The sequence below is a fragment of the Vipera ursinii genome (assembly GCF_947247035.1).
Source record: "Vipera ursinii genome assembly, chromosome: 5".
NCBI lineage: Eukaryota > Metazoa > Chordata > Lepidosauria > Squamata > Viperidae > Vipera > Vipera ursinii.
In genome coordinates this window covers 70,490,214-70,626,895 of record NC_139518.1, presented here as the reverse complement: position 1 = coordinate 70,626,895, position 136,682 = coordinate 70,490,214, and the positions used below count along the sequence as shown (strand labels likewise).

At 39.0% G+C, this 136,682-nt stretch overlaps 2 protein-coding genes across 4 annotated transcripts; one reads left to right on the top strand and one right to left on the bottom strand.

Annotated features, from left to right (window-relative positions):
- The first annotated feature begins 16,712 nt into the window (after positions 1-16,712).
- ZNF518A (zinc finger protein 518A) lies at positions 16,713-27,317 on the top strand. Of its 2 annotated transcripts, none has more exons than XM_083364596.1 (3): positions 16,713-16,992; positions 19,903-19,998; positions 22,127-27,317. In XM_083364596.1, exon 3 carries the CDS (start codon positions 22,219-22,221, stop codon positions 26,665-26,667), a length of 4,449 nt encoding a protein of 1,482 aa, XP_083220722.1. In that variant the 5' UTR covers positions 16,713-16,992; positions 19,903-19,998; positions 22,127-22,218; the 3' UTR covers positions 26,668-27,317. The 2 variants fall into 2 exon arrangements, with proteins under 2 accessions (XP_083220722.1, XP_083220723.1); XM_083364597.1 differs by lacking the exon at positions 16,713-16,992 and adding an exon at positions 17,338-17,439.
- Positions 27,318-28,427: 1,110 nt separating this feature from the next.
- BLNK (B cell linker) lies at positions 28,428-98,923 on the bottom strand. Of its 2 annotated transcripts, XM_083364598.1 has the most exons (23): positions 98,704-98,923; positions 74,415-74,480; positions 68,382-68,438; positions 64,866-64,915; positions 62,418-62,455; positions 58,049-58,208; positions 53,606-53,754; positions 50,627-50,714; positions 49,607-49,666; positions 48,709-48,734; positions 47,880-47,902; positions 46,072-46,182; positions 45,490-45,532; positions 43,112-43,145; positions 41,821-41,893; positions 40,112-40,142; positions 38,105-38,147; positions 36,387-36,465; positions 34,743-34,774; positions 34,388-34,464; positions 33,931-34,014; positions 32,805-32,960; positions 28,428-31,341 (listed from the first exon to the last, which is right to left on the bottom strand). In XM_083364598.1, exons 1-23 carry the CDS (start codon positions 98,748-98,750, stop codon positions 31,222-31,224), a joined length of 1,647 nt encoding a protein of 548 aa, XP_083220724.1. In that variant the 5' UTR covers positions 98,751-98,923; the 3' UTR covers positions 28,428-31,221. The 2 variants fall into 2 exon arrangements, with proteins under 2 accessions (XP_083220724.1, XP_083220725.1); XM_083364599.1 differs by lacking the exon at positions 68,382-68,438.
- Between the last annotated feature and the right edge of the window lie 37,759 nt (positions 98,924-136,682).

Below are 136,682 nucleotides of genomic sequence, written 5' to 3'. Positions count from 1 at the left end.
AAAGGAACTATCCTTTTCCGCGTGTATCACACTTTGCATTTTTTAAAAACATTCATTTTCATATCTTTTCCATATTTTTTCAGTGGCTCCCAAAACAATGGTGTTTATTTCTGACTGGTTGTAAAGGAATTTAAATGTTTGTGATTAACAGCTCAAACTCATGCATGTATACTCAATAGTAAATTAAACGGATTTCAGTGAAGTTTATTCACAGACCACAGATGAGATTCAGAAGTGGTTTTGGTGGGGAGAAGACTAAAGATTTAAACTTTAAATCTTTGAAACAAAATGTACATGATAAATATAACAAATAGGGAAATCAGCATTTTGTTTCTATTGTAAGATTCAAATTCAAATTTGATTTGAGCGATTAGTAAGGACCTAAAATAGGAATGGTGTGGAACCATTTGATCTAGACCAGGGTTCCTAAACTTTTTGCTATCCCTTTAGGTAAAGGTAAAGGTTCCCCCGCACATGCGTGCTAGTCGTTTCCGACTCTTGGGGCCGGTGCTCATCTCCGTTTCAAAGCCGAAGAGCCAGCGTTTGTCCGAGGACGTCTCCGTGGTCATGTGGCCGGCATGACTAGATGCCAAAGGCGCACGGAACGCTGTTACCTTCCCACTGGAGTGGTCCCTATTTTTCTACTTGCATTTTTGTGTGCTTTCAAACTGCTAGGTTGGCAGAAGCTGGGACGAGTAACAGGTGCTCACTCTGTTATGCGGCACTCGGGATTTGACCCGCCAAACTGCCGACCTTCTGATCGACAAGCTCAGTGTCCTAACCCACTGAGCCACCGCTAATGTAGACACTTTAAAAATTCAAACACCAGAATGAATGAACAATGAAAACAATACAGTGAAAATGAAATTTTGGGAAAGATGGAATTTTTGTTAACAATATAATTATGGTAAAAGCTTCTTCACACCTCCCATGGACAGATCTGCACCACGGACACCCCCCAAGGGAGGTACATCTCACACTCTAAGAAACCCCGATCTGGGTGGTTTTGAGGACAGAATGTGAATGGTTAGTCTCTATACCAGTATAAACAGGAAAAAAAATCAGAATACATCTGCAATAAGATGCAAATACAAAACGATTTATTTGTATTGGCTTTCTCAAGATTATTTTGAAATAATATTTTTCAGAGGCTAAGGATTCCAATGCCCTAACGTTTTTGAGAAGGATGCATGAAATTTATGAAAGGTGAATAGATGAGGCTGTTTATATTGAGGTTCTTTCCATTCTGTCAACAAACAAATTAAATTTTCATTTGTTATGTGTGGCATGACAAGAGCTATTTCAGAAAAAGACATCCACCAGGGAAACAAGGAAGACTAATATCAAAACAAATATTGCATGAGGCAATGCAAAGTCCAATCTTATTTTATATGCATTATGTTTTGATAAAATGTTTTCTATGTGAGCTCTAATGTCAGCACCAACTGTTCTTAAAAATAAAGAATAAAGAAAGATTAACATTAGTATGGAACCCAACCTATCCCTATATATGTTTGTGTTTGTGTGTGTGTGTGTGTGTGTGTGTATACACATACACATACATACATATATACATATACACACACACATATTATACACACACACACACACATTATATATATATATATACACACACACATATATATGGGAAAAACATAAGCATGGAGGCCATCTTTCATGAGAGGGTGAGTGAGCCTTTTGCCTTCCCTTACAGAAGGTGGGGTGTGAGGTTAAAAAGAGGCAAAGCAAAGGTGGCTGGCGTGGAAGCTTGCCCGACAGCGAAAAATTGCTGTTTCAGTTCCTTGGGTAGTTCAAAGGCTGGGATGTTTCAACTTTGTTTCAAGTCAATTGTTAGATACTGGGTTCGTTGCTTGAGGCGAGCGAGTTCAGCAAAGATAATTGTTTATTTGGTTGCGGGAACTGAACTGAGAAACAGGGCTGCAAATGCAGCAATTTATACCCTGTCCTCTAGGCGGCGGCCAATAGGTTTAAAGCAACCTATTGCTGCCCTAGATGCAGCCAATGGCGGTGCTGGAGACGGGTTGTCTGAGGAGCTGGGAGCTGTTAGCCAGCTTCCCTGCTTAAGCGACCTTCCAGCAATTAACCCCACGTGATATTCCTAAGCAAGACAAAGCCCAATACGTTACATCAATATCCATATTAAACTCCAAATGTAAATTTTTCCACCTTGTTTGACAACTTCTTAAAAATAATTCAATCATTTACAAGCAACTAAATTTAGTTTTATTGGGCCAATTGCATTCCACATAGAAAGCTCACGTTTCCACTCATTAAACTAAATGGACATGCCAGTGGTAAGTGTCCCAAAAGATTAATAAAATGCCTTCTTGTAATTTAAAGCCACACAGTGCATGGTAACGTTAATAGTATTAACTTACCTTGAACAAAATCCTAGTCTTTTAAATACATTAAAAATTGAAGGGTTTTTTTTTCCAACTACAAAGGTAAACCTTGTAGGGTAGGCAAGGCGGGTTGTATAACAAAAAAAGCACTGTATACACACAATCAATCAATCAATTACTGGTATAGTAACAGTTCTAAAACATCAAGGATAACATAAGTCCGTGGTTCAACCTGAACAAAATAGGAATTATGTTCTTTCTGAACATAAGCAAAAGTCTTCAATACTTCAATACAAGTCACCTGTAAGCCAGATGGGTGGCATATGGTAAATTTAATAAATACATAAATATTGAAGTGGACATCTATATGGCAATATAATTTGTTTAAAAAGTCAATAGAAACATTTAATTGAACTTTGCTATGTTGCAGTTGGCGTTTACCATGGCAATATTTTCATTTTCATATTTTCAGACAATGTCATCATATAGACTTTTAAAACGTATCCTACTCCTTCAGATATATTTAAAAAACTCCTATGATTTTATAAGTATGTTGGAGCATTGCTACATTAAATATTCAAACAATATACGGAAATTGTATTTGCCTGTGTGCTGATGGAAAACAACAAACGTTTTTTAAAAAAAATCCCATTTATATCCCGCCCTTCTCCGAAGACTCAGGGTGGCTTACAATCTAAAGCACAAATCAATGTGCTTAGCAATTTTTCTCATGGGGACATGGTTTTCAAATATAAAAAATGTGTAACCTCAAAATTAATTTTTGAATGCTAAAGCTTAGAGATATTGTCAATTCCATTTGAAGGGAACACTCTAATGGAGAATTATTCTGTTTAGAGAGAATGAATACATATTCTTGCTCTTAGTAGGAATTTAGTAACAATGCACTGTGTGCAATTGACTTGAATGGAACTTATTTCTGAGTATTTTCCAAATAATTCCCATGACTAATTACATTTTTCTGTTCTAATAAGAAGCTGTTGAAAAAAAAAGGAATGAGTGGAAGGTGTATAGGAGTGTCATTATTTGTAGTGGGTAGAGATTTGAAGGGCAAGATATGATTCAGAGCACATGTGGAAGCAAAAGCACTAACGCACCTGCATCTTTTTCTAGGCTCACCTGGCTGCCCTCCATAACTGATGGATGGTTTTGAGAAAAATGTAATTTGGTTTAAGATGTTGCCAACACATGTCATATGTGCCTAAATCACATATGTCCTTTGAATCTGGATTTCTGGGCTACTGCAAAGTCTGAATACTTTTGATATTAATCAAAGATTATGGCTCACTTGGGAGGTGTTTGTTGCTGAACTGGACTCAACTTATCACATCTAAACAGGGCTATCCTTCCCTTTCCAGATACCTCATCCTCTCCCTCATTTTCATCTTACTTTTATTCTCCCTTTTCCATTTCCTATAATGTCTGCTCTTTAACCTACCTTGTGTCTTCTTCCTGCTGTTTCTCTAGAAGGAAAAGGGAAGTATATATGCTTCTGTGTGCACACTGGTCAATGTGTAGGAAGGAAAATAGTTGGTGTAGTTAAAGAGAGGTATCCATTTTATACCTTATAATTTTTTTTAACCTGTTCCTGCTTCTTTAGGAATATCTGACGAGTACATCTACTCACACACTACGTGAACAAGCAATGTGTATGACACATTGTTATTTTTATGGCTTGTCACACAGTCAGCCAGATGTTCAGACTGGATTTGGCATTTTGTCTACCTATCAAGTCCTTTCCAAGGTGTTTAGTGATGTTTCAGGGTTGCAGGGTGCAAGTTGTTTTGAGTAAAGCCATTTTTTGCAATTGACTGATGATGAATTGTCAAATGATCTCCAGTTGCTTTGGATTTCACCCAAGGTGCCTATTACTATTGGTATAGCTTTGCTTTCTTTTGTCACAGTCCTTCTATTTTTATTTGCAAGTCTTTGTAGGATATAAATCAAATAGATAAATAAAGTTCATAAATGCGGTAGATCACTTTGCAGTACACTGTGTACAGATACAATTACATGTATACATTTTAAGTTCTATCAAATTATGTAGTACAGAAATTTAGCTGACAGACCTGTCATTCCTGTTCTTTTAGGAAGGCAGACTATGGAATGAAAACAATTTTCAATTTGTATTGCACAATTTTACTATTTTAAATATTGTGGCAGATTTTGAACAGGTTTTTAATTCACTTTAACCCTACCTGTCGAGTATAGAAGTCAAAATCAGAATTACATATTGTATTTTTGTATTGTATATTGTATTGATTTATGTTCTGTTCTTTCCCCCCAGGTCAAGACAGTTTACATGGGAATCTTCTTTCATTTTATTCCCATATATTTGATGAAACAGAATGGCTGGCCCAAAGTCACATTATGATTTTCAGTGGCTGAAAGGCGGCTTCAAATTGGGTTTCTCTGATCCTAGTTTTACACATTAACCAAATCTGTTTGTTTTTATCCCACACTGGGCATTTCCAGATAAGAAGTACAAACCAGTCTTGGCTCTATCTAAGACCATTATGTCAGTGCTATTCAAGAATGGAATAGTGTTATTCCCAGGGACTTGAAACCACTTCAGAACTAGCACAATCAAAATTAGCATTCTCCTTGGAAATGCTGAGCTGGAAGACATCTTTCTCCACTGATCTGAACTCTTGCCTCATCCAACCTTCTACCCTGCAGGAGTTGGCCCTTTCCAGTGAATGGGGGAAATAAACAGAACTCTTGTGAATTTCAGCCCAGCTTCAGTCGTCTCTGTTGCAATAATGCTGACATTTTAGCCATTCCGTTTCTTCACACTGACTTTTAAAACAGAAACTAAAAGGAACAACCAATTTGCAGCTGTGTAGTTCCCTTTGCAGGATTGTAATTCCAGATGCTGTTGAAGTATCAAATGTCAGACAGGTGAAGATGACTGACAGTCAGCTTCAAAGGTTTTGAGGGACTATAGGTTGAAAATGGTTGTGATGCAGAGTGAGGCTGTGCAATTTTGAAAATAATCTGGAAGGAATGCTTCAAAATGTGCATGAATGTTCTTGTTATGACTCAAACTCACAACCTTTTTCCGGTTTCCATGTGAAAATAAAAGAAGATGGACCTGGTTTAATGAACTGACTCATAGCAGCTGCATCTTTTTTCAAGCTCAGCTTTTTTTAGCCTGGAAAAAGATATCTCTGCTTTAATTAATAGCACAGAATGTTACTTGCCTGAGGTCCAACCTTTCTTCTTAACCATTTCCCCGATTTCCTCATCTGGAGTGTTCTTTGCCAGTATAATGTAGTAGCAAATATAGAAGACTATGTGATGTACTGAATGATTATAAAATAAGCTTCATCTTCTGTAATCGGTTACAGCAGTACCTCTTCATTTTTTCTCTAGTTTTTGGTCTCTTCCAAAAAATGATTACTTGGTAGCGTCTGTTGTACTGAGGCTGTATTAATGGAACTTAATTTTTTTTAATCGCATTTCAGTGGACTTATCTTTTTAAATTATTTGATTAATTTCATCATGCAGAGTTAAGAGCTAAGTGCTAAGACATCTGCCTGGACACAGCTGGTACATTTTTTTTTGTCTTTTAGTGTCATATTATTTTATCACTGCTGCTGCTAATATTAGGCCTATATGCCATAGTTGCTGCTTTTCACACATTGCACACAGCTGTGTTTTCATTAACCATAGTTTTTTTTAAAAAAATAAACTTGTATAGCTTGAATTTACACAATTTGCTAAGCCATAAATTGGGGTTTACAAACCATAAATATCGGATTCACACAAATCATAAACATTTAGTTGTCATAACTGTCAAGTCACAATACGTCTTATTGTTATATGTGAATCCTGTGTATTCCTCAAAGCAAACTAAATGACTACAAATGTTGTATGTTGCTTGCCAGGTTATGCACAAGAGGTAATGAAAACAGTTGGCTACTTAGAAGTACAGTAAGCCTGAGTTTAGTAGAGATTACTCCTAAATTAAGGTGTACCCAGGATTACAACCTTCACCTAGCACACACTCACATGGATGTAGGTCCCTGTGCAGTTAATGAGTCTTAATGCAAAGCATTCTTAATCTTGGCAATTTTAAGAGGCCACGGTTGGCTGGGGAATTCTGGGAATTGAAGTCCACACATCTTAAAGTTGCCAAGGCTGAGAAACACTGATCCATATGCTGATATGAACTATCTTTTTTCATCAGAATCCTGAGCCTAGGATTGGAGGAGTAGTTGAAGGAGTTGGAAAACTGTCATGAACAAGATTAGCGGAGAACTACCATCTGCATACAAATTCTTTTCTCAGTGATTTGCAGCAAAAAGTATATTTTGGTATGTTAGACTAGTAAGTACATAGCAACAAAGATGAAGGTCTATGAAAAGTTACAGTACTCTGTGTCGGAATGTCATTGGGGTGGAAATGATAAATACAAGCTCAGGAAAAATAAAATATTGAAATTACGTAACACTTTCTGCAATAAAATCATGAACACTTTGTGCTGTGGTTATAACAAATTAGCATGGCATTAGGTTTTTTTGGACTGTATTCCACTTTATTAGATTTTTAAAAATCTACATTTGTTATTTCACAAAATGTCTTAATTTGATCAATTTAAAAGGAAGAAGTTAAATTTTAAAGTTGCTGTTTTAGCTAATGTTTATCATTTCCTAATTTACTTTAATACACTTACGGTACTTTATAAATGAATTCTGATTCAACACATGTTCAATTGTGGACATCTTTCTATCTTATACTAACTTGGCCTATAATCAGGTTACAGCATGATGCTGCCATATGAATCAATTGATACATCCATAATTTTATTTTTGTTATTATGTATAAGACTAGAAATAAAATATATTGATGTCAACGCTGCTAACATCGAATGTTATTGCTTGACAAGAGATGAAGGAGTAGCCATTTCATATGTTAAGCTTGTGTATTGCTTAAGAGATTTAGTTTAAGGTTGGGAGGGGAGACAAGTAGGATTGCACCTTTCAAGGCCATCTCTAACTAGAGAAGATAAGACCATGGCGGGTTTTCTAACGAAAGGGAAACTGATTCTTTAAATTAACTGGAGAATTAATTTAATGACAAAATTAGAAAGGTGGAGAATTGTGTTTTAATATATTGTGCAAGGGGCGGAGATTTCAGATTCCAACTTCCTTTGAGCAAGCATTTTCCGGTGTATTAGGCTAATAAAGGACTTTTAAGGTAAACAATGCCTCAGAGTCACTTGAAAAGCCCATACGTCAGAAACTTGACAATTGATACGTTTTAGAAGGTATCAATTCAATGAAGGTACAAGCAAATTAAATATTTTCCATTTGTATATCCCGCTTTATTCTGTTTTTTGTTTTATATGATTTAGAGAAAAAAAAGTCTAGTGATCATGAATCATGCAAGACAAGCCAATAATCCCATTCTATGTAAATGTTCAGTAAAATGATTGAACATGGAAACACACAAAACAATTGATTTCATAATGACCCAACTATAACATTTGGAGGTATGACTGTTTTAGTGTTACATATATTATAAACAGGGGACGCGGTGGCTCAGTGGGTTAGGATGCTGAGCTTGTCGATCGGAAGGTCGGCAGTTTGGCGGGTCGAATCCCGAGTGCCGCGTAACAGAGTGAGCACCTGTTACTCCTCCCAGCTTCTGCCAACCTAGCAGTTCGAAAGCACGTAAAAATGCAAGTAGAAAAATAGGGACCACTCCGGTGGGAAGGTAACAGCGTTCCGTGCGCCGTTGGCGTCTAGTCATGCCAGCCACATGACCACGGAGACGTCCTCGGACAAGCGCTGGCTCTTCGGCTTTGAAACGGAGATGAGCACCGGCCCCTAGAGTCGGAAACGACTAGCACGCATGTGCGGGGGAACCTTTACCTTTTATATTATAAACAATTCATTTCCAGAGGCATTTCAAAAGTTATGGTGGTACAAATGTAGCACTTCTTTGCAAATCTGCAGAACCACTGGAGGGCGGGGGGGGTGCAGTGGCTCAGTGATTAAAGACCCTAGTGCTGCACGATGAGGTGAACTTATGTTACTTGCCTCAGCTCCTGCCCACCTAGCAGTTTGAAAGCATGCAAATGCAAGTAGATAAATAAGTACTTCAGCAGGAAGGTAACATCATTGTGTGCCTTGGTGGATAGTCACGATGGCCACATGACCATAGAAGTGTCAACTGACAATGCTTCCTCCCTCTGGTAAGAAATGGAGATGAGCACTGCCCCCTAGAGTTGGAAACTATTGGACAGGGGAAACCTTTATCTTCACCTTTAGAACCACTGAAGTTTTTTAAGGTAATAATTACTATATATATCCCAGGGAAAGAAACAGTTGCTTTAAAACAGGGGTTCCCAACCAGGGGTGCTTGCACCCCCTGGGGGTGCGAAACATTATTCCAGAGGGTATGAAAACTTGGGTTTTCAAAATTATAGTATATACAGTATGTATAATTTGTTGCCAGTATTTTGAACTTTTGTAAGGGGTGCGAGAATATATCAGAAGTGTTCTAGGGGTGCGGGGTATAGAAAAGGTTGGAAGCCACTTCTTTAAAGAACTGCAGGTATGTGCTACATTTGTGCTTTCATGAACACTGAAGTATCTTCTTGTAAATAAACAAAATGCTACAGAGCTCAATTGGGAAAAGCAGGAAAAAAGTTTCCTCTTCTTTTGTAGTATTTCTTTCTTTTTATTATTAGTTTTCCAATATTACAATAGTATCTTTAAAAAGCAATGTGGTGTCTGGGTTACAATAGTTCCATTTCAGACAAATACATATTATTACAAATCTCCAAATTGTTGTAACCAATACTTCCTCTCTCTTTTTTCCTTTAATACATACTATCTCTTATCTAAATTAACATACTTCTCATTGCTAACCATCAGTCATTTAATAGTTTTCTTATATTTATCAATACTTTAGTATATTTTATATTTTAACATTCCATCTTTAAAACATAAAACACCTTATATATTTTTCTAGCTTTAATTTTACATTGATATTAAAATTAAACGTTTAAAATTTCTCATTTTCATATTGCTAAATAACCTTTCCCTTTACACAATTTTCTCCAATACCTAGTAATGTAATACATTTCTTATTTATCTCATTTCCATATCAATATTAGTAGAACAATATTAGAATAGTAGTCATTAGAATACCAATTGCAAGGAGGAGAAAGAGGAGGAAGACAATATAATATTCTTATTTCTCATTTATAGTTTCCACATATTAAAAATTAACCAAAATTTCTTCTGTTTCAACATTTAATACATCCTCTCATGTCACTACATCCAAGTACCGTATATTAGTTACATTCTATCATTTTTAACATATATACATCTTAATCCATATCATTTAAGGAACTCAATATTTCAATGTTAGTATTCATACATCTGTGTTTTATTTTTATTTTTTTAATTAGTATTTTTATCTACTCATCAAAACAATCTCTCATAATCCAAGTACAATCCTGTCTATTTTGGTATTATCTATTTCAGGCCTCTTAAGAATGTCCATATTTCTTCAATCTTATTCTTGCTTTCTTCCTTTGCCATGTCATTTTTCACTTCTTTGCCTCAGGATCATCAAACCATCATATTGAAGTGGCCCTCCACTGTCCACTTTTGAAGGATTGAGGAATCTGTTAACAGCACCAAATCTTCTCATTATTTTCGCCTCTTGATATAATTGTCCTGGTCTGAATAGATTTTTTCCACCTTTTTTCCATTATAATCTTCAAAAGTCTGTATTTGTTGAATATTTAATTCTTCTGCCAATGTATTTGATTGTTCAATTTCTTCTGTTAAGTTCTGTCCCAATAAAATATTAGTTGTAGTCACAGTTTGAGTTTGTTTCTTCGAGATGCTTTCTAGTTCTTTTCCAAAAGCTCTTATTTCATCGCCAGCTGAAGAAAAGGAACTGGTAAGTTTGGTAAGATATTTCCCACATAGCATAGATTTGTTTTTGAAACTCTTCCATAGTGAAGTTTCACATCTGGTGTTCAAGGTTAATCTTATCTTGTTTTTCTTAATATTTTCTTGATTTTTTTAAAGAGAAAGTCAGATTTCAATTTCAAGTTTAGCCACTGGGTGTCCCCCAAGTACTTTGAAAATTCTTTTCTTTTAGTCCGTTTCTTTTTTCAATGTTTTTTTTTTAAAAAACACCCCTGGGCTTGCTCGCCGCTTATTTGAAGGGACGGTTGAATTCCCCCCTCCCTCTCCACAGGGGGGAAGGTACTTAGCAGCTTATTTAGGTGAAAAGAAGAAGATTAAGGTATAAGAGAGGAATCTTACCCCGTCTCTTCCATGCTGCTTTAATGTTGCCTTATGGTAAGTTTGATTTCGGCTGTCTGCAGCCTAGTAACTGGCCATATTACTGTGGCCAGTCTTTTGTCCACTGGTACGAAGGGAATGCAGGCACTAATGGGGGGGTTGCGGTTCCCCCACGTTTCTGCAAAAGCCCCTTCTATCTGGTCGCCCCTCCAAGGCTGCTCTTCGGCCCTTTTAGCAATGCGAAACTGGATGTGGAAGACGAGAGCCGTCCTCCAGATGTCTATGTCGGCTGACTTGGCAAACTGGAAGCCTCGTAGTATTTCTTTCATATAGTGCATTGTTAAACTGTGAAATCTGCTACCACAAAATGAAGTGGAGTACCAGCTTGGAAATAAAATGGGATTAGACAGATGCATGGAAGATAAGGTTATGAGTAATTACTAATTACACTTTCTATATTTTATTTCTAGTATCTGAGGAAGTCTGCTTTTGAATACTACATAAGTCTTTGGTCTGATTCAGCATAGCTCTTCAGTTTTTATTTGTTCCTCCTACAAGGATGAATAAGCAAGGTGATAGAAGATATTCTTCTACCTGTTGAAAGCTGTTTATGGATGATGCAGAAGGTTTAATCAAGTATTCCACTTGATTCTAGTTATTACAAAGTCAAAAAGATTAGATGGCAGTTATTCAGAATTAATGTGGAATAAGAAAAGAGTTCTGTGTATGTGACATTAGCATATTTTAATAAGCATGCAGTTTAAAAAAAACCAAGAGGAAGGAAGGCATAAATAAGCACAAAAATACATTCAACTCTGGACTTTGGTTCTGTATTTTTGCAGCAGTTTCCTCTCTTATAGGATAAGCTTGCAAATGGACAAATTGCAAAATTGGTTTATGATATATATCAAAGACTTTTGCTACTACAAAAGAAAGGATTAAACAGTTTTATCATTTGTACACAAACCTTTGGATTAGACTAACATAGTTTGAAATCAAGTCATGAAATAGCAATAAAACTTATGATTTTAAAGTAATGTACATCATGAAGGAAAAACAAAGTACTTGGGGCTGAATTACTGAAATTTTGGTAAGCACTCAAAATTTGAATAGCAAGAAAGATGCTCTTTCTGGTGCAATACAAACTAATATCCTTCCTTTTATATTTGAAAGCTAGTAATTCAATATTGGAGAGGGGACAAAATCCCTCACTCCCCTGAGTGATGGAGAAAAAACAGGCGATGTAGCACATGGTGTTCTAGTATCTAAAGCATGAATCTATGGGATAGAGGAAAGGAAGTCAAGTATGGTTTAAAAGATGTAATAGAGACTAAGTGGATTGATTCCAGTGACTAGAATACTGCAACAGAGAGATACAATTTGTTTGCAGAAAAAAAGAGTGAAAAGTATTCACTCATCCAGGATAAAATAAGTAGAGGTATGAACAGAAGTAATACTTCTCTTGATATCTCTAATGCTAGAGAGAACTTGAGAATTATAGGTTTCAAAAGCAACCTACAAATCCTTCAAAGAAGTTATTAAGTTGTAGTGATTTAATTGCCTTTGTATCTGCTAAGCATGGTTCTTCTACCAAATTTCTAAAATGTCTTACTTAGAGCTTTCTCTGTCAGAGAATGGTGGGAAGCCCAAGAGAATCAGCTATTCTTGATTTGATACTAATCTATAAGGAAGAATTAGTTGAGAAAAAATATATTGAGTGAAAATGGCCACACAATGTTGCACCTTTTAACTGAAGGTAAAGTTGAGAATTAAATGCATATCTGAGATTTTATAAAAATTGATTTTATCAAATTCCAAAGGAATAATATGTAGGGGAATGGCAGGAAAACTGAAAAGGAGCTACAAATGGGAGTTCCTAAAAATGGGATACCAAATCAAATTCCCATAAAGAAACAAAATGGAAGACAGATGGAGATTTGCCGAGGAAAGACCTGAAAAAAGAAGAAGTTTAGATTCAAATTGAAGCTTATTATCAAAACCAATATTTTATATAAATCTAAAGTTATAAAATATAAAAAAATGAGAATCAAGGGAAAAGAGTATCAAAAGTGTTTTAAGTGCAGTCTTTAACATACTAAAAAGAATGAAATATTAGAAAATGTTAACAGTAGCATATTAATAACATATAAGTTATTGGATATTAAGAGGTAAATTAAGAGCCCCCTCAAATAAAACTTTATAAAACATAATTATTGCAGAATCTGAGGTAACAGTGAATTCTATAACAGTGAATTCTATAAAACAAAAATATATTTTTAAAAATCAGTGTTTACTAGGGGGAACTTAAGTATATATTAGTTAAAATTTGAAAGGAATTGGTCTGCATTTCTTTTAATGAAGAAAACAAAATGCCAACAGTAAAAAAGAAAAAAGAATTAGCCCACTACTGTTTTCCCCCCATTTTTTTCTAGAAAGAATATATATTTTCCATCAGAAAATGGTGAGTATGAATGAAAAGACAGAATTGACATACGTTTGATAGAAACTTGGTTAGGGAATGTTTACTTCAAATATACTTACATTTTTGGGATGAAATGAATTGCACTGCAGGATTCTGAAGGAACTAATTGATTGCCTGGCTATACTCTTGTGTTTTACCTGTGAGAAATTCTATAGCACTGGTGAAGTATCCTATCATTGGTGGATAACAAATGTCCCTATTTTAAAAAAAGAGGAAGGAAGAGGGATCTAACTAATTACTGTACAAAAGGATCAGTCTGACACTGAACCTGATAAGATTCTGGAACAGAGCATAAAAAGATCAGTATGGAAACCCACTAAAAACATTATTACCAGAAATCAGGAAAGGTTTATCAATAACAAATCTTGCCAGAAAACCTAGTCAAAAACATTGTTAATGTCCCTTCATAAATCAAGGAAATGTTGGAAATATTACTTGATTTCAGCAAAATATTTGATATTCTCCTTGACATTTTGATTAATAAGCCATGAGATGGTTGACATAATTAAATGGCTACATAGCTGGCTCAGAAATCGTATTGAAAGAACTCTCAATAATTATTCCTCATCTACCAGGAGGAGTTATTGAATAGAGTATTTCAAGGTTCTGTCCTGAGGCCTCTGTTGTTCAATTCTTTTATTAATGATTTGGACAAATGTGAGGGGAATTCTTGTTAGACTTGCAGAAGGTACAAAACTGAGGTGAGATGTCTGCAAAGGCAAATAAACTGTCAAGTTGTATCAAAAGAAGTTTATATGGAATATGCTGGGCGGGTCAGATCCTAGCTCAGGGATTAAATCCAATTGTAGACACGACCAGATTAATTGAAACAGGTTCAGAGAAGAGTAAAAAGGATAATAGGAGAGTAGAGAACAATTCCAATGAATAGAGTTGGAGGAATGAGGTATGCTTAGACTTGAAAAAGGATAGAGGGCAGATATTATAGCACTTTTTAAGTATTTGAAAGGGTGTCACCCAGAAAATCAAACTCTGTTCACTTGTGCTTTTTTTTTAAAATCCCATTTATATCCTGCCCTTCTCCGAAGACTCAGGGCGGCTTACAATCTAAAGCACAAATCAATGTGCTTAGCAATAGCCTTCATTCTATGTATATGCCTGCTTATTAGGGCTTTCGGGCCCCCACAAGCGGCATTATTACAAAGTCAGCTAGCTTATTGGGTCCTCATTTTACCTACCTCGGAAGGATGGAAGGCTGAGTCAACCTTGAGCCTGGTGGGACGCAAACCTGCACTAATTGCAGGCAGCTGGTGTTACTTAAGGAGGCATTAGCTTACTGCTCCACCAAGGCTCTTGGGCCATGAAACAATGGATTTTAAGTTTACAGGAATTTTTAACAGGGTAACAGAAAAAGTAATGGTCTCCTCTTTGCAGAGATCTTCATGTAGAAGGTATAGAGTCAGGGATATTTAATTTGGGTTCCTGCTCTGAGCTGGGGATTGGACCTAATGGCCAGACTTTACAGCTGTATGAATTTCTAACTCCTCATTCTCTGAGATGTGTTACCTGATTTGTCTACCCAGCTTTTCCTAATAATAGAACTGCTCATGAAAGACATTTTATTGGGTTAAATTCAGAGTTACTTCACACATGGGGATTTTATATATCTTAATGACACACATTAAAAAGGATCAAGAATTTGTTTAATCTGTTCAGATAGTGAAATAAAAACTTACATAAAATTTGTATCTAATGCCAATCTAGGCCAATAAAATGCACATTGATACATTACTTCTAGCCAGTCAATACTAGCAAAAGAATGTGAGGTGAAAATATTTTGAAGACTTAACTGCATTTATTGTTTTTTGGTAGTTCCAAAATATATTTTGATTGTACTGTATTTTTGTCAATAATCTTAAATACTTTGATTGAAATTATGGAGAAAGATTGGATATACATATTTTTAAATAATCAACTCATTTAATATAAATATATGGTATGCCAATTCAAAACTATCTGCTTGAAAGTTTATATTTAATATATGAACATACTATGTTTTAGCATATTTAAGTATATATTAAATGTTAGAAAATGTTAAACTAATTTAGTTCCTAAATTATTTATTAAATATGTATAGCTATCTTTAAAGCAAATATTAATATTCTACTTTATATTTATAAAATATCTTTATGATCGGAATCTAAAGCAGACGGCTATTAGCATTTGCATTAAATGTTACTTCGTGGCCAGCTCTAAGACATATATTTAAGCTTATAGGTGTCATTAAATCCAGCAGAATTCCTATAAAATTATGTACTGTGAACATTACATTTATATATATTGTGAAGGGATTGCACAGAATTTATGATGCCCATTATAAAAACTTTAAAATGTGATTCCTAAAAGGAGTTTGGGAAACATGATTGTAGATTATTAAACTTTCAAATGAGTGTCTAACAGTCTTCTTCCTTGAATATCAAGGTAAGATATGGTTTAAAAAATTAGAACACAGAACCAGGATGAACAAGAAAGTGGAAGAGATGAATGTTGACGTCAGCCCTAATTAATTGGAAAATCTGTTCTTCCAGTACACTAGAACAGCCTTTCCCAACATGGCGAAGCTTAAGATGGCTGGAGAGTCACACATTTTAAGATGGACAAGGTTGGGAAACAATGAGCTAGAACAGAAAAACGATTTCATCATTTTGTCTGAAACTTCTGACTTGCTTTGTCTTTTAAGCTGCCGCACGTACCCCAAAGACTTTCTCTGATAACTTTCTTCCTTGTTAATTCTCTCCAGCTTTATTGATTTTATCTTCCAATGGAAGATATTTGAACGCTGCACTGATGTAAGCTGGAGTACAAAGCTCTGAACTTTCAACATCGTTCTGCACTTCCCATTATTGATTCCTGAGAACATCTTCCTATCTATCTTGATTCTCTTTTCCCGCTTTGTAACCATTTTGGAAACAAAGACGCTCTACTCGCGATGCTTTCTGCCATTGTTTCAGGCCTCTTTCCTCTCCCCAAGTCTAAAGACATCGACTCATAGGCGGGAGGGCCCGGCCATTTTCTTTCCTTTGCTTGCCTTGCACTAAAAAGGCTGTGCAAACCCCTGGATCTCCCAGCAAGGAAAGGCTTGCAGATTGGCCCGTCTCCCGATCGGGAGAGACGGACTTTGGAAGAGCCCAACAGGGCCTATATTTTTTTTTTTGCACCAAAGACGCTGCTCTACGTGGCTGGCGCTCAGGAAGCACCTTTCAGACAACGGCTACGGGTTGATGAGCCAAAAGAAAGATGGCGTTCCTCCTTGATGGAAGGCAGACAAGGCGCAGGGGCGACTTGTTTGCTTCCTCTTGGAGGGTCTTGTCTTTGTGTGCCGGCCTCCTAAGGGAGGTAGAGCGCCTCAGGCCGTTTCCCCGAGAGGGAGAGGCTGCCACAGGGCGAAGGGTACTTTTGTGCTTGAGTTACACCGTGCATTGTGTTCGAGCCATCCCCGGAGCTTCGCGCGCCCTCACGCACACCAACAGCAGCGGGGGGAGGGGAGAGGGAGGAGGGATTCGGCGGGGAAGGCAATGAGCGCAACGGCCTTCTTTACTTTCCTAGAAACTCTCCGCGCAGCGGGTGCCAGCTGTCCCCCTGGCCGCCTTTCCCGGCGTAGGGAAAAAGCCGAGGACCCCGCCGCCGCGCTCCGAAGAAGACAGAAAGGCGAAGGAAGGCCAGGCCGCGTCCTCACGCGCTTCTCCGGGCCTCGGCCTCATGCGCGGCGCAGATCCCTCCGCCGCTCTCACCCCACCCCTTCCCTCCATTGCTGAGCTCGGCAATTCCCGCAGTCCCCGGATGGAAAGTGTAATGGCCGCCCATAGTGACTCGTCGGAGTATGGAGACGGGCGAGGTAATGAGAGGCGCCCGACGAGCGGAGCGGTTAGCGGGCGCGGGGGAGGCGCGAGTCCCTGGGCGCCCCGACGGGGAAAGGGGGGACCATCCGCGCCCCCCGCCGCCGCCGCCGCCGCCGGTCGGAGCGTGAGGGGCTCTTCGCAGGACGGGGCGACCCCCGGTACCCGCCCTCCGGCTGGGCTGAGGCATCAAATAGTCCCAACGCTCCGCCATCCCCTCCCTCGGCCGCCGTTGGGAAAGTTGGCGGCGCGCCCCGCCATTTCTGCCCCCGGGAAGCGGGGACGGCTCGGGAAGGGCTTGGCAGCGCCGTGGTGGGAGTTTGAGGAAGGCGGCGGTGCTCTGTGACAGCCCGGGCAGCCATGGCCGCGCGGAAGACCGGGCATCAACAACGGCCGACGAACTTTGTGTGTGTGTCTGCGCGCGCGTACGGCCACCCCTTCACTTGGTGGGTGAATCCAGGATTAGGTGTCCTCCGTGGGCAACCATCCAACCTGCCTCTAGGCGGGTGGTCTGGAAAAACGCTTGGAGAAGCCGTCCTTTTCTTCACAGTGGTATCATCCGGACATCTTGGTAGAAACTTGAGTTGGGGTTTCCCTACCTCCCTTGGCGCCCTTGTGCTCGGCCCATTATGCTGAGAGGTGCTCTTCACCTGCTACATCCTTGATCCCCCCCACTTTTAAAGCGTCCGAGTGGGAGCTAAACACACTTAATCCTCGCAAAGGCACTCACTTGCATACACTTGTTTCCAGTATAGTTGAAAAGGAACCTCCCCAAGCAGGTGAAGTGGTTGACTATGCACAGTGTGGCACTTTAGGGCGCATGGACACATATTTGTATCCAGAACGCCTCTTTTTCCAATGCTAGAAGGAGCCAGGGAACTAACTTGGTAACTGTTCTTGCAATTCGCCATTCAGAAATAGAAAACACTATTCCCTGGCAAGTAAAGTAAACTTTTCTATTGAATACATGCGTGCACCCATCATTGCTCTCCTCCATCTTTCAGGCTAGTGAAAGGAACAAGATGCATAGGCAGTCTTCTCGATGTCTTAATTGGAAGTATATCCCTTGGTGGAGGATTGTACTTTTATTGCAGAATAATGTCTTCTTTTTACTCTCACTCACCTAATGAACAAAGAAAAAGAGGTGGAGAGAAAAAAAAAGCTAAGAGAAATAGGAGGCATCTGCTTTTGTCCAGCAATCAGAGCAGTGAGAGAAAGGAGCAAAGAGATGGAGGAGAGGGAATGTGCAGGTGACAAAACCACAGGAAAATTGAAAAGAGGAGACACCCAAAAAAATATCCCTGAAAACTTTGCCACCCGGTGAGTTCTGCATTATGGTGGAGATTATTGTTGACCCTCTCAAAAGGAATAATGCTCTTTCTGATGGGAAGGAAAAATTCAAAAATCAATGGTGCTGGTATGAAGCTGTTAGATGAATGTTCCTGGATTCCTGAGTTTAAGATCATGAGGGTTGAAAGAAGAAATAAAAGATATTTTATAAGAACTGGGGAATTTTCACTACAAGTTTTAATTTATCTAGGAAATAAAATTTGAAACGCATTATCCAAGCCTTCCTGAATTCCATTTTTTGCTTCACCATGTAAAACTTACAATGATAGATGGCTTCAGACTGAATAGTCAGTCTACTAGTCTTTTGTTTAAGTGATTTCCTGTAAAATCACTGAGATTGCAGAGTAATATAAATGCAATAAACAAATAGCATGTGTTTTCTGAGTAGAGAGTTCTTTATTTTATATTGGAGCTTTTCAGCATTGCCCTTAATTGTTAAAAGAAAGAAGTCAAAAATCTTGAAAAGCCTGTAAGGTGGTGAGGGGTCAGTAATTTAATTGTTGATATTGTCTTATTTTGTTTCAGTTGGCTTTATACCCAAACACCATAATTATTTCTTGCTCAGAAATAGATAGTGACTACTAGCGTCATTCCAAAAGCAAACAGGATGATGTTAATGACTACATCATTACAGGGCAGAATGATGTATAGTAGCGTATCTTGAAAGACATCATTGAATAAATAGATCAAGGAAGTTATGTTTATGATTGATTTAATACTTTTATAGCAAAAGAGTCTGCCATTTCAAGCTAGTGTTGTAGGCTTAACCGAATACATAGGCTTTTATTTAAGATAATAATAAAAGCATCCAAAATGGCCTTCTTATAAGTAAACTCATTATATGGAAGATGTAAATGGCACAAATAATATTTTGCTATATTTCAAAATTGTAAACTCTCCTTGCTGAATCTTGAACAGTTTCAAAATACAGGGTATTTTACACTAATAATTCATCAGTTGACTTGAGCACTTCTTTTTCATCAATTATATTACATATAACATTAAAGTCTTAGATTTCTCCTGCAAAATTAAAGTATTTTCTTTCTATTAATTAGCTTTTAGATTCTATTTTGTATAAGGATGTCAAGATTGTTCTAATTTTGGAAATTGTTTTAAACTTTAAAAGTTTTGATTCTTGAGGGTGATCCAGTCTTTGCAGTTCATATTTTGGCCCAGAAAATATTTTTTGTTGTTCATTCTGACACATCCTGTTATGCACACTATTGTAACTTAAATGCACCATTTAGAATATTCTGATTTTAAATAAAATGTTAATTTTACTAAACATTTTGACTTTTTAAGGAAGCAATATTATTATTAGTCATATAGAGACTAAAAGACTAATTAGCCTAACTATTTTATTCAGTGCTAAAAAGACTAGTTAGTGTAACTATTTTCAGTATTCTTGTATCTTTTTTTAACTATAGAGAATGACAACTTTTATAGTAAAATGATATCAGAATTTGTTCCAATTTATTGAGGACAGACCTATCTGAAATGACTCAAATTCTAACTTTTAGTACTTTTGTGTTTTAAAAATAATATTTTCTTTATTTTAGGATATGTTGTACATTGAAAACCTCTTTTGAATCTTGATTTCCAAATTCACCTCTTGAGCAAGCTATTGAAAATGGCATCGTAGTTTTTCTTAAAGAGTAAGTTTTATAACTTGATTACACTTTAAAAAGTTAAAATGGGATTTGAGAGATTTAGCTTAAAACATGGGTGTCCAAACGTTTGGCTTGACTGGGCCACATTGAGTGAAGAGGAATTGTCTTGGGCCACATATAAAACATACAATATTGTTAACGTATCTAAATCACATAATGTTAAAAGTTTAAAATCTTGGGCTGCATTACTAGCTGTCCAGGGCCACATGTGACCCATGGGCCACAGATTGAACATGCCTGGCTTATGTTTTAATTTTTTATATATATGAATTCTGGCTTATAAATCATAATTTGTGTGTTTATTCATAGTAGGTGACAATATACTGATGACCAGGCAATAAAGCTATAGCATAGTGTACAATTTTAGTTCATAAATATTTTTATTAATTTACTAGACCTACTGGCATTATTAACTGTTATTTACGTGACATTTAAAAAGGTGATATTTTAATAGTTCCTATCACAAATTGTTTACAGATTAAAAATAAAGAAGACCTGAAGCTCTATGTGGCCCTTAGAGACTCCATAGTTGCTACTAAATTGTGATTTTGAATGTGATGAAGAAGTTATTAAAATAACTAAAGATAATATTTGTACACTTCTGTTCTATGATTCCCACAATACAAGTTTTGAGAAAGGATTTTTTGAATGTGCAGCATTGATGAAAAGCAACACTAGGCATAATAAATGGCAAGAGAGCAAGAGAGGAATAGAATAGATAGGAACAGGAATAGAATAGTTTATTTGTCCAGGATGTGAGGCATCTATAACCATTTTCTCAGCCCTCCTTCTGACCCACGTGATCTACAGGTCTTCTATGGAAGGCAGGCTGGTTGCAGTTGTTTTTTTCTGCAGTCCAACTATCTGTTGGAGTCTTTACCTGTCTTGTTTATTTGCTGTATCAAACTAGGCAGTTATAGAAGTACAAATGTCAGACTGCTTCTTCAGTAGTCTGAACTTTCTGAGTTGACACAGGAAGAAAATTCTTTGTTATGCCTTTTTAATGATGGTTCTATATTAGGTGTCTTATTTCAAATCCTGGGAGATTATAGAACCCCAAAACTTGAAGGTCTCTACTGTTGATACCGTGCTGTCAAATATAGTAAGAGATGGTGGAATAGGAGGGTTCGTGCTAAAATCTACTATCATCTCTACAGTTTTAAGCATGTTCAGTTCCAGGCTGAACATTTTTCTGGCTGAACCACAGGGCCATTTGTTCAAATGCCTGCCTATATGTAGACTCCTGACCATCTCGAATGAGACCAATGACAGTGGTTATCATCTGGAAACTTCAGTACTTTAGCAGGAAGATTCTTAGAGATGCAGCCATAGGTATAGAGAGAAGAGGCATGGGGATAGCACACAGCCCTGAGAGATGTCTGTGCTAATTGTTTTATTATTAACCATTAAATAATGGTTTTAAGAAACAAAATAACTCTGCTAAAGGTAGTGAAGTCAGTGAATGAAAGTCAGAGGAAGAAAACAGGAATAGTAAGGGGAACAAAATAAGGCATTACTTTTCTTTGTCTTAAAACAAGAGAAGTGCTCCTTTCAAAATATTTAGCAAAACATTTAGTGTATTTGTTACATTGTTATATTATGAAATAAAAAGACGATTATCTGGTTAATCAGTTATTTGATCATTTTAGGATTTTAATTTTTTAAGTTAAAGGAAAAAGGTCAGGGACATTAGATGAAAAAAGATATTGGCAGACCTGAACTAGTTTGGAAAAAATGATAGTAGTGGCTGAACAATGACTTTTTGATGTATCTATGTCAAAAGAGGGTATACAATGAGAAGAGCTGACAAGCATGAGGAACAGCTATCTAAAATTTTTTAATGACTCAGCGAGTGTAGGATGACGACCAGTAGATAAAAAATATTTTTGGTGTCCTGAAACTTCGCCATAAAGGATGAAGCCAGAGAAATCAGAGCATATTAATAACACAAGACTAGTTATTTTTTTAAAAAAAAGAAACAACTTTTATAGCCATATCCATTACACCTGTATTGTAATGCTTCCTGCCAGTACTATATGCTGTCTAAAATGGGAGTCTGGGCATCTGCTTTCCTTTAGAAGTTTTACAAATTAACTTGATATTTTTATTTCAGATATGCCAAGTTAAGAAAATTGTGGAACTCTCGTAGTAATTCAGCTCAGAGTCTTAAAAGACGAAGACTGCAATAATAGTACATTACAAAAAATGCCATCTGAGCAAGAACAATTTTTTTGCATTCAGAAGACCAACTTATTACAAGATGATGAGTCAGATAGACTGTGTGTTTCTACATCTGATATTACTATTGAAAAGTCTACATTTGAACCTACAATTTCAGATATTGTTGCCAATGGCCTAAAAAATGTGAAAATAGAATTGCCCAGGGTAAATATACCAAATGAAATAATGTTTAAACATGAAATTGACAAATATATGAAATTATTTCAGTGTAAAGAAAAACCTGTAGAAGCATCTTTCATTCAAATGGATATGAATGGGAACAGTGTAAATTATTCTGAGATTTATATTCCACATAACAAATCAGGATTACATTATGAGGACGGCTTGAAAACAGCAAAAATTCTGAATTTCAGTTGTACAAAATGCCAAAACAACATCCGATATAGCCCAAATGATCTACAGAAACATTTTCAATTGTTACACCAGGGAGAATTGCCATCATACCCCTGTGAAATGTGTAATTTTTCAGCTAATGACTTTCAGTCATTCAACCAACATCGCCGAACGCATCGTAGCACCTTAGTAAAATGTGAAATCTGTAATGATGATCACCGATACACTCTATTGGACTTAACAAAACATTTCACATCTCAACATTGTGTAAATGGTAATTTTCAATGTGAAAAATGTAGATTTTCAACCCAAGATGTAGGCACCTTTGTTCAACATATACATAGGCATAATGAAATACAGTATAATTGTGAGAAATGCCATCATATAAGTTTTTCAGAAGAGGAGTTTCAAAAGCATGCTGTTTCACACACTGGCACATTTCCTTTCAGTTGTCAGTATTGTAATTATATGGCATCACGGAAAAACTACCTTTTGAAACATATTATTACCTTGCACAAAGACCATCTCTATGCAAAAGATAAAATGAATACAAATGATAATGAAAAAAGGGTGAAGAATTCAACGGGACTAAAACTTATCTTGAAAAGGTACAAAACTGGTGCATCAAGGAAAGCATTGTGGAGACGTAAAAAAATTACTGATGGCTGTAGAACTGAAGAAGAAGATGTTTTCGAAGTCTTCAAAGAGAGTCTGCCTAAATCTGAAGAAATTGGTCAATCTGTAAAAGAACTACATAACATTCTTTTGAATGAAAAGCTTGTTTGTAGTGGAACAAAATCATGTCCAGCGATCCAGTACAACAGAGCAGAAGGTGGACTAGGCTCCACACGAGGATTGATGAAAAAAGCAGTTCATGGTCCTACAGTGTTGATGGTTAAAAATAATAAAATATCTGTTCCTGCAAACTACAGTGCTAAATTTTTGGGATTCAAAACGGTGGATGGAAAACAACATATAGTAATAAAATTGCTACCTACAGAAAAACAGAATTTGCCAGGAGGAAATAAGTTTGATGGGATTAAAGATGGTACAACTGAATGCCAAGAAGAGACAGCTGACAACCGTAATTTACCATTAGTTGCTAGATCCCATGAAATTAATAATCAAATCCCTAGGAATAATTCTGTTCACTTGTCAACATCTCCATCGTCTAACCAGTTTTCAGGAAAAATAAAGCAAGAAGGCAATGTGTTATGTTGCAATGCATCGCAGAATATTGTGCCACCTATTGTAATGGTAGGAAAATGTGCAAACCGTTTGCCGGTGAAACCTGAAACATCTTCATTTCCTTGTGATTTGGTGGTCAAGACTAGAAGTCCAGTTTCATGGAAAAATTGTATACCTCAAGACCATCCTCAGGTTTTATCCCCTTCTGGTTCACACATGCTTCATTATGATCCCATGAAAAAACCTTTTCCTCCAGAATTCAAAGTAGTGAATGGTGAAGTAAACAATAATAATAAACACAGTAATCTCTATTGTTCATCAACAGATTTTTCCAATCAGGCACCATTGCCTTTCCATAATTATTCTAAAATAGGCATTTTGGAAAAATCAAAAGAACTTACTTACAACAAAATGTATCCTCTGCAAAGCAAGCCTACAAGTGAATCTATGCCTTGCTTTTCACAATCAGTAACAGAATTAAATTTAGGCAAAAAATCACACTTGCCTTTTGGTGGCTTTGTAAATGGTAATAATACTCCAGTATTCTCAACCAGCCTACCCACTCACAGTATTGACAAACAGTGTTGGTTAGAAAATCATGATGGACAATTGTATTTGAATACTAAGGTAAATCAAATGTTGGAACATGTAGCTGAAAAATCCAAGCAAGAAAATGATTCTAATTGTGTAAATTCATCACTTATGCCTAAAATAACATCAGTTTTCTCCCTTCAAAGCAAGCAGGCATCCACCTATTTGTCACCTGAAATAAACCAGTCATTACAAGAGGTCTTAAAAAGACCAACCATCGTTCAGTCAAATAACTATGTTAAAACTAATTATGACAGATCTTTTTCAAACAAATATACAAATTGTAGGACATTTACACATAATGATTTATCACCTTATTGCAGTTTAACTGATTCCTCTGATAAATTTAAGAGAGAGCTGAATATGAACAACACTGCAAGAAATGAAAGTGTATACCTGAAGAACAGGGGACAAATCCCTTTGCCTCTTAGAACAGAAGCAATAAATTCAGCATCAGGGAAAACAAGTGTTGGTGCGTTGCTTAAGAATCAGACAGATTCGATCATAACACAACAGTTGGCAAAAGACAAGATGCGCTATAATATCCATGGCCCTAGTAAAATTTGTCCATTTTTTCCTGAACAGAAAAAAACAGTACTACAGTCAACTCCTCCAAGATTTTTTGTACCTTTGCAGCTTGCTCGCAAGCAAGGATTACAAGTTATTTCAGGAAGGCCTTCTCCAAAAGTGAGTTCATCAGATGCTCAGACAACCAGAACTGCATCTTTGCTTTTAAATAAAAGACCTGGAATGATTTTGACGTTTGGTAGGGGTTCCCTTGGAACAGCTGCAAATGCTGCTGAAAATAATTCTCAGGTTTTAGAGAAAATTGCATCTAAGAAGCCAGTATCCTCAGACAGGGACCTACAAACAAATGATTCTAGAAGCCTAAGAAATTCTAGTATTAATACATGTAGTGAGGCAGTAAATGCTTCATCCATTGCCATTCCACAAATAGATCAGCACAACATTACAAATCCAGAGAGCGGACTTTCTTCCTTGAACATACTTGCTGGATTTCAAGGCAGTAAGGCTACTTGTGCAAAGTCAGTGAAACAGCCAGAGGTCGGACAGGAACAACCTGTGTATGCACTTTTGCCCAATGGTAGACAAGCAGTTTTTCTTAAATGTATGTCATCGAACAAGTCTCTTGTACAAAACCATAGTATTTTTCAAGGTCCTACTCATAGTCAAAGTTCTGAACCAAAGAAACATGGAGCAATGCAACAAAAGCTTTTTTTGAAAATTAAGACTTTTCCTGCTGCAGACAAATGCCAACCAGTTAGCAACACTGTCTCATCTTTGCAGTTGAACAGTATGAAGTGTTGCAATAGTCCTGCACTAAATCAGAAAAATACAGCTCGCCCTTCTAGCAATGCCTTATACTTATCAGGTAGTTTGATGCCAGCAAATGCTTCTTCAGCAAATGGGAAATCAAAAGATTCTTGTTCCTCTGTGGGACTGGTACATTCCTCTAGAGATGGTAAGATGTGGTCACAAAAGACCCCACTTGATTCAACTCAAAAAGAAACTGCTATGACAGGAAGCAGTTTGGAAAATCAAAGAGCAACAGAGAATACGTCAACACAAATTTCAAAGGTTAAGCGTCATTCAAAGCAAAATGATGCTAAAGTTTCTTACGCTACAGTTTCACAGAAGAATAAGAATTTGAAACGGAAAACTAAGGATGACTTTCAGGGACCTCCTAGAAAGAAAACATTGCATCGAAAGTGCAAAGAAAAAAATCAACTAGACGTGAATGAATTTGAATCCTTGTTTCAAACCCCTTATAGACCAAGAGCATCAAAAGATACTGTAAGGATTTTAAATTTACTTCCTTTTCATTCTAAGCAACTTGTCAAATGCCCCCGGAGAAATCAGCCTGTTGTTGTACTAAACCACCCTGATGCTGATGTTCCTGAAGTTGTAAATGTTATGAAAACTATTGCAAAGTTTAAAGGACACGTTCTAAAGGTCTCTCTATCAAAGAGAACAATAGATGCTCTTCTGGAGCCACCATATAGCAACAGTTTGTTCTTCATTACTAATGAGCTGACTCAAAGAAAACACAAAATGCTAAAACCTGTAAGTCCTGTAAAAGAAAGATTTGTTTTAAAATTAACACTGAAGAAGACTAGCAAAAATAATTATCAGATTGTGAAGACTACCTCTGATAATACGCTGAAAACTAAATTTAGCTGCTGGTTTTGTGGGAGGGTATTTGACAATCAGGACAATTGGGTAGGGCACGGACAGCGCCATCTGATGGAAGCCACTCGAGACTGGAATTCATTAGAATAACTTATTGAAGAATACAAAATCATGTTCCTCTGACTGAAAAATTTTGGGTGATAGCATCCAGGAATGCATTACAATTATGTTTTTTAAATCAAGTTTCATGTTAGCACCTAAAATGAATCTGTATAAATTTTAATTAAATAGTTGCTATTGCAGTTTAATTTGTGTTTGTTACTACTATCATGGCATATATTTGTAATTGGAGAATGAATTTCAGGGCTTTTCTGTCTTGTATATATTTAAACATGAAAGTGTGTACATATTTTTGTACTTTGGTTATTTGCTACAAAATCTTGCACAGGAATTGTATTTTCCAGCTCTGTGCATGCACTACTAAAAGGGTTTTCAGCTATCCACAGCTATTGCCGTATTTTTCCTTGATCTTTTAAAGATTTTTTTTCCAGGGATTGATCACTGTTGTTAGCAAGTGCCTAAAAGATGTGAAGCAGTTTACTTTGTGTCAACTGTATAACCATAGGTCTGTATAGGGCCAGGTCTCCTAACAGTTTCTTTTAAAACAAAGCCATATGTGAATGCTTTAAGCTATATTGCTATGCACATGACACTTGTACTATTTCTGTGCAGTTTGTCTACTTTCTTAGTGAAGTATTTTTCATACAAATCAATAAACTTATTACTGTGTTTAAGCCTGATGAAGATAACTCTTGGAAAAATGTATTCCCTGTTTGTATAACAGTACTGCGAATTCCAAGTGAATGTTTGTCATCCCTACAGCATTGGTATTAAATTTTATTAAGAATCTGATTCCATAATTTTGCAACCAAATGCATGTAAAAGACAGTCTTATTGTGATAATGGTCATGCTAGAAAGCAGAGTGTGATTTTCTTTGTTGTTACACTTTGGGAAGAGTTCCTTTTAACGGAATACTATTAGTCGGGATATGAAACATTGATGTTTCGCAAACTTCTGTTAAGAGTATTTAAATGTATTGAAAAATCTGTTGCTTGGACATAGTTTCTGATTTAGACAAAATATTTCTCAGGTTGGTTGAAGATTTTATCAGAGTTTTTTCCCCTTTGTACTAAAAATGCACATAGATGATTTCAGAAATCTAAGTTTCTACTGACCTTGAACACTACTGTACAAACTGGCTTTCTTAAGGCCTACAGATGGCAAAATATTTTTTTGGGGGGGATGTAATTGCATAATTAAAACTTCTGGTCAATTGAGGTACTTTTACCTGGGAACAGATCATCTTTCACTAAGAAATAACAGAAAACCATCTTTGCTGTAGTGCAGACCTACCAAAAGAAAAGTTTTCAACTTTGTATTAGATACACATAGCTTTCAAGTAAGAATAATACACTGAATAATAATGTAGGCTGTTCCTTTCTCATGTAAAATAATGGACGAGTAGATATTTCTTAATTTTTTTTTACTAAGTTGAGAGTTAAGTCCAAACAGGTACTGGATGCTGTTAATTTGTATATTGATAGAATTAATACATTAACCCCCCTTAAGAAAGTGAAAAAAGGGACACGGTGGCTCAGTGGGTTAGGACGCTGAGCTTGTCGATCAGAAGGTCGGCAGTTTGGCGGGTCGAATCCAGAGTACCGCATAACAGAGTGAGCGCCTGTTACTTTTCCCAGCTTCTGCCAACCTAGCAGTTCAAAAGCACGTAAAAATGCAAGTAGAAAAATAGGGACCACTACGGTGGGAAGGTAACAGCGTTCCGTGCGCCTTTGGCGTCTAGTCATGCTGGCCACATGACCACGGAGACATCCTAGGACAAGCGCTGGCTCTTCGGCTTTGAAACGGAGATGAGCACCGGCCCTTAGAGTCGGAAACAACTAGCACGCATGTGGGGGAACCTTTAAGAAAGTGAATAATTTAACTGATATTAAAGTGATGTTTTGAAATTAATTACAATTCAGGATTACCTCTTAAAATTTCCCCTGCACGTATTTCTTGTTAATAAATTTGTTACATAGATATATTACTCGATAACTGTATTGAATAATTTAAACCTTGAATAAAGCACAGGTGTTTATTAATGTTAAGGAATTAACTTGCTGGTAAAAAATCTTGGGTTTTTTTGTTACTTGAACTGACTTTCCGGGTTCTAAACAAGTTAAATATTATTTTAAATAGGAGAAATTGTATCAAGATAATTAAACACCTACATATCTAGACATCACTTATATTCTGTATTTATAAATACTGTATTTATAAAATAAATTCTGTATTTATAAAAAAACATTAGATGGAGGGCTCAACCTTGTATTTAGATCGAGTTTCAATTTGTTTGCAAAATAAAATTTTCTGTCTGCTGCCTGGCATGTAAGCATGCACATATGTAAGCTTCTAACGTGACTTAAGCACTTGTACAACGCTTAGCCTTTGCTACAGTACAAGCTGCCTGTCATACTGCTTGAATATTTAAGATCAGAATCATTTTGCCCCTAATTTTCTTGTAATACTGATCAATCCTGTTATGTGGCACAAAATTAATTTTTTTCTAAATATTTTGGGTAAAATAATAGATTCTTCCAAGTGTTGATACAATTAACTAGCATTCCTTTTTAAGATTATGTTGTGTTCAGCTGGAATAAATTAAAAATGTGTACTGAGACTAGGAAACAAACCCATTTTTTTACTAATTCTTTGAACAAGGCGACAGAAAGGAGTGCCAGATAAATATGTTGATAATTTAAATATATTTGGACATTAGCTGCAAACCTGTAACAAAAATCAGACATCAGAGCTAAGTGTGTGATATTGTTGAAATGATACCTATTCAATCATGTCTAACTTTTGGCAATTCTATGGGCCAGATATCTACCTCTTCTAATCTTGCACTACTTTTGAGTTATTCTGTCCTCTGGTGTCAGCTTTCATAGTATCCAGCCACTGTGTTCTGGTTTCCTTTTACCGCTAAATTGTTGAAGTATGTCAAACTAATTGGAAGGATACCCATCTCTGCCATCGTTAAAAAGAAATCTGGGTTTATTTATCATTTTACTATGTTCCAGTTAAATCAGAATCCAAATGCAACATTTTGTAATGTGTTGTTTGGAAAGAAAAAAAAAGTTGTAAAACATAATTAAAACTGAGTGAAACTGGATGTAGATAATCCCATGAGTGAACAGTAAAACTATTGTTTATTTGGGAAGAAAAAGTAAAATTCTGTTTTAATTTGTACGTTTAGTATGCCCAGTACTATTACTGTTATTAAATATTTAAGTCTTATTTTTTTTAAAAAAATGCAAGTAGTCCTCAACTTATGATCATTTGTTTAACTACAGTTTGAACTTATGATGGCCTTGGAAAAAGTTACTTGATGACCATCCTTGAAGTTACAAACCACCACCCATGGTCATGTGATTGTAATTTGGGCACCTGGCAACTATTTTGCATTTATTACAGTTGCAACATCTTGTGATCACATGATTGGGATTGCTACTTTCCCAAGTGACTTTGACAAGCTAAGTAAATTGGGGTAACCAGATTTTCTTAATGACTGATTTACTTAAAAGACTATGTTTGTAAGATCAGGTCTAGCCATGTAATAACTCGCTTAATGATCACATTCACTTATTGACTGAAATTGCACTCATAAATTGAAGACTATCTGTATTATTTGACTGAGATACTAAACCATTTAGTCTTTTTAATCAATTTTACAACCACTGCAACAAAAAAATGATAGAATTTGGAATGCAGCGAGTACCCTTATTAAAATTAATGGGAAGCCAAGCTAATATGTATGCCTAAGATTCTAAAGCTTTAACTGTTCATTTTAATTTTTCCAAGAGTCATACAATAACTATCTTTCTGTGCATGATGAGTCTAGTAGGAAAAAAAAAGTCCTGCACCCCCCCCAAACAAACACTGAATACTTATTTGATACATTCACATGGCCAAAGTATTTTACAGTCCTGAAACATTTTGCAAAAGCATGTAACAGCTAAGAAATAGTTAAGTATTTACCATACAAGAATAATAAATTCTTATGGATCATAACTGCATCTTGATAAATTATAATTTTCATGTATGTACACTTATATCAGAATTTGACAATAGCTCCAAAAAATACAGGTAAAACAAGTACCAGTCCATTACACTAAATAAACTTCCTGATTATTTTAGAAGGCTGCCAGAGGAATAAAAATCTTGCTTTTAGCTGGTTACATAATTGTTCTTTGGAATATAGATACCCTAGCTTTGAAAAATACAAAGTTTAGCAAGACAAGTATATGCTAGCTGCTATACCCCAAAGGTCCTTTTTCAGGAGGCATCTGGACTTTTCTCCATAGACAGCTAGCAGGTATAGTTTTAAATACATCTTGTCTGCCACTCACATCTTTTTGCCTCCACAGTTTGTAATGTCTTTTTTAAGGCATACCACACGTGGGCACTTTATGATTGAAGCAGTATTTCATAAATGAATCCACTAGCTTGGTAACTATCAGCATGGTGCTTGCCGGAAAAAATGGTGAAGAAAGTTCTTCTAACAATAGTTGTGCATGTTTGTTCAGATGCTCAAATCCTTGGAAAATAAGGGCTAGATGATTTCGTGATGCTCCTTGATGCAGTTACAAAACTCTAGCAATATATTTTAGCCTGGTGGAGTCTTTTGTGTTGTTTTGACTATCAATGAGAACGAGAGAAGTCCGCTGATGATTCTCTATTATTTCTATCACACTGTCAAAGTGCTGGATTGGGAAAAAAATAGTTTATTTAACACAAATGGGTCAACAATCAGAATTTAAATCTCTTTTCCACTCAAATAGCTCTAAACAACATAATTCTGTTTGAGAAGTCAACATTAATATGTTCTAATTTCAGTACTTTCTAGCACTTTAGTACATGTGAATTGTTCCCAATGAAGAGTAGAAGTAGAGTAAGCTAAACTGCAAGTAGTACGTCTCTTAAAGCTAGCCTCATTTGTTTAGACAAAATTCTATTACTATAAATGGCTTTATTTTGTCATTACCAAAATGGAATGGTAAAATAGTTTTAATGTCAGCATCCTAAAGTAACTTAAGTACACCTTTTTAACATAATTGAGCCCATACGCTAACTAATGAGGCATGTAGGGGTTTCTCCTCTCTTGTGAAATAGTGGAACATGGAACATATAGGTGCTAATCCATATAGGACTGTTACAGGTAACCTTGGCAGAAGATAATAGGGAAAGTAAGCACCTTGTTCAACAGTTTTATAACATTTTTCTATACATAAGCACTAATCAAAAAGCTCCAATATGCATACAATTTAATTCTCCCATATGATTCTTACATTCTCTTGACCTCTACTCATTGTTTTGTGCGAGAGTGAAGTTAATGCAATCCATAGAATCAAATTTAGTAATTACTGGAATTTGATTTCAGTATGGGCACTTTAAGTGCAAGAAATATGGATTAATCCAAAGTAAATATTTTATTCCAAAACCAGGATAAGAGTTTTTTTGACTATAATTGTAATTTTCAGATTAACACTCAATGATCAACATTAATAAAATGTGAAAAATTACTATTCAAAAACTGTTTAAAGAACAACAGATGAATTTATGTAATGCATATGGTTTTAAGGGCAAGATCTGTACTGTTTTTATCCTTTTGGATAAAGGCAATCTTCCAAAATAGTATCCCAGGTTGGTTAAAACTTTAGTCCCAATACATTTTGGAAATTACCACAGATTAGCAAAGGTCATGGTAAGAGCTTGATAAGAAAACAGTTGTTCAAAATAGAAAAAGACAACTATATTTTGTTACAAAGTCCTACTATTTAAAGCATGCAACCATAATTTGAAGTTTTAGGGGGTTTTTTTTAAATTAAGTCATGATTTATTTCCCTACCAGAAACTTCCCCCTTTAGAACTGAATAACATCCCTTTGTATAGGGATGGGGCTGACTAAATTCTGCTCCCTTTAAGATTATCTACCACTAAAAGCTCCTAGTAAGAAATCTTTAATAAAAAACCAGAGAGGTTCATAGTTAAAGAGGATGACAAACTACATTCACATCTTAATTAGACTCCCTTGAGCTAAAATCTCTACCTATAAAGAAGCTACTGTTCATTTTTATGATCAACCTACAGATCAACATATTTCTAAGCAGTGTAACCAAATTTCCATGCATGTATTTAGAATAAAAATCCAAAATAAATCACCCACCTCCTCACCAGTCTTTTCTCTACCCAAAGCGTATTGCCTTTCAGATTCAATAAATCGGATTGGAATGTTATATACTCTTTTGTTATAAAATACAACTAGCGTATATGGTTGCTTAGAATCTTGTCCAGAACTCTTCCTTACTAAGAAAGACCCATCCTGAAAAAAAGAGTGGAAAGCATGAATTTCAAGGAATAACCAGAAGAAATAGTTCAATTTTCTTAATCCTTTTTTTGTTTCTGATATCTTAATTGATAAAAAGGAAATCCCTCCAGTATTGGGCTGGAGTCTTTGGCTTTTACAATCCCACAGCCTACTGCTTGTGTCCACAAAAGATCCATGTATCTTTGTAGATCTACATAGAGAATTATCTAGGAATATAAACTGTATTCATTCTGCACTGATTTCAGGGTTTCTACTCTTAACAAAACTTTTTTCTACCTGGGAGAAGAAACAATTCCTTACATTAGAGCTTTAGATCAAGAAACAGTTTTCAGAGTAAAGCAGAGGTTTCAACATTTTCTTGATTCACAGTGGCCTTTTTTACTTTACTTTTTTATGGAGCCCTTAGGTCTAAAGAATTACCTAATATTAAGTAGGTAACTAGTCCAAATTTAAACTATTCCAGTGTCCCTGTGAATTTGTTCTAGCAACCTAGATGCTAGGATAACTTCTGTCGACCCCAGTTTTATAATTACTAAAACAATCCAGTTTACAACAATCATCTGCCTGTTCCTGAAAGGATATGTAGTCCCAAATATTTTATTGTGCAGCCTACCAATTTAATTGCATTCCTATTCTCTATTTAACTTAGCATGTCACCTCCTTTAGTCTACCATTTCTTTCCTCTGTACACTTAGCTGAATCTTACCCAACTATGCTTTTCTGGTGAAATACTAATATTTCAGTGAATTTTTGCCATAATTAACACTCCTTGTCATGATTAACAAGTGGATAAAGCTGTTTTTTAATATTCAGAAATAAAAGCCTGGTGAATTCAAATTATATTGTACGAAGAAAATGGAATGCGTTATCTTTCTGCCTGTTCGATAATGCTTCTTTTTTCAGATTCTGTCCTATACCTCTGAAGAATTGTTAGGAGCTATAAGATCAAGAAAATACTTTTTACCTTGTTTGATTTGTATAATGCATCCTCGGCTATTTTTCGATCACTAGAAGCCATGTACCATGGTTGACCAAGAACACCAGCATCCTGTAAAGAAAAAGAGGCATTTCTATCTATGTATCCCTAAAACCAAAGATTTCCTATGCTTCTGTTTGTAATAAAAAAAATAAAGTTTAATAAATTGTACATTAATCAGGAAGTGTTTCACAGGATGTGAATAATTTTATGAATGATGTGGAGATATGTAAGATTTGTATAGATTTAATCACAAAATCTGTAATGTAAATGGGTGATTTTTATAAACAATCTTTTGACAGAAAAATATTGAAATGAGTAGTTATTATTAATTTATGAAGAACTTGTGAATTATCCAAAGGATAGCTCATTAGATTTTGATCAAAATTTAGTGACATCTAGTCCCTTCCCACTTATTTAAAAAAGCCTTATATCAGAATTATACCTGTTCTGCTGTTGTAGAACCACCTTGAGAGCTATTACTTCGAGGGTGTATGGTGTGGTTTGCAGGTTCTGGAGACCCTGAGAAATAGAATATTATTTGTAGGCTACCATGAATATAGTTGCTATCTATGTAGATTACAAATGAAAGAGCCAGCGATGCAACATTGTCATCCTACTCTTTAGCTTATTCGCTTTCCATTGCTTAGGATGGGTTATTTCCTTCTAGATCAGTGACAAGGACCAAATAAGGAAAATTTTGAAGGTCATGGCAATAATTACCAGCAAGATTTCTACCCTGATCAAAATGAATTAACTGGACACCAATTGTAAATTAAATCAAATTTAAGAATACTTACTTGACAAGATCGGTGGCTTCTGAGGTAATGGCCTAGAAGGTTGGGGTTGGAGATTAAAAATAAAAAAAAATGGCATTAGATATCATACTGCATTTGCCCAGAATTCGGTGATGTAGGAGAAAAATATTAAAGTATCTAACATTTATTGTAAAGGTCTCATGATTTGTAAAAGCTCCTTACCTGCTGACTGTTAGGAAGATCTATTTAGGGTTCACATAATTTGCTTGTTTGGTTTAACTTAAGTATGTGCATTCAGTAACAAAGCGATTGGAAAGATGCTTTAAATCTGGTGCAGGCATGCTTGCTATATTTTGGTGATTCCTTAAAGAAATTATGCTTTTTTGTTGACTTGCATTGTATTTGTGGTGTCCTAGGAAATACGTGTTTGCATTTGTATGCCAAGCGGGCACAGTGGCTCAGTGGGTAAAGACACTGAGCTTGTCAGCTGGAAAACTGACAGCCCGGGTTCAAGAACCAAGTGCTGCATGACGGGGATGTGGTCCTGTTACGTGCCCCAGTTCCTGCCCACCTAACAGTTCAAAAGCAAGCAAATGTGAGTAGATAAATGGGTACCACTTTGGTGGGAAGGAAACAGCATTCTGTGAGCCTTGGTGTAGTCATGCTGACCATATGACCACGGAAATGTCTTTGGACGATGCTGGCTCTCTTGGCTAAGAAACAGAGATGAGCACTGCCTTCTACAGTCAAATATGATTGAATAGGGGAAACCTTTTCCTTTAGCTTTATTTGTATGCCATTCATTAAAGAGGCATTAACATAGGTCCTTTTCCACTTTTTATTCCTAATTTTAGCAGATAGTGTAAACCCAATGTATGTTGGCTTAAACAATATTTTGCTTGGTTGATGACCCCAGTCTGAATTATCCAAAGGGATTTGAAGCTGCTCTACTCTTTAACAATGTTTGATAATAAAGACTAACAGCACGTATGGTTGTGATGTTATGATATTTCCATCTTCCTGGCACTTTGTAACTGATGATTTCATAGAAGAAACAAATTGTGATACTTTAAAAGGTAAAGGTAAAGGTTCCCCCGCACCTGCGTGCTAGTCATTTCTGACTCTAGGGGCTGGTGCTCATCTCCATTTCAAAGCCGAAGAGCCAGTGCTTGTCCGAGAACGTCTCTGTGGTCATGTGGCCGGCATGACTAGACGCCAAAGGCGCACGGAATGCTGTTACCTTCCCACCGTAGTGGTCCCTATTTTTCTACTTGCATTTTTACGTGCTTTCGAACTGCTAGGTTGGCAGAAGCTGGGACAAGTAACAGGTGCTCACTCTGTTACGCGGCACTCAGGATTCGATCTGCCAAACTGCCGACCTTCTGCTTGACAAGCTCAGCGTCCTAACCCACTGAGCCACCACGTCCCTTTTGTGATACTTTACATGAGGCATAAAAGCCTAAATAACCAAGTTCCATTTTTGATTGCAACTATACTTTTCCGATAAAGCTGAATTTGTCATTAATGTTATCTAAAAGCAATATGGAAGACTTAGTGCCACATACAATTGCATCTCCTCTTATCCACTTTTATATTCTTTTTGAGCCTCCACACTTTAGAGTTAGAACCTCAAAATCAGGGTCTGTAATAATAAAGCTGTTTTAAAAGCAAATGACAGATATTTACTTTTGAATGCTAGAAGGGATGGGTGGAAGAGGCATGTCGTGACTGGAACCCCGGCGGCGTTCAGCAGGTATAGGTTTATCTGTATTTGAAAAAGGATAGAGAAGTCGATTAGTTAGCTTCACAAATGAGTCCAGCTTTGGTGGAACTAACAACTAACTTGAACTACAGCAAAGATTCTAGGCTCAGATGCTGATCTTGCACTTGCTGACATAAAAGGTCAACAGTTGTTGCTGATTCAATCTATCCTCTACTTACTAAATATCTCCCTATATAAATAATACATGTACATTGATCATAGGATTCCCCTGAAAAAGCAGGGCTATAAAATTATACCAAATTTAAGTAAGCCACAGACACCTCTGGATTAAGATACTATGCAAACTTTGCCTATACTTGCTATAGGATCAAGGGCGAGTTACTTAAAAAAAACACCAACCTATTTCTGTTCAATGTGTAGATAATGATCTGATCATACATTATAGTTAGCCATACTATCTAAGTACAGTCAACTGAATAAATCATAATTGGCTGGATTATGTGTGAATCCATAATATCACTTGGCCTGCGAAATAAAGACTGGTAAACCAATTTTAGTAGACTTATCTGAGCTGTACCTTAACTTACATTCTGTTCATTAATTGTTAGAACAAAAGTACATGTGTTATCTTTAGAAAACAACCATGCATACACAAAGACTGCAATCTTATTTAAACAGACATTTAGTGTTTCGCAAGGACCGCAGTTCACCAAAAACTGGACTGTGATACACTAACAGGTTGGGAGTACAAATCCCACAATCCTTGCTCTCTGGGGCTAACAGAAGTTTGCCTAAGACTTATGTCTATTCTTAAATTAATTGTTAATTGTTAATTGATTAATCTAGCCTCCTTTTCTATACCGTAAAGATGGGAATGAATTAATTCCAGGCAATATATAGGTAGTCCTCAGCTTACAAAAGTTCATTTAGTGACTGTTTGAAGTTACATCACTGAAAAAAGTGACTTATGACCGTTTTTCACACAGCCATTATAGCATCCCCATGGTCAGATGATCAGAATTCAGACACTTTGGCAACTGATTCATATTTATGATGGTTGCAGTGTCCTAGGGTCGTGTGATCACCTTCTGCAACCTTTTGTCAAGCAAAGTCAATGGGGAATCCAGATTCACTTAACAACTGTGTTACTAATTTAACAACTGCAGTGATTCACTTGACAACCAAGGCAAGAAAGATCATAACATGGGGCAAAACTCACAACAAATGTCTCACTTAACAACAGAAATTTTTGCCTCAGTTATAGTCCTAAGTTGAGGAACAGATGGAAATTATACCTACTGGCCTAGGGTGAAAATGTTTTCTCTGTTCTTAAATTGAGAACATGAGGCTAGTCCTCTGGATCAGGTCCAGGTTTGTCTAGCTGGCAAATGAAGCCATAAATACGGTCTTCTGCCCTTATTATTGGAATTAATATTAATACTGATTTGTAGAAAGACTTATTTAGCTATTTTAGCCAATGCAGTACTTGCAACATCTCTCCACACTCTTAATATACCTGTCTTTCAACTCACTGCTTGTCTCTATTATTTATTGGAAAAGCAAGTTATTGGTAAGGTAATTCATATGTTCTACCACTGCTACAATATTACTCTCCATAGGAAAAGTGGCAATCACCAGGAAAAATTAAAAGTTTTGAAAAAGGAAAAAAAAAGCAATTTACCTTCAGCAATATTTAAGTGGTCTCTATCTGGTAAGCTTGGTTTCTACAATACAGAATTAAAGCAAACAAACGTAAATGAATTTTACTTACGGTATACACTTTTTTCCCTCAGACTTCTGATCAACGGAAAGAATGTCTGATGCAACATATCACAATATTAAGCATTTCCAATAACAGAATTCATTGTAATCCTCTTAGTGTAATATATATTTATTGTTTGACTACTAATGGAGATAGAAGAACCAAATACAGGGTACAAGAATAAGTGAGCATAAATTGCTGTTGCATTCTGCAGTATTGCTGGGTACTTGCTCTTCTGCAGAAGCAGTTAGTTTTACAGATAAACTCTTGTATTTATTAATGGGATAATGAAGATGATGATGTGGTAGGCAATCATATTGAAAAATTAGAATAGCCTTTCTCAATCATCCCTATGTAGCACAGTCAGTATCCAGTTGAGCAACTGAAATGCAAACCATCCAGAGAGCACAGGGCTGGTTTAAAATACTATTTAATTTTGTGGAGCGAAGGAATGTACAAGTCATTGGAATTGTTCATTTGGTTTGAAATGTTGACTCATTTTCATGTGAAACATTCTGATTTGTATTTTAAAGCTTAAGATTCAATTTTAAGCTGTTGCTCTAAATCAATTTGATTTAACTACACAAAAGGGGTGGGGCTTCATTCAGGGCTGCTATTCTGACTGTTTGGATCACCCCCTTGATTTCCCTGACAAAAGTAATTGAATTGTCAAATCAGTTTTAAAATTTGACTTTTTCTTGAATAAATTCAATCTGTATATTTTATGTAATCATCTTTGAATCACAATTGGAAATTAAAACTCCGCACAGCTCGAGTAGGCTAAGGCATTTAGAATTATTGTTTTTGCTTTGTATTCTTGACAATAAATGTTACTGAGTCTTATGTTCACTCTAGCAAATTATACCCTGGGCACTAGGCAATTGTCTTATTAGCCATTGCATATTCATTAGGTTAGTAGTGGAATCCATTCTGAATCATAATGTATGTCTTTCAAAACAGAATATAAATAGAAAACAATTTAAGTTAAATGGTGATTGCCAGTATCAAGGTTATAATTGATTTGCCAATATGAATACAAGCTAAATATACTGGAAAAGCCTTTTGTCCTGGTTACAGAAAAAAAATGTCAAAATTCTTATTAAGATAATACTTTTAACTGGCCAACACAAGGATATAAATGTGCAAGCTTAAGAACTCTACACTAGATAGTGTAGTAACAAAAAATGCTCCAATTAGGTTAGTATATTTAACAATATGTAATCCTGAATATGAATCACAGAAATGGGAGGTCAACCATTGGAAACAAGTATTACAACCAGTGTTTGCTTCTTCTTCCCAACACCTATTGGGATGGTTCTGCTGCAGTTGATCCAGGTTTATACTAACTGACATCGATTAACAGGCATCGCTGGAGTCTGCTCCCAGATTTCATCTGAAACTTTGGCTAAAATAGAACTGTGCCATTGCTTGCCCATTCTTTTTGCTCTGTCTAATTTCTTATCTACTTTGTTTCAAGTTGACAATGACTATTAAAAGTAATGCTTTTATATAGATTTTGGGTACATTATGACACCTTTGCTATGTCTGCTCATTTCCTATGCTTGAATCAGTGTTTATCACATGAAAATCTCCTATGATTCAGCATAGCAATTTTGCCAGAGACTACGTCTTAATATTTTATATACAGTTGAAAATTGTCAAAATTTGTAATGATTGATGTACAGTATTTCCAATAATACAAAAAAATTAAAGGCATAATATGATCAATTTAATTCAACAGAATGCAAAATGTTACACACACACACACACACACACACACACACACACACACACACACGGATGCATATACATAGTCCATATAAACAGATACATAGATTGAACAAGGTGTTGATAGAATTAATTAATTATTTTGGGTTGCTTTTCGAATTACTCTTCAGTGTGACGATGTTAAATACAAAAACTCACCAGCGGTACTGCAGGATTCATTAGCTTTTTTCTACAGAAAAACAAAGTACGGATGCAGGAGCATTATTAAATTTCCATTTGCTTTGCAGTCTTCTTCCTAATTATCCCACTTATGAGCACTGAAGTTTGGATGCCTATATTTCTTTATGCAAGTCCTTTTTTTCCTGCACTCTAAGTGGAAGTCTGCCATACTGCCTCCATACTGATACGATGCATGACAAAGTGAAGCTAGACAGCTCTGACAATCACACAATTTACAAACATAGTGTGTATCATTCTCACTGGTGCAATTTGTAGGGAAAGCATTAGGCTTGGATTCAAAGGTCCTTCAGGTAGTCCTTGACTTAAAACCAGTCATTTAGCAATTACAACAGCACTGGAAAAAAGTGACTTACAACTGGTCCTCATGTTTATGATTGCTGCAGCATCCCCATGGTTATGTGATCAAAATCTGGGGTCTTGGCAACCTGCATATATTTCACGTGTCCCAAGGTCAGTACCGGTGATTGCCATTTATGATCTTCCCAGCTGGCTTCCAATGAAGCAAAGCCAATAGGGGAAGCCAGATTTGCTTATGACTGCATGATTCATTTTATAACCCTAGTGATTAGTTTAACCACAATGGCAAAAAAAAAGGTGGTAAAACCTGTAAAATTATGTAAGTCAAGGACTGCCTGTACAGTACATAGCACCATAGGAGCCATAGTGGCACAGTGGTTAGAATGCAGTATTGCAAGCTAACTTTGCTCACTGCCAGGAGTTCGATCCTGACCATCTCAAGGCTGACTCAGCGATCCATCCTTCTGAGGTTGGCAAAATGAGGACCCAGATTGTTGGGGGCAATATGCTGACTCTGTAAACCGCTTAGAGAGGGCTGTAAAACACTGTCAAGTGGTATATAAGTCTAAGTGCTATTGCTATTGCTCTTTACATTTCTGGATCTCTCCAAACCATTTTCAAGTAGATTCTGTCTGTCACTGTCTTTCCTTCTGGCAACCACAGAATCCTGAGAAGCAAAGAATGCGAGTGTCCCTTTCTTCAAGCAAGTAGTAGTCTACAAAGGTCAACTGGGTTGCTATCAGAGCAATAATGGTAGTTCCCAGACTAAGAAAAGACCCCTTGCCTCTGTTTACACAGAAAAGGAATGACATGTCTGGCTAGCTAACTCCATCCCAGGGTTTGCCTGTTCTCCAAATAAGCCCAGCTGTTTTGGAATTTGAGCAATGCTTCTATTAGGCTGCCCACCTACCAAAGGATGACATAGTACAGTGAGGTGGCCCTGATATCAAATCAGTCCGAATGGCAGAAGTCAAGGAGTCCACAGATTCGTACCAGAAAGGACTGGGATTATTGATATTAAAAAAAATTAGACATGAAGAAACTTGAACTAAGCCCAGCTGGAAAGGGGTGAACAAATGCCAAAAATGGGTCAAAAAAGTCAAGATGGCAGCTGTGGCCATGTGATTAAAGCCCTATCCCTTTTTTTAATGTACATCACAGACTTTCCACACTGCTTTCTCAGGAGTGTTTAAAATATACAAAACGTTTGTTTACATCTATCCAATCTATCAGAGCAGTTAAGCACTTCAATAACATTGTGTATAAAATGATTACAATCCATAATATTGCTTCTGGTAAACAGTGCATTTAAGGATTACAAAAACTGGAACAGTTTCTATAGCGAAAAGGAATGATTTTTTAAGACTTACGTGATCCTGGGAAATGGAGATGGAACATTAACAGAAGGAATTTTAAATTCTGCAGCACCATTGCTGCTATTATCTAAAAATCCAAACACAGTAGTTAGTTCAGTGCATCGGTTGGTTAACAAAATGTTAAGTTTCTAAAGTTTAGACTACTGCTACTACTGCTTTGAGTATAAAAAAGCCACAGAAAATCAGAACTGTGCAAATCCACTAACCAGGAATGAATCTCTTTTTTCCTAGGATTTGCACAGTCCAGTTCAAAACACCTAAAACATTCAAACTTAACTCTCAAAGTTATTAAAGCATCTTGAAAAGGTAACATACAATAAAATTTCGATTTTATAGACAAAATTTTGATTTTATAGAGAAGCTGTGTCTATTAAAGCCAAATGTCAATTAAATTCCAGTTTATATAAATTGCACAAACATTGTCTAGTGAAGCAGTTCAAATGCAATTTTTAATTGTTGTATCAAAAGTCCACTAAATGGCGGCTCATAAAATCAAAGTTTCCCATTACCATCATACAGCATTTACTGGAAACAATTGGTGGATTATCAATACACAGTTACAATTATGGATAAAAAAATACAGAAACTTTCACACATTTCATATTATTTTGTCTTCTACAATGGCCCCATTGCAGTACTTTAGCATTATCATTCCCTTAATATGGTAGGGAGAGGCAGAGGGAGAAAATGATTTGTCTAAGGCAGTGTTTCTCAACTTTGGCAACTTGAAGATATATGGACTTCAACACCCAAACTTCCTGGGAGTTGAAATCTACACATCTTCAAGTTACCAAGGCTGAGAAACACCGATATAAGGTTATATTTGTGGAAAAGGTAAAATTCAAAGCAAAGATTCCACAATTGATATATTCTTATAGCATATGCTACATTAACCCAGCTTTTGAAGCTAACATGGAACTATGGTTCCCCTGATGTTGTTGAGTACAATTTTCATACGGTCATCTCTAACTGCTGATCATGTTCATCAGGGTAGCTGAGAATTGTAGTTCAATAACATCAGATGGCCACAGGTTCCCCATCTGTTAAAAAATGTTATAGTAAAAATGGAAAGCTCAAACAATTCTTAGAAAACCCAGGAAAGATCTGTCATCAAAATCAAGGTGCTTTGATAGACAGATGCAACGGCTTTGCTCCTGCACATTCACACATGAAACACATGAAATGATAAAGTCAACATGAAACACTGCTATTTGGAAGCAGCTTCTGTGCTTCTGGTCATCTTAAGAAGTCCCTGCACATTTGGCTTAAGGCAGAATATTCTTACTTCCATCAGTTTGCGCTCCAAGGACCTCTGGATCCTGAAATTAAAATAGTTTTCAGATTATTTAACAGTTCTGGGCAAACTGTAATCCAGGAATTGTGATAACATGTGTTGCAAAGGTACATATTTATTTTTATTATATGACTAAATGAAGATGTCATCATCAAAAGCAAAACGTATAAACAAACATCAATAAACAGCAGCATCGATATTTATTTATTTGTATCCTGATTTTATTATTTTTACAAATAATTCAAGGTGGCAAACATATCTGGACCAAAAATTGTGGAGCCCAATGTGCTTAGCACAGGATGCAATGATGGTGAACATATCCCAAACACCTTCCTCCTCCGATTTTCCCCACAACAACAACCTTATTAAGGTGAGTTGGGCTGAGACTTACAGGGCCCACAGGTACCCAGCTGCCTTTCATGGCTAAGGCAGGACTGGAACTCATGATCTCCCGGTTTTTAGCCTGGTGCCTTAACCTAGACTAAACTGGCCTCATATTAAAATTAGAACTTTTGTAATGTTGAGGTAGTGAATTGACCCAACTGGTCAGCACAACACTTTCAGAAATGCTTGCACATTTATGGACTTTTTGCCATGAGCAAGTTGTGTGACTTAGCCCCATTTTTCATAATCCTTCCATGCCTTTGGAATCGATTTGATTACAAATTTGTAGCTTCCCAGTGAGTTCCATTAATTAGTCTTCCCTTGCCAAACTTGTTTCTTTCATTTTAATGCTATGAGAAGCTTCTGCTGGCTCCTCATTATGATTCATTAGCTCCTTTGCTGCCCTGGATAGAGTCAACACATTACTCATCAGTTTTTCAACTACCCTGGAATATTCCTTCTCAGTCTATGAAGCTCAAGACAGGGAATCCTCTGAAATGTCTGATTCTAAGGTGGGTGGGAAATTCTGGGAACTGAAGTCCGCTCATCTTAAGACTGTCAAGGTTGGGAAACCTTCTGATATACCTTCAGTGAGATATGATGAAAAGACCCATAGCATTAATCCGCAGGAAGATAAAATCAGGAGCCAATAAAATTCTTAATTGAACTACTCTATATACTGTTGTAGGCAGGGCTTTTTTTCTCATAGAACTCTCAGAACGGAGTTCCAGCACCTTTTTTGGATGGAACCTTGTAGGGTAGGCAAGGCAGGTTGTATGACATGTGTGAGTTCCGGCACCTTTTTCTTTTACAAAAAATGCACTGGTTGTAGGGAATGATACTTTTCAGAGTTTTTGACCTGAATTTAAAGAGCATTGCCCTCTGGGTAATAGCTTTACCTTCTACAGAGAAAACAATGGTTAGCTTGAAAAACATTTGTTTTGTGAAGCACTGTGTTCGAATGGCACCAAAATAAAAAGCCCAATAATCAGCTTGGCCATACTGCCATCCAGTCCCTATTTCAGAAACTTTTAAAACAGGATCTCTGGTTTCTGTTTAACCCAGCATAAACACTGTAATGGCTTTGTGAAAATCATGGTTTTTTGTAGGTCTGAATTCCAGTTTCTATAAACCCTAAATGGCAGCCATTCCAGATCTGGACATAGGACATACTGTAAGAGTCTGAGGAAGATGGCGATTAAGAAATATGAAGTATAAATAAATACAAATAAATAAGACTCTGATAAAGAAGGTTTGTATGCATATATCTAGGCATGGGCAAGAGGGGGGTCTTTAATTATCTTGGAGTTTGGGCTGAATGTGTCATGGCTCCAAATATCTGTGGAACTTCACTGCTTCTATGTTATTTATTTATTAAGCAAATTTATATGGCTACCCAACTCACACAGAGGCGACTCTGGATGGCTTACAATATTAAAACTCCACAACATAAAAATCATACTACTTGCCCATCGGCCGTGGCCACACAATCAAATCAGCCACTTGATCATCTCCATCTCCATTCATGGTGTCCAGGCCTGCTGGCAAACCACATTTTCAAAGCCTTTCGGAAAAGGGGAGATTGTGTTCCAGAGAGAGGAGGCCATCACCGAGAAGGCCTTTTTTCATGATCCTACCAGGTATGCATTTCTACCATATTGGACCTGCAAAATACCCTGCCTTCCTGTCCTGATGGGCTAAGTGGATGTAATGGGGGAGAGGTGGCCCTTCAAACAGCCTGACCCCAAACCATGTAGGGCTTTAAAGGTGATAACCAGGACCTCGAAATGTACCAAGAAATAGATTGGCAGCCAGTACAGCTCCTGCAAAACTGGTGTTATATGCTTATGCAAAATTGTGTGGACAGTTGCATTCTGAAACAACTGAAGCTTCTGGATATTTTTCAAGGGCAGACCCATCTAGCATGCATTACAATAGTCCAGACTGTTCATATTGTATTATGAACTTGGATGTGAAATACTTACAGCTTTCGGTGAAGGACGGTGCCTTGGAAGTGGTAAAATGTTTCTGGAAAACACAGATGATGTTTTAGGCTTTATTTTTCTCCTCTAAATAAAACTGCAATTATCTGTTTTAATGATCTAATGCAGACATGTCAAACTCGCAACGTCACATGACGTCGAGTGACGTATTGGAGTGTTTTCCTCATTGCCGGCAATGGGGTGGACACAGTTTCCTTGTGACGCATCCAGCCCATGGGCCAGCAGTTTGACATCCCTGATCTAATGGTTTTAGGGGTATTATCCCAGTGGGAACTGAGCTGAGTTACCTAAAAAGCAGATATAATTTTGACTCCTTACAGTAAATGTGGCAGTGTCTTATGGTCAATTATTTATTTAGGTTGGCTTCATGGGTTCTAATCTTTTTTTTAAATGTCCTATATGTTCTTGAATGAGACCCAATTTAAACTTTAGGTACATGTGTGGGTGTATAAATGTTTGACTCTTCCTAGTCAAAGTGGAACACTATTCACAAAACATTAAATGCCCAATGTGAATTATATTCCTTAGCAACTTATAGAAACTTTTTTTAAATTGAAAACAAACCTGTCTGATTTCAATGCATCTGGTGTGAATGATTCTTTAGGTATTTTGCGTTCATGAGAATGTCCTCCAGATGGTCTCAAAGCTGGCTTGGGAGGAAGTGGCTTGGCTATCCTTATGGACAAAATATACAAACAGGCTTTTCACACAGGATGACTACATTTCAAGTCATATTCCCCAGAGATGTTCTGTGTAGGTGGAGAAGTGGCAGAGCCGGGGGCGGAGTTGAAAGAGGAATCAGCCTAGAGCAGGGCTTTTCAACCAGTGGTACGGGTACCACTGGTGGTACATTGGCACCTGGCAGGTGGTACGTGACCATCCTAGAAAAGTGGTAGCAGAGGAGGGGAATGAGCCGAACCGGTGGCAGGACCGCACAAGCCTGAGCGAGAGATGGCTGGAGCTGCAGGGCTGTCAGCGCTCAGTGGAAGCGCCAGGATCAATTTTTCTTTGGGGCTGTCAGGGCTCAGCGGAAGCACCAGGATCAGTGCCAGGCTCCAGCTGAGCCAAGAAGAAGCGCCAATCAGCTGGAATGTTTTAGCATCTCCAGGGTCTTGTGATTTACATTCAGATGCTTGGCAACTGATTCATATTTATGATGGTCATAGTGTCCCAGGGTCATGTGAAGTGACCAAAACCTGCTGCAACCACCCAGCAGAGGGGCGGGGGGGAAATAAAAACCAAACACCAACACCCCCCACTGCCAATCCTCAACAGAAATGCTCACAACAATGAAAACCTCGGACAGGAGGAAGAGCGCCGCTGGGCGAGCAGGCAGGTGTCTTGCTCGGCTGTGGCTTGGGGGGCACTTTTTCAGTGCTATTGTAACTTCGAACAGTCACTAAGCGAACTGTTGTAAGTTGAGGACTACCTATACTTCAACACTTTTTTCCTTTTTTGACACATTGCTAGGCGACTGGTGGTACTTGGATGTTGCCATATCCTAAAAGTGGTACAATGGGTAAAAAGGTTGAAAAGCCCTGGCCTAGAGCAGGGGTATCAAACTGCCGGTCCACAGGCCGGATGCGTCACAGGGAAGCTGTACTCACCCCAGCTCTGGCAAGGGGAAAAAGGTCACCATATGTCACAACACGTATCAACGCGATACGTCGTGACACCCCCTGGCCTAGAGTTGCTACATAGCCACAAACGGTCTAAGTCCAACCCCTCTTGAATTTTGTTAACCCTTATCTAGTGCCAAAATAGTGCTAACCAATAGTTAACTAGATTAATGTGAGGTGCGAAAGACCAAGGCCAGACATTAAGTTCCAATTAAAGTAATGTATTGCTCATGCCTATGCACAGGATATTAGTCAACTAACAGTTAGCAATATTCTGGTGCTTTATATGGGTTAACGGAATTCAAGAGGGGTTGTACTTAGTCCATTTGTGCCCACATAGTGACTCCACGCTGATTCCTCTTTTGACTCCACTCTTTCTCCGACATTCTAACTCCGCCTCATACAGTTCTCCAAATATCAGTTGCTGGGGGATCATGTAGAATTAAAGTACATTTTTTCAGTGTGCAGCTTATTAGTCATATATTTAATATAATATGCACAGTGTGTAGACTGAGACATAGAAGCAGCACATGGAAAAAGCTGGGCTCATCATATTCAAATTCTAGCATAAATTGTCTTATGCCTGACCTCACATCAGCTATTTTGCGATACATCATTGTACTAAAATTCCACTGTGTCATAAAATTACAATTATCTACGTTACATTAAGACTTTTTAAGGAGAAAATAAACTGGGAAATAACCTCTACTATGTAGCAACATTTACTTATAATTTCAGTGAGTAGTAAGTTACCTGGGTAATGGAGGTGATGACTTCTGTTGGAGAAAATGAATTAGATTAATATTCACAAATTGCATTAAGTTTTTAATTTTCTTAAGGAACATTTCCCCTAAAATGTCAGTTCTTGTCAATTTGTAGGAGATGCTGTGACAACTACTTCATATACCTTGAGATATAATGTCCCTTCTGTAGTGAATTTCAAAAGCAGGTCAAATAAACACGTCAAAATTGCTGATCCAAGCCTTTGTTACTATTATTTTACTCTAGAAAACTAATAAGCATTGTTAACATATTTTTCTTTTAATTATTATTGCAAAATATGTAAGATTTAAACACATCTTTCCTTAGAAATGGATCTCATTGGTGCCATTTTGGGAAAAGAGTTGAAAACTGTGTTTTGTGTTCTTGAACACTACCTATAAAATGCAATTTTGAACATATGTGATATATATCTATATCTATCTATCTATCTATCTATCTATCTATCTATCTATCTATCTATCTATCTATCTATCTTAAATGCTTGTTAACTATTTAGATTACCTTGCTAGGCCCCAAACATGGGACAAATCTTTATTTCCTGTTTCAGCCTAACCGAAGGCCATCAACAGGCAGTAGTCACAACAGTGACAGCTCATATTTGTGTAATTTTTTTAGATTGCTAACAAAGAATTAAAGGTATATATATATACTATACCTTTAAAGTATATATACTATGTATATATATATATATATATATATATATATATATATATATATATATATATATATATATATATATATATATATATATATACTTTTAAAGTATATATACTATGTGTGTGTGTGTGTAGCATCTTACCTCTTCCTCAGGGATTTCATATACATCTGCAGACAAAAGGATAAAAACAGAAATAAGCCATTTTTGTGCAAAACTAGGCACATGAATGACACAAAGATTTCATTTTTAGATTAACAGTGAAATCCTTTATATAAAGTATCCAGGTTTTCTGGTGATTTTATATAATATGTAGATATGCTTTGCCTATACCTTCTTCCAGTTAGGTTTTTTGATTTCCCAGTCTAACCCTAGATTTCCAAATTCTGACTAGATGCTGGGGCACTGAAAGAACACCCCAGAAGAAGACAAGGGCCAATCACTTTTGCAACGGTACCAAGAAAATGTCTTTAATGCAGTCACCAGGAGTTGACTTAAAGGAATTGCTAGGAATTAAAATATTTTCACATCCAGTGAAAATAATTTCTGAATAAACAGAAGAACTGCGGCCTTAAGAGATGGCTTTGAAGGAAATATTAGATACTTGCAGCTCATGCTAAAAATATAATTAACATGAAATGAAGCCTTCGGCTATATCTCTGTATCATTTCACTAAAGGCAGGATATCATGCATGAGCCTTATGCTTCTTTTCAAATCCTGCATTCAGCAGCCTCTGAAGGGGAAAAGGCCCAAACCAGAAAAGATTGTTGCCCCAACAATGTGATTGAAATCCTGCCCCTTTGTACATATGTATGGCAAAAGGGGAGGGGCTTTGTAGCCTGGTGCCTTATATAGAGCAAATTTCCGGAGTTATGGGGAAGCATTCTTAAAAAAATATAACTCATTTCCCTTTGGAATCCTACTTTCCTTTAAGGGAATGTAACCAATTTGGTTGCCTAGAATTAAAACTAAATTTATTTCACAACCCAGTAATTGCATCTTTGCATGATTTTTGGGAAGATAAACGCAAAATTGTCATACCTAGTGTGGAAGGTGATAGTACAGAACAGGGAGGCTTGGTCGATCTGTTCACCACAGGTGCTAAAAATGATCAAAGCAAAGTATTAGAGATCTCTGAGAAAGACAAAATCCAGAAACACAGTTGAGCCCCCCCCCCGATCAATTACCTAAGGTTTTACTTTTTCTCATTTCATTGAAAATTCAGGTTGCTTTTTCAAAAGGATGAGTAATATACACGTTTTTCTAATTTCAGTGGCCATTTGCACGTACCTCTTCCCAATATATAAGGACACAGCTGGAAAAAATCCAGCTGTGCAGACACAGAAATGTGACCCCTTTCTGCAGTTCCTGAAAACAACTGTACTTATATGATCTCAGGTACAGATGCATCTGTTTTGAAGGAGGTGCTATGAATTTCTCCTTGTGTTCCTCTGAAGCATTGTAAACCCTAGCAGGGGTAGGCAACCTTGGCTCTTTTATGACTCGTGGACTTCAACTCCCAGAATTCCTAAGCCAGCTGTGCTGGCTCAGGAATTCTGAGAGTTGAAGTCCACGAGTCATAAAAGAGCCAAGGTTGCCTACCCCTGCCCTAGAGCAAATTTGGCAACTTTAAGATCTGTGAACCTTAACTCCCAGAATTCCTCACCAGCATGGGGAATTCTGGGATTTGAAGTCCACACATCTTAAAGTTGCCAAGTTTGAAAAAGACTATCCTAGAGCATAATATATTATATTCAGTACAATGAAAGTAGCATGTCTGGCAAGCCCCAACAAGTTTCTTTTATAAAGCTGCCAAGAATTTAATTCTCACTGTTTTTATTTCTCATAGAAGCTATTTTTTTTTAACTTGGCTCTAATTCTTTACCCAGTCTTCCCTTTTCCCTTTTAAAGTCCTTATCTTCTCATAAGAAAAGGAAAAACGTGATTTGAATACAAAACTCTGATAACAGGTTTTATTTAATATACTTCACATATTTCAGTCAATGCCTTAGTCACATCCCTGGCTTTCTGAAGTTGCAAAGAAAATCATCCAAACCTTACGTTTTACAGGTTGTGAAGTGCCTTCTTCTGTGGGTTCTATATAATTATCTTCATCATCATCATCATCAACTGGTACAACATAATCTGCCTAAAAGAAAATGCAGCGATGATTTAATATTGGTGTGTTTAACATAAGGCAAACAAATGCATTTCTCTCCACGTTCGGTAGAGCTTTATGCGTGCCATAATGTTTCAACTTTAAAATAAATGGAACTTAGTTGTGAACTGAATCACACACAATCGTTCAGTAAATCGGTCTTTCCTTCTTGACTTGGCTTATTGGGAGACAACTGGGAAGATGGCAAATGGTGATCACATGATCCTTGGACGCAGCCACGGTTGTAAATTCACACTGGTTGTGAAGCACTCAAACTTTGACTACATGATCACGGGGTGGGGGGGAATGCTCCGATGCTTGAAAATGTGAGGGTCAGTTGTAAGCTGTTTTTTTCAGTGTCATTGTAACCTGAATGGTTGCAAGCCAAGGACTACCTATATCGTGCTTGCAAGGAAGTAAGGGGGACAGCCTGTTATCCTCCTGGAGACACATGCAGAAAGTATAAAATGGTAATTCATGTTAAACTTTGGTGTCTGCTTCCCTGCCTGTTTTGGAGCTCAGTTTAGAAACCTCGTTTCAAATCTTAAATGGCTGTGGAGGTAGAGGGAAAAATTGTGTTCTAAAGATCTATCTGATTATATTGCACCAGCATCTTTTAACCTGGAATTTTATTAGAGGTTTTGGTTTTCTGCTTATTTGCAAAACATCAAGACAAAAATAAAACATATCTGGTTAAAAAAAGAGGCCATACCAACAATAAAAACCAAAGTTAAGCAGAAAAAAAAATCTAGGTAAACACATACACGCACACGTGTATGTAAGTATATAACAATGAGTGATCTTAAAAAGATATTCAAGCAATTTAAAGACTTATAATCAATATTTCTATTGAGAACCTTTGTAAATATGAAGTGTTGTGACTCAGGGCCAGCCTGTGGTTTCGGCAGCCGGCTCAGATGTGTCGGAGGACTCAGATGAGGGGGAGGAGGACCGTGTGGGAGACGAACCGGTTGATGATGGCGTGGAGGCTTGGCAGAGTTCCCAGCCGGGGCCCTCTTCTCAGCTGCGTGAGCCCGAGAGTGCGGAAGATGATGACCCACAGCTGGCCCTGTTCAAGGACGCCCGACGCAGGAGGCAGTCGAGCAGGAACAAACAAAGAAAGAATGTGGGACTCCTCGGGAGGAGGCACAGGGAGACCACGCCCTGAGCTCTCTATAAAAGGAGTGTTTGGGGAGGGGCTGGTTGCTGAAAGCAACTTTTCCGCTTGAGAAGACAAGCTCTAGTGTTTTTGTTAACTGCGTAATTAAATCTTGGCAGAAGCCTTTTAGCCTTGGACGCTCTCCAGTCTCTTCTTTTTGAATAGGGGTTTGCTAGAAGAGGGCTGGTTCAGAACATGAAGGTAATCCATTAGGAAAAAAAAATATCTGTAGTTTTTGAATCTCCTGCACGCTAGGCAGCCTTTATGTGGGTTATCCTATATGCAAACTTCCCTCTCATAGGATTGTTTTATCTATGGTCATTGTTTTAATGGTTTACAAAATGTTTTAATTCTTGGTTGTATTGTATGCAACCTAGAGTCATTCTGGGCAAGATGGGCAACCATATAAATTTGGCAAATAAATAAAATAAATTAATGTAGCTGGAAACGGTGACCAGCACCGGTTGTATTTATGCTCAGCGGTACAGTCCTTCAAAGATTCTTAATTTCTTAATGTTTTGGCCAAAGCAGTTTCCCATGCTTTTAAATACCGTTATCCAACACAAGATGTACTTCAGTTGTTTAGCATAACAAACCTAGTAGCTGATGACAGCAAATGAATCAATTTCTTAGGTGGCCTCAAAGTGTTTGGATGGACTGACTGACTGTGTCTACAGGCTGCCAATGAGGATGGAATCATGTCCTTCCAAAGCTTCAGTTTTGTGCTTCAAGTTACTTCTGAAATGCAGGCAGGATGGGAACCAGTTCGATATTGACTGGGAGGCTGTTCCAAAAGACGGTGTAACCACCAATGCAGGCCACCTGAGCCTTCTTTCCCTCCCCTTCCTAAAGAGGAACAGTTCTTCTGGGTAGATGGTCAGGCTAACTTCAATGAGAGAATATGACCCTATAGATCACAAACTGCCAAGCCATGTAGGGCTTTATAGGTTAACACTGGCGCTTTAAATTCCACCCAGAAGCTTATTGGTAACCAGGGTAGGTGATGGAGATCTGGGGTGACGTGACCAGTGAATGCTGGTCAGCATATGGTCAACCCAAATACAACCTTTGAGCGATCTTAAAAGGCAGTCCCACATACAACACGTTGCAATAGTCTAAGCAGGCAATGGCAAAAGCATGAGTTACTGTAACAAGATCCTCCCACCCCAGGTAAGGATGCAAAATATGGACACAAGACATTCTCTTTCAAGAAGACAACCTGGTCTCAGAATGTTCTCTACTACTCTCTGTGGGATCCAAAGCCATTTCTGCTGATAAATAGAATGTTTAGAAATGGATGCTTTCTTTTGCAGCATGTCTTTGCTTGGTTTTGTTTTTAAACTTTTTCAAAAAATTAGGTGGAACAAAAGCAAGCATCTTGGGGGCAGGCCTAGGCTGCCTACTTTCGGTTTAGTCAAGCTGGTTGACTCAAGTAATTTGTCTTGCTGTCTTCCAAATTATAAGTTAGGTATAATTTAGTAGCTTTGCAACTGAAATCTCTTTTGATTCTCTGTGCCTGGTTGTCCTCCATCTTTGTCAGCCTGCTTTGTCATTAGCAGCAGCTTTAGGTATGACTAAATTTGCCATGCAACCTCCTTTTACAGAAGGAGAAAAAAAAGTGAAAAAAGCGGAATATAAATGTCCCATACAAAAATAGCAAGAGCAGATTTCTTCTGCCTGATTGTTCTGTCTCTGTCAGTGTAATAAAAATGGGAAGCGTCACCTCGTCGTCCATTGGCTTGGGTGGGAGTCTGGGCTTCTGAACAGCAGATGGCGGTAGGGGTAAAGTGGCTGGTTTCTTTGATAGAGGTGAAGGTTGGTTTGGCGGAATAGGTGGGTGCCAAGTCTTCTGTTGGCTAGATCGTTTGTCATCTGTGAATGGCAGAAGAAAAAAAAGTATAATTAAAAGAAATAATATTAAGGACATTCCCATCCATTGTCATGCAGTTGTATTTCCATGGAATGGAATCCTACTACACTGTTAACAAGTTCTGTAGCACCAGCAACCACATGAATCTGTTTTGGATAGCAAGAGAACATCTACATCAAATTAAATGGTTATATGCAACATCAGAGCAAGTTTATTTCTTCACAGTACTTGACGCTACACTAAAACAGTTCATTTTCAACTGTGGAACTCTGTGGGTGGTTTATTCTTCCATTTGCTGGAACACCGATCTTATATTGCTGAAACTTTCTGGTTGCATGACTTCAGCTCTGCCAATGGGAAGATTGGTTCAACAGCTGGGACTTTTGTTTGTTATTTGCTACATGACATGCAAGATGAGGTGAGGACACAGATGGTCGCTGGGTGAAGTGAAATCAAAGTTTTTACTTCCCTTTTGTTTGGAATGGGGCTGATAGGATTTTTCATGCTATACGATCTGGTTTGGAGAAGTAATTGATGTTGGTGGCTTTGAAGATGATTAAGCTGGTGTTGTTTTTTTCCAGGTTTGGGAATTGTGGTCTCTATCTCTATGCTAAATGAGATTAGTTTCCGTAAGGATGTTAAATACATTGAGTTTCCTACTCTTTTCCACCTGCAATTTGACTTAAGAACATCGGATTATTCAAGACATCTAATTATTACCACAGCCAAACTCCCATCAAATACCACTTGCATTGCTTGATTTAAACAACAGGTAGCCCACTTTGTCAAAGCTGCCCAGAAAGTTTGACACGGATCTTAAGTTATCCTTGTAATGCTAAAAAAACACAAGTTACTTTGCTGGAACTATAATATACTATCAGCTACAGACATTGTTTGACACTGTTGTAATGATACTTCCAAATAACAAAATGTGATTTATAAATATCTGACTCAGGCCGGTCAATTTTAATTAAACCATGCCGATGAAAGAATAAATTTTAAAAATATATTCCATAAAATAAGTGGAGTATATTAAATGCATATCAGAATACAGCTTAGTTTTTAATTATGATTAAATTTATGTTTCATCTCTTAACAGTAAGTACCAAAGGTCCAACACTTAATGATCACCTTAAATCTATTTGTGTTATTGAAAAAGCAGTCATACCATCAGCCTATACTGAATCATTGATAAATTGGAATTAAAAAAACACTGAAAAATATTGTTAGTTTCTATTATGTTTACAGATAAGTTGAACAAAAAGGGGCCAAAAAGGATTCTGACTCGATTTATTTTGCACTGAGATTTTCCCAGGCAACCAATCACTGAAGCCAACCTGAACCTATAATTCAAACTCAGGAGTGTCAAACTCAATTTCATTGAGGGCCGCATCAGCATTGCGGCTGCCCTCAGGGGGCCAGGTGGGTGTGGCCTGGGTGGGTGTGGCCTACTGGGTGGGCGTGGCTAGAGTGCCTATGGCCTGCTGGGTGGGCGTGGCCTACTGGGTGGGCGTGGCTAGAGTGCCTATGGCCTACTGGGTGGGCGTGGCCATCTACACATCGTTCGCATCAAGGGTGCCTATGGGGGCCTGGGCAGGAGTGGGACAGATCTGAGGGTCTCTGGCAGAAGGAGGGTCTCTGGGCCAAGGCAGTGGGGGCCGTTCCCTCACTGTTTCCAGAATGGCTTCACGGGCCACATGAAACCACTTCGCGGGCCGGATCCGGCCCCCGGGCCTTGTGTTTGACATGTCTGTTCAAACTGAACTTCAGTCAGCACTGAAGAAGCTTCTTGAATGAGAAGCGAAACGTCTTCAAGGAAAAACAAAGAAAGTACAGTTGCCTCTTGAAAAAGCACCTTTGGGACAACCGTGACCTGGAGCAGTGGGAATTGTCATAGCCATAATTCAATAGTTTAATATAGCAATTTGGATAAAATGAATTCAGTCATTTAGATAAAAACAGTTCCGTTAACAATATTGGAGGTTCATTAACAATATTGAAGTGCACCATCCAAAACCATCTTAAGCATTTCAGAAAAAAAGCAAATAATGCTTAGTTTTATTTTAATAAATAGTCCTCAACCGTGCTTTTTTTGTAAAAGAAAAAGGTGCCGGAACTCACACATGTCATACAACCTGCCTTGCCTAACCTACAAGGTTCCATCCAGAAAAGGTGCCGGAACTCCGTTCTGAGTGTTCTATGAGAAAAAAAGCCCTGGTCCTCAAGGATAATTGTATCTTTGGGATGACTGTATTTGGTTTGTGACTAGATCTATTTGGATGGAGCAAAACTAAAGCTTAGTATTGAAGTGATCAATTTTTTCCCCAGGTTAGGGGCCTTATCTCTCCCCCCACCCTCCAACTAGCTGAAACGGTATCTTCATTATGGTAGTGACAGCACATCAAGGATGGAATGTAAATTCTGGAATGTTGTTTTTTTTGGTGCAGATATAGGGTGGGAATGAGAAAGAAAGTCTCTAGGTCTAGGAGGCATAATCCCTCTTTTCTACCTTTAACTCTTTTACCACGCCCAAACACACAATTAACAAGTTCACACTTTTGAATTATATCAATGTCCAAATTTTGGTGTCCCAATTATGTGCCATGGAAATAAGGGTTGAGAAAATTTAAAGCAGAGTGTGATTTGCCTCTCAGTTTCATTTCCACTCTTATTATTATTATTTTTTATTCCAGAAGCTTTATTTAAAAATTTTGCCATCAAATTTCATGGTGAGATTTTAAGGTGCTGTGGGAAAAAAATATAGATTGGGAACCTAAGTTGGAAGTCTCAACTTAAAAGATAAGCTCCTTTTTAATGGTAATGTGGTTTCCTAGTTCTTTGTAACCCAATATCTTTTGTTCCCAACTCTTGGTTTGCTCTCCCTAAGACACCAAGTGAGCTGCCAACAGAATAATGATTTCTCTTGAGATAGGCTTGTTAGTTCCTTGTCTATTAATAAAATCCATATTGAGCTGACAATTATCCATGGACTAAATGGGGAATATGAAAAACTGTATAATCAGAAACAATCTAATACACATGGTCTTCACTTACTGACTGCTCATTCAGCAACCCTTTAAGTTACAACAATGCTGAAACAAATTTACAACCAGTCCCTAAAGTTCTGCCCATCAAAGTATCCTCCCAGTCATGTAATCACAATTCAGGTGCATATTTATGATAGTTGCAACATCCCAGAGTATCATGATAACTATTTGCAACCTTCAAAGCCAGCTTCCAACAAGCAAAGTCAATGGGGAAGCCAGCAAGAAGTTGCAAATTGTGGTCATATGATGTGATGCTTTACAGTGCTTGCTCATTTGCTTAATAACTGCAGCTTGAACTGGCATTGTTAAGTTCACGTGAATTGTGTGATGTTTCACTTTTATGGCCATGGTGTTTATTAGCAGAATTGCCAGTTTCGATCATGATTGGTGAGGACCAGCTGAAGACATAATTTGACTAAATCTCTATCTAGGAGCCTATGTGTTTGAAAAATGTAAAGTTGATGGCCCACATAAAAAGGGGAAGGTCTTCAACAGTTCAACTGCAGCTTCCATCTTGACTTTTTAATGTACCCCTTCCTAATATGGACCCCAATGTTTCTAACCATACAGTTCATGGTATTATTAGAGTGAGATGACAGATCTTCTTATTGGCTGGTAATTGATCAAAAGAGAATGTAGGTTCCTGGGCAGTCGTCATAATAAACGGACATTATTGGAGATTTCATGTGATTTAAGATGTTCATAAATCATCTGAAACTGATATAATCAATGAAAAAGATTAATTTTCAGGCAATGTAGCAAAATGAAATTCTAATTAGATAAGAAGAAATAGAAGCTTGAGAGGATTATTGTTTTTAAAACTGAGAACTTGAAAAAGAATGGGTATGAGTTTTTTAAGAGGGGGCGGGGCAGATTGCCCTGGGGTCATCCACATGGAGAGAACCTCATCCAAAGGACAGTTTAAAATTATCAGTGATTGTCATTCTAGGCAGTATAATTCATTTAAATGTGTAGGTCAAGAATTATTTTTACATTTTAGCTTATTCCACTTGCTCCTGATTATTCTGTTATTGGCTATAATGGATCAAAAGCCATGGGGAAAAAATGGATGTATGTGGAAATATGTCTGAGTGTGAGTTTGAATGTACGCTCAAATGGCTGTTCTGCCCTTGGACCTCCCAGAATCTTAAAAAGCCTCTGCCTCCATTTGAAACTCTTTGGCTTCTTTTAATTCCGTTATCATTGACTTTGATCTTGAGAAACAGGAGTATGGACATAACGCACATACCTGCATATACACCCCGAGCAGCACATGAGAATGGTATTGGGACTGTCTTTGGCTCATGCTCACTTGGAGGAGGCTCATAGCTGTCATCAAAGTTCTCCTCTGTGGGAACCACATACATCTCAGAATCGGAGGGGTGATCTGGATTTTCATAATCGCTGTCCTGGAAGCAAAAGATTGCTGAATTTCTTAGGAAACAGTGAAAAATGGTTCAATATACTATGAACAATGAGGTTCAACAACTAAAGAATCCCTTGCTTTAATAACACCCAAATATTACCCAAAGTCCCATCATTTCGTGCCCTACGCATACTGTGGATCAGTGATGGCAAACCTTTTAGAGACCGAGTGCCCAAAGTGCAACCCAAAACCCACTTATTTATTGCCGGGTGCCGGGTGGGTGTGGCTGTGGTGGTCATGGCAGATTGGGTGGGTGTGGCCAAAGTGGGTGTGGTCACCTCAATGTTGTTCATGGGGAGGGACACCTGTGGGGTGTGGGCAGGGTTGGGGGAGCTCCAGGAGGTCTCTGGCAGGTGGGGCGGTAGGCAGGAGACTCATCCTGTGGGATGGGGCGAGGCAGGGTGGGGGTGCCATTGCCATGGGGCAGGGCAAGGGCTGGGGCAGCTACTGCCTGACACCATCAGCCCCCGCACACAGAGGCCAGTGAGCGGATGGGGACCAACGGTGTCTGTCAGCAGCCACAGCCTGCTGGCCCCTCGACCGGCGCACTCTGGGGCTCCGCAGCCCACCGCCAGCAGTTCAAAGAAGCCGCCTCTGAGCTGGATGGCCAGCTGACAGCTGAGGAGGTGATGCAGTGGGTCGTGCCTGGGAAAAGGAGAGCATGCAAGGCCAGGAGGGATGTGACAGGGGGGGAATCAGCCGTGCTAAGATGCATCCGGCCACATGGGGCCTTGGCGAGTTAGCAGGTGGCTGGTTGAAGAGGGTCAGTTGCCATCTCCAGGGCATGGCGCACATGCCCACAGAAAGGGCTCTGAGTGCCGCCTCTGGCACGCATGCCATAGGTTTGCACCACTGCTGTAGATTGTAATCATTACTTTCAGATGTGAATGTTCAATCACAGTGTAACTGGGTGATAGGCCATTGCATCTATTTCTAAATGGTAGGATGATAGCAAAAGTATTTTGGCTTACAACAGAGATCATGGCTTGCATGCAATAGCGTGAGCCTGCTGGGGAGAAAACTGGGCTTTGATTGTGCTTATAGCATGCTGCTGGCCCCTCCAAACCAATTGTGTCCCTACTATTATTTATTATTCCTGTCTTTATTATTTTTATAAATAACTCAAAGCGATGAATATACGTAATTCATAATAATAATATCTAACTCCCTCCTCCTATTTTGCCCGCAATAACCCTGTGAGATGCTTTGGACTGAGATACAGTGACTGACCCTAAATCACCCAACTGGTGATGACCTATAAAGCCCTAAATGGCATGGGTCCAGATTATCTTAGGGAGCACCTGCTGCCAGCATCCACTTCCCATCGTCCTGTGCGCTCCCACAGGGAGGGCCTCCTCAGGGTCCCGCTGGTCAGGGAGTGCCAGCGGGCGATTCCCAGGGGGTGAGCGTTCTCAGTGAGCACGCCTGCCCTATGGAATCAGCTGCCGGTGGAACTCCGGATCGCCCCCGACCTTCGTTCGTTTCGCCGGGAGCTAAAAACTTGGCTATTTGATTTAGCCGGCCTGGACTGAGGGGTTTTAATGGTTTTAAATTTTAAACTGTTTGGGGGCTATCAATTTAATTTTATTTTAATTTGTACATTGCACTGTTTTAATTTGCCCTGTAAACTGCCCTGAGTCCTTCGGGAAAAGGGTGGTATATAAATTGAAACAAACAAACAAACAAATAAATAATCCCTAAGGCAGAATTAGAACTCACAATCTCCTGATTTCTATCTTGGTGCCTTAACCACTAGACCAGGGGTAGGCAACCTCGGCTCTTTTATGACTCATGGACTTCAACTCCCAGAATTCTGGAAATTGAAGTCCATGAGTCATAAAAGAGCCGAGGTTGCCTACCTCTGCACTAGACCAACCTGGCTCTCATTCTTAGATGAAAATGTTGCCTGTGATACAGTATGGCTAGCCTGGTATAAGGCCTTCTGTAGCATACTAAAAAGCATTCTGTGTAAGTCTTGATTAGCAAAGCCATAATGGATACTAAAACTTAATATGTATGGGCCCATCAACCATCATAGCATATGGAACACCATGACTGTAGAAGAGCTTAAGTTAATGAATGAAAGGGAACAAAGAAGGTATATTGGGACCTGTGAAATAAGGGGAACAGAATAATAGATCTAAATAGATGTAGCCTGATCTTGTAAAAAGGAATTGATAAATGCATGCAGGGAAGTGGGAATGTTGGTTTAATGATGAATGAAAGGCTAAGTGTATGCCAGAAAGTGTAAATTAATACCATCTCACAGTTGCCTATGAAAGTTGGAATCCATAAATTGTTGATAGGTACAGAATGGTAATAGGAGCTGTGATAGTGGAAGAACCAGAGATGGGTATAAATGAATGTGATTTGGATAAAAGAACATTCTGCTAGGTGACATGAATGAATGGGTGGGACCAAGGTGAGCGTTACTGTGGCTATCAAAAGAACAAAGGAATGCGAATGGTTTTTCTTTGGTGGGTATGTGCTTAGAAAAAGCCTTTTCTTGGTTTAAGCATGCCTATTTGCGCCTGACACGGAGAAGGAGTGAGTTGAAAAACACGATTGATTTTATTGTTTATGAAAAAAGTTGAGATACTCAATAAAGGAATCAAAAATGTTAAGTAAGTCTGAATATGAGACAGTCCATTATTTAGTAATGTCAGCAGTGGAGCTTGGAAAGAATAGACATGGAAAAAAAAGGAAAAATAGAGAAAAACTGCAGGAAAAAAAATTATAAATTCCATATGGAAAAGTATTACAAGACAAATTAATCTCCCAACAAAAAAGAAGAAGGATGAAATGGAAGAGGCTATGAAGAAAATGAACTAAAATAAGAGAAGGATGGTATACAGCAGACATGTCAAACACAAGGCCCGGGGGCCAGATCCGGCCCGCAAAGTGGTTTCTTGTGGCCCGCGAAGCCATCCTGGAAACAGGGAGGGAACGGCCGCCACTGCCTTGGCCCTGGCCCAGAGACCCTCCTTCAGCCAGAGACCCTCAGATCTGTCCCACTCCTGCCCAGGCCCCCATAGGCACCCTTGATGCGAACGATGTAAAGCTGGCCATGCCCACCCAGTAGGCCATACGCACTCTAGCCACGCCCACCCAGTAGGCCACGCCCACCCTGGCCACACCCACCCGGCCCCTTGAGGGCAACCACAATGCTTATGCGGCCCTCAATGAAATTGAGTTTGACACCCCTGGTATACAGGGCTGTACTAGAAACATCAGGGCTTGATGACGTCGGAAGGAAGGAAAGAAGGAAGAAAAAGGAGAAAAAAGAAAAAGATAGAAAGACTGTGGTTCTCTTCTTCCTCATGAAGCCAATAAATAAGAATAGCTGCCGTTTTACGACACTGAATTCACTGCAGCTATCTAAATGTGAAATAGCATTGTAGAAGTGTCAGAATTCATATGGAACTAAAGGAGCCATGATTAATCACCATAAAAATAGTTGATCTTTTTCTGAATCTGGCTGAGATGGCATTTTATGCTCTGATCTCAAAGCTAATTTCAATTCTAGCAGCCTTTATTGCAAGCATTTACAATAAGTAAAGTAGTTCCCAGTTTCCCCAGATCTGTCTTTAAGTCAGATTTGTATCAAAGCTGGAGCAATATTATGTAATACTGTATAAGTAATATTGGTTAATAAACTTGAACCATAATGTATTTACGGTAACTTGAATCACAGTATATTTAGCTTGAATTTTGCTACAGTAGGCTCTATTAATTACTATCGGTTGTCCCTAAATTGAAGTGTTTTAACCCAGGTATTTGCTGTACTGATATGTCAGGGTGGCCAGATAGACATAAATATGTGGATTAAAAAAGAGCTTCAAAACAGTGTTATCTGTGGACTTTTAGACAGATGGGTGCACAGATGGATAGATTGACTGAGACTTATAGCCATTTTTTAAAAGCAGCGAGTGCCTGAAAATTTATACATCCCAACACATCTTGAAGATCTAAGTGGGAAAGGCTATTACACACTGAAAAATTCACAAAATTTATAGCTGTGTACATGTAATGTTTGAAGCATAGAGGGGCAGAGGACTAAAAAGAATCAGTATGTAACTGCAACCTCACCAACTGAAACTCTGCCCCTTTTCTTATGTGCAATGGCCTAATAACAGCTGCCATCTTGGTTCTGATTGCCCCTGCTGATGCCCTGGGTGGTGAAGAAACTTACAAAGTCATCTGACCACTGTTCCTCTTCTTCTGCATGGTCTAAAATAGAATTAGAATTAAGTTGTTAGTCAAAATGTTTAAACAGTCATGTGAGTAGTACAGTCATCTGTACTACAGTTCTATAATAAAGTTAGGTTTACATGAATATTTATTCATTATTTATATCACTATATCTAGCAAAAGCAGATAGACTGGGCCCAGTCACATTTATGGGCACACTAAACATGATTAAATTTAGACATGTGGATTTTAACTGATTAATGTTGGATTGCACTCACTGAAATTAATGAAAATAAATTATACAGTTAAATGGTTGGCAGTAAACTCTTCAAGCATTCTTCTTGTCTAGAGAGTATAGCAGTAGGCCCTATAATATAACTATAGGCCCTATAGACAATGTTTTACCGTATATAAATTACATTAAATGCTTGACTTGGCTGCCATTTTCTTCCAAACACTTATTTTTTTGATGCTTGATCTTTGAACATTTTTAAGTACAACAGCAATAGTACAAAATCAAAATTCCAATTAGGACAAACAAATCAAATCAAATACATATAATTATATTGAAATTTGGGATAATCTGTGTAGGGTGAGATTTCATAATCAGGTTTTCTTACATCTACAATCTTTGCATTTTGTGGGAAAATATTTCCTCTTCTCTTTCATTTCTGATTAGTTAGTTCTCATATGCCTAGTGAGATCTTTGTAGGGCTGACGGAATTCCTGCAGATACATTTTAATGCTAGTAATTGATGTTTTCCTTTGTTGCATGCCAGCCTCTTACTTAACTGTTTAATTTTTTTTAAAAAAGGTTATTTAAAAAGTCAGGAGCAAAGAGGAGAACTGTATTTCCCCATCCTCAGGGGAATCCACAAGGAGAATTTTTAAAAAATCAAGATGGTGACATACAAGGACAAAGGGGTGGGTTATATCATGGCTGCCATTTGACTTTTTTACTTGCCTTATAGAGTCCCTACTTGTCCCTATTATATGCACAACCACAACCATGAAGTGGTTACATTAATGGTTGTTGTTTTCCCTGTTCATTTTTAATCACTGTTAAATGCCCAAGAATCACTTTGATGAGATGGGTGGCCATATAAATAATAAAATAAAATGAAAAACTGAGCTGGGATATGAACAAAATAATCTCCTTTGATTTTAGGAGTGTTTGTTCAAATGTGGGAATAGCGTTTTAGTTATAAATCTTCCCTGTTGAAATATCTTATCCATCCATCCATCCATCCATCCATCCATCCATCCATGTATCCAACAGTTATTTCAATTGCTAGATTATAGAGACGTTGGTCTTAGCCAATTGGCTTCCTTCTGCAATGTGTTGAAAGGAGCAGCCCTTTCTCACCCTTGAAGAAAACTCAAACTGTTAGGCCAGTTGAAATGAGAAGATACTGTACCAATATGTCCTTCATCTTTCACACATTTCAAATTACAGTCTGATAAAGTCTTTGTTCTTCAAGAAAAGCGAGTGGGATGGGTGAGCCTCAGTCACAATGACTGCGGGCTGCTTGATCTGCAGCCACTGACTTCCTAAATTTAGGTTGTACAAATAATATCAACATAAGTCTTCTTACAAGCACAAGTGACAAGTAGACATGTTATTTGGGCAAATATTCCTGTTGCAGGTATCTGCAAAGTTCTCCATAAGAATAATGAGAACTAAGAGAGTCCTACAAAAACTAGGACCGAGACAGAGTTTGATTATAAAGGATCTTCAAAGTGGATCCTCCTTAAATCACGTCCTACGCACACAGTGCTTTTCTGCTGAGCTTCAAATAGCACTCTGAAATATTTCCCCAAACTGTAGTTAAACAAAGGTTGCAGACAGTTTTCAGCTTGTTAGGACATGACCTTCAAGCTGATGCAACTTTCTGTGGTTTACTTTAGTTTCTAAAAACAGAGAAAATTATCCTGGATTCTTTGTGGTGCTGCAGGAGAAGAATGATCGAAAGGACATTTTGTGGCAAGTATGCACTGAAGGTACTCTTACTTCTGCTTTTGCTGAGAGACAGTACGTTAGCAAGTGGGAAAGATTTGTTTTGTGTAATTCCCATATCACTGAGAAAACATTTAAAAGTAGTCCTTGACTTATGGCCATAATGGAGCCTGCCCATCATGGTTGTAGGTCATAACAGTCATAATGACCGACCCGATTTTATAATTGTTTTGACGGTGGTCATTAAGTTAACACTGCAGTTGTTAAGCAAACCAATGGCTTGTAATGGGCCGGTCGTAAGCCGAGGACTATCAGCATACATTTCAGTCATATAAATCACCTGACAGGCACAACTGAGGAAAAACTAGGGACTGTCTTCCATCCTAATTGATGTGATGCTTGCATGCACACATGCCGCCATCTTGAATCCTACACCTCTGATTTACATGCCTGCATCAATCCTAAAACCTAATAATGGTGTTAATTCCATACCTGGAACGTAATCAACTGGTGGTATGCTTGGTGGTGGTTTACTTGTTAACCTGTGGGGGAAAAAGTGTCATTTTTCATTTTCTATATAATTGTGGGATGGCGACAGTTGGCACTAGAGCAAGGACTACAGCAACTACAGAAAGCTAGTAACAAAAGACACATGCAGCTGACAAGAATTCCAAAGAGACTAAGCAAAATAAACATAATAATGCAAAAGAATCTATATATACTGTGCGTATGTGTATGTATTCAGACATGACTACTTCTATAGAAAAGACAATTAACACGATAGTTGCAGGTATAAAAGATATGCAGGTTGCTGGTTAGTCATAAAGGTATAGAATGTAGTCTATGCAATGCAAAATAGAACATGGAGATTTGTATTTTTAACAGGATGTGATGCAGTTGGCTTCAGAATTTCTTGGTATTTTAAAACAGGAATGGATCCTTCATTTCAACCAGTATTTTGCAGTTAAAAAAGACTCATGGTTTTGTTTTATAATTCTATTCAGCTTCACAAAGACTTGAGACCAATTTTGGTTCCTTCCATCGCAAAAAACACTATTGATTTATGCAAATCTGATCAGAGTAGGACTTAGGCCATAAGTTATTTTAACTGAAATAGCCGAATACAATTCTTTTAAGACAAGTATTGAATAAATCATTGAGAATGCTGGAGCCCACAACTTAGATATGCAGCATTCAACATTTGGAAACTTTGGTGTTGTCTTTGGGCCAAGAGACAAATGTCATGTGAGATCATGGCTTCCTAACTAAGATTGCTCCATCTCTTCCCAAAACTCTCATTCATGATTCTTAAATTCCATTTTCAACTCTTACCATTGTAACTTGGCTGGTCTTGAAAAGTCTAACTAACTTGTATAGGAGCATGGGAGACCACAAGGGACATCCAAGGTAGGTGCTACAGAGCAATTATTTTGAATGCTAAAAATAATAATAGAATTTAATGCTTGTATATTAATTTTTAAGAACAATTATCAGAGCAGGTGGTAGCACTTAGCTGACTTTAAAGAAAGCTAAACAGAGTCAGACCTAGTCAATATTGGAGAAGTAGGATACTTCCACTAAGAAGTCCCACAGAAGATCAAGTCAATTGTTCTTAAAAATTAATATACAAGCATTAAATTCTATTATTATTTTTAGCATTTGAAATAATTGCTCAGTATCACCTACCTTGGATGTCCCTTGTGGTCTACCATGCTCTTATACAACCTAGTTAGCCTTTTCAAGAACAGTGGTTGGGAAACTAAAGGAAACCATTCCCAAAGGAAACAATGGCCACTGTTTTCTTACTGTTGCCAAGAAAAAACCCTCAAACCCAAACAAAGAAAGTATGTATCCATGGAGTCACCAAAATTCGATCTTCCCTCAGGGAAGCTTTTACCTTGCATTTCATGTAAGCATCTTGTTTTCCACTGACGTTGGTTCACTAACTTGAGGACGTCAGATGGAAAGAAAGGGAAATGTTTTTGAAATAAGATTTACAAAGCACTTTTCAAGGTCTTCTCAGCAAGAACAAATGAGAATGATGACAAGAGCCTAAGGCACCAGGAAACTCCCCCCCCCCGCTTCTCATTTTGCCCTCCTGCTTGTGAGTTTTATTCACCCAGAGCTAAATTATTAAATAGAAGCTTATTGTGAAGAACACAAGAAAGATGATTATTGGGGCAGCAAAGTGTTTTTGACGTTGTCCGCATCTTCCAGACTCAAGAAACCTTTTCAAAAATAGCATCTAGAGTCAAAACCAAGATGAGAAAAGTATTAGTTAAATTAGTTAATTAGAGTACTAAAACTGCAAGAATTGGAAGCTGAACTATGACATGAAAAAACCCAAAACTCTTTTTTTAAATAGGAGTCTCAGCTGGAAAGCACTTCTAAGACTGAAGTGGGGTGAAGGAGATCAGCTTTTTATATTATTATTATTATTATTATTATTATTATTATTATTATTATTATTATTATTAATAATAATAATAATAATAATCGCACAGTCAGCCAGATGTTCAGACTGGATTTGGCATTTTTGTCTACCTATCGAGTCCTTACCAAGGACCTGGGATAGGCAGATGTGGATGTTTGATGGTATTATAGATATCGTTGCAGGATGGAAGCAATTCTTAGTAAGGCCACCAATAATAATAATAATAATAATAATAATAATAATAATAATAATAATAATAATAATAATAATAATAATAATATGCAACTGGGAAGGACTGATCTTTCTGACTTTTTCTTTTTAGCCTCCAACACCTACAAAGATTGTGGCTGGTAGCCCAGTGGGAAAAACAGGGCCACCAAAACTCAGCATTTTTGCTGCAGTATTTCAGCAATGAAATCTGTGAGTTCTTTGGAGGCAGCAAAAATCTGATCGGGAGCAACATCCTGTGCATTGCTTGCCTCTTTCCTACACTATGTTAAGCTACTTGGCAAAACTCAGCATCTCTTATCTGGGAAGAAACCTTATCAAATTCCATGAGATTTACTCCTGTGTAGACAAAAAGCACAGTCTTTGGACTGCTAACCATGTTCAGGGAAGACAAATTTCCCAATTCTTCCCCCCTGAAGTCTTCTCTCCCTTTGAAAAGTTCCTGTAGATTTGAAAGTTAAGGTTGGCTATTGTGTGCAAATTGCAGGGAGAAACTTGATGGAAGTTCAGTCAATTCTTGCCCTACCCAACTACATCCCACACTTCATAAAGGGAGTCTTTGACAATCTGGAATATATCATTGGTTAGATTTTGTACGTCTTCATTTACACCTTGTGAGACCTAATATTTTACCTATGCAGCATATAGTGGAAGAATTCCTTGATCACCATATTGGATTTCTACATTAATTTGAGGCTGGTCAATTACTGCTAGAGATGGGGTTGGGTTTTACAAAGCATTTAATATATTTTGAGCTATTTGCTGCTTTTAGAAAATACTTGCAGGTTCCCACATCCCCCTATATGCCGGGGGGAAATGTGGACTTTTTCTTTTGCAGCATGCGGTAATTCAGATCTGCTTATGAAAATATGTTTCAGGCATATATCATAGAATAAGCGCAACATGACATTCCCTTAATATTCTAGACTAGAGATGTCCAACCAGAGGCCCAGGGGCCAAATGAGGCCCTGGACAGCTAGTAATGCAGCCCCACAAGATCATAAACTTTGAACATTATTATGTGATTTATATACATTAATTATATTATATATTTTATATGTAGGCCAAGACAATTCCTCTTCACTCAATGCAGTCCAGGCAAGCCAAAAATGTTGGACCCCCATGTTCTAGACCCTGTTTCTGCACTCGTAAAGGAAGGACCTGGAAAGCGAGGGCTACAGCCCCTGGATGAAAGGCAAAGAAGAGAGAAAGTCATGCTTCTAATCCTTGCTACGTTAAGAGTGGGTTGAAGCCTACGTAGCAAATGCGAACAACATCACACTGAAAGCAGGCAACAGGACATCATGCTACACAATCAGCGCTTGTACGATGCTAAATTGTCATACCGATCCCATGTATTTTTTCCAGTTTTGCATATTAAGGCCACTTGTTCATTTTGGAACCTATACATCGGCAGGAGAAAAGGAATAAGCAGAACAGTGATTCTCAAGTAGGTTGCTTTTGTTTGCTTATGAAAGTTTTTAGCAATAATTCTACTGTTTTAATAAATGGAACTGCCTAAGACATGCACGCCACCAATATTGTTATACTATCTCAAAAACAAACAATAGTTTAATGTTCAGCTAAGGCAGCCACGTTCACTTGCAGGAAGTTTTTGTTGCTCTAGATGGGAACTGCAAAAGGACCCCTTCAAGCACTGTTTTAAAAACTGAAGTGAAGTTTGACAATTGAATGAAATAAGGAACAAACTCCTTTGAGTGCTGCCCTCGTATATATACGAACTTCAAGATTGCAGCCCACAGGTGCTTAGTCATGTACTCTTGTGACAAGCATCTACAAATAGTCTGTGACTAACAACCACAATTGGGACTAGAACTCCCATTGCTAAGCAAGGTGCTTGTTAAGGGAGTCAGGCCAAATTTTATGACCTTTCTGTCACGGTCGTTAGGTGAATCACCTGTCATTAAATGAGACATGCAATCTTTAAGTGAATCCAGCTTCCCCCATTGACTTTGCTTATTGGAAGCCAGTTGGGAAGGTCAGGGATGGTGATCCTATGATCCCAGGATCCTGCAACCATTATAAATCCATGCCAGTTGCCAAGGGATTGAATTTTGGTCACGTGACTGCAGGGACGTGACAATCGTAAAAACCGGTGGTAAGTCATTTTTTTCCCAGTGCCGCTGTAACTTCGAACAGTTTGCTAAATTGGATAGATGTAACTCAAGGATTACCTGGACTTTCACAGCCTTTGCCATGAAGAACAGCATTGCTAGCTGATTAGAAAATAATAAACTTGGTTTTGATTTGGTCTTTGACAGTTGCTTGTTCTTAAAAATCAACAGATAAGTAAAAAGTTCATTGCTATCAATGCAAATGGATAAAGCAGCAGGAACAGATTTTATACAAAGTTACCCATCTGGCTAACCCTTATTATAAAAACTTAATCCTACACCGGATGGTGTTTCCAGCTCCGGAGGGAAACTCTTAGTTTTCAGTTAGAGCAGGGGTGGTGTCCAACCTTGGTGACTTTAAGACTTGTGGATTGTGAATTCTGAGACTTGAAGTCCCTAAGTCTTAAAGGTTGGACACCCCTGAATTAGAGTTTCAGTATTGTCAGGAGCTCTCTTGTTGTTGTTAGTTGCGAAGTCGTGTCCGACCCATCGCGACCCTATGGACAATGTTCCTCCAGGCCTTCCTGTCCTCTACCATATCTCTCTAGATAGAGATATTTCATATTATGTCACCAGTTCCCCTTTTGTGTTCAACTCTGTTATAATTTATTGCCTTCCTTTTGATACTGCTTCCTCTCTCTTTACATGCTTCACCTCACTTCTCTGTCTTCGTTCAGCAACTATCTGGGCCGTCTCAAGGTGTGATGGGCTGCTGGGGTCACGAAATGGAATGGTCAAGAAATTGCGATTCATTCTTCGTCCCAAAGGCGCTTTTTCACAAGGCAACTGGACTTTCTTTTTTCTCTTTGAAGAGGTTTTGCTTCTTATCTAAGAAGCTTCTTCAGCTCTTCTTCAGCTGAAGAAGCTTCTTGGTTGAGCTGGAGAAGCTTCTTGGTTGAGAAGCAAAGTGTCTTCAAAGAGAAAAAAGAAAGTCCAGTTGCCTTGTGAAAAAGCCCCTTTGGGACAACCATGACCTGGGTAACTGAGAATCTCCACAGAGATTCATTTTTATGATTTAAGGGGCCACTTGATTGCCCCAGCAAAAGTTTACCCTGCCTTCCTCTCTCTTCTCCCTTTTCTTTAAAAGTCAAAATCTTTAGATTGGCCATTGAATTATAGTTCACTTTGATACACTGCTTACAGGCTTGATATCTTATCTCTGCCAATTGCTGTTCTTTGACAGGTCAATCTGTTGAGAGAAGGCTGGTCATCCAGCTTTTTTATTTATTTATTTATTAATCAAATATAGCTTCCTGTCTCACCAAAGGAAGTGCAGAATGATAAAGTGTTCAACAACCCCCCAAACTTCTGAACTCTAATATTGTCTTATTATCAATACGACTTTGATGTTCTTTACATTTTGCTTGGGGAGGGGGAAACACACATCAAGTACAGCTTCATTTGGTAGGAAAGCTACTACATCTTGTTCTTGGCTGCAGAAAGCAAAATATACTGGTCTAAACTTGTCATCCCCTCCCCAGCCCACACTTTTCTCCCAGGACAATCCCATTAGCCAAAGACCTATCCTGATCCGACTGTGCCTTCTTGTTTCTGATATTAAATCAGGCATTGTTTCTCTGTTTTGAGTCAATATAAAGACTCTCTTTTGCTGTTTACTAAATGACAGGCACCTGCTTAGCCACCACCTGAACTAGTAACCTGAGAATACCTTATGCATCAAAGCCACAACAAAATAAGGGAATTGGAGAACTTCAGCAAAACTTAAACGGAGCCTCCCTTGAAAAGTTAATACGCTGTTGCACGTCAGCTGTTGAAACAAAAAATAGGGGACAATTTTGACAACTGTTTTGGTCAGATTGTGTGAACCCGATGGGACCTTTGACATCTTCCCACAAGGCAATGATACCTTGAATGCCCAACCTTATTGGGGTAGTGATGGTTTATATCTGTTGATCAAGGTCGTAATAAGTGAGGTGGTGAATCTTTTTTCTGTCAAGCAGAACCTTTTCTCAGAGATAATCCCACTGAGTCTCACATTATAAGTCTAGTCCAGGGGTAGGCAACCTTGGCTCTTTTATGACTCGTGGACTTAAACTCCCAGAACTCCTGAGCCAGCTGGCTCAGGAATTCTGGGAGTTGAAGTCCACGAGTCATAAAAGAGCCAAGGTTGCCTGTCCCTGCTCTAGTCAAATGTAAAGGATATCTTCCCTATCTCGGAGTCCTCTTTAATGCCCTTTGTTTGCTTCCTCCGAGGAGTAGGGGAACCTTATCAAAAGGCTGAACTGATTTCTTTTCTTTGATAATTGGAGGTTAGGTTGAGAGTTGCAGATTTTCCTGCAATCGTGTGCCTTTTCTCTCCAACAGCTATGTGTTTACAGATGGGCAAGAGAGATAGCACATCGCTCACACGCAAACATTTCACAACAAGACCTAATCAACTGCCAGGAAAAACCATTTGAGGGCTGAGTAACGCTGTCTTCAGATAGATAGAAGCATTCCTTTCATCATTAAAATTCTAGGGAAAAAAAAGTCCTGCTTGTCAACTGGACTTGGACAAAACTTCACCTGAATTACAAGAGACACAATAGGCTTGTGCCGCATATCATTTCCCAAAGATTCTTTAGAGTGTGCAAAGTACAGCATTGCAGGCCTCTTTCCCAGGAATGCACTATAAAGCAGCTTTTTTGGTCCAATTTCAAGTGCCACAGAATCCTAAATAGCATTTCTTAAAAGTCCAACTGCTGCAAAAGACGGGACAGTTTTTAGGATCCCACAGATTGAAGAGGAGGGTCTGCGGAGTGCATTGACCATATGACACCCCCCTTGTCCCCCAAATAGAGCCTAGGTCTTAGAGGCCTCTAAAATGAGGAAGGCAGGTTTGGCTTTGCAAAGGAAAGTAATAATTTTTGCAGGGATATACAAATTAATCAGGAAGGATTCCTGTTCTGGAATACTCTTCTGTGGATAATCTATATTTAGGCAACTGTTTCAGGGATAAATATAGACTTAAAAGTATACACAGCAGATGTGGGTGTGGAAAATGGCTGTTAGAAAAATTGCTGTAAGATCTCTGAAGGAGGGAAAGCAATTGTGTTTGTTTTGTTTTATCATGCTGATTGCAACAGAAGCAGACAAGTTGATATTATGCTACCAGACGAGATAGGCAGCAGTTTTAATGCAGATGTTGAAACTTTATCCATTAAGAAAACGTTGCACAATGATTGAGACAGAAATGCAGATCTTCAGAGATTGGATATCTTAATATTACAAAATGGAATGATCACTGGTCTGAAATGCTCACCTTGATGTAGATTGCATTGTAGAGATGGGCTGGATTCATGTTAAATTCTAGTTTCTTTAACCACGAATGACTAAATGACAGAACTAAATTGGTTCAAACAATTTGCCAATTCCAAATAAACAGACTGCTTTAGGGCTTAGCAGGTGAATAAAGCTCCCTGAAAGTTGCAGCTTGTGTTTCCTGGTCTGCACAGGTCAGGTTCTCCACATTGCCCCTTAAAAGAGGGGAATAGGATTTGCTATGAATACCAGCCATTCTTATTTAGAGAAAAAGAGAGGAATGTGTTCAGATATCATCTGAAAAGATGGTCAGGTTTTGCCTGTTCTTTCTTGTCACTCAGACTGTGAACATCTATGGGGAGGTGATGAAACGTACACAGTGATACGCTTTCCAGCAATGTCATGACACACACACAAAAGCGTAGGAGTTGTATTGAGACACTCTGATGCATGTTTCATCCACATTATAACTAGCTGCAGACCCTCGTGACTCTGACTTGACTACTGATTTTATTATTGTCCCACTGTTCACACTGGAAGCCACTGAAGATGGAAGCTGTTGTTTTCTCTATAGCACATCTTTTTCATCCAGGTGAACTAGAGGGTATGAATTTATTTATTTATTTAGCACGTGGACTAGCAATATATATATTAACAGTTCATCTAGATTAGTAGAACACCCAATAAAATATAAATGTTAAAAAAAATCTATGTTCAAATATTAAGTGCCTACGCTATCTAACCATTGAAACACAGCGTTTGTAATAAAAAAATAAGATACTGGACTGGTATATCCCCTCAGCTTACAGCCGATCATGATGTGCTCTACAGTTTGACATGGGACCCCACAATCACAATGAGGAGGAGGATACTATGCCCCATTTATACAGGGAGTCTCAGCAGATGCTGTTGAGGTATGAATCCTATTCAGTATTGTCCATTGCTGATGTGGTGTTTTGATCTCACAAAAAAAAGGCATGCCACCTTTTTAGTGGGGCCATTTATATGTCTTCCTACATCTGGGCATTCAGCGACCCATTTGGTTTCCACTGGGAATTGAAGTTAAAGTTGTTGGGCAGATATTGTGCAAGTGCCAGTAGGGGCTTCCTGGATTTGAGTCTTCCTGCTGATAAATGAGAAAGGTCGGCATGCACCGGTAGAAGTGAGTTGCTCATAATTTTTTTTCTGCATTCTGTCACTAATGCGTCTTGCCTTCGTAAAGCTGGCAGTGCTATATGGCTCAGACCAGGAAGCCAGCAAGTTGGAGTGGTTTTAATACATCTTCTTATAATCCTCATGATGTCCTCGAGTCATGCTTACTAGTATGGCAGCGGTTTCATACCAGGGAGTATGAATTCTGAATATGACAAGATCAGAAAGGAATAGTCACAGATATTAACTGGTTCAAACTTTCTAGGTTGCTGTTTTTCAGCTAGAGGTGACAGAACATTTGCCTCCCCTGCCACTTTCTCTGTCATTCCCATGGAGGCTATGCATTGAACCTATGGTGTAGATTCATGATATACAGTCCTCCAGATGTTACTGAACTTCAATTGCCAGCAGTTTCATCCACCATAAGGGATGCTAGCAATGTGTGAAGGTTCCACCACTTCGGTGTTTGCTGAGATTTTTCTAACAAGGGCGATGTCCTTAAATATGCTTACCTTTTTCTGTATAAATGGATGGCTTCCTAACTCTTGGTGACAATAGAGCTGTTAAGCTGTTGGAACATCGCTTATATACATACTGTATTACCATAACAGATTCTAAATAGTTGGTTGGATAAGACAAGAGCATCAAGAAAAATCTTTTGCATTTGATGTACAGATTACAATATTCAGAAATGTTCTGGAGATAAGCCCAATTGAACATACAAAAAATAACCATGTACATAGATACATTTGACATAATTAGGGAAAATAAGCATCAAAATAAAATAAAACAATAATTCCATTGTGTGGATTGCTCACGTCCATAACTTACTTTTTGAACTTGCTCATTATTCCACTATCATTTTTCTTGATATCATGCACTATTTTTTGAAGTTGCCTGTATGAAAAAAAATGGTAAGAATTACTATCTGATTGCACCATTAATTACATTACAATACATATTGCAACATGCTGAAAAATGGCAATGGCCAACCACTTTCACATTGTTACCAAGAAATGCCATAAATCTGTCCATTGAAGTCACAAGAAGTTGAGCATGACTACTGACATCTTTATCTTTTCATACCCAACATCATCAACAACTAAAATATTAACATTTGACACTGTATTTTAATGTCTTTAAAATACTTATCTTCCTAGTGAATCTATTTACTGGGAAATGTCAGTAACTCAGTGTCATGAACTGTGCTGTAGCACGGTACAAAATCTGTCATTGGACAGAAGATTCAGTTCACATACTGAGGAGCTTCCTAGAAAGTGAATGTACAATTATACAAGTAAATTATTATCATTCTCATGATGTATTATACAGATAGTCCTCAACTTATGATTGGCTGCTTAGTGATTGTTCAAAGTCATGATGGACCCACAAAAAAGGTACTTATGACCAAGTTCTGAAATTCTGATATCATTCCCCCTCCCACCACAAGTGACATGACTAGATTTTGGGCGCTCAACAAGGCTACATTCATGACTATTTGCAGCACTCTGCTGTTGTGTGATTGTGATTTATGCCAGTTTTGCCAGAGACCAGTGTTTACTTCCAATTTCCAGCAAAAACTGACCTATAGTGAACAATGAATTTGCTTCACAACTACTGCATTTAATTAATGACCACCACAAAAACATAATAAAATCAGGTTCAGTCACATGACCCACTTTGTGACCCACTTTACAAACATCATGACTTACAACTGTAATTGCCATGCTAAATTATGGTCATAAATCAAAGACTAGCAGGACAATGTCTTAGTTGTCATCTCCTCCTCCTCCTCCTCCTCCTCCTCCTCCTCCTCCTCTCCTCCTCCTCCTCCTCCTCCTCTATATTCTGCCTTCTGGCCTATAGGATAAATTCTAATTTACAAGTGTATATAAAAGACTGTTTTATATCTGCAAGCAATAATTGTTTTAACTGATATGTTAAATATTCTGAAGTCTTACATTACCATGTACTCAAACATACATATCCACTGAAGACATGTATTGTCAAGACATTAAATAATTTCTTTAATTAAATACTTTCCTTAAGGTGCAAAATGCACCATACTCTTTGTTTTGTATTTTATAACAAAATCAAGTTGTGGACATCCTTTTAAACATATGAAAACACATTATTAGCACTCACATACAATCACCAAGAGTGGATAAGTTAAAAATGGATATTTTGGAAGGACTGGCAACTTCCTAAAATAGATAATTCAAAACGGCGTACTTTCTTACTGCCTCCTGGAGGTCAATTAAAGGTAAAAACGGCATGCAGGATATGCACTGCATAAAAATAGAGAAATTTCCTCACCCCCACTCAAGACGGAGGGGAAGTGGAAGTCATGTGAAACTTTGTAAAATAAATGTGTGACATAATGTCTTCTTATGTAAAGGAAGGTGGACAGAAATTCAATAACATCAGCCTCCAGCAACTTACTGCCTGGAATGTACTTAACAGCCACACAGCTGAATGGTGTCAGGATGGGAAAGGACCAGTTACATATAATTTAACGATTTAATCTGCTGGTATTAGCAGACACATTTTAGTTCCATCCATGAAAACATTGCAGCTGCTCTGTTTGAATCTGGAGTCAACAGCGAGAGTTGTTCTCGCTCTTCTCTCGTGGATGACTGTTGTTAGGGAATAACACATCTTGGAGGAAATCAAGCAAAAGAAATCTGACTGAAATTCTGTGAAATCAAAAAATCTATGGTTCTCACTAGACCACATGAGGAGTGTGAAATATCTATCCGCTTCAGTGTTTGCTCCATTACTGTGAAAAGGAATAAATTTGCTGCACTCACTGAAAGAGAAACTACTATGCAGCTGGCATTTATTTTGGTTGGCAAGTCTTTTAGTTTTGTATAAATAGGTATGCAGGTGAAACTTTTTAAAAAAGGATTATAGTTTATGAACAGTGGGTGGAGCTTGCAGGTTCCAAACAATTCCTACAAATGTCCTAAAAGAGTATTATGTTTTGGGTCACTAGTGATTTTGTTTAATTATTCCAAGATACTTGTAGAATCATAGAATGTATTAATTGAAAGGAACTTTTTAGGGAATCCAGTCATTGTCTTAAATTAAACCATCCCTGTTGATGGCCATTCAAATCTTATCTCAAAACCTTTGGTGAAGAGATTCCATCATTGTTCTAGGCCTCTTCCATATATCGGCTCTTGCCATCAAGAAATTCCTGCTCATTTTCAACATGATTCTCCTTTGTTTATGAGACAATTTATCAGTCCATGATTTGCCTTGCTTTCTAAAGAACAGCTTTTTAGATATTTGTAGACCACCATGGTAATCCTCCTTTTCTAGAAGCTTTTGTTATCTGATTCCTTTCACCACTCCTCATAGAGAATAATTTTCAGAACTTACCACACTGGTAAGATAAACAATAATACTTTATTAAGGTTTCTTTTTCAAAAGCCTGTTTAGTAGAAACTGGTAGATGAAGAGTTGATAACAATCATTTTCACTCAGCTTTAGGAAGAAGGCAGTGGCAAACCACTTCTGAAATGTTGCCAAGAAAACTACATGGTCTAGTTCAGGCAGCTGCCAGGAGTAAAAAAAAATGACACAAAGACATACAAACAAGATATTTTGGTCCATAGCTGTTTTTTTTATGTTCAACGTAAGCTATTTTGTAATTCTCAAATAATATAAATTTATAAAACCTGTGATGGCCAGGTGGTTATGACTGTAACTTTGATAATATCACCCATCAAATTAAAGGGATCAAAGCACTGAATTCATTACCCTTTTCCACAGAAATAGTGGACTAGTTTTTCAAGTTAACATAACTTAACCATAAAATACTTTGAATAGTTGTGTGAAGGGATGTTAATGGCTGATCACTGACAAATAGTTTAATATACATTATCAGTGTCAGAAAGTGTTGTATTGTAGGAATTACACTAGCTCTCCCCAAGTGACCACTGTATTGGAAATGCAATCTCACAATAATTCTTCCTTGTTTTTCTTAGGGGGAAAAAATCAGAATATTTAAAAAGCAAATAAATAGAAGATTGCTGCCATTAATCATTGTTTACAAACTATAATTGCAGGCTTTGAACTATGCTAAATTTTAACAATCCCCTTCATGGATTACTGCCTTATCATGGCGAAGGGGCTTGCATAATTCAATGAAGCTGTGAGCTATGCCATGCAGGGCCACCCAAGATGGACAGGTCATAGTAGAGAGTTCTGACAAAATGTGATCCACAGGAGAAGTAAATGGCAACCCACTACAGTATCTTTGCCATGAAAACCCTATGGACAGTACCAAAAGGCAAAAAGATATGACGCTGGAAGATCAGCCCCTCAGGTTGGAAGGCCTCCAATATGCTAGTACTAGGGCTAGTACTAGTAGCGCCAGAAAGAATGAAGCGACTGGGCCAAAGCCGAAAAGACGCTCAGCTGTGGATGTATCTGGTGGTGAAAGGAAAGTCCGATGCTGTAAAGATTTTTTCTCCATAGGAACCTGGAATGTAAGATCTATGAATCAAGGAAAGCTGGACGTGGTCAAACAAGAGATGACAAGACTGAACATCGACATCTTAGGAATCAGCCAACTAAAATGGACAGGAATGGGTGAATTTAATTCAGATGACCATCAGGTATACTACTGTGGGCAAGAATCCCTCAGAAGAAATGGAGTAGCCTTCATAGTCAATAAAAGAGTAGGAAAAGCAATACTGGGATACAATCCCCAAAATGACAAAATGATCTTAGTTCGAATCCAAGGCAAACCATTCAATATCACAGTAGTCCAAGTCTATGCCCCAATCACCGGTGCTGAAGAGGATGAAATTGACCGGTTCTATGAAGCCCTACAGCACCTTATAGAACTAACACCAAAAAATGATGTCCTTATCATCATGGGGGATTGGAATGCTAAAGTAGGAAGCCAAAAGATAACCAGAATAACAGGCAAGCTTAGCCTTGGAGTACAAAATGAAGCAGGGCACAGGCTGACAGAATTTTGTCAAGAGAATACGATGGTCATAGCAAATACTCTTTTTCAACAACCCAAGAGATGGCTCTACACATGGACATCACCAGATGGTCAACACAGAAATCAGATTGACTATGTGTTCTGCAGCCAAAGATGGAGAAGCTCTATACAGTCAGTAGAAACAAGACCAGGAGCTGACTCTGGCTCAGACCATGAGCTTCTCGTTGCAAAGTTTAGGCTTAAACTGAAGAAAGTAGGGAAAAGCACTAGGCCACTCAGGTATGAATTAAATCATATTCCTGTTGAATATAGAGGTTGTGATGCCACCACATGGCTGTTTTGGAGTAATTACAATGTGGGCAGTCAGACCCTCCTACCCTATGATGTATTTCCTCTTCCCTCCCCTTTCTGGGATGGACTTCCTCTTCCTTTGTCTCTGGAGAGAATCCCATCCTCCATTATTATTGCTCTGTACCAGCCTACTACCGGCCCTGCAGATAAGGCAGGGACAACCCCTTTACAAGAAGGCAAGAGGCTGGAACTAAGCCTGCCAAATTTATGGACACAAAAGCAAACAGAGCAAAAACAAGATACGAACCATGAAACAGGAGCTATTCAAACGGTTGCCTTCAGCAAACCAGCCCTCCCATGCATTCCCCTTTTAAACAGTTCAGGGCATGGCTTCTCTCTGCCTCCTTCCGAGGTGCCCCATTGCCTTCCTCTGTTTACTCCTGATTGACTGCCTCCTCGGGCATCCTTGAACAGGGCCAGCTGTGGGTCTTCATCCACGCTGTCAGGCTCACACAGCTGGGTCTGCGTCGTGACCAGGTGGGAGGGGCCTGGCTGAGGGCTCTCATCAGCAAGCTCTCCAACACCCTCAGCAACCTCTCCAACACCCTCCTCCTCCTCCTCTGAATCGTCTGACCCAACTGCCGAACCCACAGGCTGACCCTGAATCACAACAATTATTCAGCTAACATGTGACAACAGCAGATGTGCAGTCGCTGGGAATATTACCATTTTCTGACCTTGGAGATACCTTGGAAATATCTTGGAAATGCTGTACAAACGTCATCTTAATCTACATGCAATGAAGGTATTTTTATATGATAAAAGGTGTTTCCACAAGTTCAAACTATCTGAAGAGAGCTGTTAATGTTAAGGAAATCTGCTTATCTAGACCAGGGGTCAGCAACCTGAAACAGTGAAAGAGCCACTCGGAACTGGTTCCCTCACAAAAGGAAAAACTGTGAGCCGCAAAAATTGTGTGCGCATGCGCATACATGCACACATGCGCAGAACAGGGTTTGACTGAAGAGTGGAGCCAAGGTGAGATATGCACCTACCCTGCATATTTGAATTGATTGGTTGAACTTTTTTAGTCCCACTTTTTTTTTTGGACTACACATAGCAGAAGACTGGGAGCCGCAGGAGATGGCTGAAAGAGCCGCATGTGGCTCCGGAGCCACGGGTTGCAGACCTGTGATCTAGACCATAGAGGTCTTATCAAGAGATTAATTAATGCACAATGGCTTGGATTCAGAATAGTCAGAAAATGGCATTGAATTCCTCTTGTCTGCATATTTCTGCAATCAAGCATAGACAGAAAATGTGTTTTAATTCCTTGTGCCTGCAATTCATATATGTGGATGTTTCTGCAATCAAGCTTAGGCAGGAAATGTAATTGGAATTCCTTATATCTGCAATCTAAAGCATGCCTGTTTTTCTACAATCAAGTTTAAAACAGTTAGAAAATGTAATTTGAATTCCTTCTGTCTGTTTCTAAAGTGTGCATGATTCTCTGCAACTAAAGCTCAGTCAAAAAGTGCTTCTATAAACTTGCATGCCTACAGTAAAAAGGAAAATGAGTAATTCGTTGTTCTCCAGCTGATTCTGCAAAGAGCAGAGACGTGTTGTCAGGATTCTGTTTGTGTGGATTGATGTTTCTTCCTGTTTTCCTGAGGAGACGACTCAAAAGGCTTGTTAAAATTTTACTGCCTCCTTGCTTGAAATGCAATGAATCTCTCCTCAGATCTGCCTCCAGCGTTTCTAATTACAAAGAGAGACTGTTTGTAAGTTTGAGTTTTGTCAAATCAAGATGCAAGATTAGAATTTTCCTGTCTGTCTCCTCTAAAATTGCCTTTCTCCCAAACTTCACTAGAAAGTTCAGAAATTTACTGTTGCAAACAATTTGTTTCAGAGCTGAATCTTTACTCAAAGAGGAAAAAAGTTTTTAGCAGTGACAAATAGATTTAAGGAATTAGATCTGATAGACAGAGTGCCTGAGGTTCGCAACATTGTACAAGAGGTAGCAACTAAAACTATCCCAAAGAAAAAGAAATGCAAGAAAGCAAAATGGCTGTCTGAGGAAGCTTTGCAAATAGCTGAGGAAAGGAAGGAAGCGAAAGCCAAGGGAGAAAAAGAAAGATACACCCAATTGAATGCAGAATTCCAGAGAATAGCTAGAAGAGATAAGAATGCCTTCTTAAATGAACAGTGCAAAGAAATAGAAGAAAACAATAGAATAGGGAGGACCAGAGATCTGTTCAAGAAAATTGGAGAGATGAAGGGAACGTTTCATGCAAAAATGAGCATGATAAAGGACCAAAATGGCAGGGACCTAATAGAGGCAGAAGAGATTAAGAAGAGGTGGCAAAATTACACAGAAGAACTATACAAGAACGAGCTTAACGTCCCTGATAACCACGATGAGGTGGTCACTGACCTTGAGCCAGACATCCTAGAATGTGAAGTGAAGTGGGCCTTAGGAAAGCTAAGCAACAACAAAGCTAGTGGAGGTGACAGTATTCCAGCTGAGCTATTCAAAATCTTAAGAGACGATGCAGTAAAAGTGCTACACTCAATTTGCCAGCAAATTTGGAAAACTCAGCAGTGGCCACAGGATTAGAAAAGATCAGTTTACATTCCAATTCTAAAGAAAGGCAGTGCCAAAGAATGTTCAAACTATTGTACCATTGTACTTATTTCACATGCTAGTGAAGTTATGCTTAAAATCCTACAAGCTAGACTCCAGCAGTATGTGGATCGAGAACTACCAGAAGTACAGGCAGGATTTCGAAGAGGCAGAGGAACTAGAGATCAAATTGCCAACATACCCTGGATCATGGAGAAAGCTAGGGAGTTCCAGAAAAACATCTACTTCTGCTTCATTGACTATGCTAAAGCATTTGATTGTGTGGATCACAATAAACTGTGGCAAGTTCTTGAAGAGATGGGAGTACCAAACCATCTTATTTGTCTCTTGAAAAACCTATATGTGGGTCAAGAAGCAACAGTGAGAACTGGACACAGAACCACAGATTGGTTCAAAATTGGGAAAGGAGTCCGGCAAGGCTGTATACTGTCGCCCTGCCTATTTAACTTATATGCAGAGCACATCATGAATCAAAGGTTTGAATTATGATTGCCGGGAGAAATATCAACAACCTAAGATATGCAGATGATTCCAGTCTAATGGCAGAAAGTGAAGAGGAACTAGTTTAGTTTAGTTTAGTTTAGTTTTATTAAATTTTTATACCGCCCTTCTCCCGAAGGACTCAGGGCGGTGAACAGGGCATATAATAAAAATACAAAAATACAAAAGTTAAAATAGAATTAAATTAATGCCCAAAATAAAACAATAAAATATACAAATATTTAAAACCCTAAATTAACTCCCCATCAGGCCAGGCCAGCTTGTTCGAATAGGTGGGTCTTTAACCCGCGCCGGAAGGAGCGGAGATCCGGTGCCATCCGGAGCTCAACCGGCAGTTGATTCCACAGAGCCGGGGCGCCCGGCTAAATAGCCTCTTGTTGCAGGTGAAGAAGGAGAGTGCAAAAGTTGGCTTAAAACTTAACATTAAGAAAACCAAGATCATGGCATCCGGCCCTCTCAATTCCTGGCAAATAGATAGGGAAAAAATGGAGGTAGTGACAGATTTTATTTTCCTGGGCTCCAAGATCACCAGAGATGGGGACTGCAGCTAAGAAATTAAAAGACACTTGCTCCTGGGGAGGAAAGCCATGGCAAATCTTAGATGGCATACTAAAAAGCAGAGATATCACCCTACCAACAAAAGTGAGAATAGTCAAGGCTATGGTCTTCCCAGTTGCAATGTATGGCTGTGAAAGTTGGACCATAAGAAAGGCTGAGCAACAAAGAATTGAGGCCTTTGAACTATGGTGCTGGAGAAGACTCCTGCGAATCCCTTGGACTGCAAGGTGATCAAATGGGTTAGTCCTAGAGGAGATCAACCCTGACTGCTCTTTAGAAGGCCAGATCCTGAAGTTGAAACTCAAATACTTTGGCCACCTAATGAGAAGGAAGGACTCACTGGAGAAGAGCCTAATGCTGGGAAAGATTGAGGGCAATAGAAGAAGGGGACGACAGAGAATGAGGTGGCTGGATGGAGTCACTGAAGCAGTAGGCGTGAGCCTAAATGGACTCCAGAAGATGGTAGAGGATAGGAAGACCTGGAGGAACGTTGTCCATAGGGTTGTGATGGGTCGGACACAACTTCACAACTAACAACAACAACAACAACAAAGTTATAACAAAAGAGATAACTTATACTAGTAATCCTGCTGTGATTTGGTTTGATTCTACCCATTTCCCAAGCATGTACGTCGATGATGGGGGACAACAAGCTCAAAAAAGCAGATGTGTCCAGATAATCAAAAGCCACTCCTTTCATGTTTGTGGACCAGATTTTAGATTGTCAGGACCACATTTTGAGGTGGCTGACCCACTTATGAGTACTTCCATGTTCAACTTTTTCTCTGTACTAAGATTCCTAATTGTATAAATTAGAGGTCTCCAAACTTGGCAACTTTAAGACTTGTGGACTTCAACTCCCAGCTGAGAAATTCTGGGAGTTGAAATCCACAAGTCTTAAAGTTGCTAGATTTGGAGACACCTGATTTAAAATTATCTAAAATCTATCTAAAGGAACCATAACTGTTTAAAATTAAATTGACAAGAGTATAAAATGATGAACAATGGAAACAATTATAACATGTATGTTTGTGTGAAATAGTAATCTCTGGCAAAATTAACTATGATTTATTCAGTCCAATTATCTGAGATTGCATGATACACTGAATATAAATTAAATACGTTCCCACAATAGAGCAGGCTAAAATGGATTGGCCTTGGCGTGTCTCAGAGTGGCTTATAAACCCAGCCATTATAAAACAGATGTATTAGAAAAAGGAGAAAAAGCAAAGAAGAAATGAAGATGTAATATAGTTCAGAAGAAAAACTTAGTGTTATCCTAGATCAGTGATGGTGAACTTTTTAGAGACCAAGCGCCCAAACTGCAACCCAAAGCCCACTTATGTATCATTGGGTGCTGGGTGGGCATGGCCCTTTGGGTGGGCGTGGCCAATTGGGTGGGCATGGCTGCAGTGGTAGCTGCAGACTGGGTGGGACTAAAAAGTTCAATCAATCAATTCCAACTTTGCGAGAACTTTTTTCCCCCCCACAAGAAGTTGATTAATTAAACCTTTTTTGGGGGGTATATGGCGGCAGAGGCCTAAAGCGAAAAGGTTTTATAAAACCCAGCTGAAGGCCTAGGACTGGGGTGACGGCACATGTGCCCAAAGAGAGAGCTCTGCGTGCCACCTGTGGCACCCGTGCCACAGGTTCGCCACCACGGTCCTAGATTATCTGCTTAATTGAAAATTTTGATTAGCTAGATGTCATTAAGTTGATGTCCACTCTGATTGACCACATATAGATAATTTTTCCCAGGAGTAATTGCATATACTTTTGGTTGTTATTGAAACAAATTGAGCCAATTAAAACTTTTTTCTAATTATAAGTGTTTAGAAACTGAATGTTCCAATTATTTTAAATAGCCTTTTTAATCATGTATTTTTCGAAGAGAAAGAAGTCTCGTCAAAAAGATGTAACAGAAAAACTTTAAAAATTAGTTCTTCCTGCTTTAACCTCTGATTGAAAACTGACATTTCATGTGATTAATTGGTTAGCTTAATTGGCAGAGTTGACAGAGCTGTCAATTTGTATTTACAGTGATACACTTTCTTTGATCTGCTAAATTAGTAGAAGAGGACATTTGAAGAATTTTTAAAAAGCAATGGATTTCTGTACAATTACACAAGAGGGGAGAAGACAAAGTAGTAGTGGAATTCTGTAGAATTTCTTTTGCTTATTGAGTTCATGAGAGCCTACCACTCCTGCAGAATCATCTTTAATGAAGAGAAGAACTAGGGGTGACATGATAGCAGTGTTCCAATATCTAAGGGGTTGCCACAAAGAAGGGGGAGTCAAGCTATTCTCCAAAGCACCTGAAGGCAGGAGAAGAAGCAATGGATGGAAACTAATTAAGAAGAGAACCAACCTGGAATTAAGGAGAAATTTTCTGATAGTTAGAACAATTAATCAGTGGAACAACCTGCCTCCAGAAGCTGTGTAGGCTGCAACACTGGAAGTTTTTAAGACGAGACTGGACAGCCATTTGTCTGAAATGGTATAGGGCAGGGGTAGGTAACCTTGGCTCTTTTATGACTCATGGACTTCAACTCCCAGAATTCCTGAGCCATGGGAGTTGAAGTCCATGAGTCATAAAAGAGCCAATTTGCCTACCCCTGGTATAGGGTTTCCTGCCTGAGCAGGGGGTTGGACTAGAAGACTTCCAAGGTCTCTTCCAACTATTATTATTATTATTATTATTATTATTATTATTATTATTATTATTATTATTATTATTATTATTATTATATCATCATCATCATCATCATCATCTACTGGCTTGCAGCTTAAATAGAACAACTACAAGAATATTCAATACAGTGACCATGTTATTTCAAACATGTATAAAATGTGAGGACTGTGTCAAATATAGACCATTATAGAGTCAAATTATGCAACATCAAAAAGACAACTCTACCAATACTTTGTATTTTATGTAGGAACTATTGTTCTGAGCTTTTTTTCTTCAGAAAAGATGAACAATATAAAGTCTAATAAAAGTTGATATAAACTTTCTAAGAGTACAGGAGAGGATACCTTCTCTCCCTTTTCTCTCTAAATTTGTTTTAAATGTCCTCCTTATTTTCATAAACTAAACAATTAGTACATACCATTTGCTATTTAATTACATATGAAAGTATAAATGTCTTGGCCTTATTCAAACAAGAATTATGGATAGATGTAACATGAGATGTAGAACAGAAAGTAGCATGGAAAAAGATCTGAGTACAGATGGTAGGAAACTTTCCTCAAATCTTTTAAAGAAACAACAAATAGACAATTGAGACGCTCTGCTGTGGCAGTCCACACAAAAAGGAGAAGCAATATTTTTGAACGCCATCTGCAGATTTGTTCATCTGAACTGACCAAAGTGGTGGAAGAATGAACATCTGTTCCTCTACATTCGAAATTAGAATTTACAGAATTGGATGCTTTCAACAAGTTTCTTAGAACTGAGTTGACTTCAACACACCATTTTAGATTTAAAGTCAGAGAAGGTCCAGGTGTTCTTCCTCTATGATTAAACTAGACCAATTTCAATCAATAATTCTAAGGATGTGGACAGTTGTTTTGGGGGGCAGTGCATTATGTGTCCAACATGGGTTATGTCCACCTGCCAGGAAGCTCTGGAATTGGCTGCTAAGAATTATCACTGCCTTTCTTACATGGGAAATTGCCTTCTTATTTAATAGAGGCACTTATTTTAAGAACTCCTTTGCTTCCCATTCCAGGCCAGTTTCTAACTTTCCATAACTGGGCAAGGTAATTGCAAAGAGACAGCTTCTCACCTGCAGACAGTCCTAAATGAAATGGATTCTCTACATCTGTTTCAAGCTGGCTTTTTTAGTAAGTTATGAGATTGAGCCTGGCCTGGTCAGCCTAATGGATGATTCTCCTAGATTGCTCAGCAAATTTTGACATTATTGAGTATGTTTTCCTTCTGGACTGGACTGGAGAATTGGAGGGGGCACTTATCTGCAATGTTTCTTGAGGTCCCTCAAGATTTCATTTTGTCCCTGATATCTCTAGACCAGAAGTCCCCAACCTTTTCGGCACCAGGGACCGGTTCCATGGAGAGAGGTTTTTCCACAGACTGGAGGGTGTGTGGTTTTGTGTGCTGCCTGCATCTTGTGGAGGGAGCTTTGCTTGTTTGTGTGGCCTGGTTGCTGGCATGCCACAGACCAGTACTGGTCCATGGACCGGGGGGGGGGGGGGGTTGGGGACCCTTGCTTTAGAAATAAACTGAAACCACAGAAAGAAATCGGGAGCTTTAGAGTGAACTGTTATTAGCATAACAACTACATTCAGATCCAATTCTTTGTTTTAACATCATCAGGTAATAGGGTCTAAATGTCTACCCAAGGATAGTTATGTGATGGATGAAGGAAAATCAGTTGATAAAATAAAATGGAGATACTCCATTTATGCAAGGGATCATAATTCTAGCATGGTGCTAAATCTGATTATATTAGATGAAATGACGCTATCTCCAAAAGCAGAAACAGAACTTGGGAATGATCTTAATACCTTAAAAAGTGTGCCTAGACACTCTTTTTATCAGCTTTGGCTACCAATGATAAAAAACCAAAGGTGTCTTTCCTGATAACCTCCAAAATGATTTCTGTAATGCAGTGGTTCTCAACCTGTGGTCCGCAGACCCCGGGGGGGGGACGTGTGATGTCATTACAGGGGGTCCATGCAGGCTTGAAGGAATGTTAGGATTTAAATCTTGAGTCAACTCGTGGGGGTCTGTGGCCATAGTCTGTGGCCACAAAAGGGAGTCCATGGTGAAGAAAAGATTGAGAACCACTGCTGTAATGCATTTAATGTACATCTGTCCTTTGGTGCACCAATCATCAAAATGCTGCAATCAAATTGATCCATTTACCAGAGGTCCCCAACCTTGGCAGCTTTAAGACTTGTGGACTTCAACTCCCAGAATTCCTCAGTCAGCCAAGCCAAGCTGACTGAGGAATTCTGGGAGTTGAAGTCCACAAGTCTTAAAGCTGCCAAGGTTGAAGACCCCTGCTTTATACCACTGTTTCAAATCTTTACACCAGGGTTTTTCAACCTTTTCACCCATTGTACCACTTTTAGGATAAGGCAATATCCGAGTACCACAGGTCACCCAGCAAGGTGTCTAAAACTTGACCCCCCAAAAAAGAGGAAAAAATGATAAAGTACAGGTAGTCCTCTACTTACAACAATTTGCTTAGTGACTGTTCGAAGTTACTACGGCACTGGAAAAGTGAATTATGACCATTTTTCACACTTATGACTGTTGCAGCGTCTCCAGGATCATGTGATTTACATTCGGATGCGTGGCAACTGATTCGTACTTATAATATTCAGTGTCCCAGGGTCATGTGATCAATGGCCAGGGGTGTGGCTAGCTGATCACTCAGGTTGCAGGGTGTCTGTGGGGGGGGGGGAATCCGTGGGTCTCTGGTGGAGAGGAGAGGGACTGGGATGGGTGCCTTCCCTCTCTCCCATTGTCCCTTCCTTCCTTTCTTTCCTTTCCTTCTCTCCTTTGTCCCTTCCTTCCTTTCCTCCCTCCCTCCAACTGTCCTGTGCTACGCCGCCCAGATCCCAGCCTGGTTTTGGCATGTAGTGGCGCAGTCTCATCCACACAGAGCGGCTGGGTGAAGTAAACCACCGACATCACGGCCCTGCCTGTGTGCGTACAGAGGCAGAGGAGAGTGCATGTGCCTCAGCCTCTGCGCGTGCACAGGCAGGGCGGGGATGTCGCTGGTTCACCTCCCGTTTTCAGGCACATACATTATGAACCGGCTACTTCTCCCAGTCATTTTTCCCATACCAGAGCCCAGCGTTTGAGCCAGTTCCCCAATTCTCTCCGTGTACATTGTTCTTCCCATAGCTCTCCCCAGCGCTGTCGAACGATACCCATTTCTGGCTGCATTGCTACTGTTCTTAAGTTATATTTGCACCTGTCCGAAGGAAGAGAGTGATGCTTTTCTCCCTCCTCCAAAGGAAGGGAGACAAACCCGCATTGCCACCAAGTCACCCTTCCTTTGGGCGAAGTAATCTCCGGACCCAACTTTGAGACTGTTTCAGCCTGAAGCAGCGTCAGAGAGCTGCATCACTCTCGCCGTTTGGACCCTCTACTTTTACGCCCCAGAAGCAGCTTGCCTTTCAAACCTCCAATATCTAACAGAAGGAAACCCACTGCAAAGGCGCATCTCTGAGTCTGTTGCCAAATAATGCCTGCGTTCCACCGCTGCAGAAAAAGAAGTGCCCATTTCCTGCCAGTGCAGGCAGCCCGGGTCCTGTGAGAGGCTGAGTGGGAACGAAGCAGCCCTCGGGTCTGCGCTGCAGAAAAGCCGCAAGCACTGTTGTCGCCTGGGCTCCAGCCCAGCTCGCTTGGGGGAAAGAGGCTGCTTGCTAAGTGAGCCGGGCAGGAGCCTGGGATCAGCTGAGCCGTGCTCAGAAGTTACGCTCAGAAACGCTGATCCTGGGCTCCTGCCCAGCTTACTTAGCAAACAGCCTATTTTCTGCAAGCAAGTGAGCTGGGCAGGAACCCAGGATCAGCGTTTCTGAGCGAGACTTCTGAGCATGGATCAGCTGATCCCGGGCTCCTGCCCGGCTCACTTGCTTGTTGAAATAGGCTGCTTGCTAAGAGAAGCCCCAGGATCAGCGGGCTACCCGGTGCTGATCCTGGGGCTTCATTTAGCAAGCAGTATGTTTTCTGCAAGCGAGCTGGGCAGGAGCCGTTCGCTTGCTAGCCCTTCCCCCCCAAACACAGCACTTGCTCACTCACCCTTCCTTGCTGGCTGCTCCGCTCACTGTTCCTCTGAAAACAGGCCGGTCTGCCCCTTTTATACCTTTTCTTCTCTCTGCCGTTCTCCTTTTCTCTTCCGGGTGCACCTGAAGCTCCTATTAGCATGTTGCCACAGATCCTGGGGATTCTGGCAAGCTCTGCAGCTCCAGCTGATCTCCAGGTCTGTGCGGCTCCGTTTTGACTCATTCCCTCCCCCACTATAATTAGCTAGGCTGGGCTCACGTACCACCAGCCAGGGGCTCGCGTACCACTGGTGGTACGCGTACCACCAGTTGAAAAGCCCTGCTTTACACTAATAATAGTGTAATCTTTATACCCTTGCTATTTTTAAAAACTTGATCCATCTGAGCTTAGGACACCCACATAAGACTTCCTCTTCCAAAACAGAGATCACCTTAGGAGGTTTTTTTTCATAGCAGCCACTCATTTCTCTGTGGTTGCGCCATATCTGGGGAATTTCCCAATACAGTACCGGGATGACCATCTGTTCTTGCTTTAAGCCAGCTTTAAAATGTATCTTTAAGAGCCAAATGGCTTATTTTATTTTTTAAAAAAACTTTTCCAAAATGAGAATTAATTTAAATAGGTTTTTATACTATTTATATGTCTTCTTGCATGTTATATTTATTATTGGATTTTTTTTTGCAGTTTTGTGAAAAATCCAAGGATTATGCTGATAGGCTAAAAAAATAAAAATAAATAAAGTGATATTTTTGAGTGGTTGCTATCAATTCTGAACTCTAAATCTACCATTACCCCATCCTATCTGAAAAAGAAATTTAAAAAGTCTCTCTTCTCACTGCAGTTAAAGGAACATAATGTAGATTTTTAACAATAGAATAGAATAGAATAGAATAGAATAGAATAGAATAGAATAGAATAGAATAGAATAGAATAGAATTCTTTTATTGGTCAAGTGTGGTTGGACACACAAGGAATTTGTCTTTGGTGCATAAGCTCTCAGTGTACATAGAAGTAATAGTGATAATCATGATCATATACAACATGAAAATACATTCATTATAAATCATGAAATACAACACTTCATCATAAATCATAAGATGCAATACCTAGTGATAGTTAGTCAAATATCACTAATAGGAGTGACATTCTGCTGTTTTTACCTTCACATTTGTAAAGAAGTCTATTAATAGTACAGATCATTCTTGACTTATGACCAGTTGTTCAGACTGTTTGAAGTTCTGACAGACCTATCTGGAGGGTACTTAGCATCCAGATTCAAAGTTCAAACGTTCAGGTTCCCCCCCTCCCCCGCAGTCATGTGACTGCATTTTGGTTGCCTGAGAACTGGGTAGCATTTACAACCATTTGCAGTGTCCTGTAGTCACATTTTATAACGCTTTTGCTGAAAACTGGCATACGCTTCTGGTTTTCAGCAAAAGCACACCCATGGCGAACCGTTGGCTTGCTTAATGACTGTGGCATTCGCTTAATGACCACCTGAAAAAGCGTTGTAAAATCGGTACAGTCATGTGACCAACCCACTTGATGACCATCATGATCATGATGGGTGCGCTCCATTATAGTCATAACCTGAGGACTACCTGCATTTAGACAACATGAGGAAAAACTGCTTATGCAGGCTATTGCTTCTGTTCAACCTAGTTCATTATATAAAGAAACACTTGTTTATTTTAATAAGTTTAAATTTAATGAAAGTATTTATCCTAAAGAGAAATTATTTTGCTCACCTTTCAAGACATGGAGATAAGCCTATTCATGGAGAAGGAAGCTACCATGTCACCAATGGGGATCACTTCTGATTACACATCATAACTTGGCAAACTATTTTAAACTATGTAGAAGTATGGGTGGGAGTCTCAGGTGTGTTGGAATGTCAGTTTCCAAAATATTTTGCCAGCTTGCTTAGTACTGACTAGAAATTCTAGCAGCTAAAGTTTCAACATATCTGAAGATTACCACTTTGGGAAAAGCTAGATTAAATCAAACCCAAGTATTGCCAGAGGACAGGTGCTGAATACACGCATAACCAGTTTTTTACATACTAATTTTATTAAAATTTACAATTGCAAAGGAAAAACTAAGACATACAAAAAAAAAATTCTGTTTCTTTTTACAACTTGTAATTTTTTTATCGGGGCAGAGTTGGGATGACTGAATGGGGCTAAGTGTTTACTGGCCGGATGCCCTTCCTGATGCCTATGTGCAGTTTGCAGCAGATATATTCTTTTTGCGCCCTGCCTATCACTGCCTAGGATTACACTCTCAACCTTCCAAGTGGGAGGCAAGAAAAAAATAGAAGCGTAAAAAAGAAAAAATAGAAACATAAAAAAGAAAGAATAAATAATAAAGGAAAAGAAATATGCAAAGAAATTTTAATAACTTATCACCTTTTCTTAAAATATAACAAACAATTGCTTCTGCCCATATCCCATTTTTTATCTATAAATATATCCAAAACTGGATGCAGTATTCCAAATGTGGTCTTTACCAAGGCATTATAAAGTGGTATTAACACTTCACGTGATCTTGATTCTGTCCCTCTGTTAATGCAGCCTAGAACTGTGTTGGCTTTTTTGGCAGCTGCAGCACACTGCTGGCTCATATTTAAGTGATTGTCCACTAGGACTCCAAGATCTCTCTCACAGTTACTACTACTGGTATTAAGCCAGGTACCACCTATACTATACTTGTGCATTTGGTTTTTATTGCCTAAATGCAGAATCTTACTTTTTTTAACCATTGAATTTCATTTTGCTAGATAGAGTCTGTCAAGATCCTTCTGTATCGTGAGTTTATTTTCTGGAGTGTTGGCTATTCCTGCCAGCTTGGTGTCATCTGCAAATTTGATGAGTTCCCCATCTATCCTGTCATCCAAATCATTAATGAAGATGTTGAAGAGTACTGGGCCTAAAACTGTGCCTTGGATTACTCCATTACAAAATTCCCTCCATATAGATGCAGTTCCATTGAGGACTACCAGTTGAAAGTGGTTGGTCAGCCAGTTACAAATCCATCTGATGCTGATACTGTCTAACCCTCATTTTTGTATCTTATGAAGTAGTGGATTGTGGTCTACTTTATCAAATGCCTTAATGAAGTTCAAGTAAATTATATCCACAGCATTCCTCTGGTCCACTAATTTTGTCACTTTGTCAAAGAATGCAATAAGATTCGTCTGGCATGATCTGTTTTTGACAAAACCATGTTGGCTTTTGATTATGACTTTCTTTGCCTCTAGGTGTTCACAACAGCATTGTGGTCTCCTGGTTGATGTAACAATGCCATACAATACTAATACTAAAGACACCAACCAGTTTCTTTTGTGTGTTCAGTGAAAGATCTTTTCCCATATCATACTTATAGCCCGTCATTTTTAAATCTACGTTTAGATCAGTTTCTATCTTGTCCTGTAAAACTTGTTCCTCTTCTATAAGATTCTAAAAGTGTTCTTAGGATCAACAGAAAAGTTTTATTTGGAAATGTTGGTCAAAACTAGACAAATTATTGATTTGTCTATGCCTGCTGATTGTAAAGAAGAAATATAATCCTGCCTAGGGATTAATGTGGGACAAAATTTCCTAATAGTAAAAATTACTGTTACACTTTATATAAAGCACTTGTAGTCTGCTATCTAGAAAGATTCCCCATCAAGGCAGTAATGACATGATAAATATTTAAAAAGTTATTCTTGAAAACAATGACAACCAGATATTAAGAACATAGCATTTAGACCAGACATGTCAAACACAAGGCCCGGGGGCCGGATCCGGCCCGCAAAGTGGTTTCATGCGGCCCACGAAGCCATCCTGGAAACAGTGAGGGAACATCCCCCACTGCCTTGGCCCTGGCCCAGAGACCCTCCTTCTGCCAGAGACCCTCAGGTCTGTCTCACTCCTGCCCAGGCACCCATAGGCACCCTTGATGCGAACAATGTAGAGCTGGCCACGCCCACCCAGTAGGCCATACACACTCTAGCCACGCCCACCCAGTAGGCCACACCCACCCTGGCTACACCCACTCGGCCCCTTGAGGGCAAACGCAATGCTGATCCGGCCCTCAATGAAATTGAGTTTGACACCCCTGATTTAGACAAAACTAGATCAGAAAAATAATGATTTAAAACCCAAAGAAGAGTTTTCCTAGTTCAAATGATGCAAGCTGAGCAAAATCTCAGGAGACTACACAACCAGGAAATGGAAATGATCTCCCAACCAAGCCACGCAATTAACTGTGACCTAACCACTTTCTTCAGAGACAAGCAATCCTTAAGGTTTACAATGTCGTAAACATTGAAAGAAGGAAATACAGTCATGGCTAACCTTGAGCACTTCTTGTGAGATTCTGGCCTAGCAAAACTTCAGGTAAGCCTAGATTTTAAAAGCTTAGACTCTGTTCTATATTGAGATATGGTTACTCAAAAGAACTTGAGATTTTTTCTTTCTAGATCAGAGGTTCCCAACCCCCGGTCTGTGGACCAGTACCGGGATGCAGCATGCCAGTAACCAGGTCGTGCAAAAAAGCGAAGCCCCATCTGTGGAATGTAGGCAACAAGCAAAAACACGCCCCCTCCAGTCCACAGAAAAACCTTTCGCCATGGAACCGGTCCCTAGGGCCAATGTTCTAGATGACCTCCTACCATCGAGATCCTCTAAACAGATTCACCTATACAGGATTCTCTGACAGTGATTTGAAATCAACCCTTTAGGACCTAATGAGGAGCCTAACCACTGTAATAGTGTAACCTACAAAGATATCCAGCTGTTTACATCTGTAAATACATGAACATTAAAACACAAGTCTATCATAAAAAAGCAGTATTGTAAAAGAAGATGCATATGGCAGCTATCCATCACCCCAAATGTCCTCTAGAACCATTCAAATTTTTCTGACTTCAGGAAGGCCCTTTAGGGACTATGACAGAAAATAACTATCTGTGAATCCATACCCACTTCACCCTTTAGTACTGGAAGAATATTGCTAGAAATTGGTAAGGGCTATGCATTGCACAGAATGTTTCTATGTAAAGAAGACAGTCTTCAGTTTATTTAGAAGCCGAGCCTTACAGAGTATTATTATACCTTAAAACTAACGATTTGAATTGTACTGGAAACCTAGGGCTCAGAACACCAGTTCTTTATGACTGGGGTAACTGAATCATCAATGAGTGAGATGCTGCATTTTGAACCAGTTGCAGTTTCTGAGTAGTCTTCAAGGGAGAGTCCCATGCAAAGAATATTATAGTAATCCAAGGAGGTTATGACAGAAGCATGAATCACAGTTGACTCTTTGCTCATGTTCAAAAGGATCTTGAACTTACAGCTTTTCTTACCATTTTGAATGGCAATTCTAAACAGTTTTTAACAATTCAGATTTCAGTTCTGAGTTTGTGCTTTATTATAAACTGCCAAGAGATCTCAGTCAGCAGTATAATAAATTTTATAAATAAATGAATAAAATACAGATTTGCTTGTGAGTGATGGACAGTACAACCCACTCACTTTCAATCCCACAGATTTAAAATAAACAGTAACAAGAATAAAACTCAACTTATAATTACAGTATTTCATTTCTAATATTAATGCCTGGTAACACTACCTGGTATGTACAATCAACTCTTTACAAGTTGTCTTATGATAGTAGGAAAATATGGCCTATATGAATTATTGGATGAATTGGTTGCAAAAGGTGATAGCTCTCTGCCCCATATTTGTGTAACCTTCATCATTCTTGTATGAAGACTTCTTCATACCTCTTCTAAGCATTTTTATTTCCTTCTATTCATTCTGATTTAGAGAAGTTAAATTTTTGATTTTATAGAATTATACAATGGTAGAATTGGAAAGGACCACAGCAGTTACCTACTTCAGCCATCTGCAAAGTGCAGGAAAACCAATTAAGTCTTTCATAGGCAAACTTGCCTCCTGTTCAGTTCGGCAAGGCTACAGTGGACCTGCGCAGACAAAATATTGTCCACAAAGCCCAGAATGAATTTTAAGGATGAGTCTAGCTATCCACGAAAACCATCTAACAATCACTGCAGGACTGTTCTTGGCAGTCATTAAACGGCTGGTTATAAACTGAGGACTATGTATAATGAACAACACTAAGGCTTATTTTGAGATCCACGGTTCTTCTTTTTATGCCAACCAGTTATCTCTGGTCTCAACAAAGGATTTTCCAAGTGATGCCCATTTCATCTCTTAAATATCATCCCCATGAACTGCCCTCATCTTTCTCTTCACAAACCAGATGTTCTGAATTGGCTCCTGGATGCCAGCTTTGCCAGTAGGAAGGGGGAATCATACTGGGCAAAAGAAAAATGTATTAAGAAAAGACTTTAATAAAGCCAACTCAAGACATCAGAAGAATATGCATGCTTTCTCCAGATGTTCCTGCAGTACCCAATCATTTTAAGAGACTATGAACAAATTCAGCAGATGCATGCAATTTCCTCTGTTCGCAGATTCATGAAATGTCTTAGGTTCATTTTTTTTAATTTTAACCAGGTTGTACACTTTCTCTGTTTCACTTGGCTTCTGATCTGTGTTTGTCTTTTGCTGGGTTGACTGCACTTTTAATGACTTTACACAGTATTCATTTTCAGAGAACTCTCAGCAATGCTCTCACCCACAGATAAACCGAGATAAAAAGTCCTCAGATTACTGGAATAATACATATGTGCATTGCTGAGATTTGCAATGTAAAGAATGAAATTATTCCCAGTCTCTTAGCTTTTTGCACGTTCTTCTTTGGTTTCATTCTTGCAGTCAAAAGCATCTAACTTTTTAATGCACAGAGATGGAAGCATTTACAGATTCCCACAATGGAAGAATGGATGGCCAGGTTAATGGAACTGGAGGGGAAGGCAAATCTAACTGCTTTGATTAAAGAAAAGACTTTGTCTAGCTTTTTTCCACATGCAGACTACTTCTGAACTTTTTGCTTGAATCTGAAAGAAATGAAATTTTAATTTTGAGATTTGACAATTAGAACTGTTTATGATTATAGAAATACTGTGAAAATACAGTGGGTTACGACGCTGAGCTTGTCGATCAGATGGTCGGCAGTTTGGTGGGTCGAATCCCGAGTGCCGCGTAGCAGAGTGAGCGCCTGTTACTCGTCCCAGCTTCTGCCAACCTAGCAGTTCTAAAGCACGTAAAAATGCAAGTAGAAAAATAGGGACCACTCCGGTGGGAAGGTAACAGCGTTCCGTGCGCCTTTGGCGTCTAGTCATGCCGGCCACATGACCACGGAGACGTCCTCGGACAAGCGCTGGCTCTTCGGCTTTGAAACGGAGATGAGCACCGGCCCCTAGAGTCGGAAATGACTAGCACGCATGTGCGGGGGAACCGTTACCTTTTATTGAATTTTAGAGAAAATGGTTAATGTATTTTAAATTTTTATCACCATACTGAAGGAAGTTGGAAATCACTTCCTTTCCTTTCCCTTTCCTTCCTCCTTGCATTTCTCCCACGTTTTTCCTTTTTATTTTGTGTCTTTGTTTTGTCTATGTAGAGATCTAAGAAAGTGTGTACACTCACATGCACGCACATCTAACTTTTAGCAACGCATTCAAACTTTGTTGAAGTGTCTAAGTGGCAAATTCCACAAATCCAAGTCCTACAAGCTACGTTGCATCATTATCAGGATATTCAGATTATTCCATCTCTTAATATCGGGGGTGAGTTATTACCCCCCGTAGATAAGGCTCGCAATCTGGGTGTCCTCTTAGATTCACAGCTCTCCTTAGAAGATCATATAGGAGCTGTGACTAGAGGGGCCTTCGCCCAGGTTCGTCTGGTGCGCCAGCTGCGACCCTATCTGGACCTGGATGCCTTGCGTACAGTCACCCATGCACTTGTGACCTCTCGCCTTGACTACTGCAACGCTCTTTACATGGGGCTGCCCTTGAGAACCACTCGGAAGCTTCAGCTGGTGCAGAGTGCAGCTGCACGAGTGCTTTTGGGGGTCTCCCGATACTCCCATATTACACCTCTGCTCCGTGAGCTGCACTGGCTTCCAGTTGCCTTCCGGGTGAAATTCAAGGTGCTAGTGATGACATACAAAGCCCTACATGGCATGGGTCCGGACTACCTACGGGAGCACCTACTGCCAGCGTCAACATCCCTCCGTCCTGTGCACTCCCACAGAGAGGGCCTCCTCAGGGTGCCACCGGTCAGAGAATGTCGGCTGGTGACCCCCAAGGGGAGAGCGTTCTCGGTGGGTGCGCCAATCCTTTGGAACCGCTTACCAGCCGAAATCCGGATGGCCCCCCGACCTTTGCTCCTTCCGGCGTGATCTAAAAACTTATCTACTCCAACAAGCCGGCCTGGCCTGATGGATTTGGGTTTTAAAATTTTCTCACTTCATTGCTTTATTGTATTCTTACTTTATTGCTCTGTACACTGCCCTGAGTCCTCCGGGAGAAGGGCGGTATATAAAACAAACAAACAAACAAACAAACAAACAAACAAACAAACAAATAAATAAATAAATAATTATCAACTATGGACTGGTGCCATGATCATTCCCAAGGCAGTAGAGCAACATCAGATGAAAACCCGGTATCACATAAAAAGGGATACACCTGGTCTAGTGTACGATGTGCAGGATAGTTCAAATTCTGTTACTGGTGCTGGGAAAACTCCAGCATAAAATCTGCAGCTCCTTTGCCAATCACCGCAAGGCTAGACCCAACTGCCTGACTCTGTGTAGTACAAGCAGCGCCGCTGCCTTCTTATGCACACAACCCCTGTGCTACGGAAGCAAGCTTCCTGCGTCCAGTGAGAAAGCAAGGACTTGAGGAAGCACAGTAGCTTACTTGAACAAACACGTGACCGCCAAAGGTTATGAATGCTATCCATGCACGCTGCCTCGCAAACAGAGGTGTCTATATAAAAAAAAAAATGCAATCGGTTTGTTGGCTACCCTAGCGTGGTTTTACGGCAAGTTGCTACTCGAGGCAAAAACAATCTCCTTCTACTGAGAAAAGATCCGCCAGGTTTAAGGTGTAGCAACCCTCCCCGAGAGGGAAAGGGGGATCGGGTCGTCATCCTACCTGCCGCACAGGTAGACCATTTGGAAAGATGCCCGGGCGATCCCAAAGCCCACCATCCCATTCGTCCTTCGGAATCCTCTGCCGATTTCTGGGCTGCTTAATAATGATGGTCTCCTCCCCGAGTTCGCGCCTCGGCTTCTACTACTTCTACTACCACTACTTCTGCTTCTACTACTAGCACTTCTACTACTAAGAGAAGACAGGGGAAGGCGAGAACTTTCGGATCGTCCTCTTTGGGTGAGGAGAAAGCGGGGAAAAATGCCAAGCGGGCTGGGTGGGTGGGTGGTGGGGATCGGATCGGATCGGGCTGGAAAGCCGTACCTGAGTTTTTGTCCCGCCGGCACGGTGAGTTTATTGAGTTTCTCCATTCTCCCGCCCAAGTGGCCCGCACGAAGCCACAGCCAGTCAGAAGGACGTTGGCCAGCCGCCTTAGTTCCGGCAGGTCGGGCAGGGAGCGGCCGAAAGAGGCCGAAGCGATGAAGGGATCCTCCGGCGGGTTTTTTCTCCGGCGCTCGGGGAGAAGCGACTCCTCCGCGCGTCTTTCGGGAGGAGCCAAACTCGATCGGGCTACCGGCCGGATTTCAGGTTTCGGCTCCGTCACGTGACCGAGCCAGCTTGGCTACTAATAGGGCGTTGGTACCAAAAAAAACATGAAGAAGATCCACACCTATTGGGCGTGTGAACCACCCCCGTCCGGGGCTGGGATTGATCTCCTGCGCCTTTGGCATTTGAGTCGAATAGACTGCAGCGTTTCCCAACCTTAGGAACTTGAAGATGCGTGGACTTCAACTCCCAGAATTCCCCAGCCAGCTATGCATGAAGAAGATCCACACCTATTGGGCGTGTGAACCACCCCCAGTCCGGGGCTGGGATTGATCTCCTGCGCCTTTGGCATTTGAGTCGAATAGACTGCAGCGTTTCCTAACCTTAGGAACTTGAAGAGGCGTGGACTTCAACTCCCAGAATTCCCCAGCCAGCTATGCATGAAGAAGATCCACACCTATTGGGCGTGTGAACCACCCCCCCCCCCCCGTCCGGGGCTGGGATTGATCTCCTGCGCCTTTGGCATTTGAGTCGAATAGAGCAGCGTTTCCCAACCTTAGGAACTTGAAGATGCGTGGACTTCAACTCCCAGAATTCCCCAGCCAGCTATGCATGAAGAAGATCCACACCTATTGGGCGTGTGAACCACCCCCAGTCCGGGGCTGGGATTGATCTCCTGCGCCTTTGGCATTTGAGTCGAATAGACTGCAGCGTTTCCTAACCTTAGGAACTTGAAGAGGCGTGGACTTCAACTCCCAGAATTCCCCAGCCAGCTATGCATGAAGAAGATCCACACCTATTGGGCGTGTGAACCACCCCCCCCCCGTCCGGGGCTGGGATTGATCTCCTGCGCCTTTGGCATTTGAGTCGAATAGAGCAGCGTTTCCCAACCTTAGGAACTTGAAGATGCGTGGACTTCAACTCCCAGAATTCCCCAGCCAGCTATGCATGAAGAAGATCCACACCTATTGGGCGTGTGAACCACCCCCAGTCCGGGGCTGGGATTGATCTCCTGCGCCTTTGGCATTTGAGTCGAATAGACTGCAGCGTTTCCTAACCTTAGGAACTTGAAGAGGCGTGGACTTCAACTCCCAGAATTCCCCAGCCAGCTATGCATGAAGAAGATCCACACCTATTGGGCGTGTGAACCACCCCCCCCCCCGTCCGGGGCTGGGATTGATCTCCTGCGCCTTTGGCATTTGAGTCGAATAGAGCAGCGTTTCCCAACCTTAGGAACTTGAAGATGCGTGGACTTCAACTCCCAGAATTCCCCAGCCAGCTATGCATGAAGAAGATCGACACCTATTGGGCGTGTGAACCACCACCACCCCGTCCGGGGCTGGGATTGATCTCCTGCGCCTTTGGCATTTGAGTCGAATAGAGCAGCGTTTCCCAACCTTAGGAACTTGAAGATGCGTGGACTTCAACTCCCAGAATTCCCCAGCCAGCTATGCATGAAGAAGATCCACACCTATTGGGCATGTGAACCACCCCCATCCGGGGCTGGGATTGATCTCCTGCACCTTTGGCATTTGAGTCGAATAGACTGCAGCGTTTCCCAACCTTAGGAACTTGAAGATGCGTGGACTTCAACTCCCAGAATTCCCCAGCCAGCTATGCATGAAGAAGATCCACACCTATTGGGCGTGTGAACCACCCTCCCCCCCCCCATCTGGGGCTGGGATTGATCTCCTGCGCCTTTGGCATTTGAGTCGAATAGACTGCAGCGTTTCCCAACCTTAGGAACTTGAAGATGCGTGGACTTCAACTCCCAGAATTCCCCAGCCAGCTATGCATGAAGAAGATCCACACCTATTGGGCGTGTGAACCACCCTCCCCCCCCCCGTCTGGGGCTGGGATTGATCTCCTGCGCCTTTGGCATTTGAGTCGAATAGACTGCAGCGTTTCCCAACCTTAGGAACTTGAAGAGGCGTGGACTTCAACTCCCAGAATTCCCCAGCCAGCTATGCATGAAGAAGATCCACACCTATTGGGCGTGTGAACCACCCCCCCCCCGTCCGGGGCTGGGATTGATCTCCTGCGCCTTTGGCATTTGAGTCGAATAGAGCAGCGTTTCCCACCCTTAGGAACTTGAAGATGCGTGGACTTCAACTCCCAGAATTCCCCAGCCAGCTATGCATGAAGAAGATCCACACCTATTGGGCGTGTGAACCACCCCCAGTCCGGGGCTGGGATTGATTTCCTGTGCCTTTGGCATTTGAGTCGAATAGAGCAGCGTTTCCCAACCTTAGGAACTTGAAGATGCGTGGACTTCAACTCCCAGAATTCCCCAGCCAGCTATGCATGAAGAAGATCCACACCTATTGGGCGTGTGAACCACCCCCAGTCCGGGGCTGGGATTGATTTCCTGTGCCTTTGGCATTTGAGTCGAATAGACTGCAGCGTTTCCCAACCTTAGGAACTTGAAGATGCGTGGACTTCAACTCCCAGCTGGCTGGGGAATTCTGGGAGTTGAAGTCCACGCATGTTCAAGTTCCTAAGGTTGGGAAACGCTGGAATAGAGTCATGATTGCGGGGAGGTTCCTGTCTCCTTCCTGGGCCGGAAGGGAAGAGAAAACACCTTGATCCTGGAAGAGGTGGCCATTTTACCTTCTTGCCGGGACTGTCGTCTCCCGCAAACACCACCCGCCATCAGAAGAGCCCCTTTTCTCCGGGAAAGCCCCCTCACCCCACCCCATTCGGTATCTTTTGTATTCCAGGGATTGGCAACAAGCAATTGGGAAATTCCACCCGGGGGTCTTCGGGCTGAGAGAACTTGTAGATCAGGGGTGTCAAACTCAATTTCATTGAGGGCCGCATCAGAATTGCGGTTGCCCTCAGGGAGCCGGGTCGGTATGGACAGGGTAGGTGTGGCTAGAGTGCGTATGGCCTACTGGGTGGCCATGGCCAGCTCTACATCATTCGCATCAAGGGTGCCTATGGGGGCCTGGGCAGGAGTGGGACAGATCTGAGGGTCTCTGGCAGAAGGAGGGTCTCTGGGCCAGGGCCAAGGCAGTGGGGGCCGTTCCCTCACTGTTTCCAGGATGGCTTCGCGGGTCACATGAAACCACTTTGTGGGCCGAACCCGGGCCTTGTGTTTGACATGTCTGTTGTAGATAGAAGATACTAATCTTGCGGCTGTTGAATGAGCCTCAGGTGCTTCCTTCCCATCCTTTCCCAACCACTGCTTGGATTTCCAGGATTTCCAGCCTTGCTCCTTTACCAGGAAGTGTAATCCAAATCTGTTGGGAAATTACCGGCTTGGAGAAAGACACTGCTGTGTCCTAACCTTCCAAGGATGGTCAGTTCTAAGGACTAGTCAAGAACACAAGTGAAATCCTATGGATTTCAGCACTGGGAAGGGTAGATGGGCAGAAGGTTTGCTGGTTTCACAGCATTTCCTTGTTGTTACAGCAGTGTTTCTCGATTTTGGCCATTTGGGAGATGTGCAGACTTCAGCTCCCAGGATTCCCCAGTCAGCAATGTTGTGCTGTACTTTCTTCACATGTATCCATCTATAGACCCTCCAGAGGCTATGGAGGTACTGTTAACATGTCACTCAGTTGGAGAGAAACCATTTGCCAAGAAGGACCCCTGCAGGTTTTGGCGGATAGCTAGACAGCCTCAAAACTTGCGCTGGGCTTTGCTCAACATTTTGTCTGTGCAGGTATATTGTAGCCTTGCCCAAGGGTATAGGGAGCAAGTTTCCTATAAAAGATTTAATTGGCTTTCCTGCATTTTGCAAGCGGTGGAACTAGATGATCGCGGTGGTACCTTACAACTCTACAGTTCTGTTATTTTACATTTAAAAAAATAATAACTTCTCTAAATCAGACTGAATAAAAGGAAATAAAAATGCTTGGTGCAAAACCAGGAAAGATAATAACATAAAGTGCAGAGGGTCATCATCATTTGCAGGTGATTATGGAAAACCAATTTAATTAGTAATTACCGTAGATCGTATTTTCCTACTGTCAGAAGTCCAGTTGGAAAGAGTTGATCGTAGTATTACTTGGCGTACCAGATAAAATATGAAGAAACAGAAAAAAGGAATTAGAAAAAAGTGGGCTGGAGTGGGGAGAAATGCAAGAAGAAATAGAAACAAACAAATAAATGCTTGCGGTGGAATTTTGGGAGTTGAAGTCTGCAGTGCTGCTGTGGAATTCTGGGAGTTGAAGTCCGCACATCTTCAGGTGGCTGAGGTTGAGAAACACTATTACAGTAATTCTTATCTCTTCAGTGCACCACAATACATTCATAAAAATGATGTCTTCCCCCCCAGGGTGATGGAGCAGCAGCTGGGCTTTGAAACACCAAGCGTTGTTCCTTTTTAATGAGCAAAAATAGCTTTTGCACAGGAACTAGAAACCTGACAGAATACAGTATCTAGGAGATGTGATAGCAAAAAAAAAACAAAAAAAAAACGTAAAGGGACATGCAGCCTGACTTGTATGGGTGCTGAATTTCTTCCCCTCAGTGATGCCATACTTGAAATGGGTGCATATGCCTTGTCTCAGGTTTTAACATTTCAATAACAAATCCGGAGCAAAGGCCACATCAATTAAGAGTTTTGGAGAACTGGGCTTGTTGTTCATTAGACCTCTACTAGGAAGAGAGGATTCAAGTCCATGACCTTCATTTTCTCCAATCCGACAGGTTCTCTTTTCATTTTTGAAAGGTTTGCACATGTTTTTTTTAATTATTTCACCAGGTGTGCTGGAATCTGCAGTAGAATAAAGCATCCAGCTAGAGAATGGATTATATTATTGCAGATGACAGGAAAACAATTATATAATTTTAATACTCTCCAGTCTTGAATTTTGGAGCCAGTTTGGTGCAGTACTTAAGGCACCAGACTAAAAACTGGGAGACTGTGAGTTCTAGTCCCATCTTGAGCACAAAGCCAGATGGGAACCCTTGAGTCAATCAGTGTCTCTCTCAGATCTAGGAAGGAGACAATGGCAAACCAATTCCAGGGGAAAAAAACAAACTTGTCTAGGAAACTGCACGGACTTGTCCAGGCAGGTACCAGGAGTCAACACTGGCTCAAAACAACAAAAAGTTGAAATGTGACGTGACAAAGAAAAATAAACAGAAAAGACAGCAGTATGTACTATTAAAAGAGAAATTTGGAAAATTAGAATCAGAACTGCAAATGAATCTGCAAAAGAAGACCTTGAAAAGAGAAATTGAAATAAAACATAAATTACATTTGTTGGACTCAGAAAAATTGGCACAGCAAATAAATAGAGCAAAACAAAACTTTTTTGAAAATGCAAATAAACCAGGAAGATGGTTAGCTTATGAAGTTAAAAAACAGAAGAAGAAAATTATAAACAAATTAGTAGATGAAAAAGGTGGTCTACAATTTAAAAATGAAGAAATAAAAAAGATAATTAAAGAATACTACAAGAAACTTTATGATATAGAAGAAATCCTAAGAGAGAGAATGATTCAATATTTGGAAGGAAATAACTTTCCAAAAATTCCAGAAACTTATAAGACTATGTTAGAGGAAAAAATAACAATGATGGAAATAACAGAGGCCATAAGAAGACAATTTTTTTAAAAAAAAATCTGGGGGCTAGATGGACTACTGGCGGAGCTATACAAAACCCTACAAGATATACTAAGTGAACCATTGAAAGACATTTGCAATGACATCTTGTTGAAGGCTAAACTTCCAAACATGTAGATAGAAGCAAATATCACTTTAATACCAAAAGAAGATGCAGATTTGACACAGATAAAGAATTACAGACCGATATTGTTACTGAATGTGGATTATAAAAACTTTGCTTCAATAATGGCAGGGAGACTGAAACGATACTTAACTGAATTTATACATTCAGATCAGAATGGTGGTTTTTTTTTTTACCAAAGAGACAAATTAAAAACAATCTAAGAGTGATAATGGATATATTAGAATAGTATGAATTGCATCCAGGAAAACAAAAGGCATTGCTATTTCTGGATGCCCAAAAGGCATTTGATAATGTTTCCTGGCAATTTGTGATTCAACAATTACGAATAATGAACTTTGGACAGAATTTTATAAGTATGATAAAAACAACATACAAACAAACAGCGAAAGTGATTGTAAATGAAGACTATACGGAGAACGTTGAGATAAGGAAAGCCACAAGGCAAGGATGTCTACTATCTCCATTGTTATTCATTTTTACCTTGGAAGTTTTGAATAGAAATATTAGACAGGACACAGAAATTAAAGGATTAGAAATAAAAGGTGAAATATATAAATTACAAGCATTTGCTGATGATTTGGTGTTTATTTTAGAAGAAACTTTGGAGATGATTCCTAAACTATTGGGAAAGATAGAACAGTATGGAGAATGGCAGGATTGAAAATAAATAGAGAAAAAACTAAAGTAATAGTTAAAAACCTTACAGATAAAAAAAATGTATCAGAAAAGACAGAATTGCAGATGGGTAAAAAGGTTAAATATCTGGGTATACAGTTAAGGGCAAGATGTTCAACAATAAAAGAAGATAATTACACAAAATTATTGACCCAAATAAAACTGGATTTGGAAAAATGGAAAAACTTGCAACTATCAACTTTAGGAAGAATTGCCACAGTGAAAATTTATTTTATTTTATTTATTTTATTTTATTTATTTAAATTCCATTTATATCCCGCCCTTCTCCGAAGACTCAGGGCGGCTTACAAGCTTAGCAGTAGCCTTCATTCTATGTATATGCCTGCTTGTTAGGGCTTTCACACACACCCCAAGCGGCATTATTACAAAGTCAGCTTAATTTCCCCAATTAAAATGAGGACCCCTGGGTCCTCATTTTACCTACCTCGGAAGGATGGAAGGCTGAGTCAACCTTGAGCCTGGTGGGATGCGAACCTGCACTAATTGCAGGCAGCTGGTGTTACTGAAGGAGGCATTAGCCCACTGCTCCACCAAGGCTCCACCAATTTACTACCAAAAATCTTATTTCTATTTCAAACAATACCTATAAAATTGGAGAATTTTTTTTTTGAAGATTTGAACTCACTAATTCTGAAATTTATTTGGCAAGGAAAGAAAGCTAGAATTAAATGGAAATTGCTACAAGATGCCAAGGGAAATGGAGGATTTGGCCTACCGGAGTGGGTTCTATATTATCAAGCATCTGTATTAACATGGGTAAAAGAATGGATAACTCTTAAAAACTCTGGAGGGGCATGATTTACAATTGGGGTGGTACGCTTTCTTACGGTATGGGAAAAATAGAGTTCATAAATATTTCCAAAATTATTATAGAAGAAATACACTGTTAACAACATGGGGAAAAATAAAAAGTAAAATATATTTAAAAATTCCAGGGTGGTTATCAACAATGGAAGCATTTGTACACCCAAAGTTAGTGGACTTTGAAAAAATCTGGACATATAGAGATATTCTAAACTCTGAAGGAAATTTAAAATCTAAAGAAGAAATGGAAAATCAGGTTATCAACCTAACTTGGTGGACACATTTACAAATGCAAACTAAATATGATAGAGATGTTAAAATGTATGGATTTTATAAGGAACGAACTGTGTTTCATAAGACATTGTTGACTTTGGATGAAAAATTAAGAAAATGTATAATTTTTTATTAACTTTAGAAATGGTAAGTGAACAAATCAAAGAAACAACAATAAGATGGGTGAAAATTTTTGGTCATAATATAGAATTAGAAAAATGGGAAAATTTATGGGGAAAAAACTATAAATTGACAATGTCAACTTCCCAGAAAGAAAACTTATACAAAATGTTTTATAGATGGCACTTGCCACCAGCAAGAATAGCAAAAATGTTTAAAAATATGTCAGATAGATGTTGGAAATATAAACATAAACACGTATTATCATGTTTGGTGGACATGTGATAAAGTAAAGATTTATTGGAAAAAGATACATACTTGGCTAGAACAGATGTTAGGAGAACATGTTGATTTTAAACCTGAACCTTTTTATTAGGTATAATGCCAGAAAAGACTAATAAAGCTTATACTTGACTTTGCATGTCACAACAGCAGCAAGAATTATATTTGCGTAATACTGGAATAATGAAGGACTATCATCAGATGAAGAAATAATTAAAAAATACTAGAATGTGCAGAGATGGACAGATTGATTATGAGATTGAAAGAAAAAGAAGAAACGGACTATTATCAAACCTGGAATTTATTTTACCATTGGCTGGAGGAAAGAAGAAAGGATTAGGAATTAAATATGTAGTAGCATGTAAACTCAGACAGCACATTGGATGAAAAATTACTATTGTATGTATGAAAAAAATGAATAAAAAAAGATCTTGAAGTCAATGTGACTTTAATTCAGAAATCATTATGGGCTACTTTAAGAAGTTAGTAAATTAAATTTATCCTAGATTTTAGTCTACAGTGCATTTATTTGCATCGTACCTCAAATAAATACTGATCTCTTAAATTTGGTTAATTATCAATGAAACTCATGGGCATCACCTTTTCACTGAATTAATCTATTTCCTGGAGCTCCACAATTCATTGAACCATAAGCTAACTGCATGAACTGGGTTGGCTAAAAATGTTCAAAGCCATTAAAAAGTTAATTTAAACCAGCCACATTTAACAAGACTTACTTTTGACCTATAAATGGATACTATATTTTATATAGCCATCAATAGTAAACTATCTTAAGCATTCGTTCTGAAGTTACTTAAATGTTCTGGAAAATTTATTGTTTTTTCTGGTGACCTCTTTGTTTCTACACACTCACAAACACTTGCAAATGTTTTTTCCTTCAATTAACTTGCTTATAACATACCTTTCAAATAAATAATGTTGTTGAAAAATGTAAAGTAAGAATGTGGATTTCATATTCAGTTCAGGGCATGTGGTCTTGTAATCCTAACCTTTAAAAGAATTGTAAGCAGCCTGATGACTCTTGATTTACTCTTGTTTCTTAACTGGGGTGTAGAAGTGCACTATAAACAAAAATTACAAGTTGTAAACCATTTACATTATTATAATGATAATGAGGTTTTTTTTTGCAGGGAGCTATACTGTGACAACTATTTCTCACATATGACAAATACCCTGATACCAGACCTTGCATAAACACCAAACAGATGGAAACTGTCTTTCTTCCACAAAAGGTAATTGCTTGCTCCTAATCCCTTACATCAGGGGTGTCAAACTGCCGGCCTGTGGGCCGGACGTGTCATCCGGAAGCCGTGCCCACCCCATTGCCAGCAATGGCAAAACCATCCCGATACGTTGCGCGATGTCACGTGACATCGTGAGTTTGACATGTCTGCCTTACATTGAATGCTCAGGAGAAAGGCACAAGAACACTGATATAGTGGTCAACTTATGACCACTCACAGTGAATGTTCAAAGTTACAACCATCCCCCCAAAGATACTTATGACCCAATTCTAAAGTTCCAACAGCCACGCCCCAGTAATCAAAGGATTGCATTTTGGGCAGTCCTGCAACCAGCTCGCAATTACAGCCATTTGCAGCATCCTGCAGTCACGTGAATGTGATTTATGAAGTTTTTGCCCCAAATTGGTGTTCGCGTCCAGTTTTCAGCAAAAAAAGACCTATGGTGAATAATGGGTTTGCTTAACAAGTTTGGCATTTCCTTGGTGACTGTGGATTTGCTTAATGACTGATGTAAAGAAAAGGTGTAGTAAAATTGGGTTGGTCACATGGGTGACCCACTCTATGACCACTACGATTTATGACTAATGGGCAGTCTCCATTATGGTCATAAATCAAGGATTATCTGCATAAGTAAAAGTTGCATTTGATATGCAAAACTTGCTGGAATTTGGAGTGGCTGGGTGGGTGAAAGGCTTTTAGCTGTTCTAGAATAAATCAGAAGGCTTTGTATGTCTATGTGCCTGTTTATCTATTTCTAGTCCAGGATGTTGGAAGGAAACCTGCCAGTTGCCACTGTCTATCAAATTAACTAATCTCAACCGAGAACTATGCTGCCTTGCAAACCTCTATTTAACTAACAGGCACAGATAAAAACAGCACCTTCTCATGTCCTATCTTTCCATCTTCATGATTCACTTAGCAACTATTAAAATAACAGTTAATTTCCCCTGAGAACAAAACCTCCAAATGAAGGCACACAACTTCTGCTTTTGAGTTTCTTTTGTTTTTCTATTATCTGTTTCTTGATACCAAAGTAGCTTTTATTGTTGCCTTGCTACCTGATATGAAATAAGCCAGATGATGTTGGGGTAATCAGCTTGCCTCAGTTTGACATCCTCCAATATGCTAGGCCCCCTCATTAGATAACATCCAACAACTTCTGAACTTTTATTGTATTTTAACTGGGGCTGAATGAAACACATCTGAAAGACATCTGGTTGAGGAAAGTTGTTTAGATCAAAAGGATGGTCACAGCTGGACTACAAGTAGTTCTTGAGAGTTGTTCTTATTTAACCCAGATCAGAATCAGGGTTACATCTTTAATGTTATGCTGTTATGTTTGTGTCACAGAGGTCAATACCTCTTGTCTTGCAAAGTAGAATAGATTTCTAAACCTTTTACGTTATGTCACTCTAAGTTACTTTTTAAAAAAAGCTTACAAGATCTGTTGACTGATTCATGAATATAAATCTTTTAAAATCAGCTGGCAGATGATAGTTCAGCCTCCAGTTCACTATAGAGGAGTTCAGGATTGTCTGCATATAAAATTGTTATTTGCTACTGCCATCTTTTTTATATCTACTGAAATACTCTTGGAATGGGTTAATCTTTACTATATGCTAGCTGCACAGAAACAAAGGAAATAAATAAATGCATTTTATCTGGTCAGTCAAGTCTCAAAACGTCCAAGAATTAAACTGATAATCAGTCCTTCTGTGGTAGCTGATCTGCATCTTTCAGTTGATTCCTAAGTGTAATTTGCAAAGGCACAAGTCACGAAGGAAGAAGAATGGTGAAGAAATGTCAGCTTTCAAAATATCATATTTCGGTGCCTGTAGATGCCTGCTCGTGTCTGGATAATTTTGGTTCTGACTAGACAGATATTATGTGGGTTGAGGTCTGTTAGATTTAGCATAACTGATTACATCTCCATATTGAAGAAGCAGCTGGATGTTGAGTGGAAAGTCCATTCTTTGTTTAGTGTTATTATAGCCATGTTTCCCTTTTTTAATTGCTTGCTTGCTTATACAATTTTTGGGGGGTTAATGAATGATGAACCCATTCTTGTAAAATTGCAGAACTCCCCTCAGTTGGTCATTCACTTCTCTGTAATCATCTGCCCATTTCTGGTACTTCTTATCTGCTACTGCAAGTGAAGTTTATTTATACAATGGTTCTTGCCACTTTTTACGCCATATTGCTAACTGTTGCTAAGATGCAGAACCATCCAAGACAATTATAGGGTGGGCCTCTCTGGTTGCCTGAATGACGTATATGACGTATATTTTGTCTTCCTCTGTTCTTTAGCACTGAGAGATAGAATAGGAGAAAGAGAAGCAGTGGGCTAGCCTTTCTCATTTCACTTCTGGTGAAAAAGGTATGAGTCTTATTACATGACTTGCCTGATGTGGAACAAACGGAGGAAGAACTTGGTTACTTGTTCCAGGGATAGGACTGGTGCATTGTCATAATAGAAAGTACATAAATAACTTGAATGCTGAATGTGAAAGTGATAAATCTTTAAAATGGTTGAAGCATCTGTTTCCTGTCCATGTGTTGGTACAGCAACAGTGTTTGAGATTATAAATGTACAACTTTTCATGCTTGGGTGGGAGACAAATTTCTTCTCACTTTTGAGACCCAGGTGCAGCATTTTCTGCAAAGATGAACTACTGAAAAGGAGGCATTGTCTTACAATGCAAACATTATGTGTATAATTTTTGGTCTTCTCTCACAAGTTGCTATGTTGGGCAAGGCAGATTGGTGATCCTGCTAAGTATATTTACTGATATTAACTAACCCAAAAGGCAAATATATTCTTCTATCGCATGACTGAAACAGGAACGTCCCTTTTGAAGAATGCGAACTTCTTTGGTTTAAAACTGTCATTGCCTCAAGGCAATTGGTTTCTCTCTCTTGTCACTATATTAATGCAGTTCAACGTACTATACTAGGAATGGAAAATGTAAGCAGAGCCTTTGGGCATGTTCATCAGATGCCGTGAATAATACAGATCAGCTCAACAGACTGTGGCCTGAACCAGAGAACAATTAACCAGTAGAACAGCTTGCCTTCAGAAGTTGTGGGTGCTTCATCACTGGAGGTTTTTAAGAAGAGACTGGACAGCCCCTTGTCTGGAATGGCATAGGAGGAAGAACTCCAAGGTCCATTTTAATTCTGTTCTGAATTGAACTGAAATTAAAATAGAGGTCAACTGATCATTGACATCTTCATTGGAGCTGGAATGCTCTTCACCCCTGTACTATTCATGGATGCCACAGTGAGGCCAACAGCGAGACCCAAAGACCTCTGTCTTTAAATACCATCTTGTTATTATAAGGATTGGACTTAATTACTTCTAAGTAAATATTTACCAGATTGATTTGTAAAAGATCTTAGGATATTTTATGGAGTATTTCTCTACCTCCAGAATCAGAATGCTTTGCGGTCTTAATTTTTTTTTAAAAAAAAAACTTATAATGTTTTAGCAACTTGTTACTAAATTAATTGGATAGTTGGGAGGACCCATAAATAAACAAAACATAGTCTGAGGACTTATTTTGACAGAGATTCACAAGTTTTTTTTAAAAAAAACTGAATAGATGAAATAGGTACTTCTAAGTCATATGCCAATAAAGTGCAGGTAAGTCTTTGACTTACAACCAGAATTGGGACTGGAATTGGAAAGCAAGATGCCACATATTGTGGGGGTCTAATAGATTTATCCTTCATAGCGAGGGACGGGTAAATGAGCTGTAGAGTGATGCGCCACATTGATTCGGAGAGAAGCTAGCAACGTTTCATGAGATGTTGATGATCTCACCCTCAAGATCACCCTTGACCTAACATAAGACTGCAGAAATCAGTCCTCCCCAAACTATCATAATTTGCTTTTTGTCTTTACAAAAGCAGCAAGTGGGTTCCTAGAGTTGCCTAATTAAGAAAATGTTTCAAGTTTGAAAAGTTCCCAGACCTTTTACTTAAAAGAGAACTTAGTTTCTAAAACAGATGCAATGTAACTTGATACCATAATCCATTTTTTGGCGATTACTTTTAACTTAAAATGAGGAAAACCCTCACATAATATGCTTAAAACATTTATGCCCCCTTTCCACTGCCCACTACTAGAGAAAATGCTCTACATGAAAAAATGTTCAGCTTTGCTCAATCAAAAAGGTTTCTGTCAAACGCTGGACATAAAATCAGTATCTGTACAGCATAGCAAGATCTTGATTATGGTCTTAGACCAGCCTTTATATATACAATAAAATACATTACCAATATTTGAAATTACGTTTTGACCTTAGCAGGATTAAAAGCAAACATTATTTCTTACATGATGTATTCAGTTCAGGCTTTTTAGTAACCTTACAAGCAGAGCTGCCTAGAATAGTTGAGAGTTGGATGGCATACAGATTTAATAAATTATTACTAGAATCAATGGCTTTTTAAACAAATTGCTCTTGTTATATATGTTCGTTTAGTGCTGATATGTATATAAATCATGTTGTATATGTATAATATGTATAAATCGCATCGACTATTGTTTAAATCACTGTTCCGCAAACTTGTCAACTTTAAAATCCATGGACTTCAACTGTGCAAATTCCTCAACCAGTTGGAGAGTTCTGGGAGCCAAAGTCCACACATCTTAAAGTTGACAAATTTGAGAAACCCAGGTTTAAACCAATTTAAAAATCATAGCATAGTGTGAAGCGTGAAACCAACCATATAGTAAAGATGACAACAATGTTGACAATGTACCATAAAAATAATAATAAGTTCAAACTTGGTAAAGGATATACCTTTGTCAATAATAACAATACTATTATAATATTGTTATTATAATACAGAATTTCAGATATTGGTACATATATTTTATTGTATGTATATATTGTATGTATAAAGACTGGTCTAAGACCATAATAAAGATTGCTTTATTATAGTAATATATAGTAATTATACCACGGTGAAGTTAACAAATATTTCTTTTCATACGTGATGTGCATTTTAGAAAATAACACAATTAAAATAATTAGAAGTCTGGGATATTGAGATGTAGCATTTGTGTTAAAACAGCATTTGTACACTGTCTGGCTTTTCCCAGCTGTCTGGATACACAGGCACACACAAATCCCCAAATGTCTATGGAGATTCTCAGTCATCCAGATCATGTTTTCCCAAAGGTGCTTTTTCAAAAGGCCACTAGTCTTTGTTTTTCCTTGAAGATGCTTCGCTTTTCATCCAAGGAGCTTCTTCCGTTCTGTAAAAAAGCTTCTTCAGAACTGAAGAAGCTTCTTGGATGAGAAGCAAAAAGTCTTCATGAAAAAACAAAGTCCAGTGGCGTTTTGAAAAGGCACCTTTGGCACAAATCTTTAAACTTTAGATGGATGAAATTTATTGTAAAGTATCTAAGAAGCCATTAAAAAAGAATTCCAGGAACTATACTGTAGCACATTAAATGCAACTGTTATATAAACTGTACTGTATAAATAAATAAATACCTGTTCATCCCACCAAAATGACTTTTCACCACATTATAATGAAACATCATTCAAATTCTTATATTCCTTTCTCTAGACAGTTCTGTAATGGACAGATGAATGATTGAACCTTTATTGTCAAAGTACAACCATGTATACACTGAGACTGGCTGAGCCTCCCTGACCTGAGATCAAGTTGTTTTCCTCTGACCATATAAAAACTCTCACAAAATGCATTTTATCTCGTATCTTACAGTTTAAAACAGTGGATTCTAAACAGCTTAAGAATATATTGAACAGAATACTGAGAAGACAAATAAGTTTAAACATATTAAAATCAGGTTTGGAGACTTTTCTATAAATAAGCCTCACTATATTTAGAGATCTAAATATTTTCCTTGGTCAGCTTGAATGTAGGCAAATGGTCTAGTCAACTGAATACCAGTGCACAGGAATAGCTTCAGAACCATATCTCTACCTCCACCTACATAAGCTTCTTTAGAAGGCAATGCATCCACTATATCTTACTCCCCTTCCTGTCATATTTCTTGATCTGAAATTCCCTCAATATAGAAAGTGCCAACTTTGCAGTCTAGCAAGGAAGAGAAAAATCCAGTTTCAAGTATCTGTGTTGCAGGAATCTCTGGCTAATCATGGCAATGGGAAACTAGGTTTCAGCACAGACAGACAGATGGAAGAAAGGAAGGAGAGAAAGAAGGAAAAGAAAAAGAAAAAGAAAGAAGGGAAGGAAAGAAGGAAAAAAGAAGGAAGACAGACAGAAAAAGAAATAAAAGATGGAAGGAAGGAAGGAAGGAAGGAAGGAAGGATGGAAATGTTTCGAATCAAATAGGAAGTGTCAAAGGAGATCTTAAACAAGTTTTTACCATATCAACCAATAAACCTGGCATCTTATGAAAATGATTTGTGCTACGGTTTATGTCCAAAGTTTTTTTTAGGATGGGTTAACTATAGTGTAGTGGGTCCGACGCAAGGAAGAGACGCCAGCCGGAGTACGTGTTCAGCTCTTTATTGGAAGGGGTTAGCGTACTGAGGGATGAGGGTTACCTGGCCTCCTTAAATACCTAGCCAGGTAAGCGGACAGCCAATGGGGTTGGCCCTAGGTTTCCCGCCGAAACTGGATTTCCCACCAAAACCGTTCAGGCCAACGCCCCCTGGTGGCTGTTGCTATGCAGGTGCCTGCATACATAACATTAACATAGATTCTAAAAGTTTGGAACACTGAGATATACACATCAAATTAAAATATTTGGAATATTTTGGCCCAAAACTGTTCTTTTTCCCTCTTGAGATAAGAGTAGGTGGGGTAGCATTTCATACTGGCTACAACCTGCTACTCAACTGCAAAAAAAGTGGCTGAAATATCGTTCACAAGTAGCTCTCTTTGTCTATTTTTCTACAGGTTGGATTGTAGTTAGAAGTCAGCATTGAATAATGTGCTACCGGTTTAGGAAATTTAAGCACATTTGACTATGCTATCTTTATGTTTTTACTATTAATGTATTACTGCCTGTCTGAAATACAACAAATCAGCAAATTGCCCTTGGTTTTTGCTGGACCACATGGAAAAGTGCCACTGCTGCTTAACTCTTGTATGTATAACTAATATTACAGCAGGAAAAAACATACTATTTCTGGAATTTCCAGGCTTTACAAAACCTGCAAGTAAACGTAGTCTTAATAATAAGACAAATTTCCAGAGATCCCAATGGTCATGCATACAAACACTCAGAAAACCCATGCAAAGCCATTTTTAGCACCTTAGCTAAATTGAGTTTTGTCATTATGAAAATGTACCAGTATGACAAAACTATAGAAGATATATACAAGAGTATTTTCAAAATAGGAAATATTATCAATTTTGAATGTCCTAAGTGCATATCTAAAAAGAACAGGCAAATACTTTTTTTAAAAAAAAGTTTTTCTACAACTTCACCAGATTTATAAATTGTCTTGGTTTTTAACTTTTCTATTAAGCTTGCCTAACTTTAATTGCCTTGCATCCCCTCCTTTTTTTTACCTCTTATTATATTGTAAGCCACCCAGTCACTATATCAATGAGAGGGGTGCCATAAATATTTAATAAGTAAATAAATGAAAGAGTATATACATCTTTAAATTCATATCTATCACTTTATGATATTAGATGGCAACATTCTACAGAGGAGACTCTAGGAAAGGAATAGAGTCAAAATTGGAAATAAGACTGATCAGATATGGATATCCAAATAATAGGAACTTTATGAGGTTTTCATGTATTTGCAACATTTCAAATATATGGGTGTGAAATATGGAGCACTAGCACTCATTCCAATTATTCCAGACGCAATTCAGCTGTTCCTACCAAGCATTGCAAGAACATCTAAATTCTAGTACTTTGTGTGCTGCAAAGAACTGGCATCAATCTTAGAGATAATTGAATGGCTTCTGCCTGTAATTTAGAACACATCTCCAAAAGGTGATATAATTATGGGGCACTTGCTGTGTCAAAGATAGACAATTCTTACCTTGTAAATTAGATGTTTACAAAGAAATGTTATTTTCCAGTACTTTTTACTTAATCATGGTTATGTTCTGAGGCCTACAGAACTTTAGAAGCTTTCTGAATATAACTCAATTGTACCAGTAATGGTGGTTTAACTATACAGTAAATCTGAGTTGACAGACTAATAGTGGAAAGAATTTTCAAGCCACATGTCTATTAGCATATGAGGGGATTTTTTTGTCGCCAAATATTCCTGTACACAAGAGAGCCCACTTTATTGGCAACAGTAATGGCCAATTTTGAGAGGAAGCCACAAACATTGCTCAGATTCATTAAACAAAGAACTTTCATTTTGCAGTGATTAAGAAAAGCAGTGAGAGCTGCAGTCTCTTTGAAGAGAAAGGAAAGTATAATAAGTCTATAAAGCAATATAAATGTGGAGCAATGGAATTTGAATAGTATTTTGAAATTACTCTTGGCCTGATGAGATAGAATTCTATAAATCCATCAGTGAGAATAAGAATAATGCAGTGAGGTGTGTATCCATATACTGTATACTGTACCTTGACCGAGAAGCATAGAGTTGGCTATATTGCTTCCCATTGCTAAATATATTCCAAATAATTCTTTAATGAAAGTTCTTATTTCCCTCCTGATCCCTAATCTTCATTCCTTCCGTACCTTATCTTAGTCTATGTTGGAATTGTCAGCTGCCCACCACTTAGGCAGATATAATGCATAGATATTTTAGAATATAATACACAGATGTTTAATATAATGCATCAGATTAAATACACAGATATTTTCCCATGGTTGAAAGGGAAACAGATAATGAATTGATATGGGATCATCAGTCAAAGTAGAATGAATGAATGAATGAACTATAATGGCAGTGTTAGATTGAATTTAATTTCTTTCAACCAGCTGCAACAGGCTTGTAGTTCTGAGCCAGAGATTGTGCTGTCTGGAATTACTAGACTGTGGGGTCCTTGCTGCTTTTTGAGCTTGATTATTTTCTTGCAGATGTTGCATTACTCAGCTGGGTAACCTCGTCAGTGCTAGTAGGGAGTGGGGTTTACTCTCTGTTTATACACTAGTGGCTTGATCTTGGAGGTTCCTTGATTAGTTGTTTACTGTTTGATTCTTTGTCTGAGTTAGTAGTTCCTTGACTGGGAATTGAAAGTCCCACCAACACTGATAGGGCAAGCCCCTTATATATATAAACAGAATGCAAACTCCACTCCTTTCTAGCACTGATATTACCTAGTAAACTATAGAGCCATGGTGGTGCAGTGGTTAGAATGCAGTGTTGTAGGCTAATTCTGCTGACTGCCAGGGGTTCGATTCTCACCGGCTCAAGGTTGAGTCAGCCTTCCATCCTTCTGAGGTTGGTAAAATGAGGACCCAGATTGTTGGGGGCAATAGGGTGACTCTGTAAACCACTTAGAGCGGGCTGTAAAGCACTGTGAAGCAGGACATAAGTGCTATTGCTATTGTTTGTTAGGTAATGAATTGTCTGCAAAACACAAAACAAAAACAAAACACCCACTCAAGTTCGGAGATCATCAAGAACTCCACAGTTCAATCCTTAGCTACTAGGATGCACAATCCTGACACAAATTCCAGTCATATTTGGAGATGGGCAGACTGGAGATGATCAGTTATATTCTGTCCTATTGAAACCACTATCTTCTGAGATTTAATGTTTAAAATAAAATTCCACTGACATTTTCTTATACAGATAGTTAATAATTACACTTCTGTTATGGAAGGAGTCTTATCTAACCGGATGTCATAAACATAACCACTGGAAAGAGACATTTTAAATATTTGCATTCATATCCAAAGAAGAAATGTATATAAGTATCACATTATACATACAATGTATTTTTTTCTTTAGAGAGAAAACGATATGCTGATATAGAGTTTATGCTAAATCATAGCTTATAAAAGTAGTTTAGTTTCACCAAAAGGCACTGATTCGTAGTCAATGAACTATGGATTCTCATATCATCAGACTATGATGCAGTCACATATGTTTTTCTTTTGCTAGACGCTGGTCCTGGTTAGTGCTTGAATGGGAAACCTCCAGGAAATCTAACTGAAGACTATACTGAGAATTTTAAGAAATCTTTGGGAAAAAAGCAGTGGCCCAATATCTCCACCTTACTGCCAAGGAAAAAGCACAGATATAGGAAGTTGTAGAAAGTCTTGAGAACAAGCTTGAATTGAGGGAAGCATTTGCTTTTTAAATATTCATACTGAACCGTAATATCCTAGTGAACCAACATGTAGTGGTCAGTTTTAAAAATATAATGCAGGAGGTTTAAGCATTTATATATATTTGGGTTCTTTAAAAAAGATATGCAGCGGCTGAACTAAACTGATGTCTTGTGATTGGGACTAGTCTAGACAAACTTTCTGTTCTGGAAATGGAAGGTTCTAGAGCAGGGCTTTTCAACCTTTTCACCCATTGTACCACTTTTAGGATAAGGCAATGTCCAAGTACCACCAGTCGCCCAACAAGGTGTCAAAAACTTGACCAAAAAAAAAGGAAAAAAATGATAAAGTACAGGTAGTCTTCGACTTACAACAATTTGCTTAGTGACTGTTCAAAGTTACGACGGCACTGAACAAAGTGACTTATGACCGTTGCAGCATTCCCAAGGTCATGTGATTTACATTTGGATGCTTGGCAACCGATTCATATTTATGATGGTCACATTGTTCCAGGGTCATGTGATCGCCTTTTGCAACCTTCTGACAAGCAAAGTTAGTGGGGAAACCAGATTCACTTAACCACCATGTTACTAATTTAATCTCTCTCTCTCCCTCTCTTTATCTCCCTCTCTCTCTCCCCCTCTCTCTTTCTCTCTCTCTCTCTACCTCCCTTTCTTTCTCTCTCCTTCTCTCTCTCCCTCTTTCTCTCCCTCTATTTCTCTCTCCATCTCTCTCTCCCTCTCTCTATTTCTCTCTCCCTTTCTCTCTCTCCCTCTCTCTATTTCTCTCTCTCCTTCCCTCTTTCTCTCTCCTTCTCTCTCTCTTTCTCTCTCTCCCTCCTTCTCCCTTTCTCTCCTCTCTCTATTTCTCTCTCTTTCTCTCCCTCTCTCTATTTCTCTCTCTTTCTCTCCTTCTCTCTCTCTCCCTCTCTCTCCCTCTCCCTCTCTCTGTTTCTCTATCTCTCCCTCTTTCTCTCCCTCTCTTTCTCTCCCTCTCTCTATTTCTCTCCCTACCTCCCTCTCTCCCATTGTCCCTTCCTTCTTTCCTTTCTTTCTTCCTTCCCTTCCTCTTTGTCCTTTCCTCCCTCCCTCCCATTGTCCTTCCCTTCCCTCCCTCCCTCCCTCCCTCCCTCCCTCCCTCCCTCCCTCCCTTCCTTCCTTCCTTCCTTCCTTCCTTCCTTCCTTCCTTCCTTCCTTCTCCATTTTTACCAAGAAACCTGATGCCCACTTAACACTTTATGAAGCACCAGAGGAAAGTTGGGGAAGATCTATCAACGATACTCGGAGGTTGCCAGCTCATTTAATAAGCTTTATTCAAGCAACAGAAACACCTCGCATTCGCTCACAGTTGATCCATGTGCGCCAACAATGCTGCTGTGGACCACAGGGCAGGAAGGCGCCCTTCACACGGGAGGGATGGAAGACTCACCAAAGCGCCTGTCACCCTGCTGCCTTCTGCAGATGCGGCCAGAGTCCCGGGTGGGGGGAGATCCGGGGCTGAGGCGCACTCAGAGAAGCACACGGCAGCAACTCACAACCAGCTGCTCTTGGGGGACGGAGGCACAAAGCTGGCCAGACAGGGCTCGGAGCAGTTGACCGTCCCAGACTACAGCTGCACTTCCAACTTTCACAGGGCGGCCCCCGCAGACAGAGCACAGCGAAGGGAAGACATGCCAAAGCTCATCCTGGAGCCTCCCGCTGCTGGAAGCGGTGGCATAACGGGGCTTGCAAAAAGCGGGGCGGGCAGCGGCTGATCACGGTGCCAGCCAAGGGCAAGCAGGGCAACGCCACTATCAAGCCCCAGGCTTGACAATCAACCGTGTGTGTGTGGGGGGTGGAATCCGTGCAGCAACTTGGCTACCTGGCCTGCCAGCCGTTCATTGCTCCACCAATCAGCTGGGAGGCTGAGACTCCAGATGTGAGCCGCCGACCAGAGGAGAGCACCGCTGATCAGCTGGGAGGCTGGGACTCCAGATCTGACACCGCCAGCTAGCTGGAAGTCCCAGCGGGTGGCCCCTATCCCGCCAAACATCTGGGAGCATCAGCAACCTTCTCTTGGGGCCGCCAGTTAGCTGGGAGCACTGGTGCTTTTGAGCAGGAGCGGCTGTCAAGCCTTGGGCTCCCAGGTGACTGGCAGCCCTGAGAGAAGGTTGCCGACGCTCCTGGCTGTTCGGCGGCGTCGGGGCCACCTGCCAAGTCTTCCAGCTGGCTGGTGGCATCGGATCCGGAGTCCCAGCCTCCCAGCTGATCAGTGGTGCTCTCCTCTGGTCGGCAGCTCAAATCTGGAGTCTCAGCCTTCCAGCTGATCAGTGGAGCAATGAGTGGCTGGCAGGCCAGGTAGCTGGGTTGCTTCGTGGATCCCCCCCTCGGTTGATTGTCGAGCCCGGGGCTTGACAGCCGCTCCTGCTTGAAAGGCAAGGTTCAGCAGCTGGCGAGGCACTCGCGCGGGGCTCTCCCGGGGCTGGCAGGCCAAACGGGGACTGGCCTCCCCCTCTCAGTGCTAGAGAGGCACCCACAGAGGTGGCCAAGGGCAAGCGGGACAAGGCCACTCCTGCTTGAAGGCAGGGATCAGCAGCTGGCAAGGCACTCACACGGGGCTCTCCTGGGGCTGGTGGGTGATGGGGGAGGAGCAGGCTGATCGCCTTACCAGTACCTGGGACTCCGACGCTCCTTCCCGGCCATGTGTGCCCCGAAGAAGTGCCAATCAGAAGTCAATCTGGTTGCTGCACAATGAGCCCCTGGGGAGGGCAGGGCCTTGCTCTTTGCCTGCGTGCACCCTCTGTAGGGTTCTTGCAGGCCGCTGCCAAACAGCATGCTTTCCGGCAGCAAGTAAGCTGGGAAGGAGCGGAGCGCGCGGGGGGGGGAGGAGGAGGCGGGGGAGGCAGGGGGTAGGAAGGCAATGCAGCGTACCACCAACCAGGTGCTTGCGTACCACCAGTGGTACATGTACCACTGGTTGAAAAACCCTGTTCTAGAGAAGTCCAGTTTGCTCTGGCTCTTAGTCATTTGGGGGCTAAAACAATGACTGGAATGCTACAAACTACTACTTGTTAGAGAAGGTTTATTTCCAGAGGACTACAAGACTAAAATGGTCTGGAAGAAGATGAAATGTTCCAGAGTTTCCATAATGTTCCAGAACCAGAGTAGAACATGTTGCATATATCTTTGAATATTAATCTGAAAAGATGATTCTGGATATATTATAAAAAACCACAATTCAAACTAAAGACAGAAATACATACACATGAAGGATTATTTTTCTATACAACATTCAAAGTATATGTGTGTGAGTGTTGGTGTGAAAGAAAAACTTACGGCTGGTCCATTATACTGAATCTGTGCCTCTCATATTCGGATAAATGCTGAAAGAGAGAGAAAAAGAATAAAAACAGTGCTTATGCAGGGAAAAAAGCTAAATCAAATGAAGAGTTAACTGAAATCAACATTTACTTTAGCTGGAGCATAGTTTGCTTATTATACAGTATTAAGCAGACTGTACAGAAATATTCTTTTAACACTATCTTATGTTTATGATATATTGCAAGACAATTAAATCCAGGTTACTTATTAACTTTTTATTACCAAAATACCCATAATTATCACGGAAGACAAGTGGCACAAAGTGTACAGTGCAAAAACTTCCCAGGAATATTACTTGAGAAATAAGTGGTTAATGAATAGTTACACAAATGACCAGCAAGGAGTCATATTTTGTTTTTTTGTAGGATGCCATTACTCCACTGTGATTCTTTTTCATATGTGCATTTGAACTAAAGGGGCTGGTTTTTAATTATAACACTGTATCAGCATATTGCAATTTGTGACCTGCTCTGTATGTTAGCTGCCTTGAGTGGGTGTGAGCAGGGTACAATATAATCTTCACATCAATGATAAATGGTAAACAATTGTTTGAGGGCTTAAGTATCAGATTTTTTTAAAGCTTAAAACCTTTTTTCCCTTTTATTAATTAAATATAATACAAAGGAAGAATGGTTTAATGGCTTAAGTATCAGATGTTATTTGTCATGTGTGAATCAACTATAACTCACTGAATACCACAGAAAGGAATTACATTGGCTGCTTGGTAGCTTGACCATTTTTATTGCATTCCAAAACGACATAAACATTTCTGCCTTGTTGCTAACAAAATATAAGAGAATAATGTAATGCCTCAGCATAACAGCAGACTATTTTCCTATTCCAGCATATCTGCTTTTTGTTATGATTCTGCTCTAAATTGGGAAAATATGGCATTTCAGACACCAGGAAACCATCTATATTTAATACTAATCTTCTAATTATACTGTATCATAAAACAGAAACCCAGTTTTACACACTATATGCCATAATTAGGAGATGCATTACTCAGATGGAAATCAGCAAGTTCTAGAGTGGAATATTAAAACATAAAAAGCCAAACCTAATCATTTGGTTGTTGATGTCATGTTTTTCACCTTTGGTCTATATTACAATGAATATCAATATGCAGTAGTTACTCATATTTTGTTATATTTTAAATACGCTGATACAGAAAAGGAAGGAGGGAATAGCGTATCAAACTTTTAATGGCAAAAGTCAAATGTGATGAAGAGCAGAAATAATTCTGTCAGGCTCAAGTAATCAGGAACAGGAGTTGAGTTCAAAGTACTGAAAGTTTATTACATGCTACCTATACACAAGCATCTGGACAAGGCAAATTAGTGCTAGATAAGAGTCAACGGAATTCACTGGGGCACTTGTGGCTGTGTAAGGATTCCAAACTGATGATGTATTTAACCCCGCCTTCGGGTTCCCCGCTCATCATATCCTACAAAATCAAGTCAAATATTTCTAAATTTCTTAAATTTTAGAACAAAACAGTTATGTAAAGAATAGACATCCCTATTTATTTCCAGAAATAGGAATCAACATATTATTTCATTCCTATGAGTGGGATTGTAAAACTATTTATTAACCTCCAAACCTGGCTTTAAACAATCTGTAGTAATAAAACCCTATCTGTTTGTTTATAACCTTCAGTTAGCCCAAACGGTGCATTTTATAGTACAAAACGCTTTGAATCAATGTATTTCAAATCTACTAATTTATAGAATGTGTACAAAATCCAGGACCCATTAATCCTGTGTAATTGAAATTTAAAGGGATCTTCACGTATTCTAAAGTTGTGACCACAGAGGTGTTGCTGTGGTCAGCCATGGTCACATGATTGTGATTTCTGATACTCCCTGCCAACATCCCATAAGCAAAGTCAATAGGGAAGTTGGTAGGAAACCAGAAATTACTCCTTCTCCCACTGCCTTTTTGCCTGCCTGTGGTCATTCTGTTTTTCTACTTAGGTAAGGTACTATCCCTACAATAAAAAAATAGAAAAATAAAATAAAAAATAAAATACAAGACTCTTATTTCAGGGTTCCTCTCCCTCCATAGTAGGATTGCTCTGGTTATGTCAGTTGCAAAAGAGGTAGTCCATGGGTGAAAATCCAGTTAACCTGATTTATTGCTACCGATAGGCTTCTGCACAGGAATATTCTCAACTAAGGATTAGCATCTTCTTGGAGTTAGATAAGGGTCAACAGAATTCAAAGAAGGCTTGTGACTACGTAGAGATACTACGTAGAGATACTAGAGATACTCTGTCTCCAGGTTCTGCCATTCCTTTCCCTACAGGTTATCTACTTGAAAATCTGAAACAATTGTTTTTTCAGATGTTAATGATAATTTTAGAGGGAGTTTGGATTCATCTCAGCATACTTGATTAAGAGTCTCACAGATAGCCCTATGAATTGGCCATATTATTGGATCTTACACTTTTTAAAAAGAGAAGGATTTATTACAACTGTATATTTCAGTATCGCCTTTATGCCTTTCAGTCCAACATACACATACTGCTTGGCCATAAACAGTACATTCTTAGGGCTACCAGTTCTGAGCTATGAAACATATTGAGATATCAGCAATATGTTGGCAGATTCTGTATCTATTTTCTGCAATCTTGTCATCCAGATTTTTGTAGCCCAGAGATGGCAGCTTTTTACATTCCTTAAAAGAGTGACTCTTCCCTGTCCCACACGTTTTCTTATATCTAGGTCTGCTACTTATGAGGTAATAACAGTTACCTCAATGATAAAACAAAAACAAATGATTTTTGTCTCAAAGGAAACAGATTGTGTACTTCCTTAAAATAAACACTTTCCTCTTTAATAGCTACTAAAGCATCATTTCGTAAAGCAAAAATACCTGAGTGAAAAGTGATATCCATTATTTGATAACCTTTAATTGTGCAATGAGACTTAGTTTGTGACCTACAATCTACATAATCCTCAGAGGTAATATTTTGTACATATAAAATTTAAAAACAAATATTTTAATATTTGCAAGCCAGCAGATGCTTCTATAAACTCTAGCAATTAGTCTGGAGAGCCCTGACATTAAAGTAATATTATCTCTTTCCTGTGTTTTTGGTTGCGACCAACTGTTTTCCACAGCCAGAAACAAAAGACAGAGGAAATACAGAACTAATAACAAATGGGACCATCATAACTGAAGAGGGTTTATAAAATATGCAGTGGTGCATAAACTAATTTTAGAGTCTGTATCTTTATTCAAAACATTTGGAAAATTCTGTAAATATACTCAGAAGGTCAGCAGTTTGGCGGGTCGAATCCCGAGTGCCGCGTAACAGAGTGAGCGCCTGTTACTCATCCCAGCTTCTGCCAACCTACCAGTTCGAAAGCACGTGAAAATGCAAGTAGAAAAATAGGGACAACTACGGTGGGAAGGTAACAGCGTTCCGTGCGCCTTTGGCGTCCAGTCATGCCGGCCACATGACCACGGAGACGTCCTCGGACAAGCGCTGGCTCTTCGGCTTTGAAACGGAGATGAGCACCGGCCCCTAGAGTTGGAAACGACTAGCACGCATGTGCGGGGGGAACCTTTACCTTTACCTTTACTTATTTAATTAAAGGACAGCCAATTTGGCCTAGATATTAAGGCACTAGGCTAAAAAACCTAAAGACTATGAGTTCTAGTCTATGAGATGGAAATTTCCTGCTTCACTTTTAAAATAAGATTCCTCCCTCCCCCCACCAAAAAAAATCATGACATACCACATCTCATTTTCACAGAAAGGAGAAGTTTCCATGAGTGCTGAAGTTCACTTGTGATAGGAGAGAAGGAGAGACCTCACATTGTTTTTTGGAATTGAGAGAAAGATAATTTCCAAGTGAATATGATAGGGAAAAGATCCACTTGGGTACACAAATAAAATGTGCAGATATAATTGACTTATAAATCCTATATGCCATATATGCTACATAAGCGCACTACACAAATAGGGACATATGAAAAATTTTATTGAAGAAAAAGGAAAGGGAGGAAAAGAGGGAAGAGGAGAAGCAATAAATCCATTGCAGAATACACACATATATAGACACATTTGGGTATGTATATGCATAAACGTGGGCAGTGAAAATAATAAAGAGATGAAAAATTGCAAGGATTGCTGCAGGAAGATATTCTGGGGTGAAGAAAGAACTAAGAAAATCCTGACATCTAGTGGCCTGAATAAAGATAGCAGTTCCTCAAAGCAATTTGATCTGAGGTAAAATAAATCAGGATTCCATTCAAATCAGAGCACAAATATTTTGAGCAGAAAAGTAATGATGTCTATGTGTTTGAAAAAGAAATCAAACAATTGTTTATAATTATAAACATTAGTTACTATTATTTAATTCACTGTCTGTGAACTCAGATACATTGATCAACTAGGGATGTTTTTAAACTAATTGAAGGTAGTAATGTGGATATTTAACTTGTTTTGGCATTTTCTGTGAGATTCCCAAATTCCTATGTGATTCAGAAAATCATCTGCAATGAAAGGATATCCCCTGCTCCCAAAAGGAAGAATGAATATATTTAAAACTATAGAAAAAACATTTACTGATTAATAAACATTATTTATTCGATTTTTATTCTGTTTTTATTACTTTATAAATAACTTAAGGTGCAAATATGCACAATAGTCCTTCCTTCTCCTATTTTTCCCACAACAACAACCCTGTGAGCTGGTTTAGGCTGATATAGAGGGGCTGGCCCAAAGTCACCCAGCTGGTTTTCATCTCTAAGGCAGGACTAGAATTCACAATTTCCTGGTTTAATATAAATTATCATAGATTAAATTAAACTAAATTAAATGAAGCATTTAATTCCCTCATCTGGAATATTTTAGATGCAGCTGATGTATTCATTATATGGAGTGGTTATCCTGACAAAAGTGTCTTTTGTTGCATTTGAAGTCTGCTAAATAAGGGGTTCATTAATTCAAAGTTTTACTATATTATTGATGGTGCTTCCTAATGTCTAAAATCTGGTTGCAAAAGCCAAAAAGAGCTCAGTGACTGACAGATCTGCCCTCCACTCAGAGGGAATCTTATGATCAGCGGACTGTGTGAACTTGAGATAGGAGAGCCCTTGAAATGTTTTGACCATTGGTACTTCCTATTCTCCGCCTTTGCATGTTAATATTTTTTTTCATGGCTGCCTTATAGTGCTTGGTTTAAGGATCTTGTTTCTTTTCTGTGAATGGATTTATCTGTTGTATTTCACCTCTTTGTTTATTCCTATTTATTTTTCTTCTGTTCAATTATGTCCATTCTTGGAGACAGCCTGGACAAGTCCCTGCAGTTTTCTTGGCAAGATTTTTCAGAAGTAGTTTGCCCTTGTCTGCTTCTTAGCACTGTGAAAGAGTGACTGGCCAAGGTCACCCAGAGCAGGGGTCCCCAACCCTTGGCCCATTCAGAACCATGCTGTGGAAGTGGCAGGTGAGCACTTTTGTGTGTGCAGCTCCATTTGTGCGAGTGGCAGGTTTGTGTGCCCTCCGCTTGTGCAAATTGAACTGTGTGCACACATACGCTCACTTGCCACTTACATGGAACCATCTCCTGTCTCCCCCACCCCCGGGTCCAGAAAGCCAGAAAGGTTGGAGACCACTAACCCAGAGGGATTTGTGCTTCAGGTGGGACTAGAACTCATGGGCTCTGAGTTTCTAGCCTGGTGCCTTAACCACTACACCAAACGTATTCTTATAACATTAATCTTAATGGTAATTACATTATAATAATCAGTAACAGTAATCTTTTTAGATATTGTAGAATAATTATTTTTTTTTATTTTTATTTTAATTAATTTGTATTTTACTTGCGGCTCTATGACTGAGTAAAGACTGATTTGATTTGACATTGTCACTCATACCAAAGCACTCAACATATCTACTTGAAATTTGCCCTGGATATACCTCATTGTAGGTTGCAGTGTCACTATAAAAATGACATCAATAGCAGGCAAGCACAGAAATCAAACATTTATAGACACTTTCAAAAGATACTTTAAAGATTTCTAACACAAAAACTCTTATGCTAATTTCTATAATACTTGGTGAGCTTTTCCTACTTATTTCAAATTTCCTGCAAAAACAAACAAAAAACCCAGAGAGAAAGAGAAATTGTAATCATTTATTCATGCTTTCCCCATGCTAGCTTAAGGAAGATTGGAACCCTAAATAAAACTTGAGAATTTAGAGGTGATAACTAGAGGATAAACTATTTCCCTCAGGAGAAAAAAAAAAGCTGACTGCACTACATTTGCTATTTACCAAACTGTCAACCTGGCACAGTCTAAATGTCTACTCAGTAAGTTCTCAGTAGCACTATGAAAAAGCAGCAGGTTTTTTTTTTGACTAATTACAGGTAGCATTCAGAATGGAAATGCCTCTTGGTTGTGCTGAGGGATTTTATTTTTGAATTGCCCACGGGGGGGGGGGGGGAAGTGAGTTGCATTTGAGGATTAAGAAGAGCTAATGCATCCTGCTGATATGCCAACAGGAGGGGTCAGGAAGTTGGTTAACTGTTTATCTCAATATGTTTATTTCTTATAAAGGCAAACTAGCTTTATATACCATATCCACAACAAAGGAGAGAGATACAAGAGAAAGGGCGGCTTACCAAATAATTTCACTAATACAGGTCTTCTCAAACCCGCGTAAATTACCCCAAGTTGAGTAAAAGTAGTTTTTCTTTGGGTAATACTAATGACACAGGAATCCATTAGCCAATAGCAACAGGGACATTTAAATTGACTTAAAGTGTTTTACCTACATTGGGTAAAAAGGACTTTCCAATTGTTATGTATGCAGGAATCTGCATAGCAACAGCCATCAGGGGGCGTTGGCCTGGACAGTTTCGGCGGGAAACCTAGGGCCAACCCCATTGGCTGTTAGCTTACCTGGCCAGGTATATAAGGAGGCCAGGTAGCCCTCATTCCTCAGTTTACTTCCCCTTCCAATAAAGAGCTGAACACACACACCGGCTGGCGTCTCTCTTGCGTCGGACCCACTACACAATACCAATGATCAGTTTTGGATAATGAAGGAACAAATCTGAAGCACTCTGCTAATATCTCACTTAGGTTTTGCTCAATATCTTGCAACCATATATGGAAAGAGAAGTGCCAAATACACAGGCAGATTAAAAAAAAGACACAAAATAAAATGAAACAGATAAACAGGTTTGGGAAACTGAATGACTTAGAATAGAAATAGGAGTGAGGTGAAGATACATATTGTTCTCATACCTGGTTAACGTGCAGGGCAAATATCTTACAAGGATGACATGATTTGAGCTGAAGTCAAAAGGAGAAGCTGAAACACAACTTAGAAAAGCAAACAATACCCCTTTGTTAGCTTACAGGAGCTCCTTCCAAAAGTAAAAATGGAAAAGAAAACATTGGAGTTAATGTTAGATATTAAAAAGAATAATAGATCATAAAGTTCATAAAGATAATGCTAATCAGTTTGTTGAATGAACTCACAATTGATGTCAAAAGGTGGCAATATTTTGGTGGGTTTTTTTTAATGTGTTATTGTTTAGGAGAGAAATAAAGATGATCAGCCCACTAATGATGAATCTTGCTGTAGAAGCAAAGATAGGGTGATGAATCCTAGGAAGGATAGCAATATCACAAATCTTGACAAGATAATAGGGCATTTGTATGACAACAACGATCAGAATAACTAAAACAATGGTTTTTCCTTGGTATTGGGGAGTTGTAGAAGCTGGATACTGAGAAATAATGAGAGAAAGAAGATAGTTGCCTTCAAATTATGAATTTGGAGCCAGTTCCTAAGGGTACCATGGACTGTAGGAATAAATAATCAATTGTTCCTAGGCAAAATAAAAACTCATTATTCCCTTGAGGCAACAATCAGCAAACAGAAAGTCATATATATGGGTTATGTGAAGACAGTGGATGAGAAAAAAATGACATAGTAGATAAGATTGAGAGAAGTTGCGTATCTAGCATATTCAACATTTGGAGTGGATCATTGTTTAACATCCATCCCCCTTTTTCACCATCAAGAGCCAGGCTGATGTGGTGGTTATTGTGTAGTGGGTCCGACGCAAGGAGGAGACGCCAGCCGGTGTGTGAGGTCAGCTCTTTATTGGAGGGGGGTAGCGAACTGGGGAATGAGGGTTACCTGGCTTCCTTAAATACCTAGCCAGGTAAGCGGACAGCCAATGGGGTTGGCCCTAGGTTTCCCACCGAAACTGGGTTTCCCGCCAAAACCGTTCAGGCCAACGCCCCCTGGTGGCTGTTGCTATGCAGGTGCCTGCATACATAACAGTGGTTAAGACATTAAACCAGAAACCAGGAGGTGGTGAATGTGCCTTAGGCACAAAGCTGGCTGGGTGACCTTGGGCAAGTCCCTCTCTCTCAAATCTAGAAAGAAGAAACTTCAAGCCTGAAAAAAAAATCTGCCCAAACACTGAAAGCCGCAGTTGCTGAGAAAGGCATCCATCATTGTGCCTGCCCTGTGCCTACCCCCAAAGAGCTGATCTCTGCATGAATAGAAGCAGCCTGATTCTGCACCCTCTACTGGGCTTGTGGTCTTCCGTAGCATCCTCTTATTGCCTGCATCCAGGGAAGACTATCCCCTAGTTACTGATACACCACTGATAAAGAGCAGTAGAAGATGTGAAAAACATTAAATACTTTAGATTAAAGGTTTGAGGAAAACTGAACGTCCTTGGAGGTTTAATAGAACTGTGGATTATGGTTGGTGTCAGGCTGAGATAGTGGGCATTCATCCATGCAGTGGCAGAGAAGGGGTGTGGGGCTGTCTTGATGGCAAATGTGCTTTTTAAAGAGGCAACTGGACTTTCTTTGTACCTTTGGGCCAGTCATGACCTGGATGACTGAGAATCTCCATAGACATATTTTGATGGCACTTAACTAATTTCATATGGCTTTTTTATTTATTTATTTATTATTTATTTATTTATTAATTTAATTTATATACCGCCCTTCTCCCGAAGGACTCAGGGCGGTGAACAGGGCAATACATAAAAACTAGATACAAAAATTAAAAATTATTAAAAAGTAATTAAACAATGCTCATAATAAATTAATACAGATTAAAAATTGAAGTCCATTTACAAAAATCCCACCCCGTCCCATCAGGCCAGGCCAGCTTGTTTAAAGAGATGGGTTTTAAGATCGCGCCGGAAGGAGCGGAGATCGGGCGCCATCCGGAGCTCGACCGGAAGATGGTTCCATAAATCCGGTGCACCCACAGAGAACGCCCTCCCCCTGGGGGCCACCAGTCGGCATTCTTTGACCGGTGGCACCCTGAGGAGGCCCTCTCTGTGGGAGCGTACTGGGCGGAGGGAAGTTGACGCCGGCTGCAGGTGCTCCCCAAGGTATTCCGGACCCATGCCATGTAGGGCTTTGTAGGTCATTACTAACACCTTGAACCTCACTCGGAAGACAACTGGTAGCCAATGCAGCTTGCGGAGCAAAGGTGTAACATGGGAGTATCGGGAAACTCCCAATACAACTCTCGCGGCTGCATTCTGTACCAGTTGGAGCCTCCGAGTGATCTTCAACCTAAATTACTTGATTTTACTTGAACACTGTAAGTTAGAATTGTGAATTGTCACTTTTTTAAATACAGCTTGTTGCAAACAGAGTAAAAAGTTGCAATATGATGTATTTATTTCTATTTATTTATTAAATTTATATGGATCCCCTCTCACTAGCCAAAGTTATTAACTGTTGGAAAGAGATAAAACTCTACTGAGGTCAGCAAATCAGTTTCACCTTTGACAGAAAGGTGGACAAATGTAACAAATTGGATATAAATGGGCAGTATTATTCAGAGAAGGAAGTTACAGTAAAATTGGCAGCTAGAATGCCTCAGGTTTCAACATCTTCAAATTAAGATAAATTGATGCATCAAACCTTTGTTTTTCATTAAAAAAGCAACATGTGCAAGGTTTTTTTATCACAATGAGGTATTATTATTATGTAATATTATGTAAGAAATATTTGTAATTTCTGGCACAGAAAGGCAGAAATTTTGATTCCTTAATGAAAAAGAGAGAAAATGTACCCTACAAAATGGAAATATAAAATAAACTCTAAGAAGATTTTTTTATGAAGGAAATTCAATAGTGAGAAGAATCCTAAAATTATATTATGCAATCTGACCCAGAATAGTCTAAAAACAGAACATTTACAGAGTGAATCTTATATTTGCATACACTTACTGGATTGCATCTGGTATAAACCAGGCAGTACTAAATTAAAAGATTAAAAAGTGTTGATATATTTGCATCTGTACACCAGAGATCTTTGTGGTGGACCCAACAGGAAATGGCTAAAAAGGCAGCTGTGTACGGCAGAATAGAAGTGTTGGCAATACTCAGCTCATATCTTCTTTAGAATGAAACAGATATGCTAACACATTATATAAAAGTGATGTACAATGTTTATTTGTTTTTGCAGCAGATCTTTGCCTGGTTTTAACAAATCATGAGTATTCCCATTTTACAAATAGAAGGATGAAGATCAGTACAGATATGACAGCTACCGAACAATGTTCAAACCTGATCCTGCCTTGAAATGTGATATATATCTTTTGAGTGGTAGTGGGTGCCTCCCCTTCCTTTCTGGAGCCTCTGGAACTTTTTTAAAATTTTGTTCTACCTGACTGGTGGAGGAGGAGGAGGAGGAGGAGGAGGAGGAGACAGATCACTCAGAAGTTACTACATTTTCAAAGAAAAGTTTAGCATCTGTCCTTCATTGCTCTTTAGGGCTCTACCAGACATGGCTCCAGAACATGTGGGGAACTCTCCCAACTATGCAATAATTTTTCTTCAAGTTCTGCTTTCCACAATAACCTTCTGCAATGACATATTTGTCACTTTTCCGTGTACTGTACATAAACTCTTCCTCTCATGCACTCCCTTAGCAATCAAACTGAGGTGAGCTGAGTGCTAAACTTCAAAGCAAAGTTTAACTTCCCACTCTGGGAGTGAAGGACAAACTGGAGCCAGGTCACTTCCTTGTTTACAACTGGAAGTCCTGTCATCTTATGATTACCTTTCCTTAGACATCATTAACAAATATGTGGACACTGAAGAGTTGAGGCAGAAAGAGCTGGCACATCTCTATGTTTTAACTCAAATGATCTTCTAGCCAAAGGCCTGAGAACAGGCAGCTGTTTTCTCTTTATTCTTGTGCATTGGTATGAAAATAATAAGGAAATTAGTGTGATAAATGGTTCAATAAAATGATATTCCACACAAAAGAGCAGTATAAAAACATGGAAATGAATTTCAGTCAAATTCTACATGGATACAATGGGTTGGAAAAGTCAAAGAGGTCCTATCTGTCTGATGAATTTGTTGGTACTCAAAGTTTGCATTAAGGAGCTCAAAGTGGTATTTGACTCTTCCCATCTCCATTTTACTCCCACATAGGAAGTCTATGATTTAAGTTAAGCTTTGAGATACAGATAGTCCTCGACTTACAACACTTTGTTTAATGACCATTCAAAGTTACTGTGGCACTAAAAATGGTGACTGAAGACCATTTTTCACACTTAATAACCATTGAAACAGCCCCACAATCATATGATCAAAATTCAGACACTTGGCAACTGATTCATATTTATGACGGTCATCATGTCCCAGGGTCGTGTGATCACCTTTTGCGACCTCCTAACAAGCAAAGTCAATGGGGAAGCCAGGTTCACTTAACCATCTTACTAACTTTTAACAACTGCAGTGATTCAAAAAAATGTGTAAGAAAGGTTGTAAAATGGAGCAAAATTCACTTAACAAATGTTTCACTTAGCCACAGAAATTTTGAGCTCAATTGTAGTTGTATGTCAAGGACTACCTGTAGTTGGTTATCCAGTGAGCTTCATCTGTTAAGAATTGACTTGAACCTGTGTCATCTTAGTTCTAGTCCAATACTTTAACCCAGACATGTTAAACTCGCGACGTCATGTGACATTGTGCAATGTATCGGAGCTTTTTCGCCATTGCCGGCAGTGGGGTGGGTGTGGCTTCCCAATGACAGGCAAGCCCGCGGGCCGGCAGTTTGACACCTCTGCTTTAGCCACTAGGCTTTCAAAGCCTTTGAAACTCCCCTTGCATTTCTTAATACTGAATCCCATGTTAATATCTCCTCACTGATATCAAATTGTTCAGTAAGAAATGCATAGATAATCCCAGTGATAGCAAAATACTTTTGGGATTATATTTTTATTGACAAGATTTTTCCCCCTGAGTATAAATTATCAACCCATGTGACCATTTCAAATGGTGACACCTATTTTTGATGGGGTGTCCGTGGCAATTACCCCCATTCCCCATTCCCCCCCAAACAAAAGTTGACAAATTTTTAGACAAGGTTTTTTCTAGATGTTGTTGGCTATCTTTGCTTCTACAGCAAGATTCCAGGGTTGCATTTTCAGAACAGATGGTTCTACAGTATGCAAATTTAAAAAAATTGTGCCATCTAAATTACTGGGAAATAAATGGTAAATATGACTCAGCAGTATCTCTGTTAAAGAATTAAAGAGTTGCTCGACAGTAGTTGGGAGGCATATAAATTTAATAAATAAGTAAAATAAATAAAAGCATTGAGTTTAATGGGCTTTGGATTTTAGCTCAAACGAATGCACAGATATTTCAATGGTGAGAGAGAGTGGGTTAGCATAATTGGCAATACAATCCTAAATATATCTACTTAGACATACTATAAGTAATACCAAGTTTAGTATGGCTTATTCTTTAGTGTGTTTACTGTAACAGCTTAACTGATGTCCTGACATTCCTGATTAATCAAATCACATCTGAATTTCAGTTGGAGTAAGATAAAACCAGTAAACATAGAAGCTAAAACATTCAACTAAATAACATTCAACTTGTTAATTTATAATTGAATTAGAGTTATTTAAGGTATTCAGGCTTTCAGCATTGCATCATTACGACTATAATTTTCCCAAACTATCGTTGTTGTTACCGAAACTGAAAAATCTGAATACATTTCTGATAAAAAGTAATACCATCATAATTTATAAACAATGAGTCATTCTGCATCATCATTTGATCGAGGAATAAATTTGGATTAAAATTCTAGTAAAGAATGAATGACTGAATTAATGAATGATAACCAAGACTATGTACACACTGGATGGTCTGTTCTAATGTTCTTTGATTATCCTGGCAATGTTTATTTGACTTTTTAAATGTGATTATATTGTTGGAATCATTCCAAACTGGAACCATCGGACAATCCATGAATAATGAAAGCAATGTTGGGATATTAAAACATGGCCTACTTGACAGGATTAAAGTAAGGATTGCTGAGATAGGGACCTCATTAAGCATAATATAAGTCATACAGTAGATGTTTTGTTCCTGATTTTAGAATGTTAAGACAGCCGTTGTTGTATATCATTACAGCAGGTATGAATCAGGCTTCCGGAGATTGTTCAACAAACCATTATTTAAATTCCTGTCTTGTTAGGTATGAACCTGGCCAATATTTGTGGGGCAAATTCAGCATGTAAATTATGTGGTGGAAAACCAAAATAATGACCCCCCCAAGAGACTTTGTAATCCAGGAATACCCTTTGTGATTGTGCCATCCTAACATTGTTATTTTTTTTCTTCTGTTCAATGGTATCTGATTCTTGGAGACTGCCTTGAAAAGTCTCTGTAATTTCTTGGCAAGATTTTTCAGAAATGGTTTGCCATTGCCTCCTTCCTAGGCTGGAGGGAAAGTGACTGGCTCAAGGTTACCATCTGGCTCCATTCCAAGATGGGACTAGAACTCACAGTCTCCTAATTTCTAGCCTGATGCACCTTAACCACTATCCCAAATTGGCTAGCTAGAAGTTACACAACGTATTAATAAAAATATGAAAAATCCAGTATAAGAATATTTTACTATTTTTTTCTAATCCTCCAAAAATATGATGCTACAAATTAGAAATGGTGATAAAATATATTCTTTAACTTCCTATAGGAGGCTGAAAGCAAACAACTTTAAAGAGTAGCTGTTGAAAAGTATAGATATAAATGATATAGAAATAGATTATATATATTTCCTTTTGTTTTTCCAGTTGCAATGCTAGATATAATAGAATAGAAGGGATATCTATCTATCTATCTATCTATCTATCTATCTATCTATCTATCTATCTATCTATCTATCTATCTATCGAACTGTCTTATATCATGAATTTCACAAACAACTGGGAAGGCACAGGATTCCCCTAATTTAAGAAAATTTTATTTTAAAAATGTATAATTTAAATATATAAATATATAAATGAGAAAATCTTATTTATAGGCAACTGAAAAAAAAATTAAAAGCCTTGCCAATATTCTTTTTCCTGTATTAGAATACAGGCTTGGGTAATTAAATTATACAGTGTTTAAGATTCAGGATTATCCTGATTCAACTTTTATCTCTCTTAATAATAGCAGGAGGAGAAAGAATGAATTTAATTGAATGAGTTCCAGCTGATATTACATAGACCTGGGCTTTTCAACCAGTGGTATGGGTACCACCTGTGGTACATTGGCACCTAGCAGGTGGTACGCGACCATCCTAGAAAAGTGGTAGCAGGGGAGGGGAATGAGCTGAACTGGTGGTAGCACCGCAGAAGCCTGAGCGAGAGATGGCTGGAGCTGCAGGGTTGTCAGGGCTCAGCGGAAGCACCAGGATCAGCGCTTCTTCGGGGCTCTCAGGGCTCAATGGAAACACCAGGATCAGCACCAGGCTCCAGCTGGAGCTCGGCGCTGATCCTGGTGCTTCTGCTGAGCCCAGAAGAAGCGCCGATCAGCTGGAATGTTGCAGCATCTCCAGGGTCTTGTGATTTACATTCAGATGCTTGGCAACTGATTCATATTTATGACAGTCACAGTGTCCCAGTGTCCCTGTGGCAACCACCCAGCAGACATGGGGAATAAAAACCAAACATCCTCCCCACCCCTGCTGCCAATCCTCAACAGAAATGCTCACAACAATGAAAAACTCGGACAGGAGGAAGA

Coding starts and splice junctions, on each gene's coding strand:
- ZNF518A (XM_083364596.1), top strand. CDS start 22,219: ATGCCATCTGAGCAAGAACAATTTTTTTGCATTCAGAAGACCAACTTA.
- BLNK (XM_083364598.1), bottom strand. CDS start 98,750: ATGGAGAAACTCAATAAACTCACCGTGCCGGCGGGACAAAAACTCAG. Junction 53,755..58,048: donor TGCTCGGGGTGTATATGCAG/GTATGTGCGTTA, acceptor TGCCATTCACAG/ATGACAAACGATCTAGCCAA. Junction 38,148..40,111: donor TGAATCCTGCAGTACCGCTG/GTGAGTTTTTGT, acceptor TCTGTATTGTAG/AAACCAAGCTTACCAGATAG.